The sequence below is a fragment of the Hoplias malabaricus genome, chromosome 7 (assembly GCF_029633855.1).
Source record: "Hoplias malabaricus isolate fHopMal1 chromosome 7, fHopMal1.hap1, whole genome shotgun sequence".
NCBI classification, from domain to species: Eukaryota; Metazoa; Chordata; class Actinopteri; order Characiformes; family Erythrinidae; genus Hoplias; species Hoplias malabaricus.
In genome coordinates this window covers 21,723,738-21,867,916 of record NC_089806.1, presented here as the reverse complement: position 1 = coordinate 21,867,916, position 144,179 = coordinate 21,723,738, and the positions used below count along the sequence as shown (strand labels likewise).

The 144,179-nt window shown below is 38.4% G+C and overlaps 8 protein-coding genes across 9 annotated transcripts in view; 2 read left to right on the top strand and 6 right to left on the bottom strand.

Annotated features, from left to right (window-relative positions):
- Positions 1-26,583: 26,583 nt before the first annotated feature.
- On the bottom strand, positions 26,584-32,046 carry bloc1s2 (biogenesis of lysosomal organelles complex-1, subunit 2). The gene is made up of 6 exons (XM_066676057.1): positions 31,930-32,046; positions 30,212-30,449; positions 28,726-28,842; positions 28,462-28,581; positions 28,167-28,271; positions 26,584-27,113 (listed from the first exon to the last, which is right to left on the bottom strand). The coding sequence occupies exons 1-6, from the start codon at positions 31,966-31,968 to the stop codon at positions 27,082-27,084; spliced, it is 651 nt and encodes a 216-aa protein (XP_066532154.1). The 5' UTR covers positions 31,969-32,046; the 3' UTR covers positions 26,584-27,081.
- Positions 31,383-89,061, top strand: usp24 (ubiquitin specific peptidase 24). Its single transcript, XM_066676056.1, has 66 exons — positions 31,383-31,803; positions 45,600-45,768; positions 46,002-46,069; positions 46,599-46,742; positions 48,435-48,557; positions 48,845-48,880; positions 49,312-49,377; positions 55,104-55,169; positions 55,529-55,603; positions 55,755-55,913; positions 56,020-56,134; positions 57,324-57,427; positions 57,586-57,693; positions 57,962-58,057; positions 58,296-58,457; positions 60,996-61,103; positions 61,203-61,352; positions 61,676-61,807; positions 61,994-62,105; positions 62,338-62,414; positions 62,651-62,791; positions 62,917-62,970; positions 63,099-63,214; positions 63,306-63,372; positions 64,000-64,110; positions 64,452-64,550; positions 65,345-65,518; positions 66,513-66,598; positions 66,951-67,059; positions 67,326-67,484; positions 67,611-67,708; positions 67,875-67,970; positions 68,220-68,448; positions 69,553-69,715; positions 69,856-70,011; positions 70,113-70,183; positions 70,341-70,501; positions 71,042-71,103; positions 71,533-71,724; positions 72,205-72,319; positions 72,474-72,618; positions 73,312-73,431; positions 74,816-74,941; positions 75,071-75,169; positions 75,316-75,398; positions 76,137-76,278; positions 76,549-76,668; positions 76,811-77,031; positions 78,119-78,243; positions 78,447-78,588; positions 78,786-78,936; positions 79,068-79,163; positions 79,462-79,565; positions 79,711-79,824; positions 81,173-81,380; positions 81,462-81,551; positions 81,799-81,901; positions 82,195-82,316; positions 82,436-82,549; positions 82,854-82,919; positions 83,462-83,528; positions 83,626-83,704; positions 83,835-83,910; positions 85,066-85,152; positions 85,306-85,416; positions 85,791-89,061. Exons 1-66 carry the CDS (start codon positions 31,507-31,509, stop codon positions 85,851-85,853), a joined length of 7,800 nt encoding a protein of 2,599 aa, XP_066532153.1. The 5' UTR covers positions 31,383-31,506; the 3' UTR covers positions 85,854-89,061.
- A 115-nt stretch (positions 89,062-89,176) lies between these two features.
- On the bottom strand, positions 89,177-102,723 carry pcsk9 (proprotein convertase subtilisin/kexin type 9). The gene is made up of 13 exons (XM_066676708.1): positions 102,620-102,723; positions 99,207-99,430; positions 98,840-99,031; positions 98,564-98,687; positions 98,118-98,251; positions 96,783-96,924; positions 96,131-96,327; positions 94,949-95,132; positions 93,611-93,781; positions 93,382-93,530; positions 92,522-92,687; positions 91,914-92,086; positions 89,177-90,684 (listed from the first exon to the last, which is right to left on the bottom strand). Exons 2-13 carry the CDS (start codon positions 99,381-99,383, stop codon positions 90,478-90,480), a joined length of 2,016 nt encoding a protein of 671 aa, XP_066532805.1. The 5' UTR covers positions 99,384-99,430; positions 102,620-102,723; the 3' UTR covers positions 89,177-90,477.
- A 2,218-nt stretch (positions 102,724-104,941) lies between these two features.
- On the bottom strand, positions 104,942-111,050 carry bsnd (barttin CLCNK type accessory subunit beta). Its single transcript, XM_066677850.1, has 3 exons — positions 110,874-111,050; positions 110,154-110,239; positions 104,942-105,215 (listed from the first exon to the last, which is right to left on the bottom strand). Exons 1-3 carry the CDS (start codon positions 111,048-111,050, stop codon positions 104,942-104,944), a joined length of 537 nt encoding a protein of 178 aa, XP_066533947.1.
- dhcr24 (24-dehydrocholesterol reductase) lies at positions 105,031-136,659 on the top strand. Of its 2 annotated transcripts, none has more exons than XM_066676704.1 (9): positions 105,031-105,131; positions 128,910-129,065; positions 129,740-129,845; positions 131,097-131,215; positions 131,677-131,940; positions 132,170-132,313; positions 135,105-135,302; positions 135,736-135,914; positions 136,102-136,659. In XM_066676704.1, the coding sequence occupies exons 2-9, from the start codon at positions 128,946-128,948 to the stop codon at positions 136,253-136,255; spliced, it is 1,284 nt and encodes a 427-aa protein (XP_066532801.1). In that variant the 5' UTR covers positions 105,031-105,131; positions 128,910-128,945; the 3' UTR covers positions 136,256-136,659. The 2 variants fall into 2 exon arrangements, with proteins under 2 accessions (XP_066532801.1, XP_066532800.1); XM_066676703.1 differs by lacking the exon at positions 105,031-105,131 and adding an exon at positions 127,297-127,646.
- On the bottom strand, positions 111,837-119,254 carry si:dkeyp-51f12.3 (uncharacterized protein LOC107988041 homolog). The gene is made up of 4 exons (XM_066677194.1): positions 119,122-119,254; positions 118,411-118,454; positions 115,869-116,337; positions 111,837-113,613 (listed from the first exon to the last, which is right to left on the bottom strand). Exons 3-4 carry the CDS (start codon positions 116,051-116,053, stop codon positions 113,439-113,441), a joined length of 360 nt encoding a protein of 119 aa, XP_066533291.1. The 5' UTR covers positions 116,054-116,337; positions 118,411-118,454; positions 119,122-119,254; the 3' UTR covers positions 111,837-113,438.
- On the bottom strand, positions 120,882-126,250 carry si:dkeyp-51f12.2 (uncharacterized protein LOC100151460 homolog). The gene is made up of 2 exons (XM_066676707.1): positions 125,453-126,250; positions 120,882-122,535 (listed from the first exon to the last, which is right to left on the bottom strand). The coding sequence occupies exons 1-2, from the start codon at positions 125,734-125,736 to the stop codon at positions 122,289-122,291; spliced, it is 531 nt and encodes a 176-aa protein (XP_066532804.1). The 5' UTR covers positions 125,737-126,250; the 3' UTR covers positions 120,882-122,288.
- A 1,021-nt stretch (positions 136,660-137,680) lies between the features above and the next one.
- The window catches only part of LOC136701915 (ciliary microtubule-associated protein 2-like), a 6,983-nt gene continuing 484 nt past the window's right edge, over positions 137,681-144,179 (bottom strand). The window contains exons 3-10 of the mRNA XM_066676706.1: positions 143,613-143,783; positions 142,300-142,419; positions 141,649-141,774; positions 141,123-141,266; positions 139,498-139,650; positions 138,932-139,069; positions 138,244-138,359; positions 137,681-137,830 (exon numbers count right to left, since the gene is read on the bottom strand). Coding sequence (XP_066532803.1) covers positions 137,764-137,830; positions 138,244-138,359; positions 138,932-139,069; positions 139,498-139,650; positions 141,123-141,266; positions 141,649-141,774; positions 142,300-142,419; positions 143,613-143,783 — 1,035 coding nt within the window. The 3' untranslated portion in view covers positions 137,681-137,763. The remainder of the gene's footprint in view (positions 137,831-138,243; positions 138,360-138,931; positions 139,070-139,497; positions 139,651-141,122; positions 141,267-141,648; positions 141,775-142,299; positions 142,420-143,612; positions 143,784-144,179) is intronic.

Sequence of the window (144,179 nt, the reverse complement as noted above, 5' to 3'; positions counted from 1 at the left end):
CTTAGCCCTATCCCTCCATTTTATCTAGGGTTAGGGGTGTCTCTGTAGGGTCTGGGTCGAGGGGTAGGGCACACTTCACATGAAAGTGTATGGATGCCTTGTGAAACACCAGCAAGGTGGGAGCATGTGACCAAATAAAATTTAATAAACTAAAATGCAAATGTCAGTATTTTCTCCTTTTAAAACATTGATAAACACTGTATTATTTTTAGTTTAATGTAGATTCGAGTCATTTTTTACTCTTTACTTCATAACAAGCATAAAACATCACTAGCTGTTTGCTGATATTCTTGAATTCCCACCTTAAATGCTTGACTACATTCTATTGCCTGTGGCTGCTGTAACAGTTTAAATGGAACTGAAAATTTCAAACAAAATAGTTTTACCACTAAACCCTGTATCTCTGGTTGTCATTGCTTGGGTCAATTTCTCCAGTCCACACTTTCCTAAATGTAAACAGAGGACTTTTGACCTATATATGTTCCAAATATGTCTTTAGTTTTCATGCATGACAGTGGGAAAGACATCAGGAGAGCACATTTAGATCAGTTTGACAGGTGGCTATAAACACAGAGCATGATTATTCTGTTGAGAAGCTGAAACTGTCTGCTTTTAGTTACTTATTTGAGCTTCAGTGGAATTTTTGGTCTGCATCAACAATCGGCACACATAGTAGGTATATAATGAAGTTAAGCACTGTACTTAAATATGTTGAAACAATGCCCATATTTTGGCTCCATCAGTAACACTGTGGTATGGCAGAATGCCCTTGTCTTGGCTTTACCAGGAAGACATGAATTGATTGATGATAATGAAAACACTTAAAATAAGCTTGCATGACTAAAATGTGAGAGTCTCTGTGGTTTCACAAAACTGGACTATTGTTCTTTTTTAGGGGAACAACACATGCCAAGAGAAAATGACATGAGTAATGGGATCTTCATGCATTATCTACTGGCATGTTCATGTTTTTCAGAAATCCTTTGGCGATTGTGCGGAAAACTTAGATGACCTTAAGCAAACCGCAAAGGCCTTGGTCAGGTACAGTGTTCTGGGATTGCACACTCAGTGTGGTATTGTGTACCACTTTTACAGCATGCCATTGAGCTGAGATGCTGTTTTCTCTTGTTTTCTCTGGAGCTTCTATTGTGCTGCACTGTCTCACTGGAGGAAGCTGGCAGACGTGAACAGGTTCTACTGTAACAGAGCAGCTAGGGGTGAGCTTTCAGGCTGGCACTAAGTCCTAACACATTGTGAGCTTTCATCAACGTTCTGCTTTCTTGATTAATCTTGTCCCACCTCCCACCTCATCACACCTCCCTCTCTATTGCTTTCTCTCTTTCCATCTTGGGATACATACAGGGGTTAGACAATGAAACTGAAGCACCTGTCATTTTAGTATGGGAGGTTTCATGGCTAAATTGGACCAGCCTGGTGGCCAATCTTCATTAATTGCACATTGCACCAGTAAGACCATGTGCATCCAATGGTTCAAACATTGTATCCTGAAGGTGGTGCCATGTATCAGGATGACAGTGCACCAATACACACAGCAAGACTGGTGAAAGATTGGTTTGATGAACATGAAAGTGAAGTTGAACATCTCCCATGGCCTGCACAGTCACCAGATCTAAATATTATTGACCCACTTTGGGGTGAGGAGCGAGTCAGGAAACATTTCCTCCACCAGCATCACGTAGTGACCTGGCCTCTATCCTGCAAGAAGAATGGCTTAAAATCCCTCTGACCACTGTGCAGGACTTGTATATGTCATTCCCAAGACATTTGTGTGGTGTAAGTAGAAGATTATTCTGGTTTGATAATAAGTTATTTTCTGTGAAGTCTTTTCATGTCCTTTTAGCTGAAAGCTAAGATTTAGATTCTTTGACATCAAAATATATGGATAAAATTTTTGTTTTATGCAAAATGTATGTTGAAGAAGGGAATATATGTTATAAATGGACACTGTCTGAAAATCTCTCACTGTGGTGGTACCTGTACCTTTAATTAGGGAACATAATTATACCTTATTCTATGATAATGGTAGATTTTAAAATGTATATAAATAAAAGTCATTTATTTATTATTTACATTTCAATGGCAAAAGACTTTTAAGGGTCATCTGCTCATCCTTCAAGCCCTTTTAACAACTTATGCCTAACGCACCCTTTTTTTTTCTTCTGGGCATTCATTCTGGCTTGATGTCATCAGTCCTCAAATGATTGGCAAGTGATGAGTTGTTATCCTTTTGTTTTGTAGAAATAAATATATACATAAATAAATAAATAACTGAACTAATAAACTAAAATGGTTTTATTTAGATCTCCACCCTATGTGAATATATAACTGTACCTGAGGGTATTAGACAAATGGAAGCAATGGAAATCAGATCGGCTCAGTGCTCAGACACTAACACAAACACGCTGTATCCAGGACGACCTGCTCTGATGTTTCAGTGCTTCAGTGAACGGCGCTTTCATCTCACACTGTGTTCACTGCCTTTCCTGTTTGATCTTTCTGTAAAATAACATTTTCTTAAGCCCATGGTCATTAATAAGTGGCTTACAAGAGTTCACACAGAAGTACTTTAAAATGGAAAGCTCAGCAAATAGATGACCTAGGTTCCACTCATAGGTAGACAATGATATACACCACTGTGTGCGCAGGTGTGTACTATGTAAATCATTTCAAGTGATTGTCTACCATTAGCAAATGCTGAGTTTTTCCAAGTTAGGAATAATATATGAGCAGCTAAGCTTTGTCATTTAGCAGAATAAAATTAAAATAGAAAAAAAACATTGCTTTCATGATGTAGTTGTAGGAATACAGTACGGAACCCATGAGTGATCAATTTCAGGACAAAATCTCATATTTCAATTTCTGGGTTTTTTTTTCTCCTTTTTCCCCCTGAGATAAGTATTATAATCATACACAGGATAAGAGGTCAAATATTATAGGCCTATCCATTAGCGCTTCACATAGGGCTATCCTTAACAGTTATGGTTACTCATTAAGCCCAGCCCATGAGTACCCAAACCAACCACTGTATCACTAGCTCTTCAAAGGGGTAATCAGTTAGGCTCCTACCCTCATCTGTGATTCCTGAATTAAGCCCACAACACCTCCAGAAGTCTCAACAGTGAAGTCTGGTGTCCCACTTTCAGCCTAGCCAACCTTAGATTAAAATTAAATTTCTCCAGCAATCGTCGTTAGCGTCGTAATGTCATCCATGTAAGTGCTAATTAGGGGGAGCCATGTACCATCATGCAAGTTCTCCCTGTCTATGACCCACTTAGAGGCCCTAATTACTACCTCCATTGCGAATGTAAATGCTAATGATGAAATTGTACATTCAGCCATTATACCTACTTCTAATCACTGCCATGATGTAACAAATTCCCCTGTATTAAAACTAAACTGACTATCCTCAAAGTATGCTTTAACCAACCTAGTAACCTTATCTGGCACCTGGAAGAATTCAAAAGCTTTCCACGTAAGTTTATGTGGCACTGAGCCACATAAATCCTTATCCTTTTTCTTAATGAGTGGATCAATAGAAATGCTCTAAAATTACATAAATTAAACCTTTTTATGTTAAGTTACACTGAAAGATAAAAAAAAAATTGTCCTACTCGTAAAATATTTCATTCAGAATGTAATGACACATTGGTGTCAATAAACAATCCATCAGGCTGTGGACAAAATACCACAAGGATCAAAACCACACCACAGTTCGCCCCATCTAAACAGACCTGTTCAAAATGGCTGCTCAACCTACTCTTCACACTTATTGTCTGTTTTGCTCAGCTTACATTTATTTATGTCTCTCCTACATCCAGCAACATGACTGGAGAACTCAGGTGAGGAGGTGGGTGGGCCAATTCAAATCAAGTGCATGCTATTTACATAAAATGCAGCATAAAACCAGAGCAACTTGTTTTATCCCATGTTTTCAGATTTAGACAGATCACAAAAAAACTGACTGCTTTTTTCATATTTTGTGGATTTGTTGGAGATGGAACAAGTTTTCACAAAATACCACAAATAACTGTACTATCCTGTTGTATTTAGGAATAAAAATGGCATGATTTCAAGTTATTACTGTGTAACTAATTACTGTTGTATAGTTTTGGTTTTCTCATGGTATACTAGACTTCTGACAGATTCTTTCACTGATTTGTAATTGAGAAATAATGACTAATGACTTTTGACAGGAAATCAGTATGTTTCTATTGAACACAGTGGCCTTGCACAGAACAGGTGCTCTTAATAAAAAAGATCTTGTTATTATGAATGTCCAGTGTCTTCTAGAGTCCAGCAGTAGAGGGACCTACTCTATTGGGAAGCATTGTTTAAAGCTTATTGAGAATGTATTGTCCAGACTTAATCTCTTCTCTGTTTTGTGGCTCAGTGTATGTGTGTGTGTGTGTGTGTGAGTGTACAAGATAGAGAGAGAAGTATTGTTAGATGTGTACAGTAACATTTCACACAGAGAAGCACTGTAGGTGGCGGATATGACTTATTTGTCTCTGGGGGCATCCACCCTCCATTGAGCCCAGTTATAAACAAATACATTAGAACCATCTGACTCAATAACAGGGCCTTTGTGAATGGGGAGTGTGTCCTGAGCCCTGTGTTAAAATATCAGAGCCTGGAATAAATAAATAAACTATAGAACTTTTTAAAAAGGCTTGTTTGCTGTCATCCCACAGCTGTGTGATCTCCCAGAGGAAACTATATGAAAGGGAATGTGTTGTGTAAAAGGGGCAGGCCTATTTAGCAGAAGTGACTTACTTTTCCAGAATTGTTGTGGAAAACGCAGGATCCCTAAGAGACCTGGAACCAAAGACATGTTATAAACAGTGTATTTCCTTATAAATTATCATCAATATATTCAGAAACTTGGCTCTGTTTCTTTAGAGTGAACAACCCTCAAGGTCATTTAGCCCCTCAGAGAAGGCTAATGATTTCTGGGAACTGAAAAATGAATTTTTATATTTTTTTTAATATATATTTTTATTGAGGGTTAGGCCTGTAGTATTTACAGTTGGGGTAATATTTCATTCTTATGTTTTTGTTGGAAGCAAGAAGATTATGATCTATTATAAAAGGGTTCAATAAGGAGTTGTTTCTCTCTAGTATCTGGCCAGAGACAACCAAGTTAACTCTCCCATTGATTAGTCCTGTAGGAGATGCCTATATTTTAGGTCAACTACTAACAGGAAGTGACAACCAATTCAACCATGTTTTGATGTCCAGGTGTGGGAGCATGCACAGAGCTTGCATGGCAAACCATTGTGAACCATTAGTGTCAAGCTCAGGGATGTAAAGCATCCCATCGTTGGCTTGTGGAGCCTTGTTTTTGAGAGTAATAGAGCTGAATTCAATACCATTGAGATGAGTTAGAGTGGTTTTGTGATGCAAAACCTTTCATTCAAACCCATGAAAAAAAATAAAATCATGGACACTTGTGGACACAAGAATTTCATCTGAAATTAGGGGTGCTATTAAGGAGAACATCCTCCGTTTGCTACAGTAAAAGCCTCTTCTCTTCCGAGAAGTGTATAAATGTTGGAAGATTTCTCAGTATTTAATGGCATTTGGCCAGAAGAATCTTTGAGGGGTCAGATGATGATGTTGGATCAGAAATCGTTTGTTGTTTGGAGATCAGTTTTTACAGTAAAATTACTACCTAGTGTTCCTTTAAGTAGCTGGATTGGGGAAAACCTCTTTATTAATGAAGAAGCGTAGAGTAGTAATAGCTTTAAATTTGTCCCTCAGCACAAAGTATATAGAGAGTATTCAGCTCCAGTTCTGGAGGCTCAGAGCAGCTTGAGCATATATCCCTCCTCATCATACCTAATGTAACACTGTTGTTAATTTGCAGGTGTAGCTGGTGAGTTATAGGGCAGGAAATTCATCAGATTCCGCTGGACACCAGCCCTCCTGGATCAGCATGAGTTCGTATAAGGACGTAGTGTTTCCCTCATATAATTCTCTAACTTTCCAACACCCAATCTCCATCAGCCAAGAGTAGTCCTGTGTATGTGTGTGTATATTTTTGTTATTCCGGGATAAGACGACAACAAAATTTAGCCCGATTTTGCCGTATCTGACAAATTTCTAGTGTCTGAACCAAATATGAGCATTGGGGAAATTAACGATCATGTAGTGTGAGATAATCAAAAATTGCAACATAAAGAAAAGTCTACCATGTTAGAATTTTTTGGATCTTTTCACCTAGTCTGACGTATCCTATGTTCCTTGACGATGACCAATAGGAGGACAGAGCGCTGTCTGGTGTGCATGTGTAAACACAGAGAAGCTGTCAGGTTTTTGGGTCTGTTATGGATATAAAAATATAAAGTGAATTGTAATCATAAAAAGCTTATGATGTACTGGGTCAAAAATCAGAGAACACAGTTATACATGGTGTTGCTAATGCAAAGTGTTTTGCTTCAAAGACAGAAACCAGTTTCACAGAAAATGATTTCAAGAGAACTTACTGAATACTGCCTTTGATTTTATTACAACTTCTGGTTTTGCTACACCTCTACATCATTTTCTCCCACCACACCAAAAGTTCAGTCTTAGAAGTTGGTTGCGTTCTATGCGACATTACTGTATATATAGAATTTCACATTAAAAACCACCAGATAAACTTACAGTAAATAAAACAACCCACCTCTAGGTTAAAACCATGTAAAGATAATACAGTCTGCTATCTGCTGCTTTAGTATTTGTATTAGTAGATATTAGAAGTGTTACTGCAAGGAGACGATTATGCAATTTGAAGGAACAATGACCCATAAATTTGAGGTTTATTTTGTCAAAGAAATTCATGAAGTTCAAGGAAAAAAGCTTCAATCACAACAACTTTTCCCAGTGGAAAGTCAGAAATCCTTGGAAATATATAAGTCTTGGCCAAAATGACATTGTTTGATGGAAGTGTTATCAAGTCTTCATTCAGAATGCAATGAAAAAAGTGGAATGTACACATTGCGAAACATGACTGGTGGTAGTTTGAGCGCATTTTTGTTTCGCCTGGGTTGATGGATGACAGCCTGCTAATATAGCGCAATGTAATATGGGAATTGAAGAGTTGCACAGCGCCAAAACACTGCACTAAAACATTGTCAATCCACACAATGTCACCTCTTTCAATTCCTACACACAGCATGATGACAATTACAGTTATCTCCTGGCATTATCTCTGCTTGAGTATATGACTAAGCGCATGACTGACAAAGCAAAGAGAAAGTGAATATCCCAAACAAGAGCATGGCCAGCAGTTTTGCTGGTAATAGGAACCATCTGGATGAGATTTTGATTTAAGTGGTAATACTTGAAGAATAATGCTTTCCCCTCTCCCTCAGGCTCTGTGTAACCGAACCTCACAACAGCTCTGTAGGACCCTAGCTATGATGCACAGGGGCAGGAAAACATAAAGCCAGAGGCAAGAACCTAAACATTTGAAAAGAAGGCACATTAACTTTAGGTGAGACTTGCCGGAATGCTTTTTATAGATCAGGATGGGGTTATTTCAGTGGCTTTATAACACTTGACATTAGCCTTGTGAGTGAAATGACCCACTGCACAATGTCAACAGCACTGTCATCATTCATCATTTATTTTATTTGGGAAACTAGTTTTGTACTCATGATGTTTCTATATCATATCAGCACAACAGCTGGCCTCTACATTTTCTACAAAAATAATATTGAATGGACCAGTTATAATGATATGAAACCTTTAAACTGCCCATTTGTTAAATAATGATTTAAATATTTTTTTAACAAATGGAACAACTTTACCTTACAGGACAAAAAGGAGGACATATGTGCAAGTAATACCTTATTTACAAAACACAACCAAAAACAAAATATAATCTGAAAATAAGCATGAGTAGGCCAAGGACTACATAAACTAAAGAAAACTTTACAAAACTTGACATAAACTAATCAAAAACAGCCATGCACAAAACAGGTAAAAGCATGGCGCAAATGAAGGTGAAAATCTTGTATGCTTTTTTTTTTTTTCAATTTAAGCTCAGTTTACTTTTTTCAGTTTTAACATACTGTCCCTGTAATCAGTATTGTATGCTCTGTCCTTTTAACCAGAGTTTTTAAAGACATTAATTATAAAAGTTTCTTTAAGGAAGAGCCAGGAAAGCTGAAGAAGTGGAAATAAAGGAACATTCTCTGCCCTGAAGGTGTAGTAAGAGCTGGAACCTCACCCAAAATTAAATGACTAAAGATGTAAATAGATGAAAGCATGTTCTTCTGTGTTTATTGTTGGCTTGGGAAATAATGACATGGCTTCTGACTGAAAAATCAACACAAATCAAGTCATTATGGTGCTCTGGTCCACTTTTACTGCTTGCTGTATTAATGCTAATGCTGGTATAACATACTGGTATAACTATACAATGGCCTGACGCTACAGGTATCTCTACATCTTCTCTATCCAAAAGTTTATATATCTGGCAACTGTACAGAACAAAATGTTGACATCTAATGTAAATTAATTACAAAAAGTCTGTATTCTAATCTGAAGCATTTCTATTGGTCCATTCTAATGGAACGTTTTACCCAATGCAAAGGGCATCTGTGTGTAAATGATGCAGAAAAATAAAACTTGGGAAAAATAGTTTTGGGTTTGTTTTGGACAGTAATGTAGTGCACAATGATTAAAAACACTATTTTGATGAGCTTTTGTTATTTTTGATGGTAATTTCTCACTGCTTCCCGCCAGATCATTGCATCATGAGAAGTTTTGGTCATTAATGTGTGGTCCCTGGCCTCAGTAGCTAAATATTTAATAAGAAATGTTAGCCAAGGCTTGTGCCATTGTGTAATTCCATGCACCTTGGCCTGAACTGGGCAAACAATCCAAAAGCTCAACAGGATTGCTCCTCTATGAGCTCCAACGACTAAGAAGGCATTTCATTAGGGGCCATTACATTGAAGCCCTGATGTATTACTCAACCGTAATCTAATATTAATGTCATATTTCTGTGAATAACTCTAAAAAAGATCTGCTTTGTTTACCTCATACAGCTTTTGTGCTAGGATCCAATGGGTGTCCAGAGGGAGAAGCTTTCTGAACAGTGTGAGGCTGTTACACACTGCTTCTCTTTGCCAGAAATCGATCCCACCTGTGAAAGAATAGGATACAGCCCTGTGTGTGTGTTGAGAAGAGTGAAAGTAGAAAAATCACTGAAGAGTGTTCACTGAACAGGTTTAGGTACTGTCCTCAGTCACTCTAGTTACTATGGTGCTTACAAGGCAATGTTATCATTGATAATATTGTCAGCACTATCATTCCCCATTTTAAGTATTGAAATGATGATTGTATAAAAACAAAGCTGTATGAATGCAATACGATATTTAGCTGTCTTGTACTAATGTTATTATCATTCTATGTTTCTTTTACTCAGATTTCACCCCAAGTTAAACATATCCATTTCAACCCAGTAACTAGGTCTCTCCAAGTCACACAATACAGCCAAGCTAGATGAAGACATCTTCCAAGACATGTGAAATCAGCCATCATTTTAAACTGCCAGTATGCTTGCAGGAGAACGCTACTTCCTAGCTTTATGATGTAAGCTACCTGTTCTAATTTGTGATTGGTCACATGGTTGATGTGAAGCTCTAATAGCTTCTTTCAAACCAAATAACAGGCGAACAAAGCCATACACGTTTCAGCCGCTCGCAGATGTTAAATTTACTTAAAAGATCCACTATAAATCTCAAATTTAATTTAGTATTAAAGCAGCTGATATTTTTGTACTTGTACTCAACTTGTTTATGGTAAGGAACCAGTCATTATTACTCAAGTCATTATTGCATTAAGTAACAATACATTTGAAAATCGATATGGAATTGTTTAATCACCTCTATCTACTGTTAAATCTGAACTCAGTTTTCATAGATTGAATGCCTCTGTAGTCTTTACAAAATAAATAATATTTTTTATTGAACATATACATGGAATCAGTATTACATATTAATTTGGATGAATGATAATACACTGGCAGATTATATATTTCATAGGTACACTGATTTTATTATGAAATTCAATATTTGCACCAGAGTTTCAACTGCTGTATATAAAAAAACAAATAAAATGTTGAATGCTGAATGGTCAATGCATATTCAATAAATTTCGAACAGCCTAGCTTCCACATACATGCACCCACACACACAGACACACATCATGTCAGAGTATAACCTAAAAAGTAGAAGTTTTAAACCACGGTATGTCAAAACAACCTAGCTAAAGAGACTGGTCACTCTCTAATACCTCTCTAAAACATATTTACTGGCCAAATTTAATTCTGTCCTGTTCCAACTGCAACACACAAGTTTTAGAGTGAAGTTTCAAAGCCCCCTGGCAATGTTGCAAAATATCTCCACAATCCCCTCGCGGCATTCACATGGTTGATGAGCATATAGTAGCAGTCTGTTTCAATATTACACTATACTCCTTTATACTAGAAAAAAAAGCTACATTTGCTAGATGTTTGGCAAATTTAAAACCATATATTCTATAGTGATTATATTCACAAAAACTATTTTTATTTCACAGGAGTTGTTAGATGTTTTTCTGAAAGTTTCCCACTGAAGATTTGTCATGATGTTGTTTACGTTTGTTTTTACATTTAATAATGGACTTAGACCATGTCACAGCCTTTGAGTGTACCACTTTAGAATTAGACTACACTTATGAAGTGTTCATAAATTGCTTATATACACAATAATAAAGTATAAAAGTATATACCCTATATATGCCAAATAATGCTCTAACATTCAGTTATATCTCAGATTTTGCTGGATTAGTTATTTTACATTTTCTGGCCAGTCAGCTAACTTGTCAGTTTCATCCAATGTTCAAAATAGCCCTTTTTATTTGTAAATATTCAGCAATTTAGAATTCTGTATGATTTGTAACCTTTTAATTGCTTAATGAATGTCCATTAATAAAATAATTGTAAACATATTTATGAACACAGGCAAGTGGTACTGAATTTGGTCTCAATTAAAAGTCACCAATTTGGCAATGAAACCAACTTCAAAATGACACATGGCCTCAGAATTTTATGAGAAGGAAGAATGGTATTAAGAAAAAATCCTCTGATAATGAGAAACCGACTTTATGCAAACTGCTCTAGATGCCTGTCTTCTGTAGTTGAGTATGACTCAGAGACACATAAATAGATGCAAATTAGTAAATTGGAGCAGATTGCCATTCAGCAACAATGTCTGGAACAGAGTTTGTAACTTGAGTAGAACACTGAGAAAAAGATTAAAACAGGAGAAAGAGGATAGGGTTAAATTAAAGTGAATACATTAAATATTTAATGTGCTTCAACACTGACTCTGAAATGAATCAAGCAGAAAAAGATGAATAGATAAATGAATGTTCTTCAACAGGCTCAGGCTGAATGTGATGTTGATCACTTTCTGCTAATCCCACTGCAGTGATATCTGTGCATTTTTTTTTAACTCTCACCCCGAGGACTGTTTTAGATCATAAAATAATTGGTTTTGGTCAGTGTTCTAATATAATCTATATAATCACACTGAGAGCTAGCCAGGTGCATCCTCTGCATGATGGGGGGTGGGGGGTAGTCTTTTTTTATTGTCTTTTCACCTGAGAAACATTTTGATTTTAGATTCTATTTTTAGATTTCCTACTATTTTTTTTTCTTTCTATAGTCAAATATTGGATGTTTGAGGAGTGAAGGAACAGTGCTGTCTTCTTCCTAATCATCCATGACTCCAGAAATATAACCCCCAACTGCTTCTTGGGCACTAGGATGGCTTTCCGCTGCTCCAGGTGGGTGTGTGCTCCTAGTGTTCCTGGTTTGTGTGTCTGTGTGTGTGTGTGTGTCTTCACTGCCACAAATGGGTTAAATGTGGAGGCACATCTTTGTTGTACATTGGTGAATGATAATAACATTAACAAATTTTTAAACATTAAAATACCATGTTTGATACCACGTAGGAACAATGAGAACTCAAGGTGACAAAATTCATAGTTCAGGAATTTCTGTTCTCTGCTCTAAGGGAAGCAGCAGTGCATTCTGAAATAACAGGCCTGGTAATGCTGCGATATCATCCTGGGAATCATCCTCATCCTGGGAATTCCAGCAAATATCTTGGCTAAGTTTCTCAAGTAAAGCCTGGAGAGGATTTTCTTTGGAAATACGTTGACTGTTTCACAACTCATTTCTCAGAAATGCATTTTTTTTGTTTGATTCTTAGTGTGTAAATGCCACATTTCCCTCACTGACGTATTTTCTTTTCACTATAGTGCATCTGTTCTTTACGTGGCCCGACTTCCCTGAAATGGCAAACGTGCAAGAGATTCATCACAATGAGACTAACCAGGCCATTTTGGGTCTTGTATTTTCTAGGTCACAAGATGATATTGTTGCTCATTCAAGTATTGCACTTTTTAGAAATTCATGTCCAGCTCAGGGTTGATGGCTTCTAATGACTGATGAGTTAAAAAAAAAATTATATAAAGCCAGGCTGTGTACATTATAATATCAGATTCTGTTGTGTGTATAACAAGAGGGGTTAACTATAATATGTTACATTTATTAAACATATAATGATTATAAGAACAGGAACCAACAATGATGGCTCAATTTTTGTTAAAATGTAAAAACCACAAAACACCAATGCTCAGTGTTTATTAAATACTTAAATACAGTGTTTATAGAATTCAGAGATACATTACAGATAAATCAAGTCAAAAACTATTATAATTTTGCCTTTAAATGTTAAGGTTATTTTGTTTTTAACTTTAATTTCATAATTTTTTAAAAAATTTCTCCATTCTTCTTAGGGGCATTATATTTTGTCAGAATGTGCATGTGTGTGTGTTTGCATGAATATGTGAGGTATCTGCAAATTAGAATCCAGTGAAGAAAGTGATGCCACATGTGGTTTTATTGGGTTGAATGGTTAGATGTGTGTGTGTGTGTAGATTTTGCTTTGCTTATCCAAAACCTCATGGGCCATCTTTCCCCCATATGCCCCTGCTTCATTTCATCAGTAAACCTCTGTGCTCCATCACTGAAACACAGGTTCTCTGCACCTCACGCAAGCACAGCATCATCAAGCACAGTAATTCAATTATGTTTGATTATGCATCAGCTTAATTGAAAGTCAGAGCCTTTGAAAGTTTTAAATCACCTTAGTTTGTAGTACATTATCTAAAGAGCCCTCACGCTACAAACAGCATGAGGAGAGTGCACATTTTGTTCTTTAAACACGTGCAGGGTTTGGTTTGGCCAATTACAGCCTCTTTATGACTGTGATCTCAGAGTCCTTTTTCAGTACATGAATTGTGTGTTTGTGTGTGTATTGAGTTGGGGGGGGGGGGGTAGGGGTGAGTGGAGAGACAGATTGTGAGAGTGAGATGGACTCTGTCCCAACTGGGAAGTTTGCAGTTTGTATTGGAGGCGAGTAAGGTCATTGCATGCAGTTTTCATCTCAATTTAGGGTCTAAGGGGAGATCACAAACACGTGCAGTAGGTCAGAGCTCACATTAATCAAGTCTCAAAGTTCAGGAACAAATATGAATACCTTTATTATGATTGTACAAGTATGACCAGATTCAGTTTGCTCTCCTTAGTAATAAAATATAAAATAAAACAAGTATAAGAATATAAGTAAGAAATATATATACATGATAAATAAAAGGTTGGAAACAATATAAACAACAGTCCAGTGGGAGTGCAAAATATGCGATCTATGGCATAATTAGTCCACTTAGATCGCAAGAAGCACTGCTACTTTTATAAATAAGGTGCAAAATACAATATAGCCATAGCAGCTCTGTATCTTTTAAGTGAGCAATGTGCATTAGCAAATGTATTAAGTATATCGCCTCTACTATATTCACATACTCTATACAAGCTATAAAAATATGAACATGCAAGATGTTATGATGGCATGGTATGCTGTTAAGCTTACTAAAGTCTTCAGAGTGCCCATAAATCACTGGAGGGCATTATTGACAGTTTCTCTGGTCTGATTAAGAATGTTAATCGCCATCGGAAAAAAAGCTATTCCTTAGTCTATCATTGCGGGTCCTGATACTCCAAAAACGACATCCAGAAGGCAGTAAGGTGAACAGGTGGTTGCAGGAGTAAGTTTTGTCCCTGCAGATGGTTGTGGCTCTGCGGAGACAGCGGGAACTGTAGATCTCCTGAAGAGATAAAAGGTACTCAATAACAAGTTCCTTGGTTTTGCTGGTGTTGAGAATCAGGAAGTTGTCTGAACACCACGTTGTCAGGTGAATGTACCTCTGCAAGCCAACTCATCGTTGGTACCATATGCATACCTAATGTGTTTGTACTGTAGACAGGAGTGGACTCAGAACACAGCCCTGAGGAGCACCGGTGTTCAAGGTGAGTGAAGAGTGATATGTTCCTACTCTGACTACCTGAGGTCGGTTAGTTAAGAAGTCCAAAATTTAGGTGCAGGGGTGCTGGCTGAGGCCCAGGTCCTGAAGTTTGGAGATCAGTTTCCGAGGTATTATTGTATTGAATGCAGCAAAGTAGTTGATGAAAATCATTCAGACATATGTGTTGGGGTGTTCCAGATGGGATAGTGAGATGTGCATTGCTGAAGAGATTGAGTTCATGCTAACCTTTGGTGGAGTGCCTGGCACGATATGCATACTGATGTGGATCAAGGGTAACTGGCATGAAGCTGATGATGTGTGTCTTATCTAGCCGCTCGAAGCACTTCATGGCGATAGGGGTGAGTGTAAGTGCAACTTCTTTCTGAGAAAGCAAAGGGCTTCAATTGGTGTTTCCTTAAATACCTTCATTCACGAACAATATATTCCACACATAAACATTTAAAAATAGAGCATAGAGCTGTGTGTGACAGCATTTAAAAGAAATTTAAGTCCATGATTTTGCTTTGGTTACTAAAAAAGTGGAATGTGGTACAGGATATTTGGATATTAATGCAATTCATCAATGTTAAAACAAAATCGTTTATTCCAAAACTAACAACAGAGGCAACACATTCTTGGCTTTCAACATAATGTAACTTTGTTTAGTTCCAGGTAAATTTCTATTGGTCCAGGAAGTTTTGTGACTATAAACGATAGCTGTCCTTTTCAAATTGTTGTTTTGGTCACTTTAGTCCTGCCTTTTCATGCTGCCACAAAATGACAGATGCAGTCACTCTTGCCTCTGTAGTTAAAGAGCTGGTTTTAATGTGTAGTCAGGGGCCAGCAGGAGTAGATGGACTACAGATTACTAGCATCTACAGTGTGTTTACAGAAGGCCTTGTGTACTGTGAACTAATGAAGCGGCGCTTTGCTGTTCAGTGGCACAAATCAGAGAGAGCCTCAGAAGGACATTCTATGTATATTTTTATGCCTGTTCTCGTGTGGACTAGCTATTATCACTGAGATCTGTATGCAGAAAGATGTATCAGATTTGCAACAGTCAGACTTCTCATGTCATCACTCAATGGGCAACATGTTTTACATTACAGTTCACTACGAGACATGGGATAGATTTACAGTCAAACACAATGTATTACGTTTTCTCAAAGGAGAACTGTATTTAAAGTTTAAAACATATGTCTGTACAGGTCTACTAAAGAAAACAGGTTCCAGACTTGAATTGTGTTCCTCTGTACTAGTTCAAAGCCAGATTTCACACTCAGCAGATCAAGTCAACAAGTCATACAGTACAATCATGTGAAGATTTGGACATTTTGATGAATAAACTTTATTAAATAGCTCTCTTCCTCAGAGACTCATTCACTACAGAAGAATGCACTAGCAAAGAAACAGAAACCAGAAACTCCTCAACACTGCACCTTCTGGTCTTTGCCGTGTCCTGGTGTTACACCCTCCTGAGCCAACGTTTTAAATGACCATACACTCTGTCATATCCATTACTCCCATGACACTTACTCTTGCTCTCATAGCTGGAGTTTTGATGACGTCATGACCCTGGAACAGGGCTTGGAGCTCCGGTACATAATTGGCTTGTGCCATGTTTTTGTTTTTTTTTGCTCATGTACTTGGTTGTTTTTCAACCTTGGGTCAAGCATCCACACTGGGAAATTCAGGACCTAGATGTATCTTGGCCATATGAGGTTAAACACACACAAGTTTATAGATTGTGTCAGGAGGCCAGATTGTATGATACCAAGTGCTCATTAACTTGCAAAGCAATGCAGTCTCCTTTTACAAATGACTAAATGATTTCTCAGTCAGAGCTCTTTAACCATAAGCACTGAAATTATGTCAAAGAACCAGGTTCAGAAATTATAATACATATCATTCTTCTTATATCAAAGGAGATGTGAGGTAAATATCGGAAGTACAGACAAAAACATTTGAAATATAGATGAAATAAATTACATTACCGGATGTAATCTTTACTTTACTATGTAATTACATACTTGTTATATGTAATTACTTTAAAACAACTGTATAATTCACATTAAATCTACTTAACAAGGGCACTAAATATACATCTATATATCTAATATTGTCATGTTATGGTGTTAGTTAAAAATGACATGGGTGGCAAAATTGCTCTGTTTCGCCCTATCGAGGCCATAGTTAGTTGAGTGTAAGATCGGCCAGGCCAGATGCTGTGGGAAGTACCCAGCGTTCATCACTGCAACCAACTCATTTACATAAGCAAACAAACTGAAAGCTGCAAAAAGATCACACGGTGGGAACAGCGTCCTCGTCTGAATGTATGAATCACACGCTGGCATCTTTCTCTCTCTGAAGGCCTGATTTACGGCCCTCGAAAAGATCCCAGGCCATAGATGCAGAAAGAGAGAAAAAAAGACTGAGAAAGAGGGAGGAGGCCATTCAGTGCTGCTGTCTTTTTTCGTTCTCAGACACCACTGTCATGCCAACTATTGTTTGTGGAGATTTACAGGCAGAGTGAGCGCCTGTTAGACCTAATTCAGCACCCCCCACACACCCCTCCAGCTAGAATACAATGAGCTCTGAAGATCCTCAGCTGGACTTGAGTGGCAACAGAAGCAGGGCAGCCAGCTGTACAGTGGTAAATAGACTAGTGACGTGTGTTTACTGTGCATTTTGACCAATAGGTGTTTATAGTAATGACTAGGGATGGGCAGTATCCAATTTATTCATACCGCCACAAAATATTAACATGGTATATGGTATAACCTGGGGGAGAGCTACATGAGCCCCCACATATGTCATATCTGTGAGCACAAATTCGAGTGAAGGGTTTTTGGCACTGTGCAGTTGAGTTCAGCACAGCACAACAGTACACACGACACAAAACCCGTTTCTGAGAAAGCAAATTTCAGTGACTGGTGCTGGGAGAAGAGGGAACTTTGAAAATAAGCAAAATAAGATATGTAGAAAGTTCTACGCTGTTTAGAAGCATAGCTGGCTAGCTAACTGGCGCTTGTGGTTTAGCACACCACAGCAGATGATTTTCCAGCTAACTCCAGTTCAATTCACATGTATTTACAAGATAATGCCTCATACCTATGAGCACAAAATCAAGTGAAAGATCTTCTGATTATTTTGTTTGTCTTTAACCCAAACTTACCACTAAATTCACAACTGTGGTGGGCTACTGGGCTTCTGTGATTTCCTCAGCCATTTTCAGACTGTGACATCAGCAGTCAGTGAAAACCCACAGTACCCTTGTGGCTCTGTTAAATGCACATAAATGATCTTTGGCCTTGTACTTACAAACACACAGAACAGAAATTTGACACACGTAGTTATTTAGAAATATCGCCCTGATTTTGAGATACCATCGACATTTTTAAATATTGCCATATAAGGTGTTACTGTTATACTGCCCATCCTAATAAGGACTAATTTGAGAATGTCATATTAATGTTATAAATAGTTCAATCACCTTGCATTTCTTCTGAGTTAACAAAATACAGATTGGTCATAGATTGTTTCTACATTGAAAAAACATGTTGTCGACTTTCCACAATGTGCTGTCAATTTCTTCAGCTTAATTTAAGTTCTCCTAATTTATAATATTTATACTGCATCTTTATTAGAGCCACAAAATGCATCCAGTTTAATCCACTAAGTGGTCCAACTGTTTGAGAGTGGGACTGTCTGTGACTTCTCAGCATGAATATTGAGGGTTTGCTGGGATTCAAATTGATGATCTCTTGTCACTTGATGATTGAGCAGTTAGACAGTTGTGCCATTCTGCAGCTTATGGTTCCTGAGTTTTGCAAACTCCATGAACCCTCCATGATCAAGAGTCTGAGGACGATTAGCAAAAACTGGGTGAAACTGAGTAAATAACAACATCAAAACATCAAAATTATAACCCTTTTCAGCTCATAAAGAAGTAATCACATTCACTCCATTGTTTTGAATCATAGCTAACATGCTTATAATAAGCAAACATGTTTAGAGAAGTATAATGCTAATTCAGGGCTCTGTGTGGGAGATTGAATACGTGAATATGAATATCTTCAAAATGTTTCCATTAACTGCCAAAATTATCTGATAAGTGGTGAATTGTTTCCAGTATCAACGGTCTCTGTTTTCCCTCATTGTTCTACAGTGGTAACAAAATTACTTTGGACCTTTGGTTGTTTTCTTGAAGAATGATTTCTACATAGTTGCAATCTGCCAGAAGATATTACTGAGAGAACTTGACGGATTGAAGAGCTATGTTTCAGATTTCTGAGAAACTGATATGTTGTTTCAAGCTGTTCTTCTAGAGGAGATCTAGTGCCAGGTGAGTTCATGCTAAACGCTCTCCACTCCAAATACTCTCTGATGTATTATTTAGAGTAGAGCCCACTGTGAACACAAGGTTTTGAGATGGATCAGCATGACAGTGTGAGCGTACATGTTATGCATGGTTTGTACATTGCTTTGTCACATTTCAAAGCACAATGTGGTTTCTGAACTTCCTCTCGCCAACATTTTAGTACAAGAAACTGGGTTTAGTTTAAGTTTTCTTTTTTCTCAGAGGAAAAAAAGGAAGTGTGGAAAAAGAAAATGATCAGGACCAAGGTTCACAATAAGGCATATGTAAACGGGTGTGTCTACGGTTATGCTGGTGTGGATATTTTCCACCCAGAGGAATCATCTCCACATTTAGCAGAATCATCTACCCACCCGGAGAAACCTGCCCGTCCAAAACGTAACAAATTAAACAAAATTAAAAATATTGTTGTAGTCATCCATCCTTTCACAATCCTCCCTCATCGGTTGACAAATTGAACACTGACCCACTCACCTCGATAACATGAACTCCCATGAACCCCCATCCTACCTACCCCTTGACAAATTGAACACTATACTGCAATATTTCAATTTGTTTTTGTGCACTCACATAAATGCAGGCCCAGTGCTGTGACTAGAGAGAAGAAAAGGCTGGAAAATTCAAAATCTCTGCATATGACATAACAGCTGGCACAGAACATAACCTACTCTTGTTATCCCGTGTTTTTTCACTTAGACAGATAAATGAGTAATTATCTCAAATAATGTAATAATATATTGTAATTACCCAAATATAACTACATTGTTCAATGTCAGAAAAACTGTGACTGTGGTGGACCCTCGAAGGTACATTTCAGTACCTTCAGTTAGTGAACGTAATTGTACCATAAATAATAATTAAAGATTTTAAAATTGTGTTGATTATACAGTGGAATGAATGCCTATACTAACGAACTTTCCAAGATATGAACCAGCCATTTGAATATTGCCTCTACCAACGAACCATGACTCTATAAATGAAATGGCCACTGACCCCAATAGGTGTCTCCCAGCGCGCCCAGACTTGAGTGAGCTTTTAAGATTAGCAAATTGTAGTTTTAACAATTTAGCATTAGTGTAAATAGCAGACATCAAAATTCGTGCTAAGTTAAGCCGTATCTACGCTTCGTCTCCCCACATTCACCCGCCTACTCTCCGTTATTCCATCCACCCCACCTCCCGTCATACAGCCAGTGCCTGTGTTACTCCTCCAGCCAGTCGTCACATCTTCAAGGTAGCGATATGTAACCACTTAAAACTTTATTATTTATTTTTATTACTGTTACCCCTGTATTTCTGTTTTATTTTTAGTAATGCTACATGTATTTTTTTTTACTAATTTGAGAGTTTTGTTAACATATATCAGTTCAAAAAGGGTGACTTTCGGGGTGGGGGCTGGAACGCATTAATTGCTTTTCCATTATTTTAAATGGGGAAAATTGACTCGGGGAAACGATCTTTTCCACTTACGAACTGGGTCACGGAACGGATCAAGTTCGTAGGTAGAGGTTCCACTGTATTTCCCATTTCATCTCCAGGACTTCTATGATGTTCATATGTTTTACACAGTTTAATACAGAAAGATTACAAATATTAATCTCTCCTTCTGGAGAAGAGAATGTAATGTACCTTTAAGGAACACAACTGGACTTTAACACCACTGCTTTAAAGGTACATTTACACTGTTTGTAATTGTAATGCTCATTAAGGTACCTCTAGTGTTTGCACAAAGGTAACTACAATGTGTAATATGTATAACTTTCATATTGTGAAGCAATAATTGTAAATATGTTGGCCTTACACTGTAACAGGAGCACTGTAAATGTACAGCTTTTTCACTATGACTTACCTACCTCTCTACCCTTGAGGAGCAGAGCAAGTGGAAAAAAGGAGAAAGGGAAAGTTAGAAAAAGAGTTGACTAAAACAGATGGATGAATAATAATCTTGCTTTGTTGCAGGGGGTCTTCACTGATCAGAACATGGACTGCTTTCGATTACAGTGCATGGTGTTTGGACCCCCTTGTTCCTCCGGAAAAAACAACAAGGGGAGGCCAGCGTTCAAAAGCTCAGGTCCCCCGCGTTCAGCAGGATGGCTGCAGCAGTGCCTTGCCTGTTTATCTGCTGCCTGTGTGGGACATGGCATCTCTCCAAGTGCTGGGCCTTTGGCTTCAGTTCCAGAAGCTGCTGGAGGTGGTTTAGAAACACTGGTCAGCTGCTTTTGGTTACAGAGCAAAGCATCAGGAGTATTCAACAGCCCAGCGTCCTCTTTCTGAAAATGCAGCAGACTGCCCTCTGGCTCTTTACCAAGGATCCAGAACGTATGGATCCTCCTCAGTAGTTTTCTTTGTGTGAGAGGAGTTCTGTGTTATCCCAAATAACGCAAAACAGTTTTGCCAAGTAGTAAAGCAAAGCAAAGAGGCCTCTAACAATTAGTTTCACATACTTTCTTCTAACAAAAGTAGTTCCAGCAGTTTGGAGGAAAGTGAACCCTGGTATAACTCGGGTTTCAAACACTCGTGAGTCACAGTGTAGGAACAAATTAATTGTAAAAAGCATATTTTGTGGCGAATGCCTCTGTTCATAGTGTTCCTGTGTTATCAACAAGGCATTTTGTACTGGCCACATACAGCAAGCATTAAGTGCAGTTACTGAGTGTTGCAAAAAAGATGTTGTGAGTGATGCAGTCAGTTTGCACCTTATTGCAATATTGGTTTTTTACTGCAAGCTACAGTGATATGTAGAGTATGCGCACAGCTGTTTGCTTATTTTCAGTGAATATGTAAGAAATTATGATGATAGCAGTGTTGCTCAGAGGACACAGCTGGATAACTTATCTAGAAATTCCAGAAGGCTGAGAGTGAGTTTCCCCCCAAATAGCTGATTTTATCGTTGTTTGATTGAAAGTTCTGACACTTTAGACCTTCAGTTCAGCTCCTGAAGTCCTAACGAATCAGAGCTTGCACCTATCAATCTGCCACAGCAATGAAAATCCCTTTTGTCTATAAACTAAACTGATGAATGAAAAATAAAACAATTAAAATTACAGCATTCGTTTTTGCACAACATATTATGCTTTCTTTAAAGTCCTAGACAGACCTGAAGGTACTCCACTTAATGCTCATGAGCATCATTTTTCAACACTAATGGTCCTATCAGCCAAATAGCCTCAAGACTGTAGAGTATCATTCACCACATTAGTTCCTGTCCCTCCTTTACACACACACACACACATACACACACACACAGAGAGATTCTTAAAATGAACTTTCTGCTTTCTGTCACTCACTATATTGATGCAGACTTGATCTGTTGTTATCTCTGCTCAGTGTGTACTCTAGTGTGTACTCACACGCACACGCACAAATGCACACATGGCCCCGTGGCTGCCCTGAGGGAGTCAGATTTATGTGTGTTTATTTATCCCAACACTGTGGGTCTCTGGGGGTCTGCCAGGGTCAAGCACTCCCAGAGGAAACCCAGGAATTCTCCTGTAATTCCCTTCACCACAGACACACAAGCACTCGCTTCAGCACAACTCAACGCTCGCTCTCTTTCATCCCCACCCCCACTAGAGAACACATCACTCACCACTGCCTCTGATCTCCATGAAGCTTGATCATGGTACACTGCCCATCAAAAATTTGGGTACAACTAGTTTCTTGGAATTTGACTTTTTTTTCTTTTTTCTTTTTTTTAAAAAAGATGGATAAATAATGAAGACTTATTCTGTTATATTCAAAGCTACCAACAACATAGTCATAAGTTTAACGTGTTTTTGAGACTGTGCCTTTAACACTGATTATGATTGATCCTCATTCCATCTGCTGTGTTGCAACACACAGTATTTAAATCTAATAATCCCTCATTCGTTCTTTTCTGTAACCGCTTCAACTCTTTTATTTAAGCATAATAAGACACTGATGGATGCAAACATTAAGGATGAGTTTTCTCAACTGAAAATGAACAAAAACATTTACATGTACAGACTTTACATGTACAAACAAAAAAATACAAACTACACATTGCTCTCAAGAGGGTCAAACATAGAGGAGGTCTGTGGAGAAAGTTGTGACTGGAGAAATCAGTGGAGGACAGACGAGAAGGATACAGATGGAAACACACTGTCTTTCATCTCCAGTACACACACACATAAACATTCATTAAAAACACACACACAAATACAAACACATTATTTTGCATACTCTGAAGCCTCGTTTTATTTCAAGCTGTCACAGTTCAGTCCCAGTTTGGATAAAGTTCATGAGAATTTGCCTTATTTCTCAGATGGTCCATCTATTCTGTTCGAGGTTTATGCGGGGGCTCAATTTGGAAATGCAAGTGTGTGTGGGGGTGTCAGACGAACAATGCCTGCTGTTTTTATCATAGTGATTGTGAAGGGGTTTAGAGAACGTTTATGGTTAAATATTTCTCATTCACAGAAACTCTTCTCATTTCCCACCAGCTGTGGTCAGATTGTTGCTCAACTCAAAAGAGCCTCATTGTCTGTGTTATGGACATTTTCACCAATTCTGTAAATCCATTGTTGCTGTGGTACTGAAGAAACACAATGTTGTGTGCATAAGTCAGAGACCATGTTTTGTTTTGTTTTTTACATATCTGCTAGCCAATATCCTTTTGTCAAAAGATTTCTGAGGAGATGAGGTATGAGACAACACCATAAAGTGTCCAAATCTAGAGTTCCAAATGTATTAATATATTATTCATATACATGAATTGATACACCTAATAACCACGCAAGACATGACGGTTCCACTGTGTGTCTGTAAGGATATGTAGCTGTCAAGAAATTCGGAGGGAAAAAGAAAATTGCAAACCGAAGCTGCTGCTGGGTTTATTTATTTATTTATTTTAATTAATTATTATTTTACTGTAGTATTGTATTGGACTGAGAGCCCAGACCTCAATATCACCGAATGTGGAATAACATGTACTGTGAAAGACGGAAAATGTAGCCAACTGTAACAGAACAATGGGAGCATGAAAATTATGTAGACAAACCTCCCAGAAAGCCTGGAAGCTGTAATGAAGTGTAGACTCACAAAGTACTGAAACCTGGGGTTATATTCAGTTTAGTAACATCAGTAAAAGAAGACTAAATTGAAAACGTACAAAAATTTATTACATATGAACAAATCTTGTTCTTAAGCTGGCCTTGAGGATAAATTTCCCAATCGCTTCCAATAGTTCTCAGCTGTATTAAACTGTTAAAGTATGACCTCACTATCATAAATCATATCTAAAAATGTATTTAGCCAGAAACTGAAGTGAATTTATAAGAGAGAGAGAGAGAGAAATAGGGAAGAGGATGGATGGATACCAGGGATTCTATGGTTCATAATTCTGTGTGCGGCTGCACTTTCATAGCCTCCCCATGTGTTGCACAACAGTGTTACCAAGTCAATGCTGCATTTGACATCTTGAACACTAGGTTCTTGCTATGCGTACTGAGAGGCAGATGGACTGTGGTACTGAGAGTTCGAGCATGTCACGTTTGTGGTACTGTAATACGTTTTCTGTGACTGAACTGGCAGGCTGCCACTATCAATAGTGAACCCTGCCTCTCTGATGTACTGTGATCCTACCTAAATATGTTGGAGATGACTTAAACGGTGTTCATAAGTAAGAATTTGCACTGGCAGCAAGGATCAAGGCTCTCTGTGTGTGTTTTGAATGGAACCTACCTCTCTTAAGTCTTTTTCCAGGATCAGTCAGTGTCAGTGTTTTGTCACTGAGATATGCACAGCTGCTGGGAGTGTAGTCCTTAAATTATAATTCTTGAATTGAACACAAGCAATTTGTTTTTGTAAGAATGATCCCTGTTGTCTCGACAAACAGGACATGATGCTAGAGATTATGCCTCCCAAATGAAAAAGTTATTGCTCAAATGTTTGTTCATTGACAGCTCAGCTCAATCATTTTCTGTAACTGCGTCATCTTGTTTAGAGTCACGTTGGGCCACGGATGAGTTAAATACAGAGGGGCAGGCCTGAAATGAGTAGATATTTCAGTTCAGGAATGTGTCTAGGCTTTGTGTTTGTGTTCATTTTGAGGAGCAGGTTACAGTGCAAGAGATTATGTCCTGATGACTATGGGAAAGCGAGTTGAGTTAGCCTTTAGCTGCCTTTCAATACCTTCAGGGCACTAAGAGCATTTAACACAAGTTGCACCTAATTACCTGACCTCACTGTGGACTGTGATTAGCCCTGTCAAAACCAGTGATTACCAGAGGTCAACACACCATCTCTCACACACATACACAGAGCAAGAGTGAGTATATCTGAGAACTGTGGGCCTATGGCCAAGGTTTGCCCCCAAACTTCCAACTGCATTTATTTAACAAGGAAATCGAATAAATGTTTAGAGGGGTGTGGGGTGGGGAGGACCAGTCAAATAACACCCACCCTACATACAGACCACATATACGCTGATCAGCCATTAAAATGACCTAGTTCCTACACTCCCTGTCCATTTTATCAGAGCCCCCTACCATATAAATACACTTTGTAGTTCTACAATTACAGACATTCTTCAGTACTCAGGACCCCCAGAGAGCAGGTAGTCATTGGAACAGTGTGATTGTGTTTTGTGATGTAAGGGTGGATCAGACCCAGCAGTGGTGCTGAAGTTTTTTAAACACTCACTCGCTACTCTATTAAACACACCTACCTTCTTGGTCCATTTTGTAGTTAGAATGTAGACTGTTGGCAATTTTCCAGTTCCAACTCAAGTCAAATTAGGACACTAATCTTGTCTCAGCTGATCAGTCTAGTGTAATGGGAGAATCCGGTACAGTTTGGAGAAAAACAACTTGATACTACTTTAGAATAAGACTACACTTTTAAACGTTTATAAATGGCTTGCAGTTTGTTTATTAATTTGGTTTTAAACACAATAAAATCATGAATCATCAGTTATAACACAAACTGAAATGTTAAGTGACCTGTTATTTGCCAATAAAATGTACAGTTAAATCTCAGAGCTTGACAAATACTGACCTTATTTGTCTTCTGCATCAGTTGACATTAACCCTGTCAGCTACAGCATATATTTGTTAATACATTAGACCATTTAACCACCATGTTTCATCGATTACCACTGAAATATCAGTGAAAGAATGTCTTTTTATACACTGATGATAACATGGTGTACCTTAACTTCTGAAATGAATAAATTCACATTCTCAGGTCGTAGCTTTATTTTACCTCAACATTTTCAGTCTAAAAAAAAAAGATGTTACTGTCACCCTTTCTGTCTGTTACAAATTACTAATGACCTTTAAGGTGTTTACAGCCCATTTAATAACCATGTAATACAGTTTTTTTTTTAAACCTTTATGGCTGTACTCTAATTTTAAGGTGGTACCCATAACTTTAATTACTTTACTGTTTGCTTTTACTATGATGTGTATGCATACAATGTTCTCAAATCTGTGCGCATCATTCTTTGATTTCATGCTCAAAAGCTTCTCCGTGTGCCCTCCCTGTTATCAGCGCTAATTATATTTGATAATTGAGTATTCAACTCTGACCCACTTGTTCATCAAATAGAAATTTGAGCCTAAGGTTGTTTGTGTATAATTAGGACTTGTCTTAGAGAGAATTATAAGTCGCCAGTGTCAGTCAAAACAAGGTGAAAGGTTGTATAGCAGACAGAAAAAACTGTGAGCTCTGTCTGCCACCTGCTGGTGAAGCGTCTCATGCTAGAGAAGCCCTTATAATAAAAGCAACTTATCTTAGTTTTCACATATTTATTCTTTACAAATTACAAACGAGTTATATTTTTGGGGAAAAAAAGAAATACAAGCATTAAAAAAAATTGCACTCCTAGTTATTTAAAAAATTATAATTAGTAGCTACTTTACACAAAGAGGGAGCAACCCTATTTAAGAATATATTACAAAGAAATTCATACTCTAGCATAGCATTTAGTCAAATTTCATTAAGTGACTATACAGTCAACACTGGGCACTGGGTTTGATTTGTCATTACACAGCCCTGTAATATCTTTCCTGCAGTATAAACACTGCAGGATTACTGGATATGTGAATTTCCAAGTTCTATATAAATTGTACCATCCATGATTTATATGTGCTCTGGACACTGCTGTGGGGCCAATGCCAGAAACTATAGTGAAACTGTGAAGTGGTTGGGTGTAGTTCAGGCTCCTATTGTAAACCAACTAAAGCTATAAGAAACAGTACACTGGGGGACCTCTTAAAGCAGGCAGGACGCGTCTGTTTATCCTGGACCTTCAACTCACCGCTTCTCCAGTTTCTTGAACTTGGCCTCTGTGGATAAAAAAAAAAACAAAATTACTGACCAATTGTGTATGTCATGAGCCCAATGAAAGACTATATATTGGCCATTTCCACATTTTAGTAGCACTTCTTGCTAGTGCAGTCTCAGCAGTGGAGCCCTACAGTTCAGCGTAGGCATGTTTAAGTTGTTTCTTCACTGCAAATATGAATCACACTTCATTTAAAGCTGCTTTGACAATAAATAAAATATTGTCACCTTCAATTTTAATCACGCTTGATGCAATATACATTCATTCATTATCTGTAACCGCTTATCCAGTTCAGGGTCACAGTGGGTCCAGAGCCTACCTGGAATCATTGGGCGCAAGGCGGGAATACACCCTGGAGGGGGCGCCAGTCCTTCACAGGGCAACACAGACAAATGCAACATACAATATATAATAAACATAACCGTTTTTTATTTAACACATTATTTTGTATTTTACATGTATAAATATTCAGTTTCTGCTTTTCATTGAGCTGGAAAATTCTTGAGTTTTAGTTCTAAGCTTTATTCTGATGGAATAGAAACTGCTTTAACAGCGACTGTAATTGAAGGTGACAATTTATTTCTTGTGGTCAAAGCAGCTTTGAATGAGGTGTGATTAATATTTGCGCCATTGTTATGAAAAAAAAAATTTAAACATGCTTACATTGAATTGTAGGTCTCCACTGGATCTTCACTGAAATAATAATGAGAGTGTAGTATCTTCTGATTGCTCAAAATATAATCATTATATTTTTGTAATATAGTTATGCAATGTGCTTTTGAACACTAAGGAGATACTACACACTCATTATTCCATGTGCAATTATTAACTTTGAGAACATATGTGTAGTGCAATGTTTGGTCTCATTGCACCATCTAGTGGTACACATCATACATTTATTTCACATGGGTCAGGACTAGAAACTGATTCAAGCTTGTGTTCTCAGATTGTGTTTGTGCACAATAAAAGTGTAAATAAAATAATTTCAGCAAGCATTTAAATGTTCTTATATTACCTTTTAGACTTTTAAAACTATGCAAGACATTCCACTTACCCAGTTTTTTGGAATATGTGTCCAGTTTATACGCTGCTTGCTCCAGAGCTGTGACCTGTTCTTCAATCTGATTTATCTGGTCTAAATATGGCTGTAAGCTAGCATCTTGAAAAGCAGAAATATATATATATATATTAGTTGACCAAAGTTTCTGTGTGTGTGTGTGTGTGTGTGTGTGTGTGTGTGTGTAATAAACAATGAAAATCCCTGTCTATTTTTATACTTATTTTAAAATACCATTGTCAAGGCAATACATCAATCACAGTAAAATCATGGCATCAGTTAGAGGCCTCACATTTCTGATTGAGGTCTTGTAGGTTGCGGCTAATGTTAATTGAAATGTCCTTCATCTCCATGTACTTTAGACTGGTGAGTTTGTTCATATTCTCCAGAAGTTTATAGTCCTCACAGGTGGCTGGCCAAAAAAAAACAAAGTACATGACAAAAACCCAACACACATTAATATAGTAATTATGATATTATGGATACACTTAATATTATGGGCACACTTGTCAGTTAAACATCAAAAAGTGTCCGCAAATGTCTACGATGTGCATACCAGTGAGCTCTCCTTGAAGGAAAACGGCCATTTTGTCAAACATGTCTCTGCAAAGTTCATTGATGTCAGGGTCAGCAGGTTCGGTAGCCTCTTCTGCTGTTTCCACACCACCATCAACTGCAACAGACATTCACCAAATGGTGAGTGAAGATGCTTGGCTCCCATTAGGAAATATGTGTGGTTAGTGCATTGAGAAGAGAAAATTAACTGCATAGGTTCAGCTTAATTTTTACAGCTGGAGCTCTCACAGTTGCTGATATAGCATGTATAAATATCTGTGTAACTTTAACATAGTGTATAGCATTGATGGCTTTCACGCAGCAGCCTAAGGTTCAATTCCCAGCTTAGGCAGAAACTTCATTCTTTACCAACATTAGTCTGAGCAAGACTCCTAAATCTGAATTAGCCTTCCCTTGCATCATAATTTTAAATAATAATAATTGTTGCTCCAGATAAGCACATCTACAAAATACCATAGACATGTAATACAGTGGTCCTCTAGCTGTCCCCAGGGATCCCCTAGCTGTATATTTATTTATTTAAAACAGTCCTATCCCTAAAAAACACTTCAAGGTCTGGTTCGAGAACAATTGATATATCTGTGTACAAACTACCAATAAACCTTCATTCAAATGTTCAGTTCAGTTTTTTTATTTGTAACATAACATCTGCATACCTATAAATAAATTTAGCAAATAACTAAATACTTAGAAATTCATTTACATGGGTATCATGTTTTTCACTAAAATAAGTAAAAAAACAAAAACACAAAAACAACAACAGAAAACAAAGGAGCATATTCCAAATTATTAATTATAATATAAACACACTGTGGGTAACTAAGACATTCAGAAATATGAAAAGGTAATCCACTACATAACAGAGTCACAACAATTGCTTTACGTCTTCCAATAATATTCAGGTTCTCACAATTAATTGGATGCATCTTAAATTAAAATGACGCTTTATTGGCCAAGTAGTTTGTACATTCAAGGAATGACTTCAATGCACTGCACTAGGTCATGAAAAATACACCCAAATATTTGTTACATGCCTAATAGAAAGTTACTTATATTTATCCGTATAGATACATTATTATATCAAACATTTATGTATCTGGGTAAAAGCTAATTATTTGACCTACGTGCACAATACAGAATGTAAGGGGTCATTTGAGTTCAAGCCCTTGTTTGGAGCTTGCTAGTCCGATGTTTGTTATGTTATTTATTGCAGGACTCTCGTTGACTAGCTTGTCACAACACTTTGGATGCGCCTACAATAGCTACTCCTGCAATGCATTATATAGCTCATGAAATAATGGCTTAGTTACACAACACCTATCAAATATCAAGTACATTAACTGTGTATAAATACTTCCTATGTATTGCACAGGGTATAAGGAGTCATTTGATATTTACTCATTCTCCTATATTTTGTCACAAGCCTGCTATTAATGGATGTTTAAGTGTTAAGGTGAAGCACGCACTGTTATTGGTGGGCCTTCTAGGCACCGGAACGACATTTTCGCTCGCTCCGTCTTGGCCCACGTCCTCCCTCTGCTCGGAGTCGCTTCTGAGGTTTAGCACTGAAGGAGGAGCGGGAACTCTGCTGATACTGTCCATGACCGCGGCCTCTTCTCCGGTAGCCGCCATCTTCAATAACAAACTCACATGACTGGACTCTCCGAGCACATGACTCCGCACATTCTTCACCACTACCACGCCCTTATTAAAAAAAAAAAAAAACTACTACGATTAGCATACATCAAAATATACAAATACGAATATGCGCGAATAGAGTTTAAATAATAAAAAGGAAAAATATTATAGAAATTACCAACTAATATTGTAATGTTCACCCAACTTGTAACATAAACATTTAAAAAACTCAATTTGATGTCATCGCGCACATTCTGTAATAATGAAATGTATATTGTAAAAAATGTATTTCCATTTTTATATACATTTTATATTTCAGTTTGTGGAGCTGGGATACTGGACGTATCTCAAATCGCTTCTTCCACCATCCATAGTGCACTAGGCGGGTCTGTTACATACATACATACAAACTACACGTTTTATAATTTAAATATTACCCTACAGGGGGAGTAGGATGCTATTTGAGATTTAGCCTGGATTTTGACATCTTTATTAAAGTGAAGACTTTCAAAATAAAAGTCATTTCCCAAGGCCCAATTTTATTCGATACAAATAAATATCATGAGGTAATTATATATAATATATAAATCTATTTTTGGATACCTTGGACGATATTTGTCAAAGGTTGAAGAAAAAAAGATTTTGAATTTCTCAAACATTTAATAATCTTGGACTTAAAAGCCTATGGAAGTCTTTCTCATTTCCCGCCATCCGTTTAGTTTTATTAACTGCGTCTATCGTTTAATAAAACGATTTTTGCGAATAAATACAGATGCTTGGAATATAGCTACAATTTTAGTTAGTATAAGTGAATAATTATTATATGTTGGCCTGCTACTTGGATGAATAATTGCAATATTTCTACATTAATGGGATCTGTTTTGCTGATTTTGAATGTTAAATGCACGAAATATTTGGTACCAATAAAAATACTGATGTGTCTCTAATGGAGTTTCTTTCTCTTTCCCACCCACTCTCACACACTATCCATCCTCCCTCCCTCCTTCCCTCCCTCTCTCCATCGTGACAGGACTCTCACTGTAAACATGGCGGCGTGCAGGGTCTTTGCTGTGTGCTGTTCTCCGCCGTAACTAAAGTCTGGATAATCTCGTATAGTTCAATCATGGAGACCGAGGAAGAGCAGCACATGACGACGCTGCTATGCATGGGCTTCCCAGACCCCGCGGCCATCCGCAAGGCGCTCCGCCTCGCCAAGAACGACATCAACGAGGCGGTGGCGTTCCTCACTAACGAAAGCCCCGGTCTCGGCTACGGCTACGAGCCGATGGAGAGCGGCCCGAGTCCGGGTTCCGGTCCTCGAGGAGACGGAGAGGGTAGTGGCAGAACCGGGACTGGGACCAGCGGCGGCTCTGGGGGTTTCGACCCTCCGCCCGCGTATCACGACGTCGTTGAGAGCGAGGTGAGGCCCTGGAGTTAAAGTGTTATAACCGCTATTTTCGGCCAATAGTTGGAAAATCGTCTCGCAGCAAGTGTAGTTAGCGCGACTACACGGCTGCGTCTCATCGGATTCTTTTACTCTACCAACCTGCGCACTGCTTCTGGTGGCGTGTAGGGTTCCAGTCATGGTAAACAATGAGGAAATTGCTTACATGAAATTATTAGTGAGGCCCTGCATAAGTTTAAAGAGGGGCAGATTAAGCCATTCTGGCTGCATATTTTAGCCGCTCATGCCCCATCTGGTGAAGTTCGCATGGGTCCCCGAAATCCTTACCAATCATTTTACAAGAAACACAACATACCAATATATAATACAGGCGGTGTAGTAAGTTTGGAACTTTAAGGATGTTGGTGTGCGATTTGAGACACAGCCCTTATCTACCCAGGCTAACAGCGCTCACATTGTAGCGAGAAAGTGCAGGGCTCCCACATATTGTCCTAGAACACATTCTAATTCTCCTGTCATTGAAATGTGAAGTGACATTAGAAGATTGCTAAAATGACAAGGAGATATTATTTAGTATGTTATGTGAACAGTTGGGTGTTTAACCCACGCTGAGTCCGCACGGTTTAGCCAGTGTTTTCTAGTCTATTGAGATGTGAAATACTGCAGTGTCATACAGATGAACAAAGCTACACACCAGCCAACTTGTAGACAACGCCGTCATGTAACTGAACGTTTAAAATTGAAATATAAATGAATGTCAGTATCTGGATTGCGTTTTTCATGTATCTGCAATGTGTCAGTGTGATCAAAGTAATTCTAAAACGACCCCCTGTGAGGAACACGTATTCTAGAAAACGTTCTTGGAAGTCCTTTGAAATGGTTCCCTTTAAAGAGTGTGAAACCTGTCATTCGGTGGCTGTCAGGAGCTGAAGGGGAAAAGGGACAGGAAAGTGGCGGTATTTTGTCCGGCTAACCGCTAAACACAGGGGCTAGGAGCAGAAATACCGCCACATGTGGCTAAAGGAACAGCTCAGGTGTTTATAGACAGTAGGAGAGCTCTAACGTGAGAATGGCCTCTACATTTCATTCGTTGTTCGTAGCAGGATAAGTGAGGTTTTCGGTCTCTAAACTAGCTTTTCAGTCAGTGTTAATGCTAGTCGCTAAAGCACTGCGTTTTCGGGGGGAGGTGGAGGGGGGTGGGGGGTTCTCATTTTTGCTCATACCGGCTCCAGGGAAAAATCAAGTTAATCAAGATATTTACCTTGTTAATATGTCATTGTGGTGTTTGTTTGTTTATTTATTTATTTATTATACTATAGAAACATGAACGAAATGCCATGGCTGAGCATTTCCACACTGAAGCTGGTGTTCCAAAGACTCTCAAACAGGTGAAAACATATGGCCAGGATTTCAATGAGATTTTTGTGTGTTTCTAAGGAACCAATCCCGTCAAATTTTGTGAGTTGGGACTTTTAAGCAACAGGCGAGTGGCGGGGGACTGAGTGGCTATTGCTGAATAAAACAGAAATATGACAATAATCAGGATTTTTTTTTTTTAATTCGTTCATTTATCAGTAAAGCTTGAACTACAGAAACTGTCCTAGTGTTTGTGTAACGTGGAGTGATTAGCTAATTCAAACCTCACCCACTGAGCAAAGCCTTTATATTTCCATTTATTTTTCAGCATATTTTATTGCATTAAATTGAAACCAAGTCATTTTGAATGTTATGTGAAATGCTGAATTGTAGATAAACTTTCCAAATATACAAAAACAATAATATACATAGGAAAAAATAGGAATAGGAAAAAAACTGAAGTTACACTATATTTGTAGACTTTTTTTTATGACTAGGAAGTTCAGCTACATTAAGGTAAACAATGTGGAGCAGTAGAACTTGGTTCTCTGGAGAGATGGAGCCCCATCCATTTAATTTTATTCTCAAATTGGTGTGGCTTTCTTGAGCCAAATATTATCTGCATTGGTATCTGACCCCATTGCATCGGTATTGTCCCCATTGCTCAATCATATCCTCACCTTTGCATTAGTTGTACATACATTTGAAATATTGATGGAATTTTCCTTTCATATTTGCAGCATGTTGCTGCTGTAACAAGATTTTGGACAATGGTTCTACACTCTCCACAAAAATAGTATGGTATGGGTACAGGTTTATTTTCGTTATAATTATATTGTTAGTTGATCTGTAAATAGGTCTTCAAAATGTACACAGTTTAGAGATGAAGCTTGCTGTGTTCATTCATTTATATTTTTTAGCTGTCTAAGTGCACTAAAATTTGAACTCCCATATTTTCCTTCTTTAAGAGTATAAGAGTTGTATTTTCATTAGGTGGCATGACACTGCTTGATAGCTCCAGGTTCTGCGGGGCACTTCTCTTGCAGGCATTTAAGTGTGTGGCAACCTTTAGACCTGATATTGCTTCTTGTCAGAGTGTCTGTCTGATGTTAGCCTTTAGATTGCTGTCAGACCTCCTTTAAAGACCTGTTAGATTTTATCCCCTGTGGACTTGTCTTGGCCAGTGCAATGCGGGGAGTCAGGTTAATTGAAGTAATAAATACAAGACATTGTGTTGTCCCTTTAATCGTTAAAAACCCTAAGAAAATTCCGCCCCCCCTGGTTGTCTGTGTTATATGGATACATGGATAGTTGAGCTTGGCTTGATGAATGAAGTGTTGGTAATTGGGTGAACTGTTGTCTAGGGAGTCCTTTTGGCATGAGTGCACTAAGAGCATGGCAGTCTTATTAGCACATCACTGAGTATAACTCTTGTCATGATTAATGTCACTGTTTTGGTCTGTATCATGAGGCCTAGTGTTTGTAATCCTCATGCTGTAGCACCCTGAGCTTGCCGTAGTATAAAAGTGTTCCTTATATACATGTGCAGTGATCACAGACATTACTGTGCTGATAATCCTATATCTCTGTTCTGCTGCTATATGAAAGGCCCTTTATACTGGGGTTCATGAAAGTGGTGCAAAATAAATAGTTTGTAAAATTTGTATATTAATCATATACTAAATAACAAACAAGTTGTGAAATGCTGGTAAAACAGCTGTGATTAATACATTCTGTTTACTTAAATGAACTTTAATTATTGTACTTAGGCAATAGGAATATGAGATATATATATAAAAAAGTATGGTGTGTGTATATATGTATATAATCTCACACATTCTTCCATTTACCCTTTGATACATTAACTGTTAATGAAAAGTTTGCTTCTTGTCTATTGAAGCATGGCTACATGATCTAAAAGGTTTTCTAAATTTGCCGCTGTTCCTAATGGAAGATTTTGCAAGGTGTGAGGGTTCCGCTGTAGTTTGATTGTATATGTATTTGCTTTCTGTTTTTATTTGCATTTGCTTTTCTACATGTTTTGTAATTAGGTAGTACAGATTCTTAGGATGCAAACCACATTAAGTTCAGAAATTAGCTTTAACATAGGTTTCTGTTGATTTAGTAAGTGTTCTCATTAAAGAAGAGTATTCAACTGGTGTGTGTGATCCTGAAAAGGTTTTTGAAACTTTGAAAAAATGGACATTTGCTCATTCATTCATTGTCTGAAACGGCTGGGCAGGGCTGGATATTGATTGTAAAATGCCATCAAAATATCTAAGCATCTGTGATTCGTTTTATAATTTTAAACACACATTTAACTGAAAAAGTATTTCCAGTGTTTTCAGTGCCTAATCTAAAAAATGTAAGGACAGAGGCATGTTTAACACTGCATTACAGTGCTTTTCCTTCAAATTTTTTAATCCTTAATATTTTTCTACATCTTGCTTGATATAAAACTGCTGTAAAATAAGTTTCTTCACAGGTCATGGTTGCCACTGTGTGATTCTTCTTTTTATGGTGCTGCATAGAATGATATTTTTGGCCATCTGGACACATTTGGCCATAAATAAGTACTGTTCCTACATAGATTGGATGTATTGATATCTATCCTTGCTTAATAGAGTTTCAGATTGCATTTCTTTATGCAGTGGATGACATTGATAGGTGGCAATGTTTTTCTGAAGTATTCTGCATCGCTGTATTTATAACAGTAGCATTGATGGCTTCTCATACAGTGCCATCTGAGGGCTTAAAGGTCACGCACATTCTGCAGTGGTTTCTAGCATTGCCATACGATGACTGACTGAGCATTTTCATAATTTTCTGTATCTTTTTCAATGTCATGTAACATCATATGGTGAGAGACGCTAACAATCCTTTTATGAAGCTGGACACAAATTAGTGGACCATGACCAAAGACCCAAAGACTGAGAACTAGGTGGAAGGTCCATTTATTTTTATATATATATATATATATATATGTATATATATCTCTTGCTTATTTTGGAATGTTTAAGAATTATATTAATATTCTGTAAATGTTGCACTCTCATTTAATACCATCCATGTGAATTCCTAATTGGTTTGTTTACAAAATACAGTCTAGTTAAAATGTTATAAAATTACACTTTTTGCAAAGATCATTACAGACATAGAAAACAAGTTAGATAACAATAACCTAGGCCTATTATTACACAAGATTACAACTTTATGAATATACCCACAATACATATAGCCTTCATCTGCTGCATTTTGTCTAACATTCTATGTAGAAATGCTGTTCTTGCTGCCAGTAGTACGTAGGCTTGTAAGGCTCCACTTTTAATCCAGGTAGCTGTACTTTTAATCCAGGTAGCTCTGCTGTGTCCACCGCAGAGAATAAACTAATTAATATTAGTATTGATATTCTCCTGTTTCCTTCAAGCATTTCAATTGGATCATGTCAAAGCTAGGTGGGGCATGAGGGTGTTTTTAAATGGCTTTTACACTGTGTGGTGTAAAATTATTGGAATTATTAGTGGAATGTAGAGATTTGTAGAATGTAAAATATCAGCTTAAGTATCCTAAATTGTTTACTAATCTCTTATGTTTTCCAGCTTATTGGTTTGACTTTAATGTACTGCGTGTTATTTATAATTGTTGTGTAAGTTAGCTAAATATTTATAATCCGCCTCATAACTTCTCCTAATTTTCAAATTTTATGTAGCTGATTTTCACAAAATGTAATTTAAAAATACAACACTGCACATTGACAACACATGTAACCATTAATTGTTCCTAATTTTAGAAAATGGCTTCTTTGTCTGCGGAAGGTGGCATTTCCTGTTTTTATGTTGTGACCCAGCATTTGATTAGCTCTAAGCAAGTAATTTGTAGGCTATGCAGGCTTCTTGTGATCCTTAACACATGGGTCCATCAGCCATTTTAAAAAGTGTGAAATTTCTCAGGTAAGAAATGGTAGGACTCAGCTGAGCATCACAATTCTGACAGCCTGTAAATCAACACAAATGTCAGATCCTCTGGTAGGGAGCATTACATTAGGGAAGGAGGAACTGAGAATTAAGGTTTTCTTTTTTTCTGAGGACTAAAACAATTCTAATATCAACAACAATAAAATAAATACAATTATTTTGAGTGCATTCAGTGAAATATTTGAGGTGTTTGTTTAAGGAATTTTTAGCTATTGTTATTACTTTTGTTAAATCCAGTGGCAAAAAGGCTAAATAAAGTCTCATAAAAGTGACCAGACATTTATGAATTAGTCCAGCTTACTCTGAATATTTGTTAAATTTCAGGCTTGCATTGTGAGGTTTTTAGAATTCATAGCTGTCTTCTTCATTCTGTTTCATTATTATTTACTGACCTTTAGAATTGTCTTTGTGGACAACATACACAGAAGGGTCATGTGTAGCAGCAAACGTGCATAAAATTAATGATCTGTGTTGATGTATGCAATGTATTTTCCCACATACAGTCCTTTTGAAATACTGTAACATATGTGTTAACAGTATTTAAATTGAATTATTTGTTGGTGACAGGTTGATATAATTTCTAGACAGTGATTTTCACAGTTTTGGTAAGAAATCTCCAGCATAATGTTAAAGCGGAGAAGAGGTCTGTTGTAGAATATTGTCTTGTGAATTGAAGGGCATGTTGCTCACCCCTAGTAAATCAACACCTACGCAAGCAAAACAGCAGCAGTCCTTGTAGATTTGCGTTAGAAATGCAGAGGTTAAGGAAAAACCAGTATTGGCTTTATTTGGGACCGTTTGTTTTCAAAACAGTGACTTGTTTTCCTTTCTTCTAAACCTTTTCAAGCTTAACAGGATCTTTCTTCATTAATGAGAAGGCATTTCTTACTGACAAGTGTTTTAGAACGCTGTATTTTTTTGGCATTTATAACTCAAGATCTGGAACAGAGGAAACTGCTTTTGACGTGTCAACTCATGGTAACTGATTTGTTTTATAATAAATTAAATCAATAGAGCCAGCAACCTTCCATTGAATTTCTTTTTCTTCCTGTCTTCTTTTAAGTAGAATAGAAAACCAGTCTGTGTGATTAAAATAAAAATTAATTCTTTATATTATCTGAATGTATCAATTTATTTATTCATTTATTTTAATTTATATTTATCAGCTTAATTGAATTATGTAGGAAACATAGATGCTTAAAGGTATAGTTCACGATTGTACTCAAACATCTTTTTATAAAATTCAGAAGATGTTCCTAGTTCTAAAATCTGTTGGTGTGTTTGAAATCGATCCAATGTGTTTATGAACCCTCAGTGTCTGTAAATGAATGAAAAAACAAATTGGCTCGATCTGGTATGCTAGTCTGTCCCTCTCTCCAAATATTGAAAAACACAAACAGAAATGAGGATTGTTTTATTTCTGTTCCATATGTGGGTAATATTGACTTATTTTTGCTGTTTCGCATTACTTAAGGTGAATATGTCTACTAACTCAGGAGATGGCTAACTGCATTACCGCAAGTGCTACAGAATTAAACAACTTGAGTTACAAATGAGTTTCTGTGGTAATTCACAGTGGATAAAATCTTACAGACAAGTTGAACAATCAGCCACCTACAAACAATAGATATTTTCCCTTAAACATACTGTTCCAGCTTAAAAGATGCTGAGCTTAGAGTTGCATTTCCCTTCTTTTGCTTTATTGAACTTCATATAACTCCTTGTCTTGTTTTGCTTTATCAGGATGTGTTGTTTTCAATCTGGTTGTGTATTCTGCATGTCGTGAGACTTGGGTCTATAAATAGTGCAGTGAGGAACACTGATCCCCAGACCTGCTCTAGTCCAGAGAGGCCTGGTACACATAGTAACAGACCGAGGCTCCAGTTACTCCTGTTCTGAACACACACTGCAGTATAGCAAAACAGAGTACAGGTAGGATTAGCCTCAAATACTAGGACTGCACAAGATTGTAATGTAAAACTTACCTCCAGAGCTTCAGAAATGGATCAGCATGCGCATAGCACACAGTTAAGCAGGTAGTGATTGATTGAAGTTGTCAGTATGCCAGGGGTCGTATCACAATAGCAGCTCCTCAGAACAAAAATAGAAAACATATTTCCTTTTATGGATTTTTTTAATTAAAAAAAACACTAGAAGCATTTTATATTGTGAAAGTTATATGACAGATAAACCAAGACAAATTTGGGATGCACCAGTATTTGTGAGAAATGGTCAACAATATACTTTCAGGTTGTTGAAAGCGAAAATAAGAATAACAGATACAGACCACAAACAACAAAGATTACATAGGCCTGCATTAAAATGTCCAATGAAAAATAATGACAGTGAGAAAATTATTTAAAAACACATTTTCTTTATTTTTTCATTCTATTGTATTTGTGCTATAAATACTGAACATATTAACATGTAATAGTGTCCAGAATTTTTTTGTTGATTTGTGTTGAACGTTGACTTGTACATACAGATACGGTTTCTAGAAGAGAGATGGAAACGCCCCAAAGACAAAGGAAATCCCTGAAGCCCAAGGCAGCTGTCTGACAGCAACCACAACCCTCAAACCACCAAAACGCACATTGCAGGATGTACATCAGATTTGTGTAGCTTTGCAAATCCCTCCATATTAAAAAAACACCAGTCAGTAGCATGTATTTTCAAATGCCTCTGACATTTGGACTCCAATTGTTTTCACACCTCCAGAATATTGAATTGTTTTGTAAAGCTGTGAAGGCAAGGCTAGTCAGTATAGGGTGAAAAAATGGATTTAGAAGAATGTGCAATTAATTGTGATCTAATGATCATATATATTGTTTCGGCAAATCAGAACTCCCAGTTCTCACCCAATATCTTACACCATGCCTGACCAAAAGAAGGAGAATTCACACTGAGCTTATTATCCAACTATACTGAGGAATACCGCTCCATAAATACCTCCCCGGAAGTGAAATTCTGTGGGCTGCGTAAATCTGCAGAAGCAGAGTGATGGGAAGTGAGTAGTGAAGGCTAACAGATATGTGTGCCATGTGACCTCCTGATATCCATAAAGCCTGCTGCATCCTAGCAACAAACACAGGGAAGTCTGTTCCTCTTGGTCATATGTTAACAACAGGTCCGTGTTTACATTTGTTCTTCGCAAGGTCAACATGTTGTGGACAACAGATTCTGATGTGGTCAACTTAAAATGACTAAGCTGTTGGAGGTTTGTGTGTGCATTATGCAATTTGACCTTTTTAGGCATTTATTTTATTTTTATTTTTTTGCCCCACCCACTTCTCGCCAATCTAACAGCCCATCCCAATTTACTGTAAACATACCCATTTTTACCCTTTTTTTTACAAGGGTAAAAAGAAGAATTCCATTGATTCTGTCTTCTTAATTCAGCTGAAAAGACGCAAGCAATATGTATTTAGAATGATTAGATTAAAAAATGGTCCATTCCAGATAAACTGGGTAAAAAATGTTTTAATATTGATAGGAACCAAATTTTACTGTGTCAAATCTAAAACAAATCAAAAAGAATTGTTTTATGATCCTTTTGTAAGGTTGTTAAAACAGAGGCAGAGATGAACATGCTGTATTTTGACTGGGAATGTAAAGACAAAAGATAAAGAACCACCATCTCCCCTCACTGTCCTTATACTGTCTTTCTGTGAGCTGATGGGGCCTAAGTAAGAGCTGGGCATAGTGCATTTCATCATTGATCAGAGGCCAACTGCTAGCAAATTGATTGACAACCCCTAAGTGATGTTGAGATGAATTGATGCATCCACTGGGGGCTGGCATGGCACTATCCCACTCAGTTGTGTCAATGTATAATTAACAAAGGCTAAATACAGACCATAAGTGATTATCATTTTTTTTGGACTTAAACATGCAAATTTATGCTGCTTTATTCCACACTTGTAGGCTGAGATTTAAATACCTACTCCTGCGAAAGAATAATTTGGGTAAATCGTCAGCAATCGACTTAACAATCCTTGGTTACTAACAAAGCAGGGGGCAAGAGAAGATTGTCAGTAACCGTGCTGTTTTGTAGAACAAGTGTGCTGTCTCTCAGTTTACAAAACTGTAAGCTCCATTTCAGACAAGAACAACATAATGGTTGTATTATTTAGAAGCACTTCTGGGTCCAACTAAGGCCTGAACGGTATGTCTGTTGTCTGATACCTAATAAGCTGATAACTTTATTACTGATACAGCTGTAAAAATGCCATGTTCACACTAGGGTTTGAACATATAACTATTATACCGTATACCAAAGTATTTAAAAATGTTATAAAACATTTTTATTGCCAGCATGTGTCATGTGAACTGTTGGGCTTTGCTGAGCAGAACTACACAGCGCAAACACTCCTAAAACCCTTCACTCACAGATATGAGGTTCAGTGCATACAAATATGAAACAATACCACAAATGCCACATTGGAAGACCACATCAATTGACTGCATGATGGAGGATACAACTAAAAAATCCACTGGTATTCATATGCATATGTCTATAATATTCTTAAGATTCAAGTAATATTTAATGTAAAACATTTATTTTCAGCCCAGGTACCGGTTCTAGCTCTTGTCCTGGAGTAGCTTCTTCCTGTACACCCACCATGATTTTCTGTTTTAGAAATATTTTCATGATTGTATTTGATAGATAAGGAACCTTCTGGTCATGATGTACTGCAAGAAACAGAAGCATTTAACGATCAAACCTTAGAAACAGGCTTGAGTAAAATTTTAGCTGTAAAATCTTTTACAAGCATATCATTTCCCTGAGATCATTATAACGTGACAGAATTGAATATTTATGGCTATCATTAGTAACTTTCTTATATTAAATAGACTGCATCTACTACACTGTAATGAGTTTGGCATAAAAAGCACCAGTCCTGGCATGCCAGATATGCCCTTTAAATTGCTGTCATTATCTCAGAGCAAGCACCTATCAAAGCTGAACTATTAATGTGTCAGATGAGATAATGCCTTAAAGTTCTTTAGAGAATTGCAGAGCCTCTCACAATATCTTTCTTGTCTATGAGGGAGATATTCTTCAGTTGTAGTATGAACATGTAAATAATTGAGCAGGCAGGATATGTGTTTCCTTGGAAATGTTGGCTTGGTCTTTTGAATGAGGAACCTCTCACTCATTCACTGGTGCACCCCACACAAACACACATTTATTTACTACTGTCAGGGCTGTCCTCTTCCAGGTTGTGCTGAAAAATGTGCTGAAAAAATCGCAAATCTCTGCACTGCAGGTGCAATAATGCACACCCCAGAACCATAGGCAGCAGGAGTTGCAGAGTAGGTGACTAGGGCCCCCCACTCTGTATCTTTTTTTTTTTTTAAATTCCTTACAGCACGGAGTCTTTAAGTGATGTGACAGTACAAGCAAGGGGCTTTTCTTTTAAGAAAAAGTTTTAATGAATTATCAGATAATTATCAGATGGCTTGACCCTAAAATTTGTAACTAAGCTAACGGACTATAGTTTGCTATATTCTGTATTATAACCGCGGTTTTATATGGTTACTGATTACTCCAAACAGGATTTTGCTGCTGAAATAATGGCCAAATTTTACAACACATTGTGTGACCTCATTTTGCTGGGGTCTGACTGCAATGAAGATTTCCTGGCAAATAAACCACAGTACAAGTAAATGACAGTGTACTGTTTGCATCATTCCAAGCTGCTGCCTCTTGGCTACTTTTTAATTTTGTGTTGTAACAGTGATTTTTGTGAGGAACAAACCTTATTAACTTTGAATGAAAGTCTGTGTAAATAAGTTTTTGGAACATTTCCATCAGCCCATTCTTCATGATTTTTTTTACATAACATGAAGGACAGGTGCTGTGTTCAAATAATATAGTAAACTAAAAAAAATGATAAAACGGATATACATGATTTTCATTGGACAGCAATGATATTAGGGATTTTTTTTGTCCCATCACTTTTTAATGAAACCACATTTTACAGCCATATATGTAGACACATATACAGGGGGTCCTCGACTTAAGACGTTAATCTGTTCCTACGTCGCGTCGTAAACCGATTTTCCGATGTAAACCGATACCGTGTATTATTCCGCCGCACAGACCAAACACGAAGTTCGCGTTACGACATTTATGACGCAGAACCACTTAAGTCGAAAGAAGGCTTTATACAGTAAATAGGAGATGTGTCGTAACCACGAAATATGATACATAACCACTGATATGGAGCAACAGCTGCGTGTGCGCTTGCGAGCCATACACCTCCATAGGCTGCCAAGCAATCACAGCCACGTGACACACACTTTCTTAGACACGCTCTCTTTATGAAACATCTTTCATATGAGAGCCACAGACTGTTTTCACTGTATTTCACATAAGGGTAGAATGTCTGCTCTTCAGGTGTCTTTTTATGGAGCTGTGTTGATTGTTATTGCTTTACATTTATACAACACTTGGGGCTGTCGGATGGGATCAGGACTCTAATTCAGAATTATTAAATCCTTGGCGATAGCAGCTTAAAAAGGTACATGTATTCTGACACTTTGTATTTGACGCTGACAAACTTCACTGTCTCACAAGGTCCCTTGTAAAAGGCACACATTTGTAGAGAAACATAAATCAACACCTGTTAAATGAAGAATACTAACCAACAGGTTTCACTTTCATTTTACACACAGGCATTCTTCAGGTTTAGTCATAAAACCTGTCAGCTGTGATATCCCAGGTTATTACAAACTAAAGAGACTGGCATGACTGAAATGAAATGAAACCTTTGTAACTGGTGTTTCTGGCTGTAGTAGTTTTGTAGCAACTTGGTTATGCATTTAATTACATTGAATCATGTATTTACACGATACCTGATGCCAAGTTGCTAATGTTAACAGAATGTTTATATTAAAAGTGTAAACTCCCTGCTTTGTGGATGGATCAGGGCATTCATATATCATTTCCTGATATTCTATGTTCTGTGTATAGAGCTTCTTTCTGTTTCACACTGTTTGGTGTGTGATATTTGTTTTTTCCTCTTTTGTCTGGTGCAGAATTTGGAAAATGTTGTTCAATGTTGTTAATTTCTGTTTCACTTGCACGTAGAGATTTTTATTTGTTTATTTATTTAGGTATGGTGGTCTTGCCTCATGAATGTACTGTGAGCTCTCGTTAACGCTTCATACTTCACTTCTCTCAATTGTACCTAATTACTCCCAACCTGTTCCTTAACCTTCACTGAGACTCAAAGCCCAGCCTGAGGTGGTAGTAGGACCCTTTAGTCAGTAAAGCCCTCAGCACAGCACAGTAAGCTGCTTCACGCTTCATTTGAATTCAGTTTTCAGGGTGACTTTCCCCTCTGTGACTTCGAAAATCACTGACAGCAGGAGCTTTGGAAGGCTGCGCCACGCTCTATGCCCTTAAGCACAGGGAAAGACGGAGAGAGGGAAAGAGAGAAAGAGTCTTCATTTGCTCAGTCTTGCTTTCCAATCTGGCCTTTTTAAGAACCTGATTATACATTCATATACTGCAGTCAGCCAAGGGCAAACATATGTTTTGTATAGCCTACTAGCGTCCTCCTAACAGGCTTGTTTTGTCTCTGCAGTGGCTCTGTAGTGATCTAACTGTAATGTGAGACTCTATGCTGACCATTGCAGCACTGTCTGCAGGTGGGAGGGTCACGTTCTTTTTTACAACATTTTGAAGAAATAGGGTTTAGAAGAACCTTCACCACTTAGATCTTCTGTTTAAATTGTTATGACATCTCTGTTACGATAAGCATGATTTATTTAGATGTCTTTTAAAAGTGAGAAAATCACTAATCAGCTCATCAGGTTCTTCCTGAGTGAAAGTTGATGTGTAGTAGCTTATCAAATATCAAAACAGCCACAGTAGGGAACCACCGGCCCAGCAGAGTTAGACTGGGCTCAGTGGCTTTCTCAGTTTGCCCTCTGTTACTGTGGTAAAACGTCAAGAAAAAACATTGCGTAAGAATGGTTCTATTTATCAGTCTTTTTGACATCTCAGTTTAAATGCTGGTGTTTTAACCGAAGTGGAAAAGAGGCAGCTTCTAGCAGACATTTAGTATGGCAGTCAAATTAATCTGCATACCCCTTCTTGTTACGTAACACGCACCCTGGTGCTGTGTAATTTAAAATTAATGCTGCAAATAGGATTTGGCAATACAGTAATTTACAGCGTGTCATATAAAGTATGATGCAGTCAGAAATAAGGATTTTCTTAAAATGCCTTTAGGACATTCTTTCTAGTGTTGAGATGTTTATACAAATGAAAAGTTTACAGGGATGTTACAATAAGCTGTAAAGTAAGTAATTTAATCTGCAGAGCATCAGAAAAATGTTACTGGTGTGATGAAATATAAAAAGTACTTGTAGAGTCATTTTCATTTCTTTGATAATTACATGATAAATGTGAAAAGCTTCAGCTGGATCATTAATTGCCGTTAATTCCTGTTTTTCTTTCTCTCTCAGAGGAATAATGATGAGAATGGGAACTGTTCTGGGGGCAGTATGGAATTCCCCACCACTAACCTGTATGAACTGGAGAGCAGAGTTTTTACTGACCACTGGTCAATCCCCTACAAGAGAGAGGAGTCCCTCGGCAAGTGCCTCATTGCCTCCACCAGCCTTGCCAGACTGGGTAAGATTGCACTGCTGCACAAAAGAGTGTATGTGGGAAAAAAAATCAGCAAAGGGATCAGGCTTAGTAAAGTATTTTTATGTTTCATATTTAAATGTGATAGAGAAAATTCATTTACATATGTACTGTATACACTGTCCCCATTCTTTGATTGTTAATGCTTTGTTTATTTTAGTGTGTTATGCTTTCTGTGTGTGTCTGAATCTGATCATTTAATTTCCGTTTTTCCTTAGGCCTGGCTGATGCAGATGAGAACTGTAAGAGATTCATGGATAGATGCATGCCTGAGGCCTTCAAGAAGGTGTGCTAATGTTTGTGCACCCGTGTCATCCACAATGTTAATACTAGCAATACTGCTATTGTGGATGCTGTAAATACATCCTTTTGATACATATACATGGTCAATCTTGTATATATTTTTATTTACAGCTTCAGCTCATAGGGCTGAAGGACTTCAGGATATCTACCTAATATTAGTTTCTCAAATGATTATTACAGTTGTGTTTTTACTATTTTCCAATTCCAATTTTGAATGCTGGTTGTGAAGTGCCAGACTGTCATTTAGTAGTTGTTATTTACCCAGCAGTGTTTGACTGATGTGATTAGTGTAATAATCCTTTATATATAGTCTGAGTATGGCCATTTAAAAATCATAAATACATTGCACTTAATGATAAAGGGTAGGATTAATATTATAACACTTGCAGTTTGAAAATTGCACTCAAATTGTAATTTTGATTTAATAGTTTAGCCCATCAGCATATATTTCACTGTATATAAATTTTATTTTCTTCTTGCCCTCTCACCCTCTGTTTTCCTCTCCTCTGTAGTTGTTGACATCAAGTGCAGTGCATAAGTGGGGGACAGAGATTCATGAAGGCATCTACAACATGCTGATGCTACTAGTGGAATTGGTGGCAGAACGGGTCAAACAAGACCCCATTCCTATTGGCCTTATGGGAGTACTGACTATGGTGAGAAAACGGATTCCAAGGCTCCACCTCAAAAATATTATCTTCTCACTCGGAAATGAAGGCTCTTTAAAAATCTTTCATGTCAGATAACTTGGCAGTCACAAATTAAAAGCATTCTTAATCTGTCACCTGTTTAAATATTAGGGCAAAATTAGCCCTTTCTAGGAGTTTGTTATTCCCTGTTGAATAACAAAGACTCCTATTCCCCAATTTGCATGGCCTTGTCATTTCCTTCAATATATTTCATATATTCAATATATCATAAACTGCTAGTGCATTCTTGGTTTGTTTTTTGACTAATCCGTATATTCTGAAAATATAAGTTGATTGTTATATCAAATATTTCTTTAGCTGCAGACATTTGGTATGGATAGCCACTGTATAGCATTGTAAAACAGCTAGCAATGTAGTGGGTGGGCAACAGGCTGGGCACAATGAGCAACCTTAGTTGTTAGGTGTAGCTGGTTGCTGATTGGATCATAAACGGCCACAGCGGCATTATTGGTTAGGCGTAGTGTTACACAGTATACCAGTTCTAGAAAAGTATCTCAATACTTTGTCATTATAAATGGTACAGTACCCCATATAATGAGTACTGGTACTTTAAGAATAATTTGATAAGAGCGGTATTTCCACATGGGGGCAGTGTGCACCCGCAGTGCTTTGCCTCCTCTCCCTCCCTTAATGATTTTGCCACTAGTTATAGTGACTTTTCAGACCTATAGAACCTGACTAAAATGAGCGACTTTCTGTACAAACCTTAGCTACATTATATAGAAGAGGATCGCTGGTAGCACGACTCATTAGAACACCCGGACTGACCATGTGCAGGAGAGACGTCTCTCTCTCTCTCTGCGGCTTCTCTGCTCCTGAAGACAGAGCTCCGGGAGACACTGTTTCCTCAACGTGACACGTCTGCTCCAGAGACGGAGCAGCACAGTCGGTCCGCATGAGTTGTAAATGTGAAAAAGTGCTGCCAAAGACAAGTTTGCTTCTTTTTATAATGCATTTATTCATTTTTCTGAACTCCTGAACTAAGATCCCATAATTGATTGAGGCATTCAGGTTTATTCAAACAGAAAATGTCTCTTATGAATGTATGACATCGGGCCGAAGGCATGATTGGACCCAGACATGGTGAAATGTCACGTGTGGCGTCACACTTCACAAGTAGATACTAGCGATTTTGCCAACCGCTCTCAGCTTATAGCGAGAAAATACGTTACTTTTCCTGACTTTTTTTTAGGTTTTTGCGATGGTATCGTTTCAGTATCTGTATTGAAATATGTAGGCAGATATTGTATCAAAAGTCATCATTTTGTAACAATATTGTATTAAAAGTCATAATTATCGTGACAACACTAGTTAGCTGTAGGATACTATTTCATTTAAATGTTTGTAAGGTGCACTTTTCTGCTTAGATCCTAAAGGGCCACAGCAAACACAGTGTTCAAATGTTCAATGATGATAACAGAAATGTTGTGGTAGCTGGTAGGAAGAGAGTGGGGTGGGCCCTATGTGAAGTTTAATAGTTTGACATAGTATATGTTACATCTTCTTCTGTGTATAATTAATCATCACATTTGTGTTGTTTTTTCAGACAGTGACTCTGACTGAAGTAACCATGTGAAAGCCCTAAATCTATCTCTCTATCTCTCTCTCTCTCTCAAAATTTCTCTGTTTGTCTCTCAGGCCTTTAACCCTGATAATGAGTATCACTTTAAAAACCGTATGAAGGCAAGTCAGAGGAACTGGGCTGAGGTGTTTGGGGAGGACAATATGTTTGCTGTCTCTCCCAGCTCCAGCTACCAAAAGGTAATCAACCACCTCCACACATTTCATTTAACCCAGCTGCTTTGTGGCAAATTCTGATTTGTTGGACCACATGATACTTTTCCATTTCTCTTCAGTCCATCTTAAAAGAATTTAGGCCCAAAGAAGGTGGTGGTGTTTCAGGATCGTCTGCGTGTGTAGATAGATATATTAATTGATTGATTTTTCTTTAAATGTTAGAGTTTTAACTTGAATATCTGGATGCTCCAACAAATTCTAAACTTTAGCACTAAGCTTTCATCATTTACTTTTTTATTGTGTGTTTGTAGGAGCCTCATGGTTGGCTGGTAGATCTTGTGAATCGGGTAAGCACCTACTGTTTTTATGTGTATGTAGTAATTCAATACTTTTATATATTAGATTTCAGGTTGGTATTTAGAAAAATATAGTTTTTAAAGATACTACAATTTAGCTGTTTGTATTGAAACATTAGTTTTTGTATAGCTTTTTAAAAGACTATAATCACTGTGTTCAATTAAAAAGACTATTTTAAAATCATTGCTTTGCTAATTGAGAATTGATTGTGCAATCCATCCATTCCATCAGGGATGCAGGCAACACAAGCCCTAAGAAAAAGAGGAAATAAGCCACTCTTTCTTTGCCAAGTGTTAACTTAAGATTATTACCAATATTGCAGATATTTAAATACTGTTAAATATTACTAGACCTTGTTTTAACATGTAATAACTGTTACATGAATCCCTCTCGCTTTCATTCTCTCTCACTGTCTGTGCAGTTTGGAGAGATGGGTGGCTTCACAGCAATTCAGAGCAAGCTGAATCAGGAGGAGATGGAGATAGGGGTAAGGTGGACTTAAAATGTGTCAATGGTCAAATCCCAGTGATTGATATCAGACAGATAACAATTTCTGGATATCACATAAGAATACAAAATTAATTCTGTGTAGTCTCATTTTTAAAAAAAAGTTAAATTAGTGGATGACTTTTTTTTTTTAATGTTTTATCTATAATCTGTTTATCTGTTTTAGTCATATAAAAGTCACATGGGCTGCACCTTCTCATATGTACAGTATTAGGAGAGAGGGTTAGCATACTTGTACATTGAATGAGTTTGCAAAAGAAGTCTCCTTCCACATTTAAACTACAGGCTCAGTAGCATCTTTTTCATTCAGGGCAACCATATTGTGATGTAAGGAAATCTGGCAGAGTTTATAATGAATGATTTATTAATCATAGTGCTTTGGAGATGGGCGAGGAGTCAGAAGGAGTGTATGTGAGTGAGTACAGAAAGAGTTCACTGAGGCCAACAGTTCAATTATGTCCAATGTGTTAAATAAAGTGTTTATCCCTGTTTGAGTTAATCCTTTTCTAAACAGAAAATGAAATGAGGAGAAGAGAGGAAGTGGCTCGAAGATTAAGAGGAACTTAAATTGAAAGACAGGTGTTGGGGGCAGGTCAATGATATAGCATAGGTGTGTGTTGGGGAATTCCTTTAATTCTCTTGCCAGGAAAACTGAGCTGATTTATTAACTTCTATTAATTAAGTCTGAGGCCATGGTTTTCTCCCAGAAACAGATGGCATGCTCCCTTTAGGTAGGGGATGAGAACCTACCTCAATTGAAGGAGTTCAAATATCTCAGAGTCTTGTCATGAGTGATGGGGTAAAGGGAGTGTGAGTGTGACCATAGGATAGGTGCAGCATCAACAGTAATGCGGTCACTGTACAGGATGGTTGTGGTGAAGTGAGAGCTGAGCAATAAAGCAAAGCTCTTAGTTTACCAGTCAATGAGCTCTGGGTAATGACAAAAAGAACAAGATTGCGAATACAAGGGGGTTACTGGCCGGATTCTCCGTGATCGTGTGAGGAGCTCAGTGATTAGGGAGGAGCTTTGAGCTGAGTCGCTGCTCCTACGCTTTCGGGCATCTTATTAGCATGCCTTCTGGATGCCTCCCACTGGAGGTATACCAGGCATGTCCAACTGGAAGTAGGCCCTGGGGTAGACCCAGGACAGGCTGGAGAGATTTGATCTCCCAGCTGCCCTGGGAACGCCTGGGGATCCTGGAGGAAAGTTGCAGGAGACCGCCTGGGTTTCTTTGCTCTCCCTGCTTTTCACTGCGACCCTGAAATGGATCAAGTTAAAAGATGAATAAAAGAATGAATAGTCGGAATTAACTCTCTCCTATGATTAAGGTTAGCTATCTTATTTATTTATTTTTACTGCCATTGACACAGACTTTAATAAATCACAGCTCTTCAACATGATGTTATAACCCACATAAATTAAACCTGGTTAAGACAACATTGTTGATGATATAGGTTATTAAATGCAGTGAAATTTGGTGATCAGTATTAGGATGTATAAAGATTTGAGTTAAGTGACTGGTTCAAGTTCGATGGTAGCCCACTAAAGAGGTTTAGACAGGCTGGGGTCACCCCCCTCTGTGCACTGGCCTAAATGCGCCCCCTTGTTAGCTGCCTGTAAAGCCGCCTTGTCTCGGGTTCCGGACGCTTGCTTTTTGAAGGCACACATTAGCATGTGCTGAGCGCCACGGCGGAGAGATAGCGCAGTGACAGGGAAAAGATGCTTTGATTTAAGATTTGCATGTGAAAGACTGTGACACAGGAACAGGATGTAGGAGGCGAGCTTTTAGAGGGGAACGTTGTCTATTGCTACACCTGACCTGCTGTAGCCATACTACTTTGCTGCTGGCTCAGAGCCAGGCCCACAGAGAAACTGTGATTGGGGAGTTCATGTCCAAAGGGACGCCCATAGGCAGTAGTTGCACTGCTGAAGGGAATGAAGAGGAGAATAGGAGGAGGAAGCTGCCTCGTCTCCTCCCTCCTGTGTTCCTTTTATTCAATCCTACTCTGCGAACGGAAGAGAAGTCATTTAATCCAGAACAGAGAACTGATTCATCCCAGCTCTGTCTCTCTGCTTCTGCTTCTGCTGTCTCTACTGCCTAGCATTAGTGTGTCTGCATGTAAGCAAAGGTGTGTGTCATCCCGAGGACACGACTATTCAGTTTAAAATGAAAACAAATATTTAATACTGTTTCCTGATTGTTGTAGTTTTATACTGCTCATCGAGAGGTAGCCTATAATGGAATACAAAGGTTTTGAGCATGTTTTCTTAATATGTTTGCAATAGGTTAACATGACTAGCCAGGTTTCTTTTGAGCAAAACCGCAACATTAGTGCTAGCATAAACAAACCACAATTTAGTGTCTGTGACAGCTAGCCCTTGCAAATAATGGCATATTCCACACATTGTACCACTTTGCTGTGATCCTAGCACTCAGAATTCTGAGTCAAATGATTTTCTGTTTAAGTTTGTAATTCTATTTTGAAAAGAAAAACACAAAATCTGTATTTAGACTAAACATCATCTTCTTACTGAGGAAATTGAAAGACACATGGTGTTCTCCAAATTTGAATGGCAGTATTTGTCAGCTTTCAGTGATGTGTAAGCTTGTGAGTTTGGCACATGCAAGGTTTTTACCTTGTAGATTCCAATGCCATGCTGTGAGCAATGCCATACATGTCTAATTAAAAAGAGATTTTAACAGTTCTTAAGAAGCTTAGGTCTTTGAACATTCACCCTACTGAGGAACTGGGACAGTTTGAATCCCAGTTATACAACGAGTAGAGTAATTGTACTTCCTCAGTTGGATAGCACACAGTGTAGTGTATTAAAGTTTGTAAAAAAAATTTAAGCAAGTACTTTAATACTTTAAAAGCTTCAAAATCATTATTTTGATGCTCCACTGATCTGTAATCCGGAGAATAGAGTCCCTGTCTTTGTTACGCTGTGCTCAGCACTGCAGAAACTGTACTATGTAACTTTTAGAAGAGGGGTGATTTTAGGACAGTGCTGTAAAAGTTAATTACAATTGTCGACTGTAGGGGGAGCCCGGGAGCAAAAATACGTACTTGGTATTCTTTTAGGCAACATTCCTACAGCAGGTAAAGGGACCTAAATCCCATCTGTTTCCTCATATTGAAATCTGATCTGTGGCAATGCGACTGTCTTAAGTGCCAGATTGGAATTCTTATGAATTTGAGAATGATTTCCAGACTCCAGTCCAAAGCATTTTCATTTTAATTTGATGTGCATTAGGGCATGGCAATAGACTGGTCAAAGCATTTTCATTTTGTGATATTCCTTAATCCAGTCTCTTTTCTCGAATTTATGAGAAATTAGGTATTAAGTGTTTTATGAAACAAACAAAAAAGAGAAGATCTTTTTTAGTAGTTCTATATCAGTTTTATATTTTTAATATCATTATAAAGCTGATAAATGTGAATCATGAAAATATAAAACCCATTACATCAGCGTTGTCTAGTTCAAATATTTAGATTTGAGCTTAAATTCAAATATGGGCCACTCTTACCTGCTGTGTGAATTTAGCCTTAAATGATTTTACACTGAGTTGTTTGTAAATTGGCTCCTTTTTTTGCATAAAAAAGAAACTGACAACTTTTTATTGGACCTGCAAACCCAGAAATAAATGTATTAAAATAAGAATTAAACAATATCAAAATTAAAAACGGGCGGCACGGTGGCGCAGCAGGTAGTGTCGCAGTCACACAGCTCGGGTTCGATTCCCGCTCCGGGTGACTGTCTGTGAGGAGTTGGTGTGTTTTCCACGTGTCCACGTGGGTTTCCTCCGGGTGCTCCGGTTTCCTCCCACAGTCCAACACACATTGGTAGGACTCACATAGGCGACTCAAAAGTGTCCGTAGGTGTGAGTGTGTGAGTGAATGTGTGTTTGTGTCTGTGTTGCCCTGTGAAGGACTGGCGCCCCCTCCAGGATGTATTCCTGCCTTCCGCCCAATGATTCCAGGTAGGCTCTGGACCCACCGCAACCCTGAATTGGATAAGCAGTTACAGATAATGAATGAATGAAAAAAATTAAAAACAATCACATGTGGCATGGGCTGTGTCTACATTTTTCCTACCATCATACCATCTCAAAATAATAATGCACTGTATTACTCAGGGATGGTGGGGTGCACTGTCAGTCAGTCTGTGTGAGCATCACTAACTGTGAGTAAGGGTCAAGTGAAGGGTTTATGCGCTGTGTGTTTTAGCTCAGCACAGCCTGACAGTGCACGCCAATTCATGATTAAAAACTCATTTTTGAGAGCAAATTTTGGGGACTGGTCCTGAAGGAGCAGAAAAGTTTGAAAATAAGTTAAATAAGACCGGTTATACACTGTGTAGAAGCATAGCTGGTCAGCTAATCTGCATTTGTGGTTTAGTACACCACAGCAGATGTTTTTTTTCCAGCTAACTCTTCATACCTATGAGCACACAGTCCAGTGAAGGGTCTTTTGAGTAGTTTGTTTTCAGCTTCATTCTTCTCTTTTAACCCAAACTCAACACTAAACTCTCAACTATGGTGGGCTACTGGGCTTGTGTATTTTTTTTTTCTTTTTTTTTTTCTCTTTTTTCTCCTCTTCCCTCTCTCCCCTCACCCGTTTTCAGACTGTGGGCTCCCACAGTGCCATCTCCCTGTGGCTCTCTTAAATGCACAGGAATGAACTCTGGCCTTGGATTCAGACACAGAACAGAAATTTGACACACCACACTCATTGTAATTTTGAAATACAGTCCTCATTTTCAGATACCACACTTATCCAGTTCAGGGTCACGGTGGGTCTGGAGCCTACCAGGAATAACACCCTGCAGGGAGTGCCCGTCTATCGCAGGGTGACACACACTCACACTTTCAGTTACACACTCACACCTGTGGACTTTTTTGAGTAGCCAATCCATCTACCTATGGGGGCTGTGGGAGCAAACCGCAGCACCCGGAGGAAACCTATGCAGACGCTAATATCGCTTTTTTTACCAACGTGCAGTGGGCTCCGTTTCAGTTTGTGGGCATAATTTAGAAACATTCGATGCATTTCCACCAACAAAAATAGGTTCTGGAACCCAAAAAGTTGGTTTACAGCAGGAACCAGTGAATATTAGGTTTTTCAGCACACACTGTGACATCTGTGGGCGTGTCTAGTTATACAGGATCAAGGAGTAATGGTGAGACCCACGAAGTGTGTACAGTGTAGTCTTCTATGTCTTCTTTTGATCCATGATTGCTTTTTGGAGAAAAACATGCGTCTGTAACAACAGCACAAATGGTCACAGGTAGTCTAAACGCTATACTATTTTCTTACTTCTTTCTTACTTCTGTTTACTGCTGCTGTGCAACGCCCTCTGTTTGATATTCTGTGATGTATCTTTGGGTTCCACTAAAACTGGTGTAAACGCAGGCTGGTTCTCTGAAAAGCACCAAGGTTCTTCTAAGTCAGAATCGAACCAGTTCAAGAACCAAAGATCTTTTGCTGGAAAAGGGCTATGAAAGAACACACCAAACTCCTCACAAACATTCACCTGGAGTGGGGTTCAAACCCACAACCCCAGTACCCTGGAGCTGTGAGACAGCGACACTACCTGTTTCGCCACCGTGCCACTTCGTAATCATATTACTTCAGAGTTTCAGAGTGTTTATAGGTTTTGGGTTGTATATGTGTACATTTTGATTTCTATTTTTATTTCTTCAGTGTGTATCTGCGCTGGTGCAGCCACTTGGTGTGTGTGCAGAGTACCTCAACTCAAGCCTGGTCCAGGTTAGTTTCTTCCCATTTACATCAACAAACTAATTCCTTCTCAGCATTTATCCGCAGAGACTTAGAGCAGCATAAACACCGTATTGATAAATTTTTCCAGTTCATGTAAATGTATGATTGAGAAGTAGCAGTAAAAAGCAACAGGTGCTGGATGAGTCATTCCATGCATCATTAGGCTTTTGGAAAAATAGACTGTCTACGTGACTGGATAATATGGATCATAGAAACATAGTAAATTCTGCAAACAGTTTTTGCTAGTAATTGGAGCAATTAAGATACTATAGACAAAGCACATTTAGGCTGAATATATACATTTTTTTAAACGTGTAGCATTGACTGAGCTAAAATTTGTCTTGCAGCCCATGCTGGACCCAGTCATCCACAAGATGATTACATATGTGCAGAATCTTGAAGAGAAAGACCTGAAGGACAAGGTACAGATGCTACACAGTACATTGCTGCAATATCTTACTTTTGTCTGAAGTCTGAATTCAACAGAAACTCATTTTTCCCCGTTTATTGACATTAAAAAATAGATTTGTTAGAAATCTTTCAACATTTATTCCTTTGTCTCTCACACCATAGCGATTAGTGAGCATTCCAGACCTCCTGTCTGCCATCAAGCTGCTCTGTATGAGGTTCCAGCAGGAGCTGGTGAATGTGGTAGATGACCTCAGGCTGGACATTCTCCTGCGGATGCTCAAGACACCTCACTTTAGTGCTAAGATGAACTCCCTCAAAGAGGTTTGGGTTGTTAATACACAGCTTCTGAGCTGCCTATAGCACACAGCATGTGTAATGAATAGTTTTGCCTCAGTATGGCCTGGCTAGTAGATGTGATCTCTTTTAGGTGACAAAGTTGATAGAGGAGAGCACAGTTTCCAAGACAGTGAAGAATGCAATAGATACTGACCGGCTCCTGGACTGGCTGGTGGAAAACTCAGTCCTCTCGATAGCACTGGAAGGTAGGCTAATCAGTTCTGTCTTCATCAACCAGTTTTCTGGATAACCAAAATTACAAGCAGAGGAATCTTGAAGTGCATAAAATTTTTTGACAGTCGAGATCATTCAAAGACACTTGTACCATATTTTGAAGAAATCTCTTCAAAATCCCCTATGGGATTTTGTGTTTTTTGTTAGTGTTAAGCTAAAATTGTTTATCAACAATATTTGGTCAGTCCAGATTAGTGGAGATTAGGATATATTTTATATATGTGTGTGGCAAAATATAAACTTATCAAACAGCAGACTGAAAACAATCCGTGGAGTTTCAGTCTCTTCTACAGTGGTATTCTGTAGTATGTTTCTGCTATCCAGTTAACAACAATGGTTGATTCCTCTGTCCCAGTTATTATGGTAGGTTGTTTATTCTAACCCTTTATTTTCAATCAGAGATTAATCAGGTTAAAATATTGAAATTCTACTAAATAAAAATAAACAAAATCTGATACAGATGCATTTTCTATAAAAAAATAAATAAATGTGTAGTATTAAAGCAGGGCTAACAAACCAATTATTGATGAATCTTAACATTTATTTGTACATAGACTTAGGGAGGGGGGTGGGACTAGTGTGATCACACACTGCTCTCACATGCTGAGAGATGCATCTGTGTTGTCCTATTTAGTACCCAGATGGACACCCCAGTATGGGTTCATTGTCTTTTTTTTTTTTTTTTTTTTTTTTTGCCTGTGATTACCTGCCTTTTAACTTGTCATTTGCTTGTTACATCTTTATTTTTAATCTCATTTTAATTTTGCTATGTCTCTTTTTTGAGTCCCATTCTTCACTTTCACATTCAAGCCATTTTTCAATTTTTCTTTCTGTTTTAGATGTGCATCATCACTTTTTTTATTTATTTTTTCCCCTCCATTTTATATATATATATATATATATATATATATATATATGACTTATAAATTTTGTGGAATTTGTTTAGGTGCAGTTGTTTGGTATCTTTCATCTGAGTTTGAATAAAGCTACAATAAATAATATGCCATTTGCCTGGTGCATCTCTTTTTCTCTTTCTCTTTCTCTCGCTCATTTGTTCTTTTTTCACTCCCTCTATTACTCTGTTTCTCTCTATATTTCTCGCTATCTTGGTCTCTCTTTTCTCTTTATCTATCTCTCTCTTCCTTTCTCTTTCTATTAAAGGGAATATTGACCAGGCGCAGTATTGTGATAGGATAAAGGGAATTATTGAGCTTTTGGGCAGTAAACTCTCACTGGATGAGCTCTCCAAAATTTGGAAAATACAGGTGAGATACTTGTGGTGTTTTCCTGTATTCGTAACTTCTGTGTTATATGTAAAATGATTCATAATTTGCTTAGAAAATACACGTACTATAGATTTTCTTCAAGAAGCTGGCTGTAGTGTGTATAGTCTTACACTCTGACTCTTATCTACTCTCTCCAGTCTGGCCAGTCCTCCACGGTCATAGAGAATATCCACACCATAATCGCAGCCGCAGCTGTCAAGTTCAACTTCGAGCAGCTTAGCCACCTCTTCCTCCTCATACAGAAAGTAAGACTTGACTTGCTGCTGTGGCATTTCTTTACCATTATACTTTTTCTTTGTATTTTTTTTTCCTCTCTCTCCTGTATAATTTAACATGTGAATGTGGCTGCAACATTTAGTTGAGAGAGTTAACAATAAAGTATCAGTATGGATTTATTTGGGGAAAAAAGTCATTTGAAAAATCATTAGAAACTTTTTAATTAATTTTCAAATTTGTTAGGTTTTGGTTAACGGTGATAGAAATGAACAAACAAATTATTATAATTGTGTCTAGAGCTGGGAGGTGGAAAGTGATCGAGTCAGACAAAAGCTGTTGAGTCTGATTGGGAGGATTGGCAGAGAGGCTCGCTCAGAGGCAACAACAGGAAAGGTATGCATGCCGGTTTGTGCTGTAGAATTCAGTGTAAAGCCACTCTATTAAACTCTATGATATAAAAACAGGAGACATGAACTAAAGTTTTACAGCAGAAAAATGTCAGATATTTTAGCATGTTTTTTCTTAGAAAATTAACAATATTTCTGACCTGCAGATCTCCAAATCTTTGCATCCAACTGTATGTTTATGTTATGGCAAATTTCCATGTATGTGATATTATGCTGTGTCTCAGGTGTTGGAGGTCCTGTGGGACTTGGCCCATCTCCCCACTCTGCCCACCACTCTGGTTCAGCAGGCTCTGGAAGAGCACCTGACCATCCTGAGTGATGCATATGCAGTCAAAGAAATGGTTAAGAGGAACTACATCATCAAGTGCATTGAGGACATCAAGAAGGTGAGATATAGCCAGCAAACCTGCCCTTCCTAGTTTTTCAGTAACCATGTTTCAGAAGTGCTAGATTTGTTTAGTAGAGCATTTAGATTGCTATTGACTAATATGACAGTTAAAGGTGCACTAGGAAATTGTATATTGCTTTCTATCTGTGAAGTATGAGGAAAATCGTTCATTTTACTGAGAAAACCTGGTTGAAAAACTGTGCTCTGGGACAAGGTGGCTTTTTTGTTGTTGTGTCCTGCTTAGTTGCTGGATGTTGCCTTGATTTAATGTTCTAGTGCATTGGTCACGATTTAGGATGCGACATCTGGCAGCTATGTAGGTGTACTACAATAACACAGCCATCTTAGTTAAATTGACTAGTGTACCTTTCTCTCATGTTCCTGTTAGATTGTTGAAATGTTTATCTAATAATTTTTACTGTTCTCACCCTGAAAGTGCTCTGTTGTAAGTGTAAACTTTGGTTTACTTTTTGAGCTGCTTGGTTTTTTTGCTGCTGCTGGCTTGTTGCTGGTGAACATGACTGATAAAGTGAAAATTATTTCACTCTTTCAGACATTTCCTCCATCTTCCTTCTGCCCTTTCCCTCTTTTCTTGCTGAATGCTGTAAAATAACTTGCAACAGCAAACAGAACACAGGCACACACAGTGTTCCCCATGCAGCGACTTGTATTCTGCAATTGAACTAAGAGGCTATATTAAGAGCTGAGCTGGGTGTTCAGAGGTGTCATTCTATCTCTGATGCCAGACAGATATTTGGCCAGTCGCTTGCCCTCCCACATACACACTCTCACACTCTCGCATTTGCACACTCCTTCCAGCTCCCATTCTGTGCTTCAGGCTCCATTCCAAGGTGATTTGGTTGCAGCTAACTCATGGATACTAAAGATTCATCCACCAACACTGGAGCTCACTAAATGCAACTGCAGTTTATGTCTTTAGATACAAATACAGGAGGAATCAAAGTCTACCAGCGAGACACAGGTCTCTTTTTTTACTGGCTCCTGGGGAAGGAAGAAACCAAGCTCATGGGCTAAAGTAAGAGAAGCACTCGGGCCTACAAAGACCCTCCCCTTATGTTTAACACTGACCAATCACAACTCACCTTCAATCTCATGGCAGCGTATCACAGCCCAAGCAGTTATGGGTTTGGTTACATTGAGGGGAATAAAATTTGTGAGAAGCTGATTCTGAGTTGATTCTTGGGGAAGCTGTGCATTTTGTTGTATGCAGTATTTTTGATTTAAAAGTGCACATTCAGAGCCTGCTGAATGTCAGATGTACAGTATTTGCTAGGTTTCAACAAGCCATTTTTTCAGCACTAGGCTGTGAGTGTGATCACTTCAAATCAAAATCTTATTGTGTCATGGGGACTTGGTAGGGGTGGGCGATTTAACATTCCAATATTGTTATTTTTAGGAGTTTGAAATAGTTCCATATTGCTTGTACACTCCATAGCCATTAACACTGCACTCCATGTACTTACCCCATTTAATAGCTGTACAAACATTGAAGCTTTAGTGTTTTTTTGCAAACATTTGTTTCATTGTATTATGACGGTCATAATACATGAATTTAGATTAGTTAAATATACTGAGATTTGATGTGTTTGCTGCATCGCCCACCCCTAACACTGGTACTGTTGGAAAAACACACAGACATTCAAAAACAATAGTTCAATTCCTTTTTTTTCCAGCTGGAAATAAATGTTTGAAATTTTCTTTTATTCCACTTTTCTCCATAATACTTGGCGATGCATTGATCCGGTATACTGGATCAAGATTAGTCCTGATACAGAACTTATATTAGGGGTCAGGTAGACCAATCCTCTGTTGATACACAAACTAAAATAGAAGAGTTTTATTCCAAAACATGCTTATTTTTTCTTTTATTATTTAATGTTAATTTTACATTATATTATAATTGAATTTGAATGATCACATTACAGACAAACTTGATTTTTCACACATGTAATGCGATGTGGAGTGCACCCAGTGTTTGTGTGCCTTGTGTGAAATTGGAAGACCCTCTTAACTGAACATAATTTTCAGATTGAGCCTTGTTTAGAAGGGCCTTTGTATTTCTGTTGTACGTCTTTGCTCGGTTTTGCATTTGTGTGGTTTTGCATTTTGCATGGTAAAAAAAAAAAATTAACAGATTTTTAGCTGATTTTGAGAAAAGCGATAGTTAAGACAGAGATCAGGTAGATTTTGTACACATAAAGATGATAAAATACTCTGCCCTATGCCTCATTTTAAAAATCATTATTTCTTAAAAAGTCATTCATGTTTTTGGAAAAAACTCTTCATTTATGAGCTGACAAAATATAAGGTATAAGGTAAGATTATATGCATATTAACAACAACAAAAAAGATATTTGAATGTCATTATCCTTCATTCGAGTATCTGAATGAATTTGTAGAGAAAAGTTGTCGGATCAGTGCATCCCTAATAATTCTGTTTTTTGTCTCTGTATCCTAAACTTCACGTGTACATTTTTATGAACCTGACTGTTTGATGTGTGTATGTTTTTTGTAGTCATCACAGCTGAGTAACCCCCAGGCAGTATGGGTTGTTCCAGCGCTACGGCAGCTTCATGAGATCACTCGTTCTTTCATCAAACAGACTTACCAGAAACAGGATAAGGTAATAAACATACACAGAGTCTTTTTGGAATTAAATGCAGTGGTTTAGGTCCCAAACTTGCACACAGATAGAACTCTGAGTTACATATGTTTTTCTCAGAGTATAATCCAGGACCTGAAGAAAAACTTTGAGATTGTGAAGCTGATCACTGGTTCTCTAGTGTCATGTCATCGTCTGGCTGTGTCAGTCGCTGGTTCCAGTGGTCTTTCAGGGTCCACTCTGGTAGACGGCCGCTACACTTATCAAGAGGTACAGAAATAAACAAACCTTTTTTTTTCCTTTCACTGTTCTATTGCAGATAATTGTGAAATAAGATAATTACAAAAAAAAATTGTATTAAGAGCCAAATGATTTGGAGGAATATTTTGTTCCAATATTGCTAGTGTGATTTAAAATGGGATTGATTTTCTTTTCAATTTATAAAGCTATAGACTGTGTGTTTTTGTAATATAGTAAAATAGTTAAAATTTCAGCTGTACTTTGGTCAGTAGATAAATAAATAAAACAGTCAGATGTAGTTCAGTGAGATATGCCCCATTGATAATGCTTGAGGATCTTCTCTCTCTCTACAGTATTTGGAAGGGCATCTCAAATTTTTGGCATTCTTCCTACAAGAGGCCAGTCTGTACTTGGTGTGGAACAGGGCTAAAGAGATCTGGGAGTGTTTGGTGACTGGCATGGATGTCTGTGAGCTGGACAGAGAGGTATGGCACCAGTCTTAGCCTTAAATAGCCGTTGCTTTGTAACCTTTTTATTCTTTGTGGGTTTTTTCTTTCTGTGTTCATGGAATAATGCAATGTCCTGACTTTGAATGATATTGCATATCTCAGTTAGTCTACTTTCATTTTATTTCCATGATAGTTTGTAATAATCTTTTTTTTCCTCTGCAGATGTGTTTTGAATGGTTCACTAAAGGGCAGCATGATTTAGAGAGTGATGTTCAGCAGCAGCTCTTCAAAGAGAAGATCCTCAAACTTGAGCCTTATGAGATTACAATGAACGGTAGGATCATAATTCTAGTATTTACACAAACCTACATTGACCAGTCACATATACTGTCAATATTACTTACAGAGCCTGAGCTGAGCTTTACTATGTTTACTAGCAGTCTATTTGAAATTTGATAACTGCACATTTGATATGTGTGCTGTCACCTTAGGGTTTAGATGCTCTTCTTACATTAAATGTTTTTTTTATTATTATTTTATTTTTATTTTTTTTCTCTCCCTGCTAGGGTTTAATCTTTTTAAGACCTTCTTTGAGAATGTGAATCTCTGTGATCATCGTCTGAAACGGCAGGGAACTCAACTGGTAAGTCTGGAATTTTACACTTTTTATATAATTGTATGTTTAACTTAAAGCAGGTAAAGCCAGAACATTTCTTTCAAGTGAGAATGACATTTCAAATTTTGAAAATAGAAGTTCGCTTCCTATAAGTCCAGTTCTTCTCAGGTCTTTAGCATAGCCTTTGTCTCTGAGACCTGCTATTAGGGGTTACAATAAAAGAAAAACTTGCAATGCTAAATTCTTTTCTGTTTAATGGGAAGTGCGTGGAGCGCTTGGACCTAATAGGAATGGACTTTATCTGGAGGATCGCAATGGAGTCTCCTGATGAGGACATTGCCAACGAGGCCATTCAGCTCATCATCATTTACAGTTACATAAACCTCAATCCTAAAATGAAGAAGGTTTGTATACGGAAACATTCACACATGCGAGCATTTATTTTTCTGTGTAAAATCTAAATATGTAAGAATATATATAGTTACAGGCTTTATTAATAATTCAGTGATTTTGTTTTATTTTTTCTCAGGACTCGGTATCCTTGCATAAGAAGTTCATAGCAGATTGTTATAAGAGGTTGGAGGTAGGTATGAGAATCTGAGGCTTTGGATTTGCCTGTGGAGTTAATTGTAGTTTTACCATGAATTCCTTTCTGTCATTCATCTTTGCTTGTATATTACATAAAATCACATTTCCTCATTTTCCATAAAGGCTGCCAGCTCTGCCTTGGGTGGCCCAACCTTGACACATGCTGTTACCCGAGCAACCAAGATGCTGACAGCCACTGCCATGCCTACAGTTGCCACATCAGTACAATCACCTTCCAGGTAAAACACTATTGGGATTTGATTACCTGTTGCAATAATTGACTTGTACATGTATTGGTTATTGTTTTTATGTATGAAATGTCTCCCACAGGTCTACTAAGCTGGTGATCATTGAAAGGCTTCTGTTATTAGCAGAGCGATACGTCATTACAATTGAGGTGGGTTGTAAAATGTTTCCTGGCTTGCATGTTTTTACAGATGTTGTATTGGCAAGGTACTTCTATGAGTTATATTTGTTGGCACACATACCTAGAATACTGCTAAGTTTAATAAAATGTGCTGTTACTACAATGCTGTTTAGTGCTGTTAATGCAGAGGTCATTTAAACAGTGGCTGAGGCCATGGTCAGAGGCAACCACAATGAGCTCCTCCCTAGCATGTGGCTTGGCAGTAGTAGCAGAGTTCTGTTAATGATAGCTTGCCTTGTTTATTGTTTTTTTTGGTGTTAGAATAGTTGCCAAGGAGTAAATTTACTAATGGGAATTAGATGACTCATGACCCATTGTCCCTATGGATTTCATTTAGGTTCTTAACACAGTCATAAAATCTGCCTGGAAATTAAGAAAAAAAATATTGTCCTAGGTTGCAGTGAAATCTAATCTTGTGTGTGTGTGTGTCTGCATGAGTTTGGGTTTAGGGGCTGGTCTTAAAAGTGTGATGGCAAGAATTGTTTATATATCTCTCATTACTAATCCAAATTAGATAAATATTTATTATCTAACCGTACCTGGCAGATACATTGAAGTATGTGCATACATGGTGTTTTTATGCATTTATTTTTAAAGGATCTATATTCTGTTCCTCGGACTATTCTACCTCATGGAGCTTCTTTCAATGGCCACCCTGTGACTCTCCACATAACCTATGAATCTACCAAAGACACTTTTACCCTGGAGGTAAACCTCACACTGAGCGTCTTAAAGGAAGACGCAACCACAGTCTCTCTCTCTCTCTCTCTCTCTCTCTCTCTCTCTCTCTTTTTTTCTCTCTCTCTCTCTCTCTCTCTCTCTCTCACACACACACATACAGCAGAATCTATCCAGTACCTTACATGGGAAGCCCCGGAGCCCAGTACACATATCTCTGTGTCCATAAATGGAAAGACGAAGGGCGCTGACAGTTTGTTATTGATTTACTCTGCAACTCTGCACAGCTGGATTGACATTGACTTATACAAAGGAATACTAGAAACAGAAGCAAAGATTGTATTTGTGTGTGTGTGCGTGTATGTGTTTAGGCTCACAGCAACGAGACGATTGGAAGCATCAGATGGAAGATTGCAGAACAGCTCAGTTGTCCAGTGGACAATGTGCAGATATTTGCTAATGACAGCATGGTGAGACAGCCATACACTGTAATCCAGACCAATCATGTCCTTAGTTAAAACTGAGGGCGACGATATTGCCCACAAAAAGTAGTCTAAAAAACATGGTTATTTTTCACTACTGATCAATTAGAGTAATCAGAATTTGAGCAGATAGGAATGGAAGATGGACAGATACTGCTGTTGTGTTCATCATGTGGTGATAAGGATATAAATAAATTTAGTAATATCAGTAAAGAAAATTACTGAACACAAGGTAAATACATTTTTATTCAAAGACTACTTTCGTAAACACTTATTACTTTTTCTGTCTGCAGTCACAAACGGAAAATATTGATATGGCCTTGAACCAGTAAAATAAATATACTAATCAGGAAGACTTGGCATAATACTGAAGAAGGAACCTTTCAGATCTAGGACAGTTATAGTATATCCTAGTCTGCATCGATTATTTTTCTGGGTAATATTTTAACCAAGTAAATGTTGTTCTTGAGCTGAAGTGGGTCCTTAAAGTTCAATGAGACAAATGTGACTAAAATGGGCACAAATGGTCTTTACTTGAATGTGAAATAATGGATGAAAGGAGATTTTAAAAAATAAAATTCAGGTTCAGTTTATTTAGATAAACTTTAGAAGTGTGATTTACAAACCTTGGGATCATATCAGGACTACCCATATGCAAAGAAATTCACTATGACCACAGGTTGTAATAATTTCATAGTAAATAATTTCACTGTTTGTTAATATTTGTTAGTAGGCCTGATGTGTTTTATTGTGTGTGTGTGTGTGTGTGTGTGTGTGTCCAGCTGACAATGAACCGGGATCAGAAGCTGTTGAACCAGCTGGGTTTCTCTGATGAGCAGAGCCTAACAGTAAAGAGTTCAGGGACAGGCACACCTTCTGGCAGCTCTGCAGACAGCTCCGCCTCCGCTAGCTCCAGCAGCAGTGGAGTCTTTAACTCTGCATATGCATTGGAGCAGGTACAGATGACACACATACAGCAGTACCCAGATAAAAATAATAGGTGTGAAATCACATAATGATTTATTTAAACCAATATTTGTGGTGGCAGCCATGTACATTGCTTATATTTATTAAGTATGTATATAATAAGTTTACACCTAACCCTTTGGAACTGAGCTACAAGGTCTAGTGGTTAAAATCTTCCCCTACGAAACAGGACGGCCCCTTAAGAGCCTGATATGTCACCAGATCTGATGCAATATCAGAGCCTCTGGACTTTAACATAGTTAAATTTTGGGCATCATGCCTTCAAAAAGCATACAACAGTCTTACATATGAATTCAGTGGCTTACCCGATGAGCTTTGTTTGAAACTTTAAATTCCACCTTAACGGGGGCTAGAATGCAATTTCTTCAGCATTTAATGTGGAACTGGAAATTCCAAGACATTTGCAAACTGCTAGCAATATTTTATGCTTGTTATGGAGTAAAGTGACATGATACACTGAATCTACATTAAACAAAGTTCATACACTTATCATAGTTTTAAAAGGGAAAATACTGACATTTGTGGCTTTCACTGGTCACTTGTGTCATCATCTTGCCAGTAATTCACAATGCATTCTAGCCATTCGTTTGAAGTCTGGCCCTTAAAAATCACTTTCAAGGAGTATATAGCCCTGCTCCTCTTTCCCAACAATAACTGAGACCACACTATCCCTAGGCAAAACAGAGGGGGTGAAATGTTTTTCCCCCTTTTGTGTCTTGTTCACAAAATTGTGCCATTTAAATAATAATAAAAAACTTTCCAAAATGTTTCTTTATTTAAAAATTTTTCTAAATTCATAATGCTTCCTTTCCTAATATGAACACACACACATGCCCTTTTGTGCTTTCTTTCTCTGTATCTTTCTCTCACCCCTTTGCACAGTCATAGGTACACCCAATACTCTCTCTCTTTCAATCTCAAATGCAGTGTTAGCCTATGTTAACTTGTGTGTGTGTGTTGTAGGAGAAGTCTCTGCCCGGTGTGGTGATGGCACTAGTCTGTAACGTGTTTGAGATGCTGTATCAACTAGCCAACCTGGAGGAGCCCAGGTAAGACTTGAATTAATTTATTACCTGTAAATACCAGTATAACCAATGTGCCAACATCCATTGGTCATATTATCTCCTCGAATCAGCAAACAATAATAAAGAATGTGCTTATTTATTATTTTTACATTTTTATTTAAACTGTGTCTGACGAGATGAAAAATAATATTGCATTTTAGACCTTGAATGAATCATTTTATTATGCACAGAATGAGGGCTCCCAAATGGGGGGTAGCCAAGTTTAAAATTTAGCTTAGTACAGGAACTCTGAAATATCCAAGCCTCTAGGTGTCATTTTATATTTTCTTAACGTAAGGATAAATCATAGCAGAGAATGGATATGTGTGTGTTTCAGGATAACTCTGCGTGTTAGAAAGTTATTGCTGCTCATCCCGACTGATCCAGAGGTGCAGGACGCCCTGGATAACTTTGTGCCAAAAGAGTCCAGTGTGTGGAGCCACCAGGTACTGAAAAAGGAGAAGCTCACAGTTTAATTTAAACTTTGCACACATAACTAGTGCTTTTCAGAAGCCCAAACTCTCAGTAAAGTCACAAATACTGGAGATGTACGGCATGACTCATTGTAGAGAAAACCCACGTGACTCACATCATGTTCAAAAAACTCAGTTTGTTTATAACTTTGGTAAATACAATTCTGAGAACAATATGTGCCTTACAGCCTCCATTTGTCTTGTTCTCTGATGCTGTCCCTCTCTTGGTTTATGTGTAGAAAACTCTGTTCACATTGGGTTCTGGCTCTCAGGCCTCCAAGTCCCCATCTCTGTCTAGCAAACAGCAGCATCAGCAGAGTGCAGCATCCATCCTGGAGTCCCTATTTCGTTCCTCTGCTCCTGGCATGTCCACCTTCAGGGTGCTCTACAATCTAGAGGTACACACACACATACAGACTGGTGGTGGTTTCTGGTGAAGTACACTCCTCCAAAAAGTCTGATCTTTATCTGTTTGGGGGGATTGTTACATAAACACATACTTTTTGTCTATTCTTCTGTCACAGGTTTTGAGTTCAAAATTGATGCCTACATCTGATGATGAGATGGCAAAGACTAGTGTGAAGTCTTTCTGTGAAAACTTCCTGAAAGCTGGAGGTCTCAGGTAACAGTCTGCTCTGTGGGGATATATAGTAGATGGGTAGTTAATTCTGGTTAGTATACAAAAAAATAAAAACAAAAAATGCTGAAAAGATGTTATTATGCATTGAAAATTTTCAGCTGTGAGCTGCATCTGTAAGTGTGTGTGTGTTTGCGTGTTGTTTCCTCAGTTTGGTAGTTAATGTCATGCAGAGAGACTCTATTCCCTCTGAGGTGGACTATGAGACCAGACAGGGAGTCTACTCCATTTGTCTGCAGCTAGCCAGGTATATACTGATCTCTCCTTCTGTCTCCATGTCTCTCTCGGCAACTGTATTTGTCTTTTTCTCTCTGTCTCTCTCTCTCTGTTCCTGTTCTATTTCTTTTTTCTTTGACTGTTTGACTTTTTTTTGTCAGGGTCTCATTCTCTTTCACTAAATTTAAATAAATATTTACTTTTACACACATCTTTACATTAAATGGTTTTAAATGCCCTCCAATGATCTCAATATCTTACTCTCTGTCACCCTCTATAGGTTCTTGTTGGTAGGGCAGACTATGCCGAGCATTCTGGATGAGGAGCTGAGCAAGGATGGTCTAGACACATTGTCATCACGACCTTTCCGTAATGCAGGCAGACAGAGTGGTCGACAGCTTTCCCTCTGTGGAACCCCAGAGAAATCCTCCTACAGACAGATGTCCATGTCTGACCGGTCCTCCATCAGAGTAGAGGAGATCATACCAGCAGCACGGGTTGCCATTCAGGTGTGTGTGTGATCAACTGCCCAATGCCATGTACAGACTACATGACATTTAAAGTCGCTTTACCTTACTAAATACACAACTTGTTTTCTTGCAGTCAAATGTAGTGTTTTTGGATCACACACACTACACTATTGATTTGGGTATATGGGGTTATAAATTACAAGGTTTTTCATACCGAATCAGCCTGTCTGGTGTTCAAAATATGTTTTGAAACTATTATTTTCAAGAGGCTGTATGGTTATTTCAGCTGCATGCAGTGAAACAAAACCACATTTTTCCAGGGCCATGTTGCAACACAAAACAACACAAAACAAGAGTGCAGACAATGCAGTGCTGTAAATTTGAAGGATTAACAATAAATATAGAACAGGACAAAAAGACATGGCACAGAGAGTGTAGTTCTTTCCCCTCACTCTGTGTCTTGTGTTCTCAGTGGCTGTAGCTCATCACACTTCTCACTTCTAATCACAGCACTTTTCACAGTTCCCGGATCTAGAGTGGCCAACAGGTTCAGATATTAAAACCTGCTAGATATTTGTTCGATGTTAGGGAGGCATAGGTGATTGCGAGTTTTTGGATTATGTATTTCAGTGGTATTCACTCAGTGCTTGAACCTGTACTAAGCACACAGATTTTATCTGCCATCTCCAAAAACATTTGCCTAATGGTAAATCGGAGCTAAAATCATGTGGGGTGAACCTAGCATATATAAGCATGTTATAAGCATGCCGTTTACGTAAATTGCGTACATTAGGTACGTTTACTGATTACAAGTTTACGTTTGCCCATTTCTGTTGGTGAACAGTAAGGCATATAATCCTGAGATATAGTCTTTATAAAATAACTTATTAATAAAATATCTCATATCTTAACTGTGTAATGATTATGAAGTTTGCACAGTGCTTATCTACATTGCATGTGCTTTTTTTATTGGCTGTATGAGTCTTATAGTTTTAATGCAAGACTAAAAAGCAAGCTTCAAACATGTCTTAGCATTTTGAGATTTTGAAATAAGGGTAAATTTGTGTGGAGATATAATTCAAAAAAGAAGAAATCAAGGTCATTTTATTGTGTATTTTCTTTCCTTCTTTGTTTTGCCTGTAGACAATGGAGGTTGGGGATTTCACTTCCACAGTGGCTTGCTTCATGCGCCTCACATGGGCTGCTGCCGCCGGCCGATTGGACCTTGTGGGAAGCAGTCAGCCAATCAGAGAGAGCACTAACTCATTACTGCCTCTGGGGGTCCGCAGCAGGGTCAGCAGCACAGGTGAAACATACAAATATACACACGTGCCCATTTAAAGTGATGATAGTGTTTGTTAATGATTATACTTTGAACAACTATAGGGGAAAAGAATCATCTCCATTTCCCTCATGGAGTTCTATGTCACCCTCTATGTATTACAGGCAGTAACTGCAGCTCCAGCAGTGAGGGAGAGGCTACCACTCTGCAGGCTGGCATTTGTGTCAAACAGCAGTGTGTGTCAATTAAAGATACCATCATTGCCCGAGAAGCGCTCTCTCTGCTGGTCACCTGCCTGCAGCTCCGCTGCCAACAGCTCTGTAAGAATTTACATGATTAATTACGATTAACCAAATAATTGTTGTGCAACCTATATGACAATAATACATATTATAGATGTTGCTTCTCTGTTTCTCTTCAGCTTCTTTTTATAATCTTCCTTGTGTGAATGATTTTATCATCGATATCCTGCTGGGATCACCTAGTGCAGAGGTCAGGCTGGTGTTTATATTTTGCATTACCTGTTCAATGAGGTCTTTCATTTTAAAAGAGACAAAATTAATAACCTAGTCTATTTAATATTTTGACAGTTTGTAATTTTGCTCTTCACTCCTTCTCCACTCAAACACACACACACACACACACACAGATCCGGAGAGTCGCCTGTGATCAACTGTACACTCTAAGTCAGACTGATACATCTGCGTACTCAGACCTTCAGAAGCCCAACCTTTTCCTGCTGAAGGTGGTGCTGACAGCCCAACTCCCACTGTGGTCTCCCACCAGCGTCATGAGGGGCATCAACCAGAGGTTTTTTGGACTCTGACACACACATTTATATAATCAAATCCAAAAGCTTGAATATCTAAGTAAAAATTACACAGACTCTACAGAGGACATATGCACATTTAGCATGTAATTACTGATTATCATCATATACTGATAATAGGTGATTGTAATATCCTGAAAAGATGGAACAAATCTTATATTTATTATGTGATAATAATAATAATAGCAAATAAGTAGATATTACACACAAACATTTAAAAATACATAAGTAAATAAATCAAAAGCAAAATTTGACCAGGGGTGCTTTTGTCTACAACCATTATTGTGGTAGAAAACACAACACATTCTGTTTGAAATAATATATTTAAATATTTTTTGTTGAAGAACAAATCCATTTCACAGTATAATTACTATTTATTTGCTGTATTTTAAACTTTTTGGAAAATGAAATTGCCTGTATAATATTAAGGACACATACTATAACATGAAGTGTACTTTGGAAGCTATAAAGTGTAATGGTAATTATTTTTCAGAATGTCTGAAATTCTGATATTTCTGCAGGTTGCTTTCACAGTGCACAGAGTATTTTGACCTGCGATGCCAACTACTGGATGACCTGACCAGTAAGTCAATATTGTTTTTTCTTCTGTTAAGAAAATGATTTGAATATAGAGCAGTAAGTAATGAGTGCCACCATAAGATGTGACACTATGGACAATATTTGATCACTTCAGAATTGTTTCTTCTAAGGTGAGGGTTAATTTTATCATAAGGTAGAGGTGATGTAACTATTATTGTCACTGTGTTACTCTACGTTGTATGCCAAAACTTGTTACTTTACTGCATACTACATACTGGTTGCAGTGTGCTGTATGCAGTACATACTAGTGCAGTATGTAGTATAGTGAGTGGTAAGCCATTCCAAATGCAGCCATAGCTCTCAATTCATCATCCACATTACTAGTTTGCAGCATGGTAAATTTCTGAGTGGCTTTTAGGAAGGCCTTCTTTAGAAAGGGCTTCTTGAATTTACATGTCTTTTCTGCCTGCAGGTACAGAGATGGAGCAGTTGCAGATCAGTCCAGCGTTGATGTTGGAGGATGAGATCAATTGGCTGGATAACTTTGAGCCCACTTGGACAAGCGAGCTGGAGACGAGCGAGGCTGACAACATACTGCAGGCCGGCCATTTGCGCCTCATTAAAACTCTGCTCTCCCTTTGCGGAAACGAAAAGGAGCAGTTTGGTTAGTGTGATAAACTCATTTACTAGGAATGTGCTTGAGTCTGAGTGTTCAAGTAGTCATTTGAAGTGTCAGAGTTGAATAAGGAAATGTGTATTCAGATCATTGCATTTTATCACAGAGCAATGGATAGTATATAAAGGCTGAATAGAAATGTTCTATTGTGCAAGAGCTGGCTGTAATTTTATCTCATTCATATATAGACAGTCTATTATTTGAAGGACACAAAAACCTACCCGTTTTCTTTGGATTTTCCTTGAATAATGAAGAATGTTTTCCAAAGTGTACATTTCTACACTCACAGTGGTCACATTCCATTATCGCATACTCAGATATCAAAATAAGTCGCACAACACAGAAAAACAGTTTGATAAGTCTTTCCAGTATGTTCCTGCAGAGACAGTGTCATAGCAATCCAATTGGTTTGACATTGTTTATGCTTCTGAATAAATTTAAGTGTAAATGTGCTTTCTCTTTGTCCAGGACCTTCACTTATCCAGCAGCTGTTGGATGACTTCCTATTCCGAGCGTCACGAATCATTCTTAACAGCAACAACCCTTCCAGCACTACAGCTCCTCTCCATGACTTCCACCCAAAGTTAATATACACACATACTGACATCCTCCAAACACTTTCAAATACAATTTCATGTACAATTCATATCCAATGTATCGTATAGAATTTTAACACACATTACATAATCACATATACATTTTCCCTTCCTCACTTTCTCTCTTACACTGTCTCACAGGTGCAGTACAGTGAGCAGTAGGCTAGCAGCGTATGAGGTGTTGGTGATGCTGTCTGATAGCTCTCTCACAAACCTTCAGCTCATCACACGAGAGCTGCTGTCTATGCACCACCAACCTGACCCCTCCCTCAGTAAGGAATTTGATGTGAGTCTTTCCTCCTCCTACATGTCTGTTTTTTTTCTGTTTATTGATTTTTTTTATTTTTATTTTTTTTATGTTTACAATGTTTACTGTTATTTACACCTTTTGAGTTTTAAGAGCTAAAAGTATCTCACATCAGCCATTTCCAATTTTTAGCAGCTCTCCTTGTTCATTTTGTGCTGTGGACATATTTGACTTTAGAGTATATTTAATGGAAATGGAAATGGAAAAAATAGATTTAAAAAACAAGACACAAGTAACTGACTGCTTAATTTAAGAATGCATTGAACAAAACATTTCTCTTTTAAGAGGTTTAGCAAACAATGTCACATATATCACATATATGGGTCTTTCTTACACGTTCTTATTTGATGTTTCTTAAAATGTGATGATAAATAGTAATAGATAAACATTACACTGCAAGTAACAAGTTAACATTAAGTAATAAGTAAATACATCCACTTCAGAAATTTAATTCAGAAAGCAGCAATTATGCAGTAACTTTCAGAACAATTTAGCTTTCTATAGAGGATGTGTACTTCATGAAGACAACCAAAAAATATATATAGATACAGTGTAGACGACCAGAAAATATATATAGATATTTGTTATACTGAAGCAATTCACAACATGGCAATGTGATTTCATGCAGTACTGGTGACTTCTTGTGTGTCTGTTTGTGTTTCTGTGTCTTAGTACCTCCCCCCAGTGGATAGCCGCTCTGTGTCAGGGTTTGTGGGACTCAAGAACGGAGGAGCAACCTGCTATATGAATGCTGTTTTTCAGCAGCTCTACATGCAGCCCGGCTTACCAGAGGTTTGTAGAAAAAAACCCAAAGACCTTCTTTAGTTCTTGCTGTAATTTTAGTTTTCTGTTTTTAGTATTTTTGGACTGTTTATACAGTAGTGTGCGAAAATCAGAAACCACCATTTAAGTACTTAAGTCAAAATGGCCAACAGGTACACCAGAAATGACACTGCCATATAAATGTAACTAAAACTTAAATATTTGAGTGATATGAGTATATTGAATTTTCGTTTTACTTACGACCTGAACTTGAAGTTCATCAAAACTAAGACTGAAAGGATGTGTACCTGGCAAGAATTTCTTTCTAAGAAAGGGAAACAATGCAACAAAGAACATATACACATAGAAAAGCATCCCTGCATAATTAAGTTACAGAAGGGCTGTCAAAAATATATTAATAAATTATTTTCTACTAGGGTTTAGGAGTTTCTCCAAATGTAACAAATGCCAACAAGTTTTGACCACAGGTATATGCAGCCACTTCCTCAATGGAGTTCTTGAACATGGTCCATACAGACTCCATGTCTCCTACCTCCTCTGTAATGTGTAAAATTGTTTTGGAGGTGAGAGTTGAAATCCTTCTGCTTCTCTTTCCTAGCTAACCCTTACTATACGCTTGGGTCTGCCAGGCCTGTCTGGTATATTTCTTCACTATTTGATTTGACTAACCATCAAATGGGATCAATGGGCAGTTTAGTCCCACTCTTCAACCAGAGGTCCTAAACATAGTCAGAAGACATGTCCGCAAATTCGATCATTGATCTCTGGCCCAAGGTTATTTGGTTCCAAGTAAGCTTATGAATAACCTTGTATTTGAACATGGTGTTCAATATGGACAAACCATGACTAGCACAGAAGTCCAATAACACCCCATCACAGTCTTTGTTTTCATCTGAAAGGAGGCCTCTAGTAGACCCAGGACCCGCTACAAGGATTATATCTCCTGGCTGGTAAAGGAATAACTGAGGATCCCCCAGGAGCAGCTGGTGGAATTTGCGGCAGACAGAGATGCCTGGGCATTTTTGCCTGCAGCGCTGCTGCCGTGACCCTGAAATGCAAAAAAAAGATGTTGGGATGAAAGACAGCTTCTGCTGTTTTTATCATGCTCTTAGAATTGATTAACTTGTTGTTGTAGTTAAAAAAATAAACATGGTCTCTGAATTTTGCTCAGTAGTGTGTATATAGTGCAATAACCTTTGTGAAGATTTGTAATAAAACAAATGGCTGTTTATAGCCATTTTGTTTTATACATCAGTTTATATTCCTTTCAATTTTAGCCCTTCCTTTCCACAAGATGGGGCTAAATAAAAGTTTTATAAAATATGTAAACATAGGCTTCTGGGTAAAACATAGCAGATGTCTAAAGGTTTTTGCTTGTGCATGTGTATACAAGGCCTTCCTGTCCATAGAAGATGACACCGAAAACCCAGAAGAGAGTGTGTTCTGTCAGGTTCAGTCACTTTTTGGGCATCTGATGGAGAGCAAGCTGCAATATTATGTACCTGAAAACTTCTGGAAGGTGGGTTTTAGGCTGTTCAGCCAAAAAACATTTTCAGATGTTTTTTCATTCATTATATAAGAAATTATAAGTTATAAGAAATTATTTTTGAAGATTGTATGTGATGCTAAATCTGATGGTTCTCTTCAGATATTTAAAATGTGGAATAAGGAACTGTATGTGCGTGAACAGCAGGATGCTTATGAGTTTTTCACCAGCCTTGTGGACCAACTAGATGAACATCTGAAGGTACAGCATATGCTCTTATTAATCACTGTTTTCCAGACATATATAGAAGCCCTTAATGTCTTCTGAAAACGATGTGTTCTGAAAAAAATTGCTCCAAAACTGCTTTTTATTTATTTATTTTTTTTTTTTTTTTTTTGAATAATCAGAAAATTGGGCGAGAGCAGATCTTCAAGAATACGTTCCAGGGCATTTTCTCTGACCAGAAAATATGCAAAGACTGTCCACACAGGTCAGTAATAAAATCAAAAAGAGCAGCCTTTCTTTCACTTGGGGATTATGGAAATATTAATGTAATATACATTAACTGACATTTATTTTAATTGGCTCTGAATATTGTTTGTGTTTTGGGCTTAATTTTCTTGATGTAAAGACATCTGGTCTAATTTCTCCATTTCTGGTTTTGAAAGTGACGTTCACAATAATAATCAAAAACACACTTTTTTTAAAATTCAGAAGTTGATTCCTCACCGTGTTTTCTTATCTGTTGTGCTCTCCGGTGTCTACCCGAGGAAGATGGATTCCCATTTATGAGTCTTGGTTTCTTCCAAGGTTTCTCCTTGGGCGCTGAGGGAATTTTTCCTTGCCACATTTGCCCTTGGCTTGATCATAGGAGGCTTGGACCTGGATCTTTTTAAAGCTGCTTTGTGATGATGTTCTGTTGTGAAAAGCGATATATAAATAATATAGACAAGATTGTATTACAGACAAGTTAAACTTCTGCCACATACAAACATTTTTTCTTCAAACATAAAGTTCCACCTTAAAGATGCAGAGATTCTGAATGTAAACAAACCAGAGAGAACTACAGTTCCCCACAATTGTAAATGTTTATTTTAAGCAATTAAAAAAGGCCCTTGGTCTCTCTCTCTTCTTTCTCTCGTTCTTTTCTATTTCTCTCGCTCTCTCTATCTCTATTTCTCTCTCTTCTCTCTTGCTCTCTCTCTCTCTCTCTCTCTCTCTGAAACAGGTACGAGCGTGAAGAAACCTTTATGGCATTGAACCTGGGCGTGACATCGTGTCAGAGTCTGGAAATTTCTCTCGATCAGTTTGTCAGAGGAGAGGTGCTTGAGGGCAGCAATGCTTACTACTGTGAGAAATGCAAAGAGAAGGTGAAGGCTTCAAAAGGATGAATAGTTTTTGTGCTCTTGTTAAGATTGTAGCTCTGCATTTGTCATATTGTGAAAAAAAAAAAGATAAATCCCATACATTCGTAAGTAGGTGTTCCAAGACTCATATAAGCCAGATATGCCTGCCGCTGCATTAGAGAGGATGCTAAACTGCATTTCACTGTTTTAACATTGTTCTTAACATTTCTCAGCGACAATAAAGATATTCTATTCTATTCAATATGTTAATTATTTGTATATTCTCTGTTTTAGAGAACCACAGTGAAGCGTACCTGTATTAAATCCTTGCCCAGTGTGCTTGTTATCCACCTCATGCGTTTTGGATTTGATTGGGAGAGTGGACGCTCCATCAAATATGATGAACAGATCAGGGTAAGACATTCTCTTTTGGTCCTGGTTATAAGAAAGACTTAAAATATATTGTGTTTTTATAAAAATGTATATATTACCAGCAGTAATCACAATATGATAAGAAAGTTGTATGAATTCTGTGTTTTTGTATTTGTCTCCCCAGTTTCCCTGGGTGCTCAACATGGAGCCGTACACAGTGTCTGGCATGGCTCGGCAGGACTCCAGTCCTGACCATGGTGAGAATGGCAGGGGAGGGGAAGCTGGACCTGGAGGATCTCCTCGAAAGAAAGTCACCATCTCTGAGAACTACGAACTTGTTGGTGTGGTGGTACACAGCGGCCAGGCACACGCAGGACATTATTACTCCTTCATCAAAGACCGCAGGTATCTCACTTAGGGGAGATAATGTATTTCTATATAAACATTTGCGTAATATTAATTAGATTTTATTCAATTTATTAAAACTGACTGATATGTATTTATTTATTTATAAACTATATTAAAATATGGCTTAAAGTTTTTTCTTCAATAATTTAAAGTAATTGTTGAAACAAGGAGTCTTTAAGTTCTAAATAATATTTTGTAATTATGTGCATTAACCTCATGTTGGTGTTTTCACATAAACATGGGTTCTGTGCTATGATCTGAGAGACTCCGACGAGGAGTGACATTAGTATGTCATTAGCAGTGGTATACACAAACACACACCCCCACACACAGAGTCAAGGCATAATATTATGACCTTCTTGTATATACACTCACTGTCCATTCTCTTGGCTCCACTGACCATACAGGAGCATTTTGTAGTCCACCTGTTGCTCTGAATACTTGGTTAGCCACCTTTTACCCTGTTCTTCAATGCTCAGGATCACCAAAGAGCAGGTATTATTTGGGTGGAGGATCATTCTCAGTGCTTCAATGAGGTGTGTTAGTGTGTGTTGTGCTGATAAGAGTGGATCAGACAGGTCATCAGGGGGGCATTACCATTGAAGCACAGGGTGAAAGGGGATAGCAAAGTATGCATAAAAACTGATGTACTAGAGTCTGTAATTGTAGAATTACAAAGTGTTCCCGTATAGTTACTGGAGTTGAGATAATGGAACAAAGAGGTTGTAGAAACAGAGGTTGTTGTAATGTTATGACTGGACTGTGTATATTATAGAGAGAGGGAGAAAGAGAGAGAGTAAACCACTGCTAGCTGTAAAATGACATAAAAACACTGCAGCATTTAAAATACACAGTGAAACCTAATATATACAGGCCATATATGCTTAATGCATTTACTTTAGACTGGCCCCTGAGTGAGTGAGTTTCTGCCCAGCACCTTTTACCAGCATGTTCTAATGCTCTGAACAGGTCCAGATGTCAGGCACAGGTGTTCTACTTTAGACTGAAACCAGGGAATGTAGCAATGAAGAGTTATTCCATATTTCCATGCTCTTTTTTTCTGCTCTGTTCTTTTGTTGTCCAGGGGTAACTCAAGAGGACGGTGGTACAAGTTTAACGATAATGTCGTGGAGGAGTTTGACATGAACGATGAGACTCTAGAGTATGAGTGTTTCGGAGGAGAGTACAGGCCCAAAGTTTATGATCAATGTAAGTGTGTGTTCTGTCTCATCTGTCTGCACATGTGAAAACAGACTACGACCCAGCAGTTGCACTAATCTAATTAGATCATCCTAGATCATCATAATTAAATTAGTCAAATTCTTATTAACTGAATGTTTTTTGCTTTTGTGTTGTTCTTTTTTTTTGTTTTTTTTTTTTGTTTTTTTTTCCCCCCTTTTCCCCCATTGTAGCTAACCCATACCCAGATGTGCGGAGACGCTACTGGAATGCTTACATGCTTTTTTACCAGCGCATCAGTGACCAGAACTCACCTGTACTACCTAAAAAGAGCCGGGTCAGCGTCATGAGGCAGGAAGCTGAGGACTTGTCCCTGTGAGTTTTTTATCACAATGAAGATTATATATTTACATTATTATTCTAGTACGTCTAGTACACCATATAAGGCTGTTTTACAACTCGGGTGTCTTATTTCATTTTAGCAGCACTGATTCTGTTACAATGCATAACAATTTGACATTCTAAATACCTTCAGTCTAATTAGTCATATTTCTGCCCTTTTGGTCTCTCAGTTCAGCCCCGTCTTCTCCTGAGATTTCTCCACAGTCATCTCCTCGTCCCCCCAGGGCCAACAATGATCGGCTCACGCTGCTCACGCGCCTGGTTAGGAAAGGAGAGAAGAAGGGCTTGTTTGTGGAGAAGATGCCCGCAAGGATCTACCAGGTTTGGCACCTTCACCTAGCTGATCATGTGTCAGAGAGAAAAAAATGTTTTGGTAAAGCACACTGACATTAAAAGACACCCTCTGAACATGTAGGAATCTCTGTGAATCTCAGTATTTGTTTGTGTTTTAGATGGTGAGGGATGAGAACCTGAAGTTTATGAAGAACAGAGATGTGTACAACAGTGATTATTTTAACTTCACCTTGTCCCTGGCCTCTGTCAATGCGGTAAGGCACAAACATGCATCTTTTTTTAAAAGTGGGTAATATTATCAGATCTTATAAATTCTTGTTTTCTTGCAGCCTTTGTAAAAATTGAATAATAATCTGAGTTTTGCCCATTCTCCAGCATTCACCTTTTACCTTCAAAACCTCCTCCTCTTATTTATCATCCAGTAAAAATAATAGCTAGCGCACACCCACCCCATTTAATTTTAAATTGTCATAATACTGAACTTAAATATGTCTGAAAATATCAGCTAAAGAAACGATTGTTTATTTTGTCTTTCCCCTTCAACATATACAGACAAAGCTGAAACATCCGTCCTATCAGGCCATGGCAAAAACCAGTCTGCAGCTGGCTGTGCAGTTCCTCTTCCATACCTACCTGCGCACCAAGAAAAAACTCAGGTGCATAAGCTTTTTATACTAGGATAGTTGTCTGACAGACAGATAATCAGACTGAAAGTATGGTCTGAACAAAGTTAAGATCTTACATGTCTTGATGTCAATGTCTCCTTTTATTTATTTATTTATTCATTCATTCCCTTCATAGAGTGGACACAGAAGAGTGGATAGCTACGGTGGAGATGTTGTTGTCTAAGAGCAGCGAGGCATGTCAATGGATGGTTCAGTACCTGGTGTCTACTGAGGGCAGGGAGATTATCAAGTAAGTGTGGACATAGGCCCACAGTTTTAAAAATATTTTTATTTGATTTGATTTTTTTTTATAGTCCTCCATTGCAGCATTTGAGTCAGACTTTCAGTTCAAAGCGTGCATTGAAATTCATAGCATTAGAATAAAGGAACATTTCAAGACACACCAAGGAGTGCCTATGCAAACTATTTTATTATAAAAAAAAATCTAATTGGCTTTACAAGCTTTTCCTCCCTTTGTGGAAGATGCCATGCCTAGAGTGAACTTGAACTAGCTGAGACGTTTATTAATCATTTTTCAATCAATCTGTTAGTGTGTAGAGGCAAATACAACTACAAAAAATACAACACATTAATAAATGCATATATTGCATTTATTGAATATATTGTGATGCTTTTCTTATTTATCTGGCTAGGACCAACCACCAGAGTCTGAATGCTTGAGGAACAATGTACAAAATGTATAGCATTTGTTTGTAAGCTAGTGTAAGGTTTTTACCTGTGTCTAAATCACTTTCACCTGTGTTGGTGGTGGATACGGCTGCTTTTCTGCAACCTGATTGGCTGAGAGAACACAGCTAGTAGGACCAGGCCAGAGGATGTAAACATCTGGAGCCCTATAAAGGAGACAAGTATGTCCAGAATGAGAAGTAGGCAAGGCTGTGGGAGTGGTTGAGTTGGGTTGTAATACACTCCTTGAGGATTGGCTGGTTTATATCGGATGGTAGGACTGCCCTAATATCACGCCACAGCTCTGTCAAGGCCAAAGAATGTGCTGGACTGGTTTATGGTCCTCAGAGTACACAGCTCTAAAATCTCTTTTATTTTGCCTCCATCCAGAGGGGTCCCACAGTGGAATACAGGCATGAAGTAACAAAAACATATCAAAGTTACAGAGCCATTTTTCCACAAATGGATGTTTAAGCTTTAGATGAGTGTTTCACCAGATGCAGTTTCATGTCTAAAGATTTCCAACAATAGTTGGCTCTTTTGTATTTGCACTTACTTTATGTGCAGTATGTTCAGCATAAATATTGTTGCGTATTAATGTGGTGAACATAACATTTACTTTATAACAGACACATTCTAAGCATTTGGCATGATGAAAAGTAATGCATCTAACACTGCTGATACTAAATTACAAATGCAATTAAAAAACAGTTATCAATGTCATATTTTTAACACATTTTTGCAATAATTTTAATATCATTGCACATCTCTAATTATGAGCACAACACCAGAAAGAACATATGTTTATATAGTTGGCCATGGGTCTTGTACAATGACGAAAGTATTGTGATCTATATTTGACATATTTGGAATCATGTATCTATACTGAGCTGAAATCTGTGTCCCTGTAGGAACTGCCTGTTGGAGTGCAGTGTTCGAGAGGTGCGTGTGGTGGTGGCCTCCATCCTGGAAAAGACTCTGGAGAGTGCTCTGTATTTCCAGGACTCTGGGCTGGACTGCCTCCTGGTCATGTTGCTCTCACTGCTGGACAAGGATGTGCCAGAGAACTGCAAGAACTGCTCACAGTACTTCAGCTTGTTCAGCAACTTCGCACAGAGGGTGAGCAAGATTGAATGTCAAAACATGTTTGTAAGTTTGAATATTGCATTACATTTTCTGATGAACTTTGTCCAACCCCAGGGATTTGGGCCTTGTCAATTGTTGCTGAAACATGCTGCTTATCGGCGGATGATCATCTTCCTTCTGGGACCCAACCGACAGAATAATCAGGTATAACATTCTGGACTTTGTTTGGCATAAAATTGTACGTTTAAAAATACATTTTATGATAAAACTTAATTATATCAAAAAAATGATCAATTGTACTTATATAGCAAAATGTTCATAACCAAAGGCAATTCTAATTTCACTGTAAAAACTTGTAGAACAGTCGTCTTGATCAGAATTTTTCAGCCATGTCTAGCAGGTGCAGATTGTTTGCTGTATTTGAAGGGCTTTCTCATTCTTTTTGTCTCAGAATCGCCGATGGAATTCAGCTCAGGCACGAGAGTTCCTGCACCTGCATAACACCCTGGCTCTGGTGGTGTTACACACAGACCTCACGTCTCAGAGGACAGAGGGTGAGCAAACATGCATCACACCCACAGCCTTATACGCAACAACTGAAATTCATGAATATTAATAATTACTTAATAATAAAAACTGAATTCTTCACTGAAATTTAGTTTGTTCCTTAATAATGCATCATTAGTAGTGTATATATACAAATAGCAATCTATTTTTCAAACGAAACCCTGTTGACTTTCTCAAATACTGAATTAACGGCTCACATGGTTATTTCATAGAGCATAGATTTGTCTAATATTTGATTTTAGCGTCTCATGGGTTTCACATTTTCTTTATGCATATTCAGCTCCTGGAATGTTCAAACACAACTCCTCTGGCCTTGTGGCTCCATCCTCACCTCTCTTACCACTGCACCCAGATGTCAACTCACTGCTCTTCAAGCCTGAAGGACAGCCTTATCTTATGGAGGTAACACACTGAAACATTTTACACACTTTTTGATGGATCTTACAGACGCTCTATGGTGATTTCATGGAGGTTATATGTGTGAATATGAGATTTTCTGAATGAATTGTTATGTCTGGCAGGTCATGTTTGCCATGCGTGAGCTGTCTGGACCATTGACCTTCCTCATAGAGATGGTGACATACTGCAGCTTCTGCAATGAGCCTTTCTCTCTAGGAGTGCTGCATTTACTCAAGGTTAGACCTGCCCACCCACTTACACATACCACATAGGGAAAACTCTATTTTTCCATCTAGAAAGTTGCAAATCCAACTGCACGTTTTATTTCACTCTCGGATTTTTCATCCACTATTGTACCTTTACATTTACAGAAAAAATGAGGGCATGTTTTATAGGGAGCTGAACAAACACACTTTTTTTTCCCTTCTCCTCATTAGGATGACCCAAAAAACAACAAATATCGATTTTTTTTTTAAATAATTGCAATATAACTTTACTTACTTCCCAGCAGTATTAATGCTTAAATTATGTGTCTTCTAGAATCAGCTGGAGACGGCTCCTCCTCACGAGCTCAAGAACGTCTTCCAAATGCTTCTGGAGATTTTGGTGAGTGACTGTACATAGATCAGAATGCTATAAACTAAACAGTACTGTTCTTCTCTTTATAATATCCTTTTTATAATAGTAAAGGCTAAAGTCAATGTTTTAGTAATATTTTGACACACTGAAGACTGATACTAGCCATGGGTGGGACATTTTGCAAAAATCACTTAAATAGCACTGCAAGCTTTTGTCCTAGCAACATATAAACACACATAATAGAGAAACATAATAATAGGCACATTTCACTCTAAGAGTCAGAACGCGATCATGACCCATGCATTAGCACATTCATCTCTTCATATGGTAAATCACTGTGGTAAGCCAGCACTTCTTGTTGGATGATTATGAAGTTTGAAAAAGTATCAGTTTTTTGATACATGATTCTGTCGTTATCTATTCACATCCAGAGAGTTCAGCTTTGGGGGAGAAAAAAAAACAAAAAACACTGTACATTGTGTGGTCTCATATGTCGCACTTAAATACGCCTGGTTCCATATTCCATGATGTAATAAATTCATTAATTTGTGTTCTTGAATTTTTTCCAGATGGTAGAGGATCCCCTACAATCCCAAAGATTGAAATATGCATTTGAGTCTGAGAAAGGGCTTCTAGGTAGGTTGCACCCTCCATTCCAATATTGGGAATCTTGTTTGTTTGTTTTTTTGTGTTGTGACTGAGTGGTTTGGGTTTTTTATTGCCCTTTTTTCAGCTTTGATGCATCAGAGCAACAACGTGGACAGCAGCCGCTGTTACCAATGTGTCAAGTTCCTAGTAACTCTAGCTCAAAAGTGAGTAAATGGATCTTTTTTTTCTCTCATTTATAGTAACAGGCAGAAGTGAACATCACCATTCTGCAGTGGATACAAGATTCTATACATGTGTTTTCACACAAAACAAAACTAATATTTTGTTCACCAGGTGTGTCCCTGCTAAAGATTATTTCAAGGAGCTTTCAGGCCACTGGAGCTGGGCAGTGCAGTGGCTGCAGAAAAAGGCAAGTTATACCATTTGAGCAAACCTGTAACCTGTCTTCTGATGTTGTATCATTGTAATCATTCTTAAAGGGATCTTTGTGTCATGCAACACAGGTCCAGTAATAAAGTACAAGTGACCACGCGTGCACACACACACACACACACACAATGTAATATATATACACACACTAAACGATCACTGAATTAATAACACCTACCATGTATCTACATTCATTGTCCATTTTATCAGCTCCACTGACCATACAGGAGCACTTTGTAGTTCTGCTATGGATGCTGCTGGCTGGATATTTTTGGTTGTTGGACTATTCTGAATCCAGCAGTGACACTAAGCCCTTTCAATACTCAAGCAGCACTCCTGCGACTGATCCACTCAAACCAACATAATACACTAAAACACCCACCACCATGTCAGTGTCACTGCAGTGCTGAGAATTATCCACTGATTAAATTGTACCTATTCTTTTGTGGTCCTCTGGGATGTGGATAACAAAGTATGCTGAGAAACAGACAGACAACAGTCTGTAATTGTAGAACTACAAAGTGTTTTTTATGGTCAGTGGAGCTGATTAAAATGGAAGGAACATGAATGTTGACACAAGGTAGGTTTTACTACTTTTCTCTCTCTGCTCTGTCCTTCGTCAAGCAGCGGAGTTGAACACAGTAAATTAACATGTATTAATTATATATGTATATAAAAATAAGACATAAAATGCAAACACATTCCATTTGTGTCTGTTTTCTGGAGCTGTGTTTAATGCTGCACAAGGTGTGTTGGCCAGAGCCACTGTTCACAAGCTCCGCAAAACATCTCAGAACTCTGCAACGTTTATCATATCTCACTCTGATCTGAACCCACGGTAAAGGAATAATAAAAGAGAATGATCTCACAATGCCTCCCGCGGATGAATTATACTTGATTCCTGTCTAAACTGATGGGCTCATTTACTAGAAAGAACCAAGGTTCCAAGACTCAGGAACGGAACCAGTTCAGGAACCAGAATTCTTTTGGTGGAAAAGTGCTATTATTGGTGTAGCATATTGTGTTAGCCTTTGATGTTGAAGGCAGCAACACTACCCTCTACAATATACAAAACAAAACTTGAAAGTGTATGAGCTTTAAGCTTTTTTTTGATTTGTGACTTTGTCTCTCTCAGATGTCTGAGCATTACTGGACACCTCAGAGCAACGTGTCCAATGAGACATCCACAGCTAAAACCTTCCAGCGAACCATCTCTGCACAGGTACTCTATTGCAGGGCAGTGGTGATAATCCCAATATGAATGCTTTATAATGTTTGTTGTGTTTTTAGGTTAAGATTTAGAAATTAAACACTGACTTCTGAATTAGCCCTTTTTACAGTTTCACACTGTTTCCGTGTGATTTCTGTTGTGTAGGACACATTGGCCTATGCTACAGCTCTACTGAATGAGAAGGAGCAGTCTGGCAGCAGTAATGGCTCTGATGGCAGCCCAGCCAATGAGAACTCAGACCGCAGCCTCAGACAGGTAGACACAGACACACACTCATTCACACTTCCTCTACATTACTCTTTCTGTGGTAAAAGAACCTTTGCTACTGGGTTGCAGTGAACTCCAGCTGTTAAAAAGTGTATTTCCCTTGTAAACAAGCTGCCAGTTTCCTGCAGTTTTGCTCTTCATTCATGATTTTTACCAAGTTTCTTTCAATTTTAGTCATTGCCAGTTTCACACACTAGCTAGCACTGCCCTAATCACATGCTGTCAATAGGATAATAGTCAGTAGACTCATGTTTGTTGCTGGCAAAACAATTTTATTGAAATATATTTTTGATTAAATATAATGTTGGCTTCAAAAATGTCTTTTTGTATGGATTATAATGATCTCTCTGTTCTTGTTTCAGGGCTCAGAGTCTCCTATGATGTTGGGTGACTCCAAAAGTGATTTAGAGGATGTTGACCCCTAACTCTCATCATTAACAGCAGGGGCACTTTTTTTTACACTAGCAAAAAAATCCCTCCAATGGAGAGACATTGTGGCTCCTAGCAGCCAATCAAAAGACTGGATTTGCCCTCCTATGGGCAGGAAACGGATCGCCAGGAAGAGGTCGCAACCAGTCAAATCAGAACACTGTCTTCAGGTTGCCCTGGTGTAGCTGAGTGTCCAAACTGCAAGTGGAGCTCAGAAGAAAACGGAGGAGGTTTTTTGATTTCTTAAAATTTTCACACAGAACTACAAGTTTCAGTGGTGCCGAGGGAGGGGTGGGAATTTTAAAAACAAAGAAAAACAAAAACGAAAATGCTGTTTTGTGGATATTTGCCAAAATAATAAGAGATATACTATTCATGAAAATTTAAAGCTGTGTTCAATAGGTGTAATTTCAAATGTAAAATAATATTTTTAAGAATCCTATACCCCTTCCCCCCCTTTTGATCTGTTTGTGTGGTTGGTTCCTCATAATCAGCTCTAAGAGGAACTTGCAAGCCTCAGCTAGTTGAATAACGACTGAGCCTTTTTTCAGCTCTTTCCCTTGCTGGTATTTTTCTTTTTTTTTTTTTTTTTAATGCACTTTATACATGAGTTCAGTTTGTCAGAGGGGGCAGGTGACGTTTGACAAGTTCCTCATTTAGAGTCAATTCAATGGCCACATCCCATGCTGCTTTGCTTTCTTTATTTTTCTTTCTTTTCCATTTGCTGCCTGGCAAATTGGACGTGATATCAGAGTGCTTTGTGGGTCTCAGATTGCTGAAGCACGACTGCCTCTTACTTAAGCTTCACCACAGCCCTGGTATCTGATGCCAAGTTCATGGTGATTGAGAAGGCCCCCCACAGTGATGGCTCTACTGCAAGTAGATATCTTGGTCTCGCAAAGTTCTTTGAGATAAGCAAAGGGATCATTGGGCTCCTTTTCATTTCTTTTTATCCATTCATCTGTTCTTCGAGCCTGCAGAAATTCACAGTGGAGTGAAGGATTTTGTATAGGAAAAGTGAAAGAATTAATTGGGACAGGTCTTCTCTCTGGTGTTCTCTTTTCTTCTCTGCTTCATCAAAACCTTCCAGAAAGAAAAGTGCCAGCTGACCTCTTATGGTGGAGGCATAGGTTTTTTTTATTTTTTTGCATTATTTGTCAAATGTTTTTCTTTTTTGTTGTGACTTTGTCTCAGGCCTGCTGTTAAGTCTTGTCTCGCATGAATGCCAACACAATAATGCGTGTGCACGCACACACACTCTGTCTCTTGCTTCTGGGTTTCTCTTGGCTCTCTTTTGTCACTCTGTGGCTGTGCTGTGGGAGAGCAGATGTTTTCTCAGCAAGCAGTCTTCTCACTGTTCTTGCTCAGAACTTGGCTCGCCTGATCATGAAACGAAATACCTGGTATAACTACTTCAAACGTCTTACTGGATAAGAAATACATTGTGTGCAAAGAGTCTGGATGATTATTAGGACAAGAGCTAGTCATGTCACACAAGGAACCTCACGTATGACACATTTAAGCTTTAACTTTCAAACTTTTTGCTTGTTCAGGGGTTTTTACTTTGCCAACAGCCATTTTTTGATTATTTGCTTACATATGTTTACTTCTATCACTTCTGTCTGCCTTACAGCACACGTACTAGGCAGAGATTGGAGGACGGGGAAGGAGGAGTGGGGAACAGATAGAGCATGAGAGAGAGAGAAAGTACAAATTTGGAGTTTAGTGTGTGGAGCCCGCAAGTGCCTTTACCCCAGTCCTCCTATTCAAAGCTCAGTTTCCTTCAGTTATGATTTACAAAACACAGCGAAGGCACTGCTGCACTCATCATTGAGGGCCAAATACAGAAAGGAGTGTTTTTGCAGGGTGCCATGGTCAGAGTGGTACTCATTTTGAACCCTGGCCTTGATTGTGCTGACCAGATTCTTCACTCTTGGAAGCTTCTTGTCCCTTTCTGTCATACTGTGGGCCAGAGTGGAACCAGAAGCCACGCAAGAGCACGGTCAGAGTGTGTGCTGCTTATTTTTTACTTAGACTAGAATAGATTAGACTACAGCGCTTAGCTACATTCACACAATGTTTACAAACGGACCTATCTCAACACTGCACCTGATGCCGTTTGCTTTTCAGAAAGAAGCACTATGTGAAATGTCTTTCAGTTGCCAATGCAAGGGTCTATTTAGGTTCCTCAGTGGTTGTAAAGCTTGAATCGAATAAAGTGGATGGCCACATTCAAGTTCTAACACAATCGTCCTTAAATAGTGAAGAGAAATGCTGTCGTTTACCTCAGTGTCACCTGCTGTTCATATGTCTGCACCTGAGTGTCATGATTACTGTGCTTCTTTGATTATGCATGTATGTCAGTGAATGTAAGTGTGTGAGAGCTTTGTCATTGTCTTTGTTCAAACCTCTTTCTGGGCAACTAGAACACGTCTACAGCAAACTGAGGGTCTTTGTACCCTCTGTACCATTTTTAGCCTCTTCTTCTGCTTCTTAACAATCAACCAGCTACAGCCAGTCACTGTAGTTTTAGTATAATTCATAGAAAAAAGGGTGTGGTCACGTGAATGAAACCGGTTTTTAGGATAATCAAATGCTGAAGTCTACACATTGCCGTGTCGTTGTTTTTATGCTTTCCCGTAAGCCCAGGCCTGTAGCTTGGGGGTTTCGGCTCCAGCATCCAGTTCAGGCTTGGTTTAGGAGGGTAGAGTTCACCAGACCAGTGCCTTGACCCAAGGCTGATCTCTCAAAGAAGCCCTTTTACTCACAAACCTCAAAACAACCTCCTATACAACTTCATGATGTGAATGAAAGAACTTACAACAGTCCTGTGGTTAAACAGAGGCTTCAACACACCCCATTGCTGTACTTCTTTCTACCAGGGAAGCCAGAAGCTGAACCAGGTAGCTCAACACGGACATCTTTAACTAGGGAAAGTATACCTTAATGCTCTGAATTTAGACTCCACTTTTTTCCATCCCCTCTGCGATTGTCCCTCTCTTTGGAGTGTTTTTAAAAAGTGGTGTGAGGCCAGGGCTGAGACACTTAAAGGGTTTTAATAATTACAAATTCTGTCACACCTCTGCCATGAGTGTGAGAAATGACAGAATTTAAAAAATGCATGTTAAGTCCACATTATAATTTGTATATCAGAGTTTGATTATGGGAACTATTTGATATAAAATAATGAATAAAACTGGAATGCACAACCTTTTATAAACTGTAATACTGTCTTCATGCCAAATGACTGCACCTCTTGATAAAAGTGCACACAAGGCTTTTATTCTTATAAAAAAAGGTCAATCCACATATTCATTTACAAAAAACGAGCCAGCAGAGTACAATCAGTGCATGCAAAAACAGATTGTTAATGTTCCATGAAGAAGCATTAAGACTTGCTGAATAAAAATGGAGCATAGAGGACATCACATTAATGAAAATAAAAAGCCTTCATTGGGTCAAGTACAGATGAACATGACTTAAAATAGCAGTAATTAACAGTTTTTCAATGAGACAGAAAGGTCAAAGCAGTAGATTTTAGTCTGACAGATTAATGGTTAACTAAAACAGACTGCTTAGCGTTTATTACAAGACCACAGTTTTAATTGTATTGCTGAGAGAAAATGCGGTTTGTGCTGGCTTTCTGTTGCAGGTGTTCTGTGAAACGGGTTATAAACCCCATGTTATAATGGTCCTAAGTGAACTGAGGGTAGTTCACTATCCCAATGTATGTCAAATTCAAAAATGAATTACCCAAGAGCTAGATTGGGTACTGGTCCATCAAAAGAAATAGGTATCTAACAAGCATTAAAAGCATACAGAGCTATAAACAGTAGTGTCCAACTCCAGTCCTAGGATCTAACCTGAATAATACCTATCTAATGCACATGATCTGAATATCCAAGGCATAGTGGTTGATTGCAAGGTCCAGGTTTGGGGACCTTGCTACAGAAAAACACCTTTGTTTTCATCAAGGTCAATACAATGATTAGTTCTTTAAAGGAGCTGAAGTCATTCTTAGTTGGCATCACTTCAAAGAATGCTTTTGGAAACTTTAAGAGTACAGTGAGGTTTCTTGCTTGAAAAAAAAAGTTTTAATTTAAGAGGCATATTTAGTGGTTCAGAATATAAGAGAATGGAAAGAAAAAAGTCATGTGGAGTGTTATGATTGTAGAACTTTTTCTCTTCATGGTCTTTTTAAAGTGACTGTTCTGCTAAAAAAATTAATTTACATGATATTCTGCCCAATAAGGAGCAAAACATGTAAGTAGCCTTTGTCCATTTTTATAATTAAAAAATATCATACATACCAGAGACTACATAATCAAGTCTAGCCGAGATCCATGAATGGTTTGCATCTGCAGTTTGAACAATGCTACTACCATTACTTTCAAGCTACATGAGCGTTGTGTTCCAGTGCAAGACTAAACACTAATTTCAGACACTGAACATATTTTGGCTGATTGTCTTAACTTGGAATAATGGAAATAAGTTTCCCATTGACTTTTACAGTTTTAAATCTGCTATATTCATATTCTTTTATATGAAAGCATGTATGTACAGTGAGGACAAGCAGGTCCACAGTGAACGGCTGGGTGATGGCTCATATGAGGCAGAGCTTTAGTGCTCCTTTGTGCTCATGGAGGTTTGCTGGACTACAAGGGGCCGATACCTGCAGCAGATGGCGATGGCCACTACTCCTTTGCTCTCTGCAGACGGCCAAATTACACAAGTGTTGCCTCGAGCGTAAGCACCATGAGTGACTGAACCATGTGAGACAGAGTTGCATCCTGTCAGCGTCCATGAGTCTTCACACAACACCTCCACCTGAGAAACATAAGCCAAGAATGTCTGTCGTCATAGAAACACCTACGTATGTTAGAGGCTTATAGCGATTGATGAGCACTGAGCACATAACTGCGTACGATATTCTATGTTGTTTATTGTATAATGTAATTTTGCATATATTAACAGCAGCAGTTAGTGTTCTCACACCTGTACCCAGCATGCGTTACACAAGCACCTTTATTGATCCCCTTAGGGAAATTGCTTCTCTGCATTTGGCCCATCCATGGTAGTGAACACACGTATACACACTAGTGAGCAATTCTTCACAAAAAAAAATAGGGGCAGTGAACACACACACGGTAAGGGGCTGCCAACCACCTCGGTGTCTGATATGCCGTAAAACCATCAGATATTGTGATTAAACATCCACTGATGTTTCAGTCATTTAGAAGCCTATAAATCCAGATGTGAGTTTCTGCTTACTGGCAGTGGTAATATAAAAAAAAGGCATGAACACAGAACAATCACAGGATTAGGAACACCTTCCTGGTATCTACACTCACTGTCCATTTTATCAGCTCCAGTCACAATATAATTACAAACTAGTTAATCACTTTCGCTCTGCACATTTTCTTGTCCCCATTTTACCCTGCTCTTTAATGGTATTAGGACATATGATTGGGGTGGTGGATCATTCACAGCACAGCAGTTACACTGATGTGGTGGTAGTGTGTTTGTGTTTGTTGTGCTGTTAAAAGTGGATCAGACACAGCAGGGCTGCTGAAATTTTTAAAGCCCTCAGTGTCACTGCTGGGCTGAGAATAGTCCACCAATATATACAAACTATCCAGCCAACGACCAACATAAAACTGTGCAGCAATGGATCAACTACTGTCTCTGACTGTACTTAGAGTGGACAGGGTGTTTAAAAACTCAAGAAGCACTGCTGTGTCTGTTCCACTCATACCAGAAAAAACACAGTTATATTTCCTTATGTGGTACCTTTTCAAACACACTATCATCTACAACAATTCAAGATGTAAGTCATACCCTCCCTGAGCAGTTCCAGTGCAAACCTAAAGATACTAATTTCAGATATGACATGTCTGAGCTAACCACCTTCTTTTGATGGGTAAATTATGTAAATTGATTTTATTCTCTTTCCAGTCAAACTGTTTCTGTAAGGGCAAACTTTGGAGATAATCTCCCTGAATTGGCTCATTTTGTATGTAATACTGTATTATGTTACAGATTTTGGTTGAACTCACCCGTTCTGAGATATCAGAGGCTTGGTGTTCATTTAGCCTGCACTCCATACTGGGGGCGTGGCAGCAGGAAGCATGTGTTGTCACACCTGCTCTTGCAGGGCACGCCTTCCTGTTGTCGTGGAGTGGCCGCATGGGGTTGGCCACACCTCCAGACTCAAAGTGAGAACTGCAGCCTGCAGGAGGAAATGACAGCTGTTCCACAGCATGCAGGAATAAACACAAATACACAAGGATGGACAAACAGATGCAGACAGGGAACCGCCAGCTTCAGATCTGGCTCCAAATCAAGTTAAAGTGGAATTTTGCCACCAGCACAGACAAGACAAACAGAAACATGACGTATAGCGTTTCTTCCAGTCAGAGCCAATTTTTGATTGGTTAACGGTCTAAAAATTTCTGCTTCCCTTAACGTAATATAAAATTGTCGCAACATTGGAGAGACAATGTTTTGTTCTGACATCTTAAATATGCACGCAAAAATGTAATGCACGTATAATGACATGTTTCTTTTTATCTTTGGACAAATAAATATAGCCATATATTTCAGCATGCTGAAAAACTAACTTGGATATGTAGAATGGTAGATCACAGATGTTTAAGACTCTGACCTGTGAGTTGATGTTCTGGACTTGGGCATGCTGCATGTATGTCTGTTTGAGGACTGGCACTTGTCTGGCACTCCACACCGTTCCCTGTGCAACAGCGGGCTATGGCATACACTCCTCCTCCTCCGATGCCATTGTGGGCCACACAGTACTTTTGCCCATCTCGCATCTAACCACAGATTTTAAAAAATATATATTTGATCAGAAATCTCTCTATTATTTACACATATAACCAATTATTTTAACCTTTGGTAAGACACACATAATAATAAATCCACAATAAATAATTTGCTTGATGTAGTAGAATAATGACTAATGGACACAAGCACAGATATTTATCTTCTCTAATTTGAGAGTTTCCTGCAGACTTTAAATTAAATAAAAACAATTAGATATCAATAAACAGTGTGTACAAAATGAACTAATTTTACAAAAAAAATGCACTACATATAAATATAAATACTGCTTCTTAAAGGGCACAGACCCTTAACTGGTCAAACACATCTTGTATAGTCACATTAAATAAGCATAAGACAAAATGGAACATTCTGGAACACTTAGAAATCACATAATGCTTGGTCCAGGAGTCTGATAGAGAAGTGTAAACCCCTAGTGTTGGGCAGTGCAGCAGTGGAACTGCATTATCTGAAGTTGTCGATATATGTGGGTTCAATGTATCTGGATGTTTGTGATCATCTATAATCAGTACCTGACTTGACCTATTTCCTAATATCTAAATACCATCAAATATTCACAGTGATGTTCCAACATCATGTCTAATAGATAGATCCTAAAACCATAACGTGTGGAAAAATGTCACTGCTGCAAACTCTTAGTCATTTCAGGGTGACTCTCTCGTTTACCTCTATTCTCTCTCCAGATCTAACTCCATCTGGTGAATAGCTGGAGCAGCTGAACATCTTCTCGCCCTGACGACACTGAGCCACTGCAGTGTCCACGCTCGCATCCCCAGAACGGTCCGACCACACAGACCGACACAGCAGTGCATCTCCTAGGAAAACATACAAACACAATACAACATAAAAACAGGATTATATAAAGGTACACGTTAATGACAGTGTAGGCACTAACCTGAGAGTGTGGACTTGGGTAGGGCAGCTACCATGTTGGCCGTAGAGAGGCGGTGTTTATCAGGAAGAGAGTCTGGATTCATCACCTGCTTGACTGAGTGGTGCCGGAGCAGTTGGAGTACTTCAGCTGGGCTGGCATTGGGGTTTTCATTCAGCAGCACTGCAGCTATACCTAACCTCACACACAGAACAGGAAAATAAATACAGCTGTCATCTGGCCAGATTACATATACTGATGATTTCTGAAGTTAAAATGCCATCCATTCATTTGTTTAAGCATTAAAAATTTGTGCTTTCCTCTTCTATGCAGCTACCAGTCTGAAGATACAAAGCTGTGTTACAACAAAGACAGCATGGTTTCTCAACATGTTCAAACCCAGCTCCAAGAAGGACAGCATGTAAAATGCTAATTAAACAGAAAACACTCACTCACTGTCTGTAAGCACTTATCCAGTTTAGAATCATGGTGGGGCCAAGGCCTGCCCAGATTCAACGGGCACAAAGCAGGACTTTTCCTTCAAAGGTCAACACACACTCACACCTAGGGACACTTTTGAGTCACCAATTCACCTACCAACATGTGTTTTTGGAGGAAACCCACATGGACACAGTAAGAACACAACAAACTCCTCATAGACAGTCACCTGGAGCGGGACTAGAACCCACAACCCTGGAGCTGTGTGACTGCGACACTACCTGCTGCGCCACCATGCCGCCCAAAACAGAAAGCAGTGATTTGTGAATCACTTTTTAACTCGTGTTTAAATGTAGTCACAAAGATGAGATGTTTAAAGCTTGGCCTAGCACTGAAAAAATCCAAAAACTTGTCTTTATACATTAATGATTATAAAAACATTTCTACACGGAAAACGGATGGGAAATGGTGGTAAATGTGATGCCCATCATATGTTGCAATTATCAAATTTACAAAAGAAAGAAAGAAACTCAAAGAAAATATAGAATATCATGGTTTTGTAAAGGGCAGCACGGTGGTGCAGCAGGTAGTGTCGCAATCACACAGCTCCAGGGACCTGAAGGTTGTGGGTTCGATACCCGCTCCAGGTGACTCTGTGTGGGGAGTTGGTGTGTTGTCCGCGTGGGTTTATTCCCTCCAGGGTGTATTCCTGCCTTGCGCCCAATGATTCCAGGTAGGCTCTGGACCCACTGCGACCCTGAATTAGATAAGTGGTAACAGAAAATGAATGAATGGTTTTGTAATTACACAAGTTATATACATCACTGTGTTCAATTTGTTCTGGCTGATGATGTAATTTAGATTTTCCTTAATACTTCTCTCCCCAGCTGTGGGCTGTGGTTACTGTGGTTGAGGTCTGCATACCGGCTACGTGCGCAGCTGCTTGGGAAGTGCCGCTCTTGGTGGTAAAGCAAGTGGGACAGTCACTGGACGCACTGATGATGTCGTCACCGGGGGCAAACAAGTCCACACAGCGGCCCACGTTGGTGCCTGTGGTTCCTGCACTCAGCGGCTGGTCAGCTGCATTAGTGGCACCCACTGTAATCACCTACACATAGTCAGAGGAACAATCACTGGAATTATTCCTATAGTCCTCTTTGAAAAGGAATGATTGTGCACATTTACAGCCTCTAGTTATAGGCACCTGCATTGTACTTCCACTTAGTGGCCAATTTATTATTCAGTCTACGTCTATAGGCTCATTTACATTTGTTGGCTACCTTCAACTGTATTCTTCCATGGTAAATTTGTGACCACAGGACACAGGTTGGATCATTGTGAACACAGTTGTATTTACACAAGTTGTCAAGGTTGATAGTGACCCTTTACCCAAAAATATCCTGTCAAGGGCCATTCTATTGACCCCAATTTACCTCTGATGAAGAATTAAAGGAAGAAAACACAGTGGGTGTCCAATGTATGTGTTTCTAATAATAACAAAGAGAATGGTGCAAATAAATGTTTTTTATTACAACACTGGTCCCTAGGAGTTGGTGTGTTCTCCCCGTGTCCGCGTGGGATTCCTCCGGGTGCTCCGGTTTCCTTCCACAGTCCAAAAACACAAGTTGGTAGGTGTATTCACAACTCGAAAGTGTCCGTAGGTGTGAGAGTGTGAGTGAAAGTGTGAGTGGGTGTCGCCCTGTGAAGGACTGGTGCCCCCTCCAGTGTGTGTTCAGGTGTGGGACTGGACAAGCAGTTACAGACAATGAATGAATGGTCCCTAAAGACTGTCCTCAAGGATTTACACAGTGTCTTAAAAATGTGGACAAATTGGGGTCACTGAAGACCAGATTCAAAGTCACATATTTAAATTTTACGATGTGGCTAAAGGACCAAATCAGTCATTATTACAACAATGTGGCAAAATATTTATGAATATGGTTATGTATTACTGTTACATTTTTATTATAACCAGTTTATGGGCAGGTTTCCCTCAGAGGGGCTGCCATGTTTCAAATAATTTTACTACAATATCTCTAATACCTTCAGGCCACTGAAACATAACAAAAGCATCCATTTGAATGTGCAGTATGATCAGTGCAGTACCTCTCTTTCTGAGGCAGGTGAGTAGAGACAAGCATCATCCTGGTAGTTTCCAGCTGCAGCAATTAGAACTGCACCCGAGCGAACCATCTCACGACAAGCAGTGTTCAGAGTACGACTGAAGCCTCCTGCAAATGGCAGGAGCACGATCACAGGACTGAGGGGCTGCACCTGAAGAGTTGCATGAATATACTCCAGACCTGTGGGGAAAGAGACATTTTCTTAGAACTGCACAACGTATATTACTCTTTAGTACCAGTGTTCTGTAAAGGGCGAATGTAATCTGGATTGTGTAATCTTTTACAAAAGCCATGTATCATTTTGGAGCATTGGTTTGGATAGCCTGATTATAACTGCATTTTATAAATATTAATTTCATTTTTGGGAATATACATAAATTGGCCAAATAATTCTTAGCTTATTTTTCTACTGATGGTTTAAGCAAGCAGTCAGAATTTGACCTTCTGATGTACTCTATGAAAATAATTTACTTTTAAAAGCAACATAAATAATCAAGTTGTCTGCATCAGAAATACACAGCAGTGAAATACTCGTTGTACTATTTACATCCTTATGACAGAAATTAATACACTGAATATTCAGTGATGCCATTAAGAGTCATGATTACCAAAAGAATACTGTCACTTGTGTTTACCTGCCAGAACTCCAGACACAGTGCCTTTGCCTTGACAGTTGAGCACCCTCACACTGTTCACACTGATGCCACGTGCCACCCCAGAGTCTCTACCGCTCACCACTCCTGCTGTGTGTGTGCCATGACTGTCACACTGATTGGCCTGCAGTGGACAAAGAAGACTCCAATATTCTTTAAAAGTTTTACTTTAGATGTTTAAACATTGCTGTCAGAATTTGATTGCGTTCAGACATGCACCTAATTGAAGAAAAGGATAGTATGATAGAATGAATGAGAGACTAAATAGCATATGATGCAATGAAACAAAATTCAATACAAATAATTTATTAATAATAATCACATTCAACTTTTCTTCTGCTACAGGACTTTGGACAGTGACGATATGTTAATAATTATGTTATTTGGTAATCAAAGGAAAGCATGTCTCCATTTCTGTCCATTTTTAGTTTTCTTCGTCGTTTGAACACAGCAGCTGTCCTTCACTTGGTGTGAAAATTGCATGATGAATGGACCAATAGAAATTATTTGGAATAGAATCTTTTTACATTGTCTTTTGCTGAAAGTTATGGTTTTTCCTTCTCCTATAAAGTTACTATTTTGGAGATGCTTGACTTCATAAATTGCTGTGGGCAGCTGTATATTTATACAATATTTTCAGAACAGTGAAAACTTGGTTCAGCCAGCAAGCTTTTGGGAGAAGGATTATTTTACAACTGTAATTACAACTCTTTATAAAGCTCTCTAATATAATAGTGATATATTACTATAATACAGGGGATCATATTAAGATTATCCTCTAAGCATACTCTGAGAACAGCACAGAGCGGTGCAAACATGCTTTCTCACAAAGACAATTATTACTTTCATGGATTAGGGTAATAATCTAAAGTGCCACCTGCTTTGTGAACTTTAACTGATAAATTTGACTAAAAAAATAAAGTGCAATACACAACTAATTATTTTTTTTTTTTAAATATACCAATGAATATTTAAAGAATAAGTAATTTTCTCGTGATTCTTTGTCATGTAATTGTCATGTAATCTTTTCAACACGACTGTTCTCATATGGGGGAATCGGCTCTATGAAGCATATATCGAGTCATTCAGGTTCTTCAAAGCATTTTTATTCTGATCTTACTCTACTTAAATGATTAAGTAGAGTTTTAGTTGTGGGTGGCACATTGGTGCAGCAGGTAGTGTCACAGTCACCAAAGACCTGGAGGTTGTGGGTTCAAGTCCTGCTCTGGATGTTTGTGAGGAGTTTGGTGGGTTTGGTGTGTCCATGTGGGTTTCCTCAGGGTGCTCGCATGGCCCATTTACTCTCAGCTCACTGACCTGTCTGTGGACTCTAACCCCGTCCTCCTCTGGCACACTGTTGAAGTCCGTCACCATCACTCTGCCTTCAATCTCACGATGACCCGTCTGAATGCTGGTGTCCATTAGGTACAGTCCCACCTTACTTCCATCATCTACATATGCAGACACACACAGTCTTTCATTAGCCAACTAGAAGTAACCATTTCAAACAGCTCCCCCACAAAAATATATATGAATAAATAAAATTCAAACCCATCATAGAGTATTTCAGCTGGTGCTTCCACCTTTATCATGCATCATCAGAAGGGGTGTTTATTAGTAATGGAAACTCTCCCTCTCGATATCATCTCAATACCACTGTAGCAGACCAGTAAGGATGTCTACGTTGCCCTTTTGCCTGTACTGGTTCTATGAGTTAAGCATATGCCAAAAATAAAAAAAAATATGAAAACAAAGTGACTTGCTTGGTGGTGTATACTTTCCACTCTCCTGCTTGGTCTGGACAATACGCTCCAGATTCCAAGGTAAACCCTGTGCAAAAACTGTCGAGTCTTCTTCAATGTAGTCAACATGAGGAAGCTTCAGCGCCTACACACACACACACACACACACACACACACACACACACAAGAAACAGGTAAGCGTGTTTTGAGATTTATTTTCCTTCACTCGTGCTTTGCATTAAAACAAAGACAATGTGTCGTTTGGCTTTACAGTTGCCTGCGGGGAGGGGGTGTTACCATGTGTAGGACATCGCTGCTCATCTTCACGAGGAAGCCCCTCACAGCTCCGGAATAAGTGCGTGTAATCTCCGTCAGATATCCGCGCCTCGCTGCTCTGGCTCGTAGCGCGCGCATGGTGCGCTCTATCTGGTTCTCGTGCGTCCCGCTCCTCAGCACCACGAGGTACTGACCGGGCACGCGCCACGCAGCCTGAGGAGACGAAGGAGATATACATATATATATACAAACAAAAATGAAAAAGTGCTAACGCATCTCCAATTCATCCCTGGGGTAGTGGATAGTGCTCCATCACTCCGGAAAACGCAGTTCCACTGCTCCACAGGTCAGTACAGGGGTGCTTATTGAGGTTATACAACTAACTTACCTTGGTGCACCTGAGGAAATGAGCGGACGGCGCAGACTCGAGATCAGGCTGGGAGTCATCTTTGCGAATAAGAGAGAGGATCAACTCTTCATCCTCAGTGTAGTCTTCCTCGGTTTCAGCCAGCGCCGCCGCGCGCAGAAGCAGTGCAAGAGCCAAGACATCCAGGAGACCCCTCATTGCTCCAGGTACGCTCAGAGAGATTGTCCAGAGGAATTTGGAGTCTGCTGCATATTGGGGACTGATTAGAGCTCTGATTGGTTGTGTGCTTTAGGGCGGGGTCATGACGTATTCACGGCTCACGCCATCGCGCTCTGATCGCACCATCTTCCATCTCCGCCTATATAACCTCACCTTCATCTGGAGTCAGATTACAGCGGGAAATCCCACTGAAGGAGGACAGTGCACGTGTTTTCCAACTGTTGTCCTGCACAGACGGCCACGTGCAAGCGTTTCGGCACCTCTCTCACTCAGAAATGGCAATACAAACTCATCCCAAAGGTAGACCGACCAGTGGATGGACATGGATCACTCCAGAGATAGTACTTTGCACTGCTGCACAACCCAGTGCTGGAGGCGGTATAGCCCTCTACCATTGCATATGGTGAGCTCAGGCTTGCAGCAAGCTGTTCACATTTATTGTTCTGTGAGTATGTAGTTGTTATATTTACACACCAAGTTTTTAAACACTTGAGTGTCACTTTTGGACTGAGAAGAATCCACCAACAAAAAACATACAGCCAACAACGTCCTGTGACCACTGCGGAAGAACTAGAGGTTGACTAACGCAAGAATGCAGCAACAGATGAGCTACTTTCACTGACCTTAAAACTACAAGGTGGACCGCCAGTGTTTAAAACTCCAGCTGCACTGCTGTGTCTGATCCCCTCTCACTAAAACAACACACTAATACATCACCACCATGTTAGTGTCAACAGACTGCAAGAGTCTGGTCTTCCTGAAATTTAAAGGACAGAGTGAAAGGGGTAAAACAGTGTATGCAGAGCAACATATAGACTGCAGACTGTAACTGTAGATCTACAAAGCAAATGAACCTAATAGAAAATTTAAACGTTATGGCTAAATGGCATATAATTATGTAAAATTACACCATTTTCGACCAACCACTACAAGATTTATAGTCTTTATGTATCATAGTTGGTGGACGTGAATGGGTTAATATTATTTTAAAGATATTTTACGGTTTTTAAAGTAGTACAAATACACTTTTTGAAATGCACGCTCACTCGAACATTCTTATTTATCTCAGGGTGTAAATGCTGTCACTAGAATGGTCCCCTCAGGGATACTCTTCAGTATTTAGATTTGGTCAAGGTCTGCCCTCTGCTGGTCTGTTATAAACATTGCATAGCAATTAAAATGACTCCTAAGAAGGTCTTTGCATTGTAACTCTATATACCACAAGACCAACAGTATCCAGACACATTTACTAATGAGAGAAGCAAATTAACATAAATATTTGCATTTATAATCTCCACACAAATAGAATGTGGGGCACATTGGAGCAGCTGCACATGAGTCTAAGGTCACCATGTCCAATGCCAAGTATTGCTTAGAAAGGTGTAAATCATCCTAGACTGTGTAATGTAGAATGCAGTGTTTTTAAGGTGGAACTGTGTCTTTGGGAGTAAAAAAAAAAGTTGTTTGTATGTAAATCGAGTTTAACTTTTTAAATTTCACACTCTTTTAGTTACCTCAGAAACTCATTTGTAACTAAAGTTGCAAACTCAGAGTGGTTTTGTACCACTTTGGGTAATGCAGTTAGCTGTCTGCTGAGATTGGAGACCTTTCCACCTTAAGTGATCAGAAACAGCAAAAAAAAAAAAAAAAAGTAAATATTCCCCACCTATGGAGCAGGAATATCCATCCATCCATCCATTATCTGTAAGCGCTTATCCAATTTAGGGTCGCGGGGGGTCCAGAGCCTACCTGGAATCATTGGGCGCAAGGCGGGAATACACCCTGGAGGGGACGCCAGTCCTTCACAGGGCAACACAGACACACACACATTCACTCACACAATCACACCTACGGACACTTTCGAGTCGCCAATCCACCTGCAACGTGTGTTTTTGGACTGTGGGAGGATGGAGCAGGAATAGAGCAATCCTAATTTCGGTTTGTGCAATGTTTACAGTTCTCTCCTTTATCTAAAATAACTCCAGATGCCTCTGCCATGGCAGAGAGAGAGAGAGAGAGAGAGAGAGAGAGAGAGAGACTACCATAGAGGGCAGTTTTTTTTGTTTGTTTTGTTTTTTTTACTCATGAACAGACACGGGCTTTGTTAACACATTAGACTCATTAGACTGGTTTCAAGCAAAAAAAAAAAACAGACTGGAGAGCTAACAAACTGTGAGGAACGATCTTCTAAATTTTATAAAACAAGTTTTTTTTAAATGTCTCGACTGGCCTGGGAACACCTCGGTATCCTGCCATAAGTGTCTCTCCTATGCCATTGTGAAAGTTTATTTGTGCGTTGCTCTGCAATTAAACCGCAAAACACTAGGGCTGAATTTCAAACATCATATCTATGTAGTACACAATGTAGTGGCATTAGTTTTACGAATATTTAAAGTGCACTATTGAAGGAGTGCAGTGTACAGGAGTTTGACCTGAGCAACTTAAACCATGTTTGTCCAACTGCAGACCAGTCACAGTTGTTGGGGCCTGCGTAGACGAGACAAGTTACATTTCTGGGGAGGTGCACACCAAGCTGCACTGTCTATGGCAGGGGTGGGCAGTCTTATCCGCAAAGGGCCAGTGTGGCTGCTGGTTTTTGTTCCAACCAACCAGGAGGTCACATGATCATTTGTTTTACTCAAGCCAACTAATTAAAAGAGTGAAATCAGGTGTGCTTGAGCCTGAATGGACTTAAATCCAGCAGCCACACCGGCCCTTTGCGGATAAGATTGCCCACCCCTGGTCTATGGCATAGGTTCAACACAGAAGCATAAATTGGGGTTAATACTTAGGAGACAGTGACCTCTGTTGGCTTGGAGGGGCAGCACCTTGGGTGTATGTAATAGTTAGATATAACATAGTGTTCCTTTAAGCTCTCTGCTTTGTCTACATAGATGCAGACTATAGTTTGAGCTATTTCTGCAATTCTGAGAAACAGGCTACGGTTTTGTTTATCTGTGTTTTTGCCTGATACTCGTTTTGGACTCTTATGGACTTGTTTATCCCTCTGGACTGATTTTTAAGTTTCGAAATATTTCTTCTGATTTTGACCTCGCTTCACTTATTGTTTAATAAATCTCCTGCGACTCTCCCTCGGTGAGTGATTAGTGACATCTACAGATCCGTAAACCGTGTATGTGAATGAACAGTAGTTACTGATGACTCAAAAACAGCCAAAAACTAAACAGTTCCAAGAACTGAAAGTGATTACTTACAGTCTCAAATTTGCGAAACAGTTGATAAAAAGGTCAAGCTTTGGTAATATTGGTTTTAGACAGAGAAATTTTTGAACGAGTTTTAGGGCCGCAACTGTGTTTGTTCGTCTCCTAGCAACAGTGCTGCTGTGTGTCGCAGGGAGAGCTGTGTGGAGCAGGGAGATTTGTTCATGTTATGGTTTGATACACACATAAACCAAAAAGAGTGGCAGATTTTCATAATGTATTGAAGTAAAAAGTAAGATATTTGACTTTGAAATGTTAGTAATTGAAATGTAGTGGAGTAAAAGTAAAACATCGCCCAAAACGGAAATACTTAAGTAAAGTAAAGATGCAAGTACAGTAACAAATTGCATTTACTTTGTTACTGTCCACCACTGGTTCAGTGTCAGACTATGAACACATTGACATAATAACATTCTGTTAAAAGACTGGGGAATCGAGAGTAACACTAGAGTCTTTTTACCTACAAAGTGTTAAGCATGAGTTTGGTTACAAAATGATAATATGACATTAGAACAGTACATCATGGTAAAAGTAAAATGACTTTCTATACTTAAGTCATTTGAAGGTAAATACTTTTGTATTTTTATTCAAGTGATGATCTACAACAACGACTTCTACTTTTACTGGAGTGATATTTTACCTTGAGTAGCTGTACATTAACTCAAGTACATGGTTTGTGTACTTTGTTCACCACTGATAGTAGAACTGTACAAAAGCCTGGGTACTGCACCTGGCGCTGTATTAGTAAAATATAAGTACAGATACTGTAAAGGTGCTGTGTAGTTGAAAAGTACCATAAACAAATGTGTTATCCCTGAGACGGACCGGTTAGGCTTCACACTGTTGCACTATTCAGTAGTGGACAGGTTGCCAGGGGTTACAAGCATGGTCTGATATGCAAAGTAAAGTGTCAGGGGCATTCACTCACATGAACCCTGTATCTTTTTTTTCCTCTGTGTGTGTGTGTGTGTGTGTGCGCGCGTCTTATGAAAGAGCATGTCAGTCTGCTTATTTTCACGGTTGTGCTGCAGTAATGCTGTACACAGATATGTCATGTTAGTGCAGAGGATCTGAGACAAATCACAACTGAACCTGAAAACTAACCTGTGTTTCATAACAATGACTGCACATACACTCTCATTGTATCTATTTTGTCTTTCTCTTCAAAGTTGCCATTTTAAAGATACATGTTTTTGATTGGACAGCAACGGTTTGCAGAACATATATTTTGGAAAATATATATTAAACATTATTTATGAAAACAGTTTATTTATTATCATTTGGAAACACACACCAGTAATCATTATTTAATCTTTATATTAATCCCATCATAGGTCAGCTTTTTCTGTATGCACTCCAGCTGTCTTACACGTGGATCTGCTGATTGAGAAAACATGAAAATGCACTGGAACCTGCTGGTAGAGAGGGACTGTTGATTACAGTACAGAGAAACATTCATAAGCTGAGCTTAAGCACCACAACTCAATTTTCTCTCTCTCTCTCTCTCTCTCTCATTTGCTGCTCTCCTGTCTCCATGGAAATGTGAACCAAGGTCATTTGTGTGTGTGTGTGTGTGTATGTGTGAGAGAGAGAGAGAGAGAATGTGTGTGTGTGTGTGTGTGTGTGTCTGTCTTAGCCAATGTATAATCCACCCAGTGCACTGTTTTGACTTCAGTGTGTCTGGAGAAATACACCAGTGTCATTTTGCATTTACTCTATTAATCTTTGCGCCTACAAAGCAAAGTGACAGCTTGTACAGGATGCTAAGTAAAACAAAACTAACTTTCAACAAAGGGACATGGGTAAAAACAAAACAAATAAGAGAGAAAAGAAAAACATTTCAAAACAAAGACTTTTGTTTGACTTTTGAACAGTTGTCTATAAAAAGCAAACGTGTGGCATTAAAAACAAAAACACTAGTACCAGCCAGTAATCAGATTTATAGCAGCTAAATTCTATTTAGTGATTAACATGTTCTCTAAAGTGTTTATGTTTCATACAGGGGCAAAAACATGTAAGTAGTTCTTATCAAAACTGAAGTCAATTTTCATTTATAGCAAATGTGTTTTTACAAGTTTTCACAAGATGCCAACTGGTAGGACCTCCTTTACTTACTTTTTTGCAGTTCTCTCTCACACACACATAACTGAGTTATTACATAATGTAAAGAATTATTTTTTGAATAATACTGCATCTAACATTTCACATGCAATAGTAACAGGAGAAAATTGGATGGTTTCCAGTGGTCAGAAATAAATTCTAGAAAAGGAAGATTGTTATTGTCTACATATTTATCATTTTATTTTTATAACAGATCTATTCACTGTCCAGTTCTGCTGTGCAGTAGCAGGAGTCATCCACTTTACCATAGTAGAGTTCAGGTTCATTGCCTGGCTCTGTGGTCCTGCCAGAAAGGAGAGGGGTGCTGGAGCGGCATGGGTGTATGATGGGAGATGTGTGGAGGACATCACTGGGCTGAGAAACTGGAACTTTTCCCTCTGTTTGGGTGAGTGAGAATATTTCATCTTCATCTTCTTCCTCTTCCAAATAGAAACAAGCCAGAGGAGCCTTCAGGGGTTCAGTTGCACTGCTGTAAAAAGTTCAAAGAAGAGCTGGTTTACATAGATTGTTTAAATATATCCTTTGTATAAGCTTTGTTATCAGCCATAGTGACACAGCGGTGGTGCCATCTCTGGGTACACTGAAAACATTAAAAATGTATGGACTCATAAATTGTATCAGAAACAAAAATATTACTTTTAATCACAGAAATCCTTATTAAAGGTATAATGCTGTAAAAACCATAACCTAATTGTAGCTATCAAAGTATATCCTAATCTCTGTAAGTTTTACATTATTTAGGTCAAGGGTGTTGAATTAGCATGGACGGAGGTGACGTGTCCCAACCAATATCCAGCGATTATGGAATTGTCCCCACTAATAATTTGATGCCCTCCAAAAAAATTTAAATAAAAAAACCCCAGATCTGTCAACGTCTCATTAACCTAGAGGTGCAGAAAGGGTTAGAGTGGTACATTCAAAGGTCCCCACCAATGTCAAGAGCAAATCTACGCCATTGATTTAGATACAGTGTGTCCCAAATATAAGGAAACACCCATATACAGATGATGAACCAATTACTAGATCTAAGGGAAGAGCAAAACCTGTTAGACCATGGTTCTCCTTGTCCCACAGCTTGTTTCTAAAATTGGATACCATATAGTAACGAATCAACATGGTTATGGTGGGCACTGCCAATATACAGCATAGCGCATATACATTTCTGGCAATGAAGATGCAGCTTCTTGGATGGAATTTTATAGAAATAACAGATTTATCACTATAGGGTTACCAATTCAGTAATACCGGGATCAGACTACAGGAATTTACCCCGATTTTGTAGTATCCGACAAATTTCCAGTGTCGATTTTGAGCGTCCGGGCGAGTAATCGTGTAGTGTGACATAATCAAAGATCAGGGAATGAAAACCACGACGAAAAGTCTACCATGTTAGAATTTTTTGGATCTTTTCACCTAGTCTGACGTATCCTACGGCATGTTCCTTGGCGATGACCAATAGGACGACAGAGCGCTGTCTGGCGCGCATATGTAAACATAGAGAAGCTCTCAGGTGGAAATGTCTCTTTGCATAAGAGAGTCTACTCCTCCTTGAAACACAAAGGAACAGGACTTCTTCTTTTTAGAACACAAAACGACAGCAGCACACACAGTGCTTCTGTAGCCATGATTGACAGCTTCTTGACCCGCTCCCTGAGAAACTCTGAACTCAAGCAATGGTCCGTGTGAAACGTGTAGTGTTGCCAGTCTCCCATCCAACACAGCATGAATTTATAGCGCTAATCTGACATAGTGAACGTTGTGAAAGACAAAAATACTGTGTAGTCTGATCCAGGCATAAGATGAATAAAATACAGCATTTTAGCCCTGTGGCCCAGCTTTACCAAACTATTCTGCTTTCCCAAAGTATAATGAATACCAGACTGTTATATATTAACTTGAAATATTGAACAAATCTAAACATTTATCTTATTCTGATTACTAATTATTTCTTTATTTACATATAAAACTGATCTAGTGCATCCCTATAAAATCAGGCCTGGCTCAGAGTCTGCCCCGTTTGATTTACAAAATATTTTGAAGAAGAAATTTTTATTAAACTGATTCAATTGGAAACATTGCATTTTATATTGCAGTCTCCCTTCAAATCTACTATCAGAGCACCTAGATTCTAGGCATTGATTACACTTGAATCCAGTTGCTAACACTGAGCAGAATGCTCGTTCTAAACTGTTTGATATTATTCCATTAATTAAATGTACTAGATTCTAAAGTCATAAAACAAGTGCTTGATTAAGTCTAATTCCTTCTCTCTATCTCTCAGTTGCTGAGAGATTAAAACTATATCCCATCAATATTCCCAAAAACATAATCTCATCATAGACCATATAACTGCATTTGCTGTCTGCCAAGATTCAATCTGCCAACGGCCGAGCCTCATTAGAGCTGGATTGATTGAAGTGTTCATGGATGATGAGTGCTGATAGATTATCCACAAGCTCATAAAGACATTGAATGCCTTCTTATCTCCCACAACGAATAAGATACAGAAAGTATGATTGGTAGTTATTTTTAATATGTCCTTTTGACCTTGTTTATTGGCAGGTCAGTTCAGTTCTCTGATTTTCTTTACAAATACAAAATATACTGAATGCTGTTCAAAAAGATATTGTCATTCTTACAATATTGTATTTACAGTAGTAAATAATCAGCTTTGAGCACTGGACGCCCTGACGTGATGAAAAAAAATACAGTTTAAAGAAATACATGTAATGGAAAATAAACAGGCAAAAATCTATCAGTGACATGAGGTCACAATCATGGGGCGGGTGAAAAATTATATATATATGCTGTTCCCTGTCTTGTTTTGGTTCCTGGTTGTGTTCCTTTGGTCATGTGATCTTCTTGCCCTTGTGTTCCTTGTGTTATGTGTTGATTGGCTTCCAGATGTGTCTTGTTTTGTTTGTTGTTTTATAGCCTGTGCCCTAGTTTTCCAATTGTTTTCCATTTGAGTTAGTTTAACCCTAAACCCCCCAGGAGCTGGCACAGGAGAGGGCACGGAAAACAAGACAAACTAGGACAAGACAAGGAACCATAGGAGACAGGACTCAGGACAAGACAGGAACAGACATAGGAACTCTGGGACACGACAGGACCGGATATATAAGACGGGACATGGGACATGACAGGAGACTGAACAAGAGACTTACAAAATTAAACAGGAGACGGAACTAGGGACTGGAATGGACTAGACCGGACGGGAGTGGAAACATGAGACTTGACAGGAGACTGGGGTTGTACATTGGACAGGAACTGTGACAAGACTAGGGACTGAACAGGTTTGGGGACAGAAAACCTGGGCAGGTGACAGGACAGGTGACTGGAATGGAGACAAGACAGGTGACTGAACACTGGATGGATACGGGGACTGGACATGAGGCAGGACAGGTGACAGGACTGGGTGCTGGGACTGGACAGAAGACAGGACAGGTGACAGGACACTAGACTGCAACGGGGACTGGACTGGATTAACGGGACTGGACATGAGACAGGACAGAGGGTTGAAATGGGGCCTGGACAGGACTTGGCAGGGGAACAGGGACCAAGACGAACAGACACGAACACAGTGACAGGGACTGGGACAGAGACAAAGGCAGACACAGGTATAGGGACCAGGACAGGGACAAACAGGGGAACCAAAACAACTGGTGGGTGCCCAGGACTGGCAAATGTCTGAGGGTAAGTCCAAGAAACCAGCCTGGGCACAGCTCTAGGGATTGGCCCCGAAGTCCTAGGGGCCGAGCCACAGTCACGTGTGCAGAAGCGGCCACAGTCACTGGTGCCAAAACGGCCAGAGCCGCCTTCACTTGGACAGGAGCGGCTGAGGAAGCCGCCTTCACTTGGACAGGAGCGGCTGAGGAAGCCGCCTTCACTTGGACAGGAGCGGCTGAGGAAGCCGCCTTCACTTGGACAGGAGCGGCTGAGGAAGCCGCCTTCACTTGGACAGGAGCGGCTGGGGAAGCCGCCTTCACTTGGACAGGAGCGGCTGGGGAAGCCAGCCTGGGCACAGCTCTAGGGATCGGCCCCGAAGTCCTAGGGGCCGAGCCACAGTCACGGGTGCAGAAGCGGCCACAGTCACTGGTGCCGAAACGGCCGGAGCGGCTGGGGAGTTGCGCGTTCGGGGGGGGGGGCATCTGTCACGCCCTCGTCCTGTCATGTCTGTTTTCCCGACCTCGTTCTCAGCACATGGCTCTTTGTTGTTTCCCTAGTCCCGCCTTTGTTCCGCCTCCTTGTCCGTCCTCCTCGTTATCTGTCCAGGTGTATCTTGTCTGTGTCTTGTATTTAAGTACTTCGTTTGTACCTTCCTATTGTGTCTTGTACTTCTTTTCCTCTGTCGTTATTTCGTTAACTCTTTAGTCTGTCAGTCCCGTTTGCCCTGTTTAGCTCCCCGTGTCTAGTTTAGCTCCCTGTTTGTTTTCGTTCTGTTGAAGTCTCTTTGTTTTGTTATATTCCTTTAATAAAAGTACTGTGTTTTAGCAAGTGCGTCCGCCTCAGACAGTCCGCCTCCATGATCCCTGACAAGTTTCCTTTGCTTGAGTGATTTGCTTTCTGTTTGTGCTTCTGTCCTGGTTAGTGTTTTGTGTATGGTAAGTCCTGGTAAGTTTTTTTTTTTTTTTTTTTTTTGTATTCCAATATAAACTCTGCATATTGCCATCTCCTTTGTCCCTCACACCACACCCCTATTGGGGCAGTGGTATAATAACATGTTATTTTTAACAAAAAAAATACCAAACTGGCAAGTGAGAGGAATTTATCCATAGCTACATTTCAGTTGTATGAAGAAAAATACTGCAAAAGTTCTTGGGTATAATATTGTGTCAAATTATTTGTGAGATTTGGTTCAGATTATTTTAAAGGTAAATTTTGGTGTACTTGACTATGGCAAATTAATTCTTTTTAATAAAATGGCAAAATTAATTTAAATACTACACAGCTGTTAACATAAAATGACAAAAGAGCTGGAGAATGTTTGAGCTTAGAATTACAAATGCTGTACAAAAAACGCTTTAAAACTTCTGTACACACAATACATTACATGACCGAAGTTAGGTAACCACAGAAACTGATGTTGCAGTATGTGGTTTTAGTCTCTAGAAATCACCAACCAGCTGATTGGTACACTCTGGAGCATCATGCCCAATGCCAAACACAGACTTCAGGGATAAAATTTCCTCCAGGACAGGGCTATGGACTGAGTATTGGAGCACTATCCACAGCAACAGGGAAATACAGTCCTCATAACCTGGCTGTGTACTGAGCAAAATCCACTGCAACATTGTAATGGTCTATGGGTGAAGGGGAAATATACCTTACCATACACTAACATTCAGAGTGCACAGCTATTAAACATATGGTTTTTGTCTCATGTTGATATATTGATGTGTCCTACCTGACCTGTAGGACCTCCGCTCCTGCACACAGCTCCTGTTTCTCAGCACTCTCCAGCACTTCCTGGTGTGGTAGTATAAGTGTAACCTGCAGGACACAGCAACTCAGCTCATGTAACACAGAGCACTGAAGTCAATCCCAAGTCTGAGTTTAACAGCTTTACTGCTGTGGGTCAGATAAATTGGTCACTGCCAGATTGTCTTTTGAATAAAACCAACATTGACACTTAAACAGGCAGAAATACTGGACAGGTTTTTAATTAATTTGATTTAGGTTCTGACCAGATGAACATTGATGTATCATGTTAAGCCAAAGTTTGTAATACACAAGGTGAATAATGAAAAAAAAAACTTAAGCTGTATCCTGTGTGGCAGCAACACTACCTGTTGTGCCACTATGACACCCAGAGTTTATTTTTGTAAGATGGGTTTGCATTCTGCATTCAGGGAACGAAATTCAAAGTAAAATATGTTAAAATAAAAACTATATATCTTTCAAAAAAGCCATTACAGAAAAGTACAACATTTACAAATATAATTCTCTGCTGATGTTTTCAGAACTTTGGATCTAATCACTGAAAATACTTGGGATTTCCAAAACTGAACCGAATCCCTGCACAATGCTTTAAAAAAAATAAAAGACAAATGAATTAGGATAGGCATTTGCAGGATTTTAGTAAGTAAAATTACAATTTAGTCCAAGACTAAGACTTTCTACTTACCCTTGGGTAGCACTGGCACATGGTCCATACTGTCCCGATGCAAACCATCAGTGCCCCCATGGCACAGAATGTAGCAAACACCTGTGGTTGCTCCACTGCCATCAAGAAGACTCCCAGAGCTACCAAAACCAGCCCCAGGACAATGAGGCCATAGCGGTAAGGCTTGTTCTCCGCCATGTTAGTGAGTGAGAGGTTCAGCTGTGAGTCTATCGAGTCCATTTGTTTATGTTCAAAAAGCTTGAGAACTGGTTGGCTGACTAGAAGGTGAAGGTGAGACAAGGTAGGTGGGTCAGATGTGAATGGAGTGGCCAGCGGCTGACAGAGCTTCCATGGTGCGCTGGAGCATAAAATGAGCCTTGTCCAGGTGACCTTCCCTCAGGCTACATCTGTGCTATACCTCAGTAATGTTGCTAAACCTCTTCAGTGCCACAGGGTTCATTATTGTAAGGCCTGCACTTGCAAAATCTAATGGATATACATTAGAAATACTAATAGATAAAATGGAAGGCAGGCATAGTACATCAGTGTGGATGTCAATTGGCTGTATTTCAACCTGTTTTTGGATATCATATATCAAGCCGTCAGAAGAACATGTGTAAGACTAGGGTTAGTGTAAATTGGTTTCATTTCATAATACAATGTCTCTACATTAAAATAGTTACTAATACATTGCGATTGCTGGTATGTCATCAAAGCTGCCTTGCTTTGGACCTTACTCAAGAGAAAATGTGGTTCTAAATCATGTACGGCCTATTTATCCTTCATTAGTTATACCCTGTAGGTATGCGATCTGCTAGCAACCTTCATGCAGTCATATCAGCAGGCTTCTATTTTCAATCAGTCTCAACTCTCTCAACAACTCTGATTACATTGCCACTAATTTACATACACCTAATATCAATGCCTTTTCAGTCCTGAAGTAATGTAAATTGGATCTTAATTTATGCAAACTATGTTTTTTATTTGGAACTGCTTTAAACAATCAGAACAGAACAGAAGTCAAACAAATAAGCCACAAACAGTGTTACACATTACACATTCCCATAAAAAAGGTACAAAGCATTATTAGTGTTTAAAATAAGTGCAGTCCTCCCCACCCCTATGTTCTTACACATACATCCCAAAATACATGAAACAAAAATAATAAGGTACACAAATGTTTAAAAAAAACAAAACAAATATTTAAGTGTTTAAGTAAGTAAACAGATAAATGGTCCAAGGCACTACTCAGTATTTCAATTAATTGTTTCAAAAATAGGCACTGTCAAGGTGGAAACAGCAGATGCTTTCAGCTAGTAAAGTAAGTGATTATCATTACCCAAAACATAGCGTTGACATTTTTAATGATCACCTTTGTAGTGCCTTCTCATAAATCCCTTTCATGGTCAGGTTTCATCAAGTGACAGAATTTTCATCATAGTACATTCTATTGTATTATATTAATGTAATTATTAATGTACCATAGAGCCATTATCATAATGCTGTCTAATAGATTGGAAAATCCTTACCTATAAGCTGACAATAGGCTTAGATGTCTACAAAACTTTCTCCAGGTCTAAAAGGGGCAAAAGGTTTTGGGTGAACTTGGACTATAATGTCATTCCATTGTAAGCATGATATTACATCATAAGTCTCCCATTGGCCATTCATTCATTTATTGTTTGTAATCACTTATCCAGTTCAGGGTTGTGGTTCCTTTGGCCATGTTGTATGTACAACAAGCCTTTTCCACTCCTGACTTGACACTAGCTCAATGACTAGGTGGAATCAGGAAGGTTATCTGACTATTATTTTCTTCATTTCACTGTCAAAATGATTAATAAACTATAAGTTTTATTCTTCCTCATACTCATTTCAGTGCAAAACAAACTTTTCTGGCTTCTATTGTGCCTTACTGCAGGATAATGCTAAAATTTCAGAAATGGGTTGAACTCCCTTTCAGCAATAGTGTTAGGAACTGTTTTCACATATTCAAGTTTTTTCTTCCACTGATTTTTTTTCTCAATACTTTTATCAACTGAAAGGTTTTACCATCAGAAATCAAAGCACAAAGATTCCCTGGACATTCTGCAGTTAATTTTAATAGTAGCCTGTGGTTTCCCATATATTGTCCTGCGTCACTTTAGCAGAGCCTTTTCACTGACCTCAAATTACACTTAGACCCTAAATTATTAAAGTCTGAATATTTTTGATCACAATCCAAAGTTCATAATCAGGCCATCAACTCCTAAATGACACATTTGTGGTCTTGAACATTCTGGAAATTCCCAAGTTGAGCCGCCTTTCAAGTGAACCCAGCTCACAATGTTACGGGGTATTATGATGCCACTAAAAGCCAAGCAATATGCCAATAATAATGTGTGTTTGCAAAGAAATACATATTTCATAGCCACAGTCAATGTTCACTTATGGAACTCATTCAGCCTGAGTGGTCTGCAAACAATACAATGCTATATACTTACAGGAAACATTTTGGCTTTTTAACTAACCAATAAGCTAGCATCATCACCTAGCTTTTTTCCTGGTTGGCCTCACCCTCACATGGTCCTGAGGGAACAGCAGTGATCATAGCTGGTTTAGAGATGTGGTAGTCTTCATGACTGTCTCATAGGATGGTGGGGGCTCCATGTCCCAAGGAGGGGGTGTACAGGGCAGGCTTTGGAGACTGGTGTGTGTTGTAGGTGAGCACTGAACTGAGCTCCGCTCTTCTGCTGAAGCCCTACGGATCCTATCTAGTCTCCTGTAGAAGAGAAAAAAAAGCTTTACAAAACTCTGTCACTTTATAGTAACATAAGAAACAACGCTCTGCAAAAGCCAGAGGCCACCCAAATAATTTCACTGCAGAATCGGCAACTAAATGTTATATTGTATATTATTTTATTGTATTTCCTGTTTCTCTTCTGTGTTGTGTGATTTTGTTTTAAACAGTGGTCACACGTGAATATTTTTGGATCTGAACCAAGAGTGGAGTTTTACTTTCTTATATACCTCAAAGATTAAATCTTTAAATACTTTAAATACCACCAGGTCTTGAACAGTTGTTAAGGGACTCAAATTCTTTGTATCTTTTAATAATTCTGTGAACACAAAGCTCAAGAACTGATGTTGGATGATTTGGTCTTAAGCACAAACATCATTCCAACTCATCCCAATGGCACTGAATGGAGTTCCATCACTGTGGAATGTAGTTACACTCCTTCAAAGCCCAATACTCTACACCTATCTAGTTGATTATAGTACAGTAACATCAAGTTCTTATGCAGCTACTCCAAAACATCCCATATCATTTCATGCTTTTCAATAGAGATTATAAAAGCTGTGTGTGTACTGTCCAAAAAAGGTACATCTTAAAGTAGATGAGTACACTAATAACATGTTCTGTCCCTGAATACTTCTGACTGGGCATATGGGGGATAATCACTGAATATTCTTCCATGTTTGTTTTGCCATCTGTGTCCTCTCTGGCCTTCCTCTTATAAAGTAGATGATATATTGCTGTCTTTAACTCGAGTGGACACAGAGCAGATTGTGCTCACTGTTGTGTATCGACATCATGCAGAAAGACTTCACTCATTGGATGTTAGAGTACATTAGCGTAGCTTTGAGTTTATACAGCCAGCTGGAGTGTTTATTGCTGTCATACAAACATCTATGATTCCAGATACAGAAAACGGGAGGGGGTAAAGAGACCCTAACATTTTATGAGCCAAAATAAAAAAAAACCTCTTCCTCTCCCTGCAAAGTTGTGTGTCTCACTGCTTTGTATGGCTGACTCTTTTTTAATGACTGTTTTCTGTTAACATTATAACAGCTAAAACAGAACAGATTAGTAACAGATTCCAATCACTATGACTCTGTGTCTCTTGTTTTCTCCAGCTGAACCCTTAGACACAACCCTATCATTGTCTCTTGAGTAAGGTCCAAAGCAAGGCAGCTTTGATGACATACCAGCAATTCACAGGAATCTGATTGGCAACTGGCCCTCTTTTTCTCCCCCTCAGACATGGAATGAATCAAGAGAGAGGGAGCCATCAACTAATCAGGTTTCCCAGGAACTGTGAACAACAATTTGTCTTAAGATGTTCCATTTTATATGTATTTTGTAGTATAAATTTAGAAAGTTTTTCATGGATTTCTACACTTTTCAAAGATTGAATATGGGTTTCTCAACGTAATGCAAATACAATCATCAGCTGTGTATTTCATTAAAACCAGGGATGCATTCCTTCTGTGTTACTAGATTTAATGCAGTGCAGAATATGAAATGTTTGAGCTTTCGTTTTAAATAGGAGAACAAGTAAGCAAACAACTCCATATCTTTATTCCCCTGTGTTTATCTACAACGGGAATGTCTAGTATAAAATTAAACTTAAGTTAGAACACCATGTCATTGCAACTGAGCAAAAAGTGAACAGAGGGTGTGTTTAAACTGGACAGAACATGGGTATACACAGGCAAATGCTGGGGCACAGACCTATTGTGCCTGTCATCCAATGGGGGAAAAACTGCAGTCTCCCCTTCTACAAACTAATGAGAGCATGTATGACTTTTAAACTGAGATGTCAATGACTAAACACAGATGCTATGAAACAAACATCCAAATGGAAACTCATATCTACTCTGATCATTTGTTTTATGGCTAGTTCCATTAATCTGCTCTTTTTGAGTCCTGTGAAACAGTCTGTTCCTTGCCTAGGGGCTGTTTTGGTTTTGATGTTCTGCAGAATTAAAACAACCTTACATATTTAATGTTACATCAGCATTCCCAATATTAATCTGTTCATAATTCTTTTCCATTTAGCTTTCCAAATCACATCTTTATTATGCATAATGTGAACAGGATGAATTTTCATATATTTATTATTTTTTAATGTTATGCCTTTAATGGATACTTTACTGGTTCTTATGAAAACAGCACAAGTTATAACTTCTGACTGGTGCCTGGAAACACTGCCCTGCATTGTGATCCCACTCAACACAACAACTGCCTCTTACCTCTGTAAAGCAATGGCCTGCTCGTAGGTGTAGCGAGTGCCGGTGCGTGGGTGGAGCAGGAAGTGACCTGGGATGGTCATGTGACTGCTGGACTTCATAACTGTGCAGAAAGAGTAGATGAGGATGCTGAAGCCCAGGCCACCCAGGATCACACCGATGATTCCGGTGTACATGGTTGCGAACATGATGAGAATGACACCAGCTGCCACCAGCAGCACCCCCACACTCACTAGCCCTCTGTGAGGCAGAGAATTCCTGCTGCCCTCCGCTGAGCCATCACTTGGACCCTCAGAGCCCGCCACTCTGCCAGCACCACTGTGTGTGTGTGTGTGTCTTTGTTCGGGGAGGAGGGGAGATTAGCTCTGAGAGTGCAAGGGGGGTTGTGTTGCACAGAGCACAGCACAAAAGCCAGGCCAGCCTGGTGTCAGCTCATGTCCCCAGAGATCACAGTGAAAGATTGCAGAACTACCTGTACAGAGGGCAGAGGGAAAAAAACACCAAGAAAAGACCAGTTAGATCAACAGCGTTTATTATAGTAGTGACACAAAGTCTACACTAGATCTGAACTGTCCTATTTCATTTCCATTTCACTTTTATAAATATAAGTTTATAAAAAAGAACTATCCTAACACTGCAATTCATTTCAGTTTCTACTATTACAGAGTCCATGATACCACCAAAACTGGCCAAAATTCAACATTCAAAAATGTTTTATTTGATTCACATAATTTAAAACAAATAATATTATACATAAATAAATAAAATGAATTTTGTGCATATGTAAATTGTATTATTATGCAAATAAAAGGAAATCCACGAATTTACATAATAAGATAATGAAATAATATTCTGGAGCATTTGTATTTGTTCATTCTGTATGTGACAAATGGAAAGCTGATCACACTCCTATATAATATTACATATAAAATATAACATTTATACACATATTTATTCATTCATTCATATTCATATTTCTCCTGTTCAGGGTCTTGGGTCTGTAGCTTAGGCAGAATCACTGGGCACAAGACAGGAACACACCCTGTCCATCACATGGCACACTGGTACTGATATGCCTTCCCTAATTATTAGTGTGTGGCAGTGAGCAAAAATTATTGCTCCGCTAAATTATTCCACCAGGAGCAACTAGTCCTTCTAGGTTTTGAAAAATCAACACCGTTCCAATTCTGACATGTCTGTCCTGATCTGGAAGAGTGTGTATGCGTACATCTTTTAGATAAGCACATTCATACTCATGAAGTAGGCATACCTTTTTTGTTGTTTCTTTGCAAAAAACTCTCCTATAGGAGAGCACTGAGATGTGTAAACATTTAACCAAAATTTAAAATTTCTTCTACTTCAGACTGATCACACTCCTCCATCTTCTTTAATCACTTGTACTATTTTCCTCCATCCATATAAATGGAAAACCACTAGAGTGGTTGTTGTCATTACCACTCTTTGGAAATCTCCATATACTGTCACAGAATCTTAATTCAAAAAGAAACTCTTTCCAAGGCCTGTAAATCTGAAATAATTTCAGATCATCAGAATTTTTGTGCTATGAGCATTTGTTTGACTCTAGGCAGGGTACAACGTTCCATAGCATTCAGCATAATCTTTGTATGGTAGCAAAGGCTTTTGCAAAAGTATGTATTTAAACTGCTATAAAACAAACAAGTTTTGCATAATTTACACATATTTGTCACCAAACCATTAGTTAAGCAGTATTTTTTTAACCTTTGCAGTTAGGAAAATCGCCTGTAACAGGGATATCCACATTGGTTTATTTCTACTTACCCAAAGTTTAAACAGTTACTCCTCCAAGTTTTAAGCTAAATGGACACCAGTAGTGAAGGATAAGAGACACTATACCTAAACATTGTGCTTGGAATTTTATTATGTATGGTTGTTTTACATCATTTATTCAGTCACTCTCACACAGTACACACAGAGTGATATACAGTCATAATATAGTTACTTTAAGCCATGCACACAGCGCTATTCCTACAGAGTAAAGCTGGAACCATCAAAATTGGCAGGATCACAGACCCACTGTCTGAATAGCGTGCTACTCTGTTTCTAATCTGCGTCCGAGTTTGTGTCATTTATACAATCATCATTAAATGTTTTACTGCCATCACAACACACTTGCAGTATCTGCATTCTATGGATATTACCTGGTTACTGTGGTTTTGTAGCTTTATATGTTATTGTAAAAAACTACAAAGATATTACAGATTGTTACAAACCTTTACTACGGAGAATAGTTAAACAAAATCATACGCCAAAGTAGGCAATTTCTCATCTTAGCCAAAACCCATTTCTTGTTCTGGTTTTTTAGAGTCATATTGTGACAGGTCTGGAGTTAAACTCCTGTAACATCAATGAGCTGGCCACTTGTTGATAAAACAACGCTACCAGCTTACTTCGTGAAAGACTGTGATGACAAATATATCAATTTCCGGTATAAATCATGAAATATAGAGATTATAGAAACAATGCATGTTTTTAAATAGCAAAGTCTCAGTCGAACCTCTCTTACCTTTATAGCTCTGTGTTCCTCGAGCGCTTCATTTGTTCCCGCCACTACTCAAGAAAGACAAAATTGTGAGCCAGATTATGAACGTTAGCAGAGATCGACCATGAAATATATTTTATGGAATCGTTCACAAAGGCGAAAGTCTGATAAACCGAGGCGAGCTGCTGTCTTCTTTCCCGAGCCCTGCGCTCATTTCCTGTGGGCTACAAACGCACTCTATGGAGCGGAAAAGCCCCCAAACCGAAAAAGGAAAAGACGACCACGGTCCTTTGGTCCTAGAGGAGGATTCCTGTTTCCGAGGGCGACCCCGTTCATACGCCCCGTTGTTGAAGCCTTGAGCACAGTCTAGTTTCAAATCTCCAGGACCCGCCTTCCGGGCTTCTGTACACCACCTCCATTCCCGTCCCTTCCCAATCTTCACGTTTACAACATGAAACAGCTCAGACAGAGGAAAACCCACGAGGCAGCAATGGAGAGTAAAAATGACTGACTATAGAGAGAGAGACTAGTTAGAGCTAAAATATCTCTCCTCTGAGGCAATTTTGGGTAATGCGTGGTTGCTTCCTTGAGCAACATGGGGGATAAAAAAAAGGATTTTTCAAACATTCATGTTACTATTCATCATTGAGGATTCGTTCCCATTCAATGGAGCAAGACGTTTTATTTAGCATCAAAATTTGCCATCATTATTGTATACAGTATTTGTATGCTTACCTTTTAGTACCACACATCAACTTCTTTTATCGTTCCCCACATACAGGCAGCCATGTTTAAACAAGTTTAGTGCGAAATATCGATAAAGTCTGCTGCCTAATTTGACGAAAAATCACTGGATTACTACGAGGACCAAACCATATAAATATATCAGTGTTCTGCTGAGTGCCAATTTGTAAAACTAAAAATATAGTTACAGTTTAAAGTAAAATCAGTTTTGGCAGAATATTTTTGCATTAGGCTAAGTTTTATAAAACTCACGCTGTTCAAATGATCCAACCCAAAGACCTGTGTATGTGAGCATTTAAAAGCACAAAAGCACCACTGCACTGACGCATATATGAAGAAAATATTAGATTCACTTGAATATTTTCTCTTTAGGTATTATTTTCAAATTGATCCATCAACTCAGAGAAGGGTTCTGAAACAACCAAGGTCACAAATCTTCTTCCACATGTTGCACATAATAATACATTTCCACTAGTCTTTATATACCTCATAATGTTACTTGATATAGTCTATGAAATGCTGCTTTGTAAAATCTTCACATACACTTTATTCCACCTCTCATGCAGATTACATCATGTGCATAAATAAAAGACTTAAAACTGGCTAATAATCTCTAATTGCACATATTAATTATATTGGGTATTTAAAGATTTCTTAGCTGGGTTTTTTGTAACATTCTAATGGGCTAAATATTTCAAAACAGCATTTCATTCCTTTTTTCTAATAGAAATTATTAAAAATTATTATTATTACAATTATTTAAAGTAAAAGTATTTAAAGAGGGCTTTAGACAATTAAAAAGTCAATCTAATGGGAAATCTGCTACCTGTAACGTTTGATTTGGGAGTGTCATTTGTGGGATACTGCAGCAGAGATCAAGGAGGTAGCATGAGTCTGCAGAGGCTATTTACTGAACACAGAAGTGGGGAAATGCTGAAATACAGGAAAGCATCCACAGTGGCTTTTTGTATATTACTGAATTCATGTGTGCTGTTCAAACTAAACCATTTTTATCCATTGTTCATACACATACATCCTTTAACTTCTCTGTTTCATGGCAATATTTATTGGTCCTTGGAAAAAACACTACTAAAACATCTGGACACCTGAATATATTTTTAGAAAACCATGGCTGTGGGGATTTGCACACAATTCTCTAGCACCACATCATACTTCCTCTACCAAACCTCATAACTGGCTCTGTTCTTTTGGACAAACAGCATTCTCTAGCATCCAGCAGATGGTTGAACCTTTACTAATCGCTGTAGATAATGCATTTCCACTTTTCCAGTCTAAATATGAATTATTTAACATCACTCCAGCTGATGGTTGCTATTGTGTTTCATCTTAGGACTATGTACTATGGAGACATGACTAAGATCCTGACTGAGTGCTTGACCTGTGGTTGCTTCTATTGGCGGTACAGATGATTTTTACAGACAATAGTGCACATATTTCAGCATGGGGTGGTCCTGTGCTTCAAACTTGTGGCCTACTGCTACACAACTGGCCTGATGTTGGTCCTAGACAATTACAGTTCTCCAGCTAATGTTGATTACTGAACAGTAGTCTTGGCTGGGGAACTAATAACAAGCTATATTGATATTTCTAGTTTGTTTTTATTGTGTTTTAGTATTAATGACATCTGATTAACGCATACCAAATATTTATTTGGCATCCAACTATTTTTAAATTGTAGTGCATTTTTATCATAACATATAAAGACACTTTTTCATGATTTTCTAGTCCCCTTTAATTGATTTCAGAAAAGAAAAAAAAATCCATTGACTGAATACTTTATGATTTCATGCACCACAAACATCCTGTATATATATTCTGCAAAACAAATGCATAGTGTATATGTAATGCGCAAAGCACCTGTATTTGATAATGGAGGCACATACATTTAATATCACTTTGGTTGAGTCAGAGGAAGCAATCACTGACAATTCCTCATTTGACAATGTTAAAAACAATCACTGCGTTCCCCATAGTAATATAAAACCTGGTAATGTGCTGCGGTCCTTTTAGATCAGATCAGTGAAAATTTCCATTACCAAACACTATACTTACATTACATCACAAATCAAAGTTTCCCAGATTGACTATTTCCTCCAGGGGGTAAAAGGCCATTTGTGACAAACCTAATTGCACCCAGGATTGCTTTTTGCCCTAATGGGTTCCAAGCCGAGGCTGTCAGTTCTCGGCAAGAGCCTGGAGAAGGAGAAGAGACAAGCCAATATATTGACAAGGGCCTTGCCAACATATCAGCAGTCAGTGCAATGCTGCTTACAGTGGTAAATAATGAAGAAAAGTAATTTGTTTGATTCCAATCAAATCTGTTGTTTTATGTTTGTTTATTGGCACCAGGGAGCATATTGAATAGTTGGGGCCAGTCTCCCTCATACAGATTTCGCCTTGTCTTCTGTATATTACAATGACAGTGGAAGATCACTATTGCAAATCCTTAGACAATTTAGATGTTTTTTCTGGGTCAGGGAGACTGGCCTTAATTCTTAGCGTTTCTACAACTCACCTGCAAGTTTGCAGCAGGGTCATGGTCCCTTGGCAAACAATGATTGAGAATTTCACTCCCAATACTAAATGTATTAACAAATGTGATTAAAACAAAAAAGTGTAGGTCTGCTATTTTTTTTCTTGCCTGGTCAGTATGACACGTGTACTAGTCCACATTGTGCAAGAAATCTTCAAGGGTCCACATAGTGCATACTTCCACTGAGTGCACATCTCATGAACTCATACACATACAAAGTCTTCCTTGTGCTTTGAACCAGTTAATTCAAGGTGTGTGTGTGGTTAATGCATGCAACTTTAGATGGAATGTATAAATTAACTGCACAGGGTATATGTTTCTAGAATATTTTTAGTAATGTTTAATGAAGTAATTGCATGGGGAGACTTAAATTAGGCTTTAATTTCCAACCATTAGAAACAGCAAAGATCATTAAAATGAAATCACTATAACTAATCTCAATAACTGTTTTGACCATACTTGGAATGGAATAATGTCAGTCGGAGTGAGTAAGGACAAAAACTGTAACTTCAATGCATAGCGCTTGGGAGTGACATCACTGAGATGTGTTTCTCAATGCTGGTTGGAGGCAGTGAGGGCCATGGCTGAGGGTTAAACGGCAGTGTTACACCTCAAAGCTGATCTCGCGGGAGCGGCTGAAAAGCGGTTCGGTGGGCAGCAGTGTGTCCGAGTAGCTGCGTCTCAGGTGCGTGGAACTGCATGTGGTTTTGATGGCTACTTCATAAGGGGGTGGTGGCTCCATTTCCCAGTGGGGTGGCTGCCCTCGACCAGAAGGACTGAAGCAAGTGTTCTCCATAGGAGGGTAGTCAAAATCCTCATTGTACATTCCTCGCCTCTGCCTCTCCAAAGTTCTTAGTGAAAACACACAAAGTCAAAGTTATAGGTGAAGGTGCCTTTTTAAAACGTTAATTATTCATAACTCATACAACATCATTGTAATTCCTCTTTAACTCCTGGATAGTGAGTTCATCTTTTGTTGCTTTACTTTTTAAACCACTGTGCGTTATGCTGTAAATTAAAACATCGAGGGTCAACTTGTATCTTCATATTTTGCTGCATTTGTTTTTATATAATTTACATTAAACGCATGAATGTCATTTGCCATTTACACTGTGGGGAAATATCATAATAAAACGTCCAGTAAAATTTGTCCAAAATTACTTGGACTTATATATTAATATCCACTGAAAGTTAAACATGTAAATACTGCATATGGAGATAAACAGTTTGTTCCAAAAGCAAGAAAACAGGTCTATTTTTTACAAGCTAGACTAAATTAATTAAAATGATATTGTAATCTGGAAGTGTTATTTTTTAAAATGCCAAAATCACTTTTACAGTTTGGATCAAAAAAAAACTAAATAAAAACATTTTAGATAAATAATTATATATAAACAATTTAGAATCAGAGGCAGTTCCAAAAATACTTCTAGAATTCCAGGTTTACATGTTAAATGTCCAGATGTGCCCCACTAGAGGGCATCACAAGGCAAACTAAAATGAGGCAGCATGTAGAAGTACACATCAGACTACTTAAGATATTGCACATACATCATGCTAAATTTGCTTTTCCAGTGAGTGAATTATAATCCTTTTAAGGGACGAATAATTGCTTGTAATGACTCCTACAATCCTCTATAGATCTGTCAGCTGTGTAGGTTTGTGTGTCTAGTGTGCGCATGTGGTGCAGATATATATCAGGTTCATATATGAGTTAAAACATATTTTAAGGTGAAGATGTGTATTAAATATAGTATAAGGTTAGGTTTAGCCTATTAATAGTTACATTTAAATTTAGGAGAGATCTTGACAAAATGAATAAAGGTCAAACCATAAGGACAAGAAAGTGCGTGTGTTGTGTGGTGATGTGTTGTTTTGTACTGATGCATGTGTGTAAGTGTAAACTAACACCACATTTAATGAAAGCCTGCTAGATGCAGTAGAAGCTCTGCTGTTTCTTAGAGTCTATTACAGATTGCTATATATGTGATAGTGATTTGTGATAATACATAGAATGGTTATAAATTGTACAGATGTTATATTTTGACAAACTACTGTTATAATGCTAAAAATAAAGTTATGTGTATGAACACATACAGAGCTGAATTGAAACCCACTGGGCACAAAGGAATACCAAACTTAACTAAATTTAACTCTGGATTATTATTATTTTTTAAAAGATCCTCCAGTCAAAGTATTAGATTTAATGCAGCGTTAAACTACCCTGTACGTTGTAAACAATGAGAAAATCAGTACACATACCATTAATTTAAACAGTCATTGTTTTAGAAGTATACACAGCTTCACAAACAATGCAAGAGCTCCTACTTAAGTACACATATTAATACACTCTACACAATCGATGTACTAATTCCTTTGTAACATGCCAGGTGCGTTGAGTCTAATGGCCTTGAGTCTAATGATTTTTTTTTTTTAAATGCACAGAAAATGAAATCATAATATGTTTTTAAAAAAAAAATAGCAAATCCCAATTAAGTCTAAATTTAAATACATAGTGTAGAAGAGGAAGATATGATGTACAGGGGAAAAAAAGAATTGCATTACAAAAAAAAACTTTTACAGTTTTAAAAATCATAATGGAACAACCAATAAAAATGGCTCACAATGACAACAAAATTTCTCTACACTAACATATATTTAAAAATAAGAAAACTTCCTGCCTTATGCTGTAAAGTTTTTATCAAATATCTTTGAACAGCTACAACACATTTCCTTTGAATCATTCTGTTATTTGCTTTTCTACATTTGGCCAAATTACATTTGACCCTTTACATGCTCAGAAAAACTCACTGTGGTGGATCCTTTTGCTGTCACGGGTACATTTTCAATACCTTTTTTAGAGACCATAATTATACAAAAATCAATTGCTGTATATTTTAAAGTTTATCTCCAGCACTTATATCGTTTTATTTTACACAGTTCTGTAATTAAATTATTACCATTCCTTCTAGAAAATGTACCTTCAGGGAACACAACTGGACTTTAACACCACTGTTGTACCTTTAAAAAGGTACATATTGCGACAATGTACCTGCACCGTACATTTTTTTCTGAGAGTTTCTGATTTTGATTAATGTTTATTTCTTTTGGGTGTTTGGGTTGGAAAGCTGTTTCAACTCACAAAACAATGTTCTAAACTTGTTAAATATACTCAATCAATAACTGTAACAGCTTTATTCTGTTCAAGGTTGTGATTTGTCTGGGACAAGACAGGAACTCATCCCAGCACCCACTCATTCACACCTATGGACACTTTTGAATAGCCAATCCACATAGCAACCTGTTTTTCTGGAAACCCAAATAGACACAGAGAACACACTAATCTCCTCACAGACAGAGGCCCAAGGCGAGGAGTGAACTCACAAACCCAGGACCCTGCAGCTGAGTGACATCTACCCAACCTGTTGCGCCACCGTGCAGCACACAAATGAATGACATTTTCCAATGGATTTACCACATGCGTTGTGACATTTACTACAAGTTGTTCTTCTATCTGCTACGACGGCCTATACCTGCCTTCTCCTGCTATTTTATTTAATAACTTTTACTGCTTTTACATTTAGAGAAAAAAATAGAAGCGCGACTCATTCCCACAGCTGCCTGCTCTGAATGACAGTTTGAATTAATGATAAAAATTTTACCCCTGCAGAAAGACATACTGAACTTGTACAGAGCCTAAACTTTATTAGGATCTGTGTAGAAAGACACACCGAACTTCAGCGCCGTCTAGACTTTGTTGTTGTTTACCTGTGTAGTAAGACGGACTGAGACTCTGGGAAGCGACTGCCCGGCGGCGGGGTGAAGAGCACATGGCTGTAATCGTGTGTATAGTCCGCTGTGTAAGTGACCGGGTTACTTTTCCCGTTCATGGCCCAGAAAAGTCCTAGGATTAGCATCACTGCTCCGAGCACAACACAGCACAGACTGAAAGCCTGCAGGCGGCTCTGGTTGGATGTGAGGAAGGCGGTGGAGCCGCCGGTGACGATGAGAAAGACGCCGATGAAAATGGCTCCGTGGTGGAGGGAAGGCATGACGACTCTCCGCCGACTCTCCGCAGCTCGCCAGAGAGATGAAGAGCCGAAGCAAGTTTCTCAAAAGTTGAAAACTCCATTCACTGATCGAAAGAGGCACGCAGTATTCAGCACACTGCTGAACTCTGTTATATGTGTCGACTGAGGAATATACTTATGGCATAGTATTCGCTCAAATCCTTTACTGCTCTTAATTTGAAGTGGAAAATGCCAAGGCTTGATGAGCTCCATGTTTCCTCGCCGACTCCGCATTTTCCCCCTAGAATAAAACTAGATCAAACTCATACCGTGGCGGAAAGTCAGTCGATGTGCCCGGTCCTTTCTCTGTAACCGCCGCAGGAGAGTGGATAGTTGCTTCCCTCTCAAAGTGTATAAGCGCATCCAACAGACTCTTGCCCCACCCAGCGCCTGTAGACTGACCGCTTCAAAGAAGCTGACGTGCTACCATAAACACAGTTACTGAGTAGTGTTACCGGGTTCAGTCTCTGACAGGCAACCTATGACTGCTAATAACCAGTGGCTGTTAGCCAGCAGCAGCTGTCACTGACCACATATATGAAGAAACTTTCAGTTGCCAATAAGATGCTGAACTAGTAGATTCTGTAGTTTAAGAACACAATAAAGGATTTAAAAATAGTATTATTTATTTATTTGCTTCCCCTAGTGTAATTACATTTTACAGCACTGAAATCAATAGTGAAGGGAGGGGGTGTGGTTCCCTACCCTCCTCCAAAAGTTACATAGTGCGGTTTCTGCAGTGCTGAGCCCAGATTTAACAACAACAGAGGTTCTATTCTCCCTATTACTCATCAGAGAAAAATCACAAAGATTTTGAAGCTGTTATTTTAAGTTAAAATATTACGTGTTCATTTAACTCCACTTAACAATAGTTGTTTTATTTTTTTAAAGAGGTGAATGAGAAGTAGGTTGAAGTCATTGGCAGCTGCTAATCAAGTGGCAGATGATATGTTCATGAATGCATTTTTTGTTTTGAGTCCTTTTATTCATCATGAATTTTGACTTTTAGCTTTCTGTGCAGATAGGTTGATTGTTGTATGGTTTAGGTCGACTTTATATTTTGAGAAACAGATTCACGGGAATGTTTAATCCATCCAAGTTACTATTTATATAACAAACACCTTTATTGTTTTATTTCTTAAGGAGGTTAAAAAACTGCTACTTTTGAAAATGAAAATATAATGTCGTTAACGTGTCTATTCCTGGACGGTAACTGTCAAAACTACTTAAAGGGAGCAAAGTCCGAAAGAGTCGGCTCATTTTTGTGACGGGAGCCAAGGTATATGAATCACTACAAAGATCCGAACTCCCCACTACTCTTTTCAGGGCTCATACTAATGAGCACGTGCTCGACTCAGTCAATGGTGTGACGGTTGTCCCTCTTTCTGATTTGATAAACAGTCTAAACGCCCCAACTGGAGCGACTGTATTGACGCGCCACTGGCCAATCAGCGTTATGGAGAGGCGTGGCTTATTGTGCCACCTTTACAGGTTGGGAAGAATTCACCTCGCACAAAATATAATTACGGGGACAAGATTTGCGCTTGGAGGTTGTGGCTAAAGGAGAGGGAAAAAAAAGTAATTGCATTTTAATGAAGTTTATTCATAAGTGACTTTAAGTTCATTATTTTACTTGGAAGAAAACGTGAAAACGAGTTCGAATGTATCCACTACTGTACATTTGGGGGCTGGTTATTCTCTTTCTGTTATGGATCAAAGTGAAAGGTCTAGAATACGTTATAATCCACCAGCGCTGGATCTTCGTCTGCCTTTTTCTCCTGCCGTTATCAGTTATTTTTGATGTGTACTACTATGTGCGATCCTGGATCATCTTCAAGATGTGCTCAGCTCCAAAGCTGCACGATCAAAGGGTCAGAGACATTCAGAGACAGGTGAGCTGAGCAGGTAATCTGAATCTTAGCAATAACCAGTGGTTCTCTGTAATCACTGAGGCTTTCTTTGTGTATTTATGTCTTGTCCTCTGTGTGTTTATTAAAGGGTTCTCCTCAGGGAATTCCTAACTCCTCTTTTCCACAAGGGATTCCAATATAACTGTGACAAAAAAAAAAAAAACAGAAGCCAGCTTTTCATTGTTTGAATGTCAGGCATGCTTGTCCTTTCTACATTCTGTGTTTTCATTTTTGTAACTCTTTTCTGCATACTCTGACAATTGCTGTCATTCTCCATGATGGTGTTGCCTGGACTGATGTATATTACCTCCCTTACACTTACTAGTTCAGTGTTTCCAGATTCAGGTTTAAAGTGTAATCCATAGGATTTCTTAGTTTAGCCAGACAGTTTAAGCACAAATTAAGCCCATCAAATAACAAAAGAGTCAAGGGACATTCCTTAAATTTGGTCTTAGTTTTTCTGGCTAAGTGAGAAACACTGCTCTGTGGAATACCCTTAGAGATTTCTTAGCCTGATTCTGGGTCATTACAGCCAGGGAAACTTGAAACTGTGTAGTGAAGGAAGGCATGGTAAACACATCTATAATGTACATTATTGTGCATCAGTTCTTGCACACCTAAGCACGTTGTTATAACCATTTATCTTGGAAGCATGTGTTTGTTTAATTGTGATTGCAAATAGATAGAGATAAACTCCGCATGCTTCTTGTATTTTTTATACTATCCATGTTCAACTGAGCAAATAAATGTGTATGAGGAGAAATCAAATGCCAACTAAGGAAACACCATAATCATTCTATAATATTCTGAATTTTTTAAAAAACCATTAGGACATATTTTAAATTACAATTGATGCATAATAGTATCTGAATCATATGCATGTGAAAATGCAGATCACGATCTGTCAATGCAGTTGGAGCCAAACTGTTCAGAAAATCTCCAGGAAGATGGCTGGTGATCACTAGTTTAGAAGATATTGGCCTACTAGGCTAAAATGTCTACAGAGGCCAGGGCAGATATACAACCAACAAATATAACAAATCCTGTATCTCCTGAATAGACATATGACAAGCATGTAATTGTGACATATGCGTGCTTTAATATCTTGCTAGTGATTAATGATTTTGTGTTATAAGTTGTTGTTTTTTTTTCCATACCCTAAAACAAGAGAGGGTGTGGATACATTTTTCTTCCTTTTGCTTGACATTAAACAATACCTATGGTAATGTTCCATTCCACTTGAAGGTTCGTGAGTGGAAAAAAGAAGGAGGAAAGAAACACATGTGTACGGGGCGTCCTGGTTGGCTCACTGTGTCTCTGAGAGTGGGAAAATATAAAAAGACCCACAAGAACATCATGATCAATATGATGGATATTCTGGAGGTGGACACAAAAAGACAGGTGGGAAAACAATGCAGCACTTTGTTTAACTTTATTTTTGAGGACTTTTCATTGGGTGGAATAGCTATGATAAATGATAAACAACTATGTTTTTAATACAGACACATTTAAGCTCTTGGTATTAATTTGTGATGAAGGCCCCTAAAGGTTTGACAGTCTAGACTTTCCTTTCTGTGACTTATATGATTTAACATGTCGGATTATTGAATCAGAAAATTTTAATTGTTGTTATTGTTGGAGATAAATAATAAATTAGGGTATCTTTAATGCTTAAATATTAAAATAATTAAATACAATATTGTCCCTTATATTATGCTTGCTTGCTTATTCACAGGCCAGCTCATGAAATGTGAATCACTTTTATGTCTAAATAAATTTGGCGAAAAAGAGTCTGCTCTCAAAAGAACGTCCTGATTCCTCCTTACTTTGAGACATGGACGAGAACATTCAGTTTTGGTCTGCAGACCAACTCCAGATAAAATAGCTTTTATTATTATAATCATTATAAGTTTTAGGCTTATGATGATTGCATATATCCTGCAATATAATTGTACGCTACACAGCACCAAATATATTTTGCTTACAATAAAGGCCAAAAACACAACAATTATTTTATTGGTCTCATATAGAGTTATATTTGCTAAGAGTTTCATTTAACACCCCTCTGGCTTTAGGTGGTCCGTGTGGAACCTTTGGCAAATATGGGTCAGTTGACTGCCTTACTGAACTCCATTGGCTGGACCTTGCCTGTATTGCCTGAGCTTGATGATCTCACAGTGGGTAGGTCCTCAAAACGTCTACTGTTGGCTTTGTTTTTTTAAAGCTTTGCTCTTTTCAGAAAAGTGTATAGACTAGGTTTCCTCTTCTCCCTCCCTCCCCCCTTCCTCCCTCTCCCCCCCTTCCTCCCTCCCTCCCTCTTTCGCCAGACTTCAGTTTAATGACTCTAAGCACTATCACAGATTTAAGTGGAGCGTTTACATGCAATATCCCTTGCTGGTCGATATTGTATTTCTTGTGTGGTGCATCAGAGGCCACTCCTAATAGGGTTATGGATGAGTAATGGCTCTGTTTCAGGGGGTTAGGTCAGATTGCTGCGGAAATGGGCCCTTCTGCTGAAAGCGTTTATGGGTAGCAAAAATGTGTACACCATCCAGGTAATTTTTTTTTTTTCTGTGCTGCTGCAGCAAATTCATTAGTTGCCTGCAGAGAGCAGCTGTGCAGGGAACTGAGATAATTGTTTTATCATATTTTCCCATACGGACACATTATAGACAGGCATTTATGAAACTAAGAACACATTTTTGAACTTATTGATTTTGCTGGATTGTGCATAGAAAAACCCACATCCTGAATGTCACTCAGTGTGTTGGAGTTTCTTGCATGTGGCCTCATGTGGAATTGTGCCTATATAATTAAAATTTGGATTATTTAAAATTTCAACCCGCCGTACTTATCATTTATGTGGCTAGCCCACATTTGTATAATATGACATTGATTAATCAATTCTTCCATAAATTGGCATAAATAAACAGATCATTACCTAGATAAAAAGACATTCTGTATATTTTTCAAAATATGTGCATAAAATAAACAATTACATTTCACAGCTATTGTGATGGGGAGCCAGACACCCAAAGAGTTTAAGGCTTAAATACTCCTTCACAGGAAGTTAGTACAAGAAACTATCAGCTGTCATTTTTTTTTTTTTTTTTTGTTTACATAATTTATTTGATTATAAATTTTACATATGAAATCTAACAAAACACTCAAATGACTGCTATCACTTTGAATAGCAAAAATAATATAATAATAGATTCAGCAGTAATTGATCCTGAGCCTAATTTTCATTACCTCGCCTGTAAAGTAAAGTGTAAAGTGATTGTATACATTTCTGTAGAATGACCCATTGTCCTACAAGCCACCTACAATTATTTTGTTTACCTCTTAAATATAAAATAATGCAAACAATTTTCTCTCTCTCTCTCTCTCTCTCTCTCTCTCTCTCTCTCTTTCTCTCTTTCATACTCTCAGGGGGTCTGGTAATGGGTACAGGCATTGAGTCCTCCTCTCATATTTATGGGTTGTTCCAGCACATCTGTGTGGCTTATGAACTGGTCCTGGCAGATGGCAGCTTGGTCCGCTGCACTGAGGTTTGTGTTTTAACTCTGCGTTTGTGTGTGTATGCCTTCTGTTTTTCTGTGGATCTGGTTACACACAACTGACTTGTACATATGGATGAGGAGAGAAAAGGTTTCCGCATTATTTTAAGTCACTGAAGCCATCTTTTTCAGTTCATTAAAAAAAAGGAGATATATTTGTAATATATTCTGATACTGGACCAATAGACTGGCCTAACTCTTATCAAATATATATTGTCATAATTTATGCTGATATTATACATTGTTTATTAATATATTAATTCTTTTTCACATATTAAGAAAAAGTCTTAGAAAATATCTACGATCAAATATTCTCATTTTTGCTTAGGTCATAAAAGTTTTATATTTAAGTTTATAGGACTAATTTTAATCATTTAAATGTCTCGTTCTCGTGCATCACTTAATTGTAATAATCAGATGATATTAATAATGCATTTATTTCTTGTGTTCAGAAAGAAAACCCTGAGCTGTTCTATTCAGTTCCATGGTCCTGTGGAACACTGGGTTTCCTGGTGGCTGCAGAAATCCGAATCATTCCTGCTCAGAAGTGGGTAAAGCTGCGCTATAAGGCAGTGCGAGGTTTAGATGCTATCTGTAAGACGTTTGCAGAGGAGTCGGCTAATAAAGAGAACCAGTTTGTGGAGGGACTGCAGTATTCACTTAACGAGGCTGTTGTTATGACTGGCACCATGACCAACCATGCAGAACCTGATAAGGTCAGTTTGCAGTTATGCTTCTGCTAAATACAGGTGTCTGCAAAATGACACTTTCTATAAATACCATTGATTTCAGAAGAAATGTGTTTTGGGAGTAAAAAGCTTTTAAAACAACTTTTTAATGTATTTTTATATGAAAGCAATATATAGAATTGGTCACAAAAATATACACATATTATAATATACACGATAAAATTTAAATGAATCATTAAATGTTTTTGCCTTTCAGATCAACTGCATTGGCCACTACTACAAGCCCTGGTTCTTTAAACATGTGGAGAAGTTTCTTAAGGAGGATGGAGTTGCTGTGGAGTATATCCCACTGAGACACTACTACCACAGACACACACGTAGCATCTTCTGGGAACTACAGGTAATCAGGGGAAATATATATCAGAAACACACTGGGATAATCCCAGCATGAAATCGCAAAAGACTTGATGCTTGAAAAAAGAAAAAGTAATTATGACAAACATTTGCTTATTAGACAAATGTATACTACAATATGAGTCATAGTCTGAAAGATTTCAGCATGGGAAAAAACACACCTTAAACCCATACTTCCTGTAGCTGGTCCTCAAAGAACATCAGATGGAACTTATCTTTATAAATGAATGTATATGTGTTGAGCATTGTTGGATCTAATGAAAAGTCTTGCCAAAAGTTTTCTGTAGCAAGCATTTTTCAAAATATAATTTAATTTGGCATTTCATATGTACGCTTTCTATATACAATGTGCCTTAAACGTATGTAGAAAAAATGTAAAACAATCAAACAAACAAATAAGCCAGCAAGATGTTCACAAATTGTAACAAAAATTACAGTTATAGTTGACTAAAAAGCTCACATGATAAATTACATATTAAACATATATAATAATAATAATAATAATAATAATAATAATAGCACATGTTATAAAAAATGCTGGGATATTCTGTTTTAAAAATGTATAAAATACATATTCAACCGATCAGGAATAGGACCAAGATTTAAGGCCAATATAAATGCTTTTGTACACAGCCTCTGAGGTACATTAACATTATTTGAATATTATGATGGTAAATATTCTCAAAGGATCATCTGAATGTTTGATGCAATTATGCAGTCTATTTTTCACTCAAATCAGCTGTTAATAAACTGTGTCAAAATGTTTGGACAGAAACAATGTTCCTCAATGTGTTTAAGGCTCATATAGTATGGTCAGTTTCTCTCATTGTTCCATTACCTTAAACATACGGCCCTCCCCTTCCCTGCCCTTGATGTATTAGAATTAACTGAATATCTCATCATCAAATCATGATGTTACTACTTCATCATATAATTATCATCATCATTATCCTCTCTCTCTTTCTCTCTCTCTTTCTCTCTCTCTCTTCCCCTCCCCCCTATCTCTCTCTCTCTCTCACACACACACACACAGTCTTTCTGCGTTACATCCACTTAGGCTTTCCCTCACTGCCATTAGCTGAAGGAAGTCATATATAGTAATTATCGCTGTCTAAAATTACTTGATAAATTATGCATGTTGGGTTTTTTTCCAGACAAAATTGATCTTGCTTGTGTTTGCTAGAGAGAGGGAGAGCGAGAGAGAGAGAGTACCCACACATACTGGTATCTTTATATCACACAGACAGTAATTCACAGATATTCTCTGAAGTAATTTTCTAAGAATAAGCAAAGTGGCATGATGTAAAAGTACACTTCTAATATGAATGAGAAGAAGTTTCACCCAGTTTAAACTTCATTTTGTGTATTTATTTTTACATGATGAAAATATATCTTTATTACAGTTACTAGAAGAAAAGAAACTGCTTGAACATGAAGTCCATACCATTGTCCTACACTATAACATTTATAAATATTCATTTGTAAATTAATTTATAGAAAAGTCAGAGCTTCAGTGTAGGACTTGGTAGAGTTTTTACACTGCAGCATAGATCTTACAGATTTTCCGTTCATCCAGCTGCGCCTTCCTTTGAGCCTGACATGTAGACCAGACTTATACACCAGCCATAACATTATGACCACCTCCTTGTTTCTACACTCACTATCAATTCTCTCAGTTCCATTGACATGACATGAAGACTTTATTGTTCTGCAATTACAAATTGTCCACCTGTTGCTCTGAATAATTTGTTTGCCTCATTTCACCTTGTTCTTCAGTGGTCAAGAACCCCACAGCACCACCACAGAGCAGGTATGATTTAGGTGGTGGATCTTTTTTAGCACTGCCATGACACTGATGTGGTGGCGGGGTGTGTTAGTGTGTGTTATGCTGATATGAGTGGATCAGACACTGATCATTGCAGCACTGAGTATAACCACCAAGAAATCACACATGCTCTGTGGGGGTCCTGACCATTAAAAGAGGCAAACAAAGTATGCAGAGCCACAGAGGAACGACAGTTTGTAATTGTAGAATTACAAAATTCTCCTGTGTCATCACTGGAGCTGAGAGAATAGACAGTGAGTTTAGAAAGTGTATATGTAGATTCTTTTTCCAAAGAAAAACTTGTTCTCCATCTCCATTCTTGTTCATTTTTAGTACACAATTGAACAAAGCAGATGTATATACATGAAATATATGTGCCTGGCCTATTTTCTTTTGTTGTATATATCTTTAACAGAGGCCATGCACAAATTGCATTAATCAGGAGAAAAAATACTTTGCACTAGAGTTAGCTAATAAGTAAATATCCACCTGCAGTCCCTGGGTAGACTTATAGTCTGAAGTCCAAAGTAGCTTTCAGTCCAAAGCTAGACATCTGTACACCACAGTCAATAGTAGAACAGCAGTCAGGCGTATCTCAAAGACTTTGTTCACACCTATATGGAACTTACTGTACATCTTTATACAACTCATTTTTGTTATTGTGCAGAGCAATATATTCCACTCATTTCAAGACACTAGACCAGAGGTCTGTAAATCTGGAACTTGGATCCAGATTCAAGGTCGTATGACACTATAGCTGCAACTAATGTACCTGACTGGTCAGGTATAGTGTCACATACTTGGGCAGTGGCTCAAGGTATATGTTAAAATGGCACCCCCGAGTTACCTACACAAATTTGCTTCACATGAATAACAGCACAATTAGCATTGTAAAGTGTCAAATTGATTGCAGTTACCAAAACACCCTTTTTTTTACATGACATCATTACAGGACATCATTCCATTTGGGAATAACTCATTGTTCAGGTATATGTTTGGCTGGATGGTGCCTCCGAAGATCTCTCTGCTGAAACTGACCCAGGGGGAGACCATCCGCCACCTGTACGAGCAGCACCATGTGGTGCAGGACATGCTGGTACCCATGCAGCACATCAAAACAGCCATTGCACGCTTCCACCAGGATATTCATGTAAGATCCTGCCCTTAATGTAATAGATGACACCACAGTTCACATAACCACATCAAAAGTTTGGCAACACTCAGCTTCAAATGGATTAGAGAACAGATGAATTATTGAGCTGCTTTCTTTTCCAAACACATTGAAAATCGTTAGGCCCAGAGGTGCTTTAAAGACATTTAAACTTGAAACGTTTGAGTGTGTGCATCAAAAGTGCGCATTTGTGAGGTCAGGCTCTGATGTTGGATGAGAAAGCCTGGCTTGCAATCAATGTTCCAGTTTCTCTGTGCAAGCGGCTGGAGATACTCCACTCCAAATCTTGTCAACACAAAGCTTTATGACTTGAGGGTTCAGTCATTCTGAAACAAGACAGGCCTTCTCTAAACTGATACCATTAAATTGGAAGCCCGTTATTGTCTGAAACATTTTTGTGTTTGTGCTGTAGGTGTATCCGCTCTGGCTTTGCCCTTTTATATTGCCTAGTCAGCCTGGCATGGTACACCCTAAAGGAGATGAAGAAGAGCTCTATGTGGATATTGGGGCATATGGGGAGCCCAAAGTCAAACACTTTGAGGCCCAGGCCTCTACACGCCAGCTGGAGAAGTTTGTGAGGGATGTTCACGGGTCAGTTTGAAGCACTCCTGTTCATGATTTAAAAATTTATTTAATTTATATTAAAAATAATTTTTTTAATGCTAAGGAAATGGCACATGAAATATGTCTGAGCTTTATGTCTGAGCTTTATGGATGTGACCCCTGCAAACCTGATTTGGCAATATTATTACCTAACTCAATTCCATTCATTCTGCAGATTCCAGATGCTTTATGCCGATGTGTACATGGAAAGACAGGAATTCTGGGAAATGTTTGATGGCACTCTGTACCATAAGCTCAGGAAAGAGCTGGGCTGTGAGAATGCATTTCCTGAAGTCTACGACAAAATCTGCAAAGCTGCACGGCATTGATTTCGGTCCAGACAGAAACAAGGCAAAACATCAGTAGTGGCCTTCATGAGTTAGCTGAAACAATTGCCTTTTTTGGGGGTGTTACAGTGGCTAATGAGTAGCACTGGTCCTGGCAAATGATCATAGTAGTGAACAGACTGTAGAACACGCATATGAATTATCTGGATTTTTATTATAATTTTTTTTGTTAAATTTATGTAGAATTGTCATAGACAGCTTAATAGCCTTTGAAACTTTGAGGAGTAATAACATTTAGCCTAGTTATCTGGTTAATGCAGAAGAAAGCCAGATTGTTTTAGTTTTACACAGCGAAGCCCCTTTAAGCCTATGATTCGGAGTACAGACAGTCACAGATATTAAAGCTTTCGTACATATTTTTCTACACTGTGGATGTTGTTCTTTTTCTATTTATGTCTGGCACAGATTCTATTTTGTGCTGATGGATAAATAAAGTTAGATATAATGTATTTGTGTCTGTTTTTCATTTGTCATCACAATACTACCTGGGAATGTACTACATTTGCCTTAATGTGTGGCTGATACTGATGTGTATTCTCTGTCACCATGGAGAGAGTGTCTTTCCATAAGTGCCACTCAAAAACCCATAATTAAATTTTTACAAATAACCAAAAGCTGACAGACTACAATCTTGATTTTTTTATCCACTACCAGTGGCTCAATTATTGTAAAAACCATGCAAGCACACACAACCCCCGTGTGTCTGAATTATATCTTTAAAATATACTTTAGATATATGGACACCTGTCCATTTATGATTTATAGTCAACCACTAGCGCATTAGTGAGGTCAAGTATTGATGAGGAATGATTAGGTCTGGATCAAAACTCTAACTCATCCCAAAGGTAATAAATTCACCCAATAAAGCATGTACCGGGATGTTTTGACTTAGTGTTCCAGCTTTTCTATGTTCTTTCTTCAGTGCTGACTAAACATTCTGCTGCTTATAGTCTTTTACTAGAAACTTATAAATGAAACACATTTCAAACACTTTTTCAAACTACATGTTGGTTTTGTAAGGAGTAAATAATGATTTATTTGCTGAATTTTTAATAGTACACTTTTATGTTGACCATTATTTTATGTTAAACCCAGTAAATTAATAGAAATTGTTCAGCGAAATTTGGGGATAAATACCATATTTAATTTACCATCGTATGTATAGGATGTGTTCTTGGTGTTTCGATTTTGTCTTTATATTTGTTTAGTTCTCTTATACATCCTCAGCTTTGTCAGAAGATTGCCAGTGGCCCAGCTGAATTTTATACTTTATTCACCATTCATTTCTTTTTAGAGTGATTTTCGAGACATGGTGTTTCTAAATGGTGCAATACAACTCCAAACTGGGAGTCCCCCTAGGTCAATCGTCTAAACAAATGACAAAAACACATTACTGGATCATGCTATGGAAATGAATTTATTTTCAGTTCTACGAAGCACATTGGGCCCAACCCATGGGAACCACTGGTGTAGACTGCTGAAGCACACGTTTAAAGTACTCCACTTGTTGAACCAGAAATAATCTTCGGTAAAATGTTCTTGGGTCTGAGTCTCTCCCTAGCAATAAAATATGTTTACATTACAATACATTCAACACGCGGTTTAATTTTTATACAAAAACACACACACACACATATATATATATATATATATATATCAAATTTGACACTTTGAACATTCTATATTAAAGTCTTGTAATTTCAAAATTAAACGTTTTATAGCTACAAATGTATGCATTTAGCAACACAGAAATTTTACTTAGAATGTTAAAAGATTTTAACACTTGATTATTATGGAAAAAAAAACATATAAGTAATATAGCCATTTTCTGACAATGGCTTTGATTCAAATCGTCATGATAGTAAATCAATTATTCTCCACATTAATTTAAATTAATATCCTGAGTATGACTAAAACATTTATTAAAGACACCATTATAAAATAGGAACAATGTTCATGTCATGTCTTACTGTATGAACTTGTCTCTTGCTGGACATAATGGATAGCGTTTGGTGCCGGACAGGAATGATGAACTGTGGCCATTTGCGCTTATTTTTATATCATTGTGGGCAAGTCCAACAGGGTTCTGTGCAAAGAGCAAAGAATATGACAATTCAAATACCATCCTCCTCTCACATAAACGTGCTCAGAAAATACAATATGTTGAACAACTTCCCCATAAACATTTATTGATGTGGTTCCATAGGGCACTACAATGGACACTGGTTCCAATTTAAGAAGCTAATTAGAATGAAAGTGGATAGTGTTTAAACATTAGTTGCCATCATTTAAAAATTATGTTTTTTTTTAATCCACCATTATTGCTCAGATCATAAAAGCAGGAACTGGGAAGATTTCAGGACACTTTAAGGGGGGTTTCTAAAAGTGTTAAAAACAAAAGCACACTGTGTGGTGATTTCTTAGCTTGCTAAACATGAGTGAGTGAGTGAATGTGTTAAAAGCCATTTCTATTAAAGGCTGTGTGTTGAGCTGATACAAGTGCATGTATTGCATGTGTGTAAGCAAATAACTAATTGATATGGTTAATGAACATATCATGCTGATACTGTGCTGTGTATAAATATGTGGAATAAAATAAAATAAACAAGTCCATCTGTTTTAGTAGCAATCATATGACAGATGAGATGCAGTCCTCACGTGGGGTTGGTTCAGCACTTTCTGGGACCTCTTGCTTATCCTGGGAGCAGAGGAGAGGAAAGGGGCTTGTATACCTCTCCTAGACTGGCCCTGAATAGTTCCATGTGTAACCTGATAACAACCTGGGCCAGGAAATGTCTGTCAAAGAAAAAAAACAACCAAAAATTTGTTAAGTTACAATTAGCACAACAAAGTGAATTATTGCCATTGATGCTAAAAATACATTCTACTCATTTTCCAACTTTGCATAATAATTGATTCAGATATTATTGTGAGTGGTTTAATGTGAAACAATTGGAACTGATAACAGTGATGCATCAGTTGTTTTCTGGAACCTGCCAGATGCCTGAAACCATTAGTGCCTCTAAAAGCTACATCACAGAAAGAGTTTTGCACCCGCTATTGCAGACGTTGAAATCTCTGGTTCCTATGACCACAAATATATTAAGAAATTAGTGAATTGTCATTAGATAATGGCACTCATAGAAAGCCTCTCAAGCATTCACATGGCCAGGTTGGAACCAACTGTAGTATAACAGATGTTGAAAAATGACACAAATATTTACCTCAGGACGTGGACACTGTGCCAGGGAGGAGAGGTAGTGTCTCTCTGTAGGAACAGGAGGAAATCTTGGGAACTGGCTAAACACCCCATGTTTTTTTTTCTCCGCAAACTTCGGGATGTTTTCAGTGTCCTCTGGTCTCAAACTCTCTTCATTCTGAAACCAGATTAATAAGGTAAAGGATATTCTGTCTTTCACAGGGTTCTGGATGGCCTATATCTAGCATAGTTTGGTGATTTTGTTTCTGCTCGATGAGAAATGCAATCTCATCAGAAGTTTCTGTATTTTAGTGGTGGGGCGATATGACCGCAAATCAATATCACGGTTAATTGAACATTTTTTCCCAACTAAGAATAAGTAATTATTGTATTGTTTTTGGTTTCTCGCCGTCATAATTCACTGTATGCGTGTACTATAAATATGCTCAATTGTTAAAGTTGGGTTTTTTTTTCTAATATTGCTGGGAATTAACAGTTTTTTGGTACTGTTCATATTCAGTGATGTGACTGTGCTTCAAGTTTTGAAACAGGCTGATTGTATTAACTTTGGTTGCTGAAACTGTTTTATTTATTTTTTTTACTACATACATGGTATAATGGTAAAGGGTACAGTACATGAACACACAGTGGAGCACATATAAACATTTGACCTGTAACGGTTCCGTAATGGCTTCTTATAATAAGTGAATTCAGCAACTTAAATCTACACCTATAAGCATATATGTTCAGTTGTGTGCACAGCTTAATTTCCATAGAAAAGCATGCATGTATGCATTTTCTGTAACCTCTTTCTCCAGTTCAGGCTCACAGTGGGTCTGAATCACTTGGCACAAGGCAGGAACACACCCTGGACATCATGCCAGTCCAAACCAGGGCATCACAAACAGCACATTCACTAACACACTCATGCCTATTGATACTTTGAATAGCCAATCTACCTACTAACATGTTTTTTTGTACTGTGGAAGGATACCAGAGCAGTCAGAGGGAACCCATGCAGACATGAGGGGAGCACACTAAACTCTTCACAGTCACTAGAGGCAGGGTTTGAACCCACACGCCCAGAACCCTGGAGACGTATGACAACGACACTACCTATTTTGTCACTGTGCCACCCAAATGAAATAAAATGCTCTGGAGCTGTGTTTACAATTACACCTCCACGCCACCCAAGTTCCAATGTTGTTGTTTTTTAACTAAAAGTTCAAAACTGTGAAAGCAAAAGCAAGTAAATTATCATGCTATTGTTGTATATCATGTGCTTTCTCAAAGTTATTAATAAAAAAAATGCTTTGGAGCAGCTGCATGTTAGCCAAAGTCTACAAAACCCAGTGCCAAAAGTGATCATACAACATTAGGGCATCGTTAATATCTTTTGCTAAATGCATATTTTTTTGGTCATATAACAACTGTGTTTCCTAGAGAACATTTGAACTAAACCTGGCAGCTGCAGGAACGGTTGAGTGAATCAAGTGATTTAGATCTGGGAAACGTAACGCTTGACCAGGACAATACACCAGTGCTCAATACATTTCTACACTTGGTTAATGCATTAACGAAATTTGAGAAAATCTTATAATCTGCTTTAGGTTCTAGCCTCACTGTTTTTTAAATATTATATGTACTCACCTCAGGAGCAAAATTGCCATCATCGTCACCGTCTTTGCATTCAGTGGACGTGACAGTCTGGCCTTTTTTGTGGACACTGCGACTTACTTTCAGGTCAGGAAAGCTCTTCAGATTGTAGGTACAGGGACTCAAAGTGTAGTCTTGCTACAGAAGCAAAGAGTGTGTTAATATGTCCTGTGTTCTATAGGTCAGACATAAGAACTAATATTTACAATATACATGTCCAACATTCTTACAATCTCTTTAAACAGATTACAGCACTACAGCATTAGTTCCAAGCCCAGATCCAGATTCCAGAAAAGACTGGCCATCAATTGACACATCTCACCTTGGCTGAACTTTCCAAATATGTATCTTACCAGCTAATATTATCTTAAAAGTCCATGATTTTGGCACAGTGGGCCCTATTCATTAGTAAGTAGTGCAAGTATAATAACACTATATAGTAGATAAGTATAATAAACACCAAACTCTATTGGCCACCAACAAAGAGAGGGCAAAAGAATAAATTAAGGTATGTGTTTACCACAAAACTATCAGGGAAACGTCGCAGACTGGTGTTGGAGTCCATGAAGGAGCGAGTTCCCACAGACCTCTTCCTCTCTTCCAGCACACCTCCTGTACCATAAGTTCCTGGACCTGGTGTCTCGCTCTGCAAACCACACCAAATAATGTACATTTGCATTTTCCAAATTGAATATATGTTCATGGCTATTAATATATATTTTAACACACACCAGACAGTTCAAAAGCCAGGTTATTTTAATAGTTTAAAGTCAAACAGCCATCAAATTGGACGCTGTATCTTGTTAGTTTATACCACTTCATTGTAAACTGGTTCGTCATATCAAATGAATCATACTATATACTATATATGTCATTTAACTATAGCAACTTATGTCTGTGTTAGTGTTTATTCTAAATATCATATTTAACCTCCTCCTCCCACCACCCTTCCCATCAACTAGAAACACTCCTCTAGTTCAGATACCCTCCCCAAGACTTGTCTATATTTTTGTAGGAGGGAAAATACTTCATTATTTCCCCTGCTTAATAATAAAGTTAATTATTGACTTCAACATTTCAAAATCTCCTCGTTGGTGTTAGAGTATAAACAGGTTTTTAGACACCCTTGTTCAAATGTCTTTTGCCTCTCTCTACTGGCTTAGTTGAGCACCTTGCTGTTTCTGAAGCGCTCCTCTCTGCTCTCACAGATTCCTCTGAGGCTGCCAGGCTTCTTCTCCAACTCCTCGGTGAAACTGGTTATCCTGTATGTGCCTGGGCCAACTTTGGTTTTCTGAACAAGAATATCAGAGCATAGGCAGAAAGCAGATTGAAAATGAAAGTCATTTTGGATTTTGGATCTGGTCTCTCTCCAATATACCTGTTTAATAAAGAGAAATCGCCCGTTTGTCCTGCTGAACGTAGTTTATTTGTCAGCCGTTCATTTGTTACATGAGCTCACGGAACTATGCCCAAGTATAGTCTGCCATCTGCAGGCCATTCTTGGTATTACTGTTTAAACATATTACTTTTAGCCTTAAAACTACAGCACTTTGAAAAATTTTGTTTATTTTCCTCCCAACATTGGAATGAAATACTGGATAATATACGGACTATATAGAACACATTGGATAGAATACTGACTGATGGGAAGAGGGAGTAAAGAAGCAAAGATGAAACGACAATTTGTAAAGTGTATTTTAATACAATTTTTGAGAATTCAATAATCCCGTTTGTATTTACAAATAAAAGCATTGTGCGTCATTTACACAGACATTCAGAGGTTTTATGATGTTTCATTGTTAAAAAAAAAAACAAATCCAAATCCATGTGCCAGTGCAATAATGATTTTTTTTCCCCTTGTCACTTAATCACCAGTACCTCATCTGGCTTCTAAATGGAAATGAAAATGCTCTGTGGGATATTTTTTTTACCCCAATTGTTTTCAAGGCCCTCTGTCAGTCAAGTGATTGGGGCAAGGCTTTGATTTAGGAACAGTGGTGGCCCCACACATCCAAAAGTGGTTGAAATATACTATTTAGACGCATTTAAAAGTGAGTATCTTTTGATTCCTTCTCCATTCTCAAAACACAAGCACAGACTCAGAAGACACATAGTAAATAAAGTAGTAACACCTGGTTCCTTTCATCCACAACCTCACTGAATGCCCTTTTAGTTAGTGACTTAGAATCTGTGGAAAATTTGAAAACAAATCTGTGGATTGCCGCTTATTAATTAAAAGTCCATTGTCAGTATTTCCAGCATAATTAAATAATAAGTAATTCCAGAATAATTAAACCGTAATTTAGCATTACATTAAGCCTTAGTTATTAGTTCATGTGGCCAGAGTTATAACCAGGACATAATTGGTAAACCATGAGGTAAAGGAACACAGGCAGTGGGGTGATCCAGCAAGGTCACATGGAGTGTACAGGACACAGAACATGTTGAAGGTTGTTTATTCTGGGCGGAATCTCTTTCACTCACCAAGAACTGCTTATTCTCCCAGGCATCCCTGTATAGGAGGTGTGGAAGCTGAGCCAGACGAGCAGTCAGTTGTGCCTGCTTCCAGCCTGGACCCTTTGCCCGTTCTTGCACTGCCCGAGCACTAAAGTCACCAATGTCTGGATTGTATGTACCAGGCCCAAGATTCCTTTCCTGAAACAAACACACACACGCACACCAAAAAACATACAAACACACACAGATTTGAGACTGTATTCTCATTCATTTATTCATTCATTCATTATCTGTAACCGCTTATCCAGTTCAGGGTCGCAGTGGATCCGGAGTCTACCTGGAATTACTGGGTGCACACCCTGGACGGCAACACACACTTACTAAAACTGCAGAGTGTAACTGGATGATTCCTGGGCTCTTTTTATCAAGAGAAACAAATGAGCAGAGATCATATTCTTGTGCTTCTTTCCTCTGGATTGTATTAGTGAGAGGCCTTTCCTCTAGAAACACTCAATCCTTGTGTTTCACATAGTTAGTTTAATCTTGTAATTCTATGCCCTATAAACTAATGTTCTTCGGGGGATAGTGGTGCGC

What these genes read in the sequence shown, in the direction of transcription:
- usp24 (XM_066676056.1), top strand. Translation starts at nt 31,507, where the DNA reads ATGGAGACCGAGGAAGAGCAGCACATGACGACGCTGCTATGCATGGGC. An exon ending in GTGAGAAATGCAAAGAGAAG is followed by an intron (nt 76,279 to 76,548) that starts GTGAAGGCTTCA and finishes TCTCTGTTTTAG; the next exon opens with AGAACCACAGTGAAGCGTAC. An exon ending in TCCTTCATCAAAGACCGCAG is followed by an intron (nt 77,032 to 78,118) that starts GTATCTCACTTA and finishes TTTGTTGTCCAG; the next exon opens with GGGTAACTCAAGAGGACGGT.
- bloc1s2 (XM_066676057.1), bottom strand. Translation starts at nt 31,968, where the DNA reads ATGACTGGAACCCTACACGCCACCAGAAGCAGTGCGCAG. An exon ending in ACAAGACCTCAATCAGAAAT is followed by an intron (nt 28,272 to 28,461) that starts GTGAGGCCTCTA and finishes CTGCTTTTCAAG; the next exon opens with ATGCTAGCTTACAGCCATAT. An exon ending in CACATATTCCAAAAAACTGG is followed by an intron (nt 27,114 to 28,166) that starts GTAAGTGGAATG and finishes TTTTATCCACAG; the next exon opens with AGGCCAAGTTCAAGAAACTG.
- pcsk9 (XM_066676708.1), bottom strand. Translation starts at nt 99,383, where the DNA reads ATGAGGGGTCTCCTGGATGTCTTGGCTCTTGCACTGCTTCTGCGCGCG. An exon ending in ATTTCCTCAGGTGCACCAAG is followed by an intron (nt 99,032 to 99,206) that starts GTAAGTTAGTTG and finishes TCGTCTCCTCAG; the next exon opens with GCTGCGTGGCGCGTGCCCGG. An exon ending in AGCAGCTGCGCACGTAGCCG is followed by an intron (nt 93,782 to 94,948) that starts GTATGCAGACCT and finishes GTGTGAGGTTAG; the next exon opens with GTATAGCTGCAGTGCTGCTG.
- bsnd (XM_066677850.1), bottom strand. Translation starts at nt 111,050, where the DNA reads ATGGCGGAGAACAAGCCTTACCGCTATGGCCTCATTGTCCTGGGGCTG. An exon ending in TGTGCCAGTGCTACCCAAGG is followed by an intron (nt 110,240 to 110,873) that starts GTAAGTAGAAAG and finishes TGTGTCCTGCAG; the next exon opens with GTTACACTTATACTACCACA. An exon ending in GCGGAGGTCCTACAGGTCAG is followed by an intron (nt 105,216 to 110,153) that starts GTAGGACACATC and finishes AACTTTTTACAG; the next exon opens with CAGTGCAACTGAACCCCTGA.
- si:dkeyp-51f12.3 (XM_066677194.1), bottom strand. Translation starts at nt 116,053, where the DNA reads ATGTTCGCAACCATGTACACCGGAATCATCGGTGTGATCCTGGGTGGC. An exon ending in CAGGCCATTGCTTTACAGAG is followed by an intron (nt 113,614 to 115,868) that starts GTAAGAGGCAGT and finishes TCTCTTCTACAG; the next exon opens with GAGACTAGATAGGATCCGTA.
- si:dkeyp-51f12.2 (XM_066676707.1), bottom strand. Translation starts at nt 125,736, where the DNA reads ATGCCTTCCCTCCACCACGGAGCCATTTTCATCGGCGTCTTTCTCATC. An exon ending in CAGTCCGTCTTACTACACAG is followed by an intron (nt 122,536 to 125,452) that starts GTAAACAACAAC and finishes GTTTTCACTAAG; the next exon opens with AACTTTGGAGAGGCAGAGGC.
- dhcr24 (XM_066676703.1), top strand. Translation starts at nt 127,416, where the DNA reads ATGTATCCACTACTGTACATTTGGGGGCTGGTTATTCTCTTTCTGTTA. An exon ending in ACCATGCAGAACCTGATAAG is followed by an intron (nt 131,941 to 132,169) that starts GTCAGTTTGCAG and finishes TTTGCCTTTCAG; the next exon opens with ATCAACTGCATTGGCCACTA. An exon ending in TTTGTGAGGGATGTTCACGG is followed by an intron (nt 135,915 to 136,101) that starts GTCAGTTTGAAG and finishes TTCATTCTGCAG; the next exon opens with ATTCCAGATGCTTTATGCCG.